At 45.4% G+C, this 128,362-nt stretch overlaps 4 protein-coding genes, 3 long non-coding RNA genes and 1 pseudogene across 7 annotated transcripts; all 8 read right to left on the reverse strand.

Moving 5' to 3' along the window:
• Positions 1-29,527: 29,527 nt before the first annotated feature.
• On the reverse strand, positions 29,528-52,621 carry LOC123056593 (G-type lectin S-receptor-like serine/threonine-protein kinase SD2-5; annotated as a pseudogene).
• A 141-nt stretch (positions 52,622-52,762) lies between these two features.
• LOC123057519 (wax ester synthase/diacylglycerol acyltransferase 11) lies at positions 52,763-57,612 on the reverse strand. Its single transcript, XM_044480472.1, has 7 exons — positions 57,364-57,612; positions 56,445-57,056; positions 56,269-56,335; positions 56,109-56,182; positions 55,780-55,971; positions 55,511-55,648; positions 52,763-53,067 (listed from the first exon to the last, which is right to left on the reverse strand). The coding sequence occupies exons 1-7, from the start codon at positions 57,610-57,612 to the stop codon at positions 52,894-52,896; spliced, it is 1,506 nt and encodes a 501-aa protein (XP_044336407.1). The 3' UTR covers positions 52,763-52,893.
• Positions 57,613-59,734: 2,122 nt separating this feature from the next.
• On the reverse strand, positions 59,735-95,332 carry LOC123056594 (wax ester synthase/diacylglycerol acyltransferase 11). Its single transcript, XM_044479943.1, has 9 exons — positions 95,084-95,332; positions 94,698-94,776; positions 93,544-94,115; positions 93,368-93,434; positions 93,208-93,281; positions 87,543-87,734; positions 87,274-87,411; positions 82,216-82,221; positions 59,735-59,893 (listed from the first exon to the last, which is right to left on the reverse strand). Exons 1-9 carry the CDS (start codon positions 95,330-95,332, stop codon positions 59,735-59,737), a joined length of 1,536 nt encoding a protein of 511 aa, XP_044335878.1.
• Positions 95,333-95,779: 447 nt separating this feature from the next.
• On the reverse strand, positions 95,780-98,526 carry LOC123059810 (uncharacterized). Its single transcript, XR_006427600.1, has 3 exons — positions 98,356-98,526; positions 98,213-98,281; positions 95,780-96,803 (listed from the first exon to the last, which is right to left on the reverse strand). It is a non-coding gene; the product is annotated as an uncharacterized lncRNA (long non-coding RNA).
• Positions 98,527-98,622: 96 nt separating this feature from the next.
• Positions 98,623-101,541, reverse strand: LOC123056595 (wax ester synthase/diacylglycerol acyltransferase 11). The gene is made up of 8 exons (XM_044479944.1): positions 101,293-101,541; positions 100,907-100,985; positions 99,753-100,324; positions 99,577-99,643; positions 99,417-99,490; positions 99,087-99,278; positions 98,818-98,955; positions 98,623-98,631 (listed from the first exon to the last, which is right to left on the reverse strand). The coding sequence occupies exons 1-8, from the start codon at positions 101,539-101,541 to the stop codon at positions 98,623-98,625; spliced, it is 1,380 nt and encodes a 459-aa protein (XP_044335879.1).
• Positions 101,542-101,988: 447 nt separating this feature from the next.
• LOC123057520 (uncharacterized) lies at positions 101,989-104,680 on the reverse strand. The gene is made up of 3 exons (XR_006426879.1): positions 104,564-104,680; positions 104,421-104,489; positions 101,989-103,011 (listed from the first exon to the last, which is right to left on the reverse strand). It is a non-coding gene; the product is annotated as an uncharacterized lncRNA (long non-coding RNA).
• A 726-nt stretch (positions 104,681-105,406) lies between these two features.
• LOC123057521 (uncharacterized) lies at positions 105,407-109,030 on the reverse strand. The gene is made up of 3 exons (XM_044480473.1): positions 107,735-109,030; positions 107,562-107,648; positions 105,407-106,377 (listed from the first exon to the last, which is right to left on the reverse strand). Exons 2-3 carry the CDS (start codon positions 107,643-107,645, stop codon positions 105,805-105,807), a joined length of 657 nt encoding a protein of 218 aa, XP_044336408.1. The 5' UTR covers positions 107,646-107,648; positions 107,735-109,030; the 3' UTR covers positions 105,407-105,804.
• Positions 109,031-109,231: 201 nt separating this feature from the next.
• On the reverse strand, positions 109,232-111,218 carry LOC123057523 (uncharacterized). The gene is made up of 4 exons (XR_006426880.1): positions 111,110-111,218; positions 110,076-110,149; positions 109,500-109,973; positions 109,232-109,314 (listed from the first exon to the last, which is right to left on the reverse strand). It is a non-coding gene; the product is annotated as an uncharacterized lncRNA (long non-coding RNA).
• Positions 111,219-128,362: the final 17,144 nt, after the last annotated feature.

Here is a 128,362-nt window from a genome sequence, read left to right on the forward strand (position 1 = left end):
ATCTTTAATATGTTGTGACTGCAGATGGAGCGGCTACCGTGGAGACCCTTCTGCGGAGCTTGCCCGAGTCAAGGAGCAAGCAAGGAGTAGCAATGCGGCTGCTTTGCAAGCAGCCGAAGAGTTAAGGGCCGAACAGGCCGCACATTGCGAGAGCAAAGAGAAAATGGCCAAGATGGCTGTAAAGTTAAAAGATAATGCCGACTGTTGCCAGCTTCTTGAAGAAGAAAACCGGGCGAAGGCGACGGACCTGGAAAAGGCCACGATGGCGACCAAAGATACCCGCTCTGCGATGAGAGCGAAAAAGGAGGAGCTGCGTCATGCCGAGGATATCACGGCTGGGAAACCCTTTATGCTGCGGAGGAAGTTTGGAGATCCTCAGTATGCCCCTCTGGACCGGCTGTGGAGTTCGGCGGACGCATATCTGGACTTGGCGGCGAGTGCTGTCGATGCGGCCGAATACTTCCGAGATCAAACAGATCGTGAAGTGGACAAGCTATTCTGGTCGCAATTTAATGTTCCAGAGCGTCCGCTTCCATTAACTGATTGGCTTGCCAAATGGGCTGAGCTGAATAGATTGTCCGGACTCGCCATGAGGTCTGTTGTGGATCATCTGTGGCCGGAAAAGCCAAAGCCGAACAACTATTTTAGTTTGGTGCAGCAGTTCCTTGGTGCGGTGCCGCGCATTAATGCGATGAAGAGGTCGGCGTGCATAGAAGGCTCGCGGATGGCCCTTGCCCGTGTCAAAACATACTGGGCGGAGATGGATGCCACCACTGTTGCGGCGCAGGGTTCGGCCATAGGCCGAGTGGCTGCCGAGCACTATTTTGAAGAAGTTCTTGAAGGCGCTCGTTCGATAGAGGCCCAGTGCTCGAAGAATATTATGTTTGAGTGACATGTATTCCCATTGTAAAAACAATGTTTTATTAAGTTTATCAAGGCTGTATTTATACTTTTGCCCGAAAGTATTATGATGCCTCCTGTGCGGCCGTTTATGTATATATGTATATAACCTGAAAGATTGCAGTCGTCGGCTTCAGCCCCCACGCATATAATGTGGGGGTGTTCGCAGAAGAAGACGCATGTTCACACTTGACCCAACCTCTTGGTCCATTAAGGAGGTGATAGCGCAGCGAACTAGGCAACCGGACTATAATGCTTTAACACTTTCACTTAGCCAGAGGAGTTTGACAGTGGGGCTACTATATAGCCCCTGGTGGCTCCGCACTCATCCGAATTCGGGGTGCGTACATGCCTGGCCGGGAAACGACCCTTCGTTAAGGCGGAGGAATCCTGAAGATTCCGATAGGTCATCGAGTGGTTGACCAGTCTCATGCTATATCATGACAGTCGATTTTCGGCTTTCTCTACTGAGGTGCTCGTCCGGATGAACCAGGGCACAATCGCAGTAGTTCTCCTGGTGCCGCCTTAGCCGATAGAGCGGAACGTAAGGCAGCAAAACACAGGAGCCGGGCAAACCCAACATTTGACCAAAGACATGATTCGGAGCTGATGCATATAAGGCCAAACTCGCGACGCCGAACACTCCCTAAGGTATTCGGTCTTTATGGTGTAAACCGGGCCTAAACAGTGCCCTTTGTAATAAGCCTCTGGTGTCCAGGTACGTGCAATATTCTGACGTGGCCACATGTCAATACGTCAGCATCCTTCTCAATTGTACTGAGAATCCGAGGGATGTGTATCAACAAGAGACAATAAAAAAGGTTTACGCAGGGTCTTAATCTAAAAAAAATCCTTGGAACGGGTCCCTGCTACACGTCTGCGTCTGTGTCTCCGTTGTTCCGTATTCTGGACGGGTGTAGCACGATGGTCATCTGAAAAAGAGAGGAACATAATTGAAAAGTTGCCGTGCAAAAGGTAAGTTATACTAAATAAACAACATGAGTAAAGTTGAGCCTGATTGTCACTTGTGTGTGCGCGTTGAGCCCCTTATATTGTAATAGGGGTATAGCCATCAAACCTGTATCAATTACATATAGCAGTACCGGACTCGTCCAACCGTGTCCGTGGTCTTAACGACATGTCGGATGCTTTAGTTGGTGAGGCCGTTTAGTGTGCGGCTGCCAAGGCAGCCGCACGGTCTTCCACGTGCAAGGAGCGCTCAATATTTCCATTTACTGTAATGATGCCACGTGGACTGGGCATCTTAAGCATGAGGGAAGAGTAATGCGGTATTGCGTTAAAGCGAGCGAAAGCTTCGCGTCCGAGTAGTGCTTGATAGCCACTTTGGAACGGAGCGATGTGGAACGTTAAATTTTCGCTACGGAAGTTATCGGGAAAGCCGAATATAACCTCTAGTAGCAGGGAGCCCGTGCAATGGGCCTCTGGGCCTGGCGTTACTCCTTTAAAGGTAGTATTGCTGCGGCTAATTTTTGTTGGGTCTATCCCTATTTTGCAGACTGTGTCCTGATATATCAGGTTTAGACTGCTGCTACCGTCCATCAGGACTCGTGTGAAGTGGTATCCGTCAATTATTGGGTCTAATACCAAGGCAGCCCATCCTGCACGCCGGATACTTGCCGAGTAATCTCGATGGTCGAAAGTGACTGGTTGGAACGACCAATGGCAGGACTCCGCGGTGATAGGCCCTGGGGCATGTGTCTCTAGGGGTGCCGCTTTGTTTCTCCCCTTAGTCACGTGTAATACGTTTACTGTTTTGACTTCTGGTGGGAACTTCTTTTGTTCCCCAGTGCTTTGCTTGCGAGGCTCGTCCTCGTCTTCGCTTGGTGTATCCTGCCCCTTGTGTTCGACGTTGAGCTTGCCGGACTGCTTGAAGATCCAACATTCTCTATGGGTATGATTTGCAGGTTTATCGAGGGTGCTATGGATCTGACATATTTGGTCCAGAATCTTGTTTAGGCTGGACAGTTCGTCTCTGTTGCCTTTGGGGGGGCAGCTTTTGCTGACCTGGCCGAGAGATTTTGAATCCGGCATTTACCACTGTGCTCTTCGGGCTGTCTTCTTTATTCCGGCGCTCGTTTTTACTGCTTCGTGATTTCCCTTTTCCGTCCCTGATTTCGGATGTACTTGGGTCGCTGGTGCTGCATCGGGCTAACCAGCTGTCCTCGCCCGCGCAAAAGCGGGTCATGAGGCTTGTTAATGCTGCCATTGTTCTCGGCTTTTCTTGACCGAGGTGTCTGGCAAGCCATTCGTCTCGAACGCTGTGCTTGGAAGCTGCTAAGGCTTCGGCGTCCGGACAGTCGACTATTTGGTTCTTTTTAATGAGGAACGTGTTCCAAAGCTTTCAGGCTGACTCTTCGGGCTGTTGAGTTATATGACTTAAATCGTCTGCATCCGGTGGTCGGACATAGGTCCCTTGAAAATTTGCCCGAAAGGCGTCTTCGAGCTCTTCCCAGCTTCCAATGGAGTTTTCGGGGAGGCTTTTAAGCCAGTGCCGAGCCGGCCCTTTGAGCTTGAGGGGTAAGTAGTTGATGGCGTGGAGATCGTCTCCTCGAGCGATATGGATATGGAGGATGTATTCCTCAATCCAGACCCCAGGGTCTGTCGTTTCATCGTACGCCTCTATGTTTACGGGTTTGAATCCCTTTGGAAATTCATGGTCCAGCACCTCATCGGTGAAACATAAGGGGGTGTGCGGCACCCCTGTATTTGGGTGTACCGTGGTATTGGGATGCTTGTTGTGTTGCATTGCGTGGCCCGTTGATGGATCTGGTTGCGCCGTACTTTTGATGCGAATCCTCATGTGGATCGCGTACCGGCTTATGTGCGGTGTCGTTTGCCGTTCTTTTTGGCCACGAGGTCATCTATCCGACTGGATGGCCGTTTTGTTTTTTGATTGCGGGCGATCTAAGGCCTCATCATCGAATTCAGGTAGCAGCTTTCGCTTCGGGTAGCTCTTGATGTGGCGATTACGGCTGTACTTCGCTCCAATGTTGAGTACTTCACTCCATTTGATTCTGAGTGTGTCTTGTGCATCCCTAAGCCTTTGCTTCTGCTTTTTCAGACTCCTCGCAGTGGCAACCAGCCTTTGATGGGCATTCTGTTGCTCCGGGTGCTTGTCCGGTGTGATGTCGTCCGGACTGTTATCTTCGACGGGGTCGGGTTGTTCGGTTTGATTCTCCGTGTTGCCCTGGTCGGGCGATGGTTCACCCTGCTCTATCGCTGGGTCTATATGTCCGCTGTTTCTGCCGAGGCGGGATTTGGAGTGGCGCTTACGCTGCCGCTTTGACTGCTTCTCGAGGGAACAACCCTTCGCTGTCTCCTTCCGTTCCTCGTTGTTGTTTTCTTTGGGTGTGTCCACCATGTATACATCATATGATGAAGTGGCGTCTAGTGCCCTGTGGGCAGTGATTCCTGTTCGTCTCCTGCATCGTCGTCCATAGCGTCGATGTCTTCGGAGCCGAAGTCGAGCATGTCGGTCAAATCATCAACAGTGGCTACTAAGTGGGTGGTGGGTGGGCAGCGAATTTCTTCGTTATCCGCGTCCTAATCCTGCCGAACATAGTTTGGCCCGGACTCTCCTGACAAGGAGAGAGACCTTAATGAGTTCATCATGTTGCCGAAGGGCGAGTGCTGAAAAATATCCGCGGAGGTAAACTCCATGATCGGCACCCAGTCGGATTCGATAGACACGGGCGCAGGCGGTTCGGAGTCCGTGGCCGGGGAAGAATCCGGTTGCTCGGTGTCATGGCTCCCGTGAAGGGTAAGGTCGATATTCGGCTCGACCGCCGATGAGAGTGTGGCCTCCGTGGCGGGGTCTATCCACCCGTCCATGTATCTTAATCCATAAGTTGAAAGCAATATATTACTAGCCCATTGTGCTATTACAAACATTCCTTTTTTATGTAGCCAGCAATATGAAACGACTCTTCCTTTTTTAAGGAGATATGATAGAGCTCTACTTTATGTTGCTGAGTTGATCATGAGTGTGTACGCAAGCGTTGTTCATACGATGTTACATACTCCTAGGTGCTACTACTAGGTTTTCCCGGTATCTGCGTCAAGTTACCACTGGTAGAAAAAGGGCCTATAGTCCCGGTTCGTAAGGGCCTTTAGTCCCAGTTCCTGAACCGGGACTAAAGTGTCGGTACTAATGCCCCGACCCTTTAGTCCCGGTTCAATCCAGAACCGGGACTGATGGGCCTCCACGTGGGCAGTGCGCAGAGCCCAGGCAGGAGACCCTTTGGTCCCGGTTGGTGGCACCAACCGGGACCAATAGGCATCCACGCGTCAGCATTTCTGTGGCTGGGGTTTTTGTTTTTTTTTGAAAGGGGGGGGGTTGGGGGTTTTGGGGGTTAATTGAGGTGTTTCATATATTGTGTTAGCTAGCTATAATTAATAGAGAGAAGTGTCCTCTCTTATGTCTGTGCTTGGTCGACGCTACGTACTATACATACGTATAGAGAGGACTAGACACGCTGGCTAGCTAGTAAGCAAACGAAGAAAACAGAAGATCGTCATGAACATATATGCATACAGAGAGAAGTGATATCGACCACCTCTCCTTCTCCGAGAGATTGGTCGAACAACAAGTTCTCGTATATCTATCTGACACTACCGGCTACATATATACAATAATTATCTCTTACAAATATAATCATACGGACTCAGGGTCAACATAGAATTCTCCGTCTTCAGGGATCACGTGGTCAAGAAAGAATGCCGCCAATTCCTCTTGAATTGCTCGCATGCGAGCTGGTGCTAGGAGTTCATCCCGCTTCCGAAACATCTAATTTAAAGAAGGGGGTCAATACATATATATATGAATGAATGAAACTCAACACAAATGATGGTAATAAAATAAAATTGTGAATGTTGTTATTTACGTACTTCATATTGTTCGTCAGTGTAGCACCGCTCACAGATCGTGTGGCGGATGGACTCGCAAACATAGTATCCACAGAAACCATTCCCTTGTTCCTGCCACAACCACTTTACAAGAAATAGAGGTTAATCAAACTGATAAGCAAGAATGCCAAATGATATTGATGAAACTAGCGCTTGAATGACTAGTAGATGCGCTTAAAATGCTACTATAGCTAGTACTTACTTTCGGGTGTCTAAATTGCAGCTCCTTCGGCAGTCCCGGAGCTTTTCTGGTGAATTTTCTCCAAACCCTGCCGGACAAAGAAAACAATTACTTGATATATCAGGAAATGAACAAAGTTGCTGATATGGTGGATAATGATCGATTTAACTTACTTCTCGAGTATTTGAGTCATGTCTGCATAGTCCTTGGGATCTTTTCGTCTTGAGTCTAAGACGGTTACTAGTCCCTGCTCAAGCTTAATATGTAGGAGAATATAGTGGAAAATGCACACGCATGCATAACTCATCAATTACATTACTATAACCTTGACTAATATATAAGGGAAAGCGAATACGCACAAGACAGTAACACTCACTTGAAGTTGTAAGGAAAGAGTATTATATCTTTGTTTTGATTTATTATCAACGATTGTAGCATGCTGGCCTCGGTTTCTGCGGCATGAAATTTAACCTGAGTTGCATCTATGAGATATGTGTTAATGAACCCAATATCACCGACTTGTCTTTTCTTCAATTCGACGATCTTCAATCTGCATAATATAGTGAGGATGATTATAAATACATGCAATGAAAGAGCTAAGCTATATAGAGAAACTTAATGACAGAAGTAGTACTACTTACAGACAGTAGCAGGCGACCGTTGTTTTATCGAGGGCCAATTGATTGAAAAACTGATAGAAGTCCTCAAATGGAACAGGCAACAGATCAATTCCAACGAGGTCATGCTCCTTTTTAACTTTCACATACAAAGTACTCCTCCCCCCAGAGTCTCTGCAGATTTTCAAGTACCAATCATGCAATCTTCGCATCATCGTTGATAGAGATCTTTCATCTTTGACGAGAGGCTTCCCATACTCGTATCTTTGTATCTGCATTTCCATGGGTTCATAATGTACTTCGTCGGGCAGGTAATCTGCAAGATTGCTATAACCGGGCACCATCCTCGGATCATTAGCGACGTTGTGGCTAGGCACCTTGAGCGGGGGGCATGATTGCTTCGCTTGTTCGCCGAGCTGGGCAATTTGTTTCCCAGCTCGTCGTTCTTTCAGCCTTTGATCACTGACAGTACTTCCCGACCGCTCTGCTTCGGCAAATTCCTTTCCAATAATGCGGTCATAGTTTCCCTTCGGCGGATCAGACTTCGGTGGCTTTGTCAGGGCAGCCAGAGTGCGCTTCACTTTCACCCGATCTACCTTCTCCTCCGGAGGTGGATGTTTCTTTTCTTTCACCCCTTCAAAGAAGTTCCTCACTTCTTCTCGCGTGATCTCGGCGTTCTCCTCCAGGGTCCTCTCATATGGTAACTTGTCTGGAGTCTTCAGAGAAGGACCGAATCTGTATGTCCTCCCGCCTCTGGTTGTACTGCTAGACGCCGACCGAGCAGACAGAGCGGTTGTCTTCTTTACTTGCTTAAGAGGCGGAGGAGAAGGACTACGACGCGCCGGAGCAGCTGGAGCGGCGGCAGGTCTCTTCCGCCCTTGCTGACGAGGCGAGGAAGGAGGAGGCTGGCTGCTCGGGCGCGTCGGCGCAGGCGGAGAAGGAGGCGGAGTGCCGCCACGCGCCGGAGAAGGAGCCGGCCGAGGGCCCTGATCATCACTCGCCGGAGGAGGAGGCGGTGGAGGCGGAGTGCCCTGACTTGCCGGAGGAGGAGGAGGAGGCGGAGGTGTCCAGTTCGGAAGGTTGATGAGATCCTTCCGCCATAGGCATGGAGTCTTCAGAGCAGACCCTAGCCGAGTCTCCCCTTCACCGGTAGGGTGGTCAAGCTGGAGGTCCTCAAATCCCTCCGTTATCTCATCCACCATCACCCTAGCATATCCTTCTGAAATAGGCCAGCAGTGAAAAGTTGCGCCGGGTTCAGTAGGATAAACAGAGCCAACAACCGCCTTGACCTTCAAATTCATCCATTGTGTCATAAGGTGGCAATTTTGAGACTCCGTTATAGCATCCACGTGATAGCTGGCAGGAGCCGTCAAGGCATGCTCCGGCTAAAGCAGCTCGGTGGAAGCCACGTTGCTTCTGCGCTGAGATGGCGGGGTAGCTTCGGGGGAGGCTTCGGCAGTACGTTTGCTGCGATTTGCTTCTCGTTCCTCTATCGCGTCTACCCTTGCTTGCAGCGCCTGCATTTGGGTCTGCTGCACTTTTTTCCTCCTCTCATGGGATTTGTAACCGCCTGCGTTCGGAAACCCAACCTTCCACGGAACGGAGCCTGGCGTGCCTCCTGTCCGTCCAGGGTGCTCAGGATTTCCGAGGGCCATTGTGAGCTCGTCGTTCTCTCTGTCTGGAAAGAATGTCCCTTCCTGCGCTGCTTCGATATACTGCTTAAGCTTACTGACTGGTATGTCCATTTGATCGTTCGTCCAAATGCACTTCCCTGTTACAGGGTCCAAGGTTCCGCCAGCCCCGAAGAACCAAGTCCGGCAACGGTCTGGCCAGTTAATTGTCTCTGGTTCGATCCCTTTATGAACCAGATCATTCTCAGTCTTGGACCACTTAGGCCGGGTTACGAGGTAGCCACCTGACCCCGTGCGATGGTGAAGCTTCTTTTTCGCAGCATTTTGCTTGTTTGTCGCCGACATCTTCTGACTCTTTTCCGATGTCTTGTGGGCCAAAAATGCGGGCCAGTGATCTCTGATCTTCTCATATCTGCCCTTGAATTCTGGTGTCTCATTATTTTCGACAAACTTATTCAGCTCTTTCTTCCACCTCCTGAATAGTTCTGCCATCCTGTTCAGAGCAAAAGACTTGATTAATTTCTCTTTAACTGGGTTCTCTGGATTATCCTCAGGCGGTAGGGTGAAATTTGACTTCAGCTCAGTCCAAAGATCATTTTTCTGCATGTCATTGACATAAGACACCTCAGGGTCTTCTGTAGCCGGCTTAAACCATTGCTGGATGCTTATCGGGATCTTGTCCCTAACCAGAACCCCACACTGAGCAACAAATGCGCTCTTTGTCCGGAGGGGTTCAATAGGTTGGCCGTCGGGCGCGATTGCTATGATCTCAAACTTTTCATCCGAGCTCAACTTTTTCTTCGGGCCTCGTCTCTTTACCGAAGTTGTGCTCGATCCGGAGGGCTAGAAAAAAGAACAAAGACTTAATTAATATGTGTACATACCAAAACAATGAATGCATCAATCAGCTAGTCAGCATAGGCTTAACTAATATATATACCTGGCCGGACTCGGTTCGGTGACCGGAGCCGTCATCACGGTCTCCTTCTTGCACCGGCATTGGGTCACCGGAGCCGTCCTCATGTTCTTCTTCTTGCACCGGCATTAGGTCACCGTAGCCAGCTTGTTCACCCTCTCCTTCCAGACCATCAGTTTCGTTGAGAAACAACGAGATGGCATCACTTCCTTCTGCGATTATGTCCCTCAACAACGCTTCTTTTGTTGCTTCGTCTAGGGCGGTGTCCATAGTTTCTACAAATATTTACAACATGGCAATTATTATTCAAACATGACAGATGGATATATTAGTGCCAAACGTAGAACTAGCTACCTAATCATAGTAAGCTATCGGGAGGGGGTATATATCGACAACAACGACACTACATCTATGTCCCTCGACGACCCTCGTTCCCGATAAAAAAAAGAGGATAAGAATAGAGGAGAAGAACTCCTCTATTCTTTCTTCTCCTCTTTTTTTTCTTCTTCCTCTTCTTTTTTTATCCTCTTCTTCCTCTCATGTTCGAGAGGATCGCCCAGGGGTCGGGAGGTTGCCTAGTGTCAAAGGATTCAACAAAACCATGTCTTCATCATTAGGCGAAAGTAACATGTGCATGATGGTACGAAGCTCTTCAAAGTTGTTCTGGAACGGAGTCCCAGATAGGATAATTCGCTTTTTGGTACAAAGTTCAGAAAGAGCCTTCCGAATATCGCTATTTGGAAGGCCTTTGCTGAATTCATACCAAAAGGCGGATTAACTATCCGGGACTCCATTCCAGAACAACTTTGCAGAACTTCGTACCAACATGCCCTGGTTACTTCCGGCTAATGATGAAGGCATGGATTTCTTCAATACTTTGACACTAGGAAACCTCTCTCGACCCCTCGGCGATCCTCGACCCCTCGAACCCTCGACGACCCTGAAACCCTCGACCCCTAGATGACCCTATTCTTCCTCTCATGTTCGAGAGGATCGCCGAGGGGTCGGGAGGTTACCTAGTGTCAAAGGATTCAACAAAACCATGTCTTCATCATTAGGCGAAAGTAACATGTGCATGATGGTACGAAGCTCTTCAAAGTTGTTCTGGAACGGAGTCCCAGATAGGATAATTCGCTTTTTGGTACAAAGTTCAGAAAGAGCCTTCTGAATATTGCTATTTGGAAGGCCTTTGCTGAATTCGTACCAAAAGGCGGATTATTCTATCCGGGACTCCATTCCAGAACAACTTTGCAGAACTTCGTACCAACATGCCCTGGTTACTTCCGGCTAATGATGAAGGCATGGATTTCTTCAATACTTTGACACTAGGAAACCTCTCTCGACCCCTCGGCGATCCTCAACCCCTCGAACCCTCGACGACCCTGAAACCCTCGACCCCTAGATGACCCTCTTCTTCCTCTCATGTTCGAGAGGATCGCCGAGGGGTCGGGAGGTTGCCTAGTGTCAAAGGATTCAACAAAACCATGTCTTCATCATTAGGCGAAAGTAACATGTGCATGATGGTACGAAGCTCTTCAAAGTTGTTCTGGAACGGAGTCCCAGATAGGATAATTCGCTTTTTGGTACAAAGTTCAGAAAGAGCCTTCCGAATATCGCTATTTGGAAGGCCTTTGCTGAATTCGTACCAAAAGGCGGATTATTCTATCCGGGACTCCATTCCAGAACAATTTTGCAGAACTTCGTACCAACATGCCCTGGTTACTTCCGGCTAATGATGAAGGCATGGATTTCTTCAATACTTTGACACTAGGAGAAGAAGAAAGGAATAGCTAGAGGAGAAGATCGTAGAAAAAAAGAAGAAAAAAAAGAGGAGAAGAAGAAAGGAATATATTCTATTTTCTCTTCTTCTCCACTATTCCTTCCTTCTTCTCCTCTTCTTTTTCTTCTTTTTTCTTCTTCTTAATTATTTCTCCTCTTCTTTTCGGCAGAGGAAACCCTAAATAGCAAGTATCGTGGGTGTGAGATACATGTGGCCGTTGGTGTCGGACACTACATCCACGTCCCACAAGTGACGTGGGCGTCGAAGCCCACGCCACTTGTGGGATGTGGATGTAGTGTACGACACCGACGGTACATGTATCTCACACCGACGATACTTTCTATTTAGGGTTTCTCCTCTACCGCTCGGCGACCCTCGACGACCCTCGTTCCCGATAAAATAAAGAGGAAGAAGAAGAAGAAAAAAGAAGAAAAGAAAGAATAGAGGAGAAGACTTCCTCTTCTTCCTCTCCTCTTCTTCTCCCTCTTCTTCCCCTTCTTCCTCGCCTCTCTCATGAATGTCCGGCGTTCTCGACCCCCCCCCATGTGTCGAAGAAAAAAAAGAAGAAAAAAAAGAGGAGAAGAAGAAAGGAATAGAGGAGAAAAGAGAAAATAGAATATATATTCTAATTTTCTCTTCTTCTCCTCTATTCCTTTCTTCTTCTCCTCTTCTTTTTCTTCTTTTTTCTTCTTCTTATTTATTTCTCCTTGTCTTCCTCTCCCCTCTCGGCGACCCTAGACCCCCTCTCGACCCTCGTTCCCGATAAAAAAAAAGAGGAAGAAGAAGAAAAAAAGAGGAGAAGAAAGAATAGAGGATATCTTCTCCTCTATTCTTTCTTCTCCTCTTTTTTTTCTTATTCCTCTTCTTTTTTTATCCTCTTCTTCCCCTTTTTTATCGTCTTCCTCTCCCCTCTCGGCGACCCTAGACCCCCTCTCGACCCTCGACCCCTAGGCGACCGTCGACCCCCTCTCGACCCTCAACCCCTCGGCGACCCTCGACGACCCTCGCTCCCGATAAAAAAAAGAGGAAGAAGAAGAAAAAAAGAGGAGAAGAAAGAATAGAGGAGAAGAAATCTTTTTTTTTCTTCCTCTTCTTTTTTATCCTCTTCTTCCTCTACCGCTCGGCGACCCTCGACCAAAGGGGGGCATTTTTTCTTCCTTTTCTTCCTCTTCTTTTTTATCCTCTTCTTCCTCTACCGCCCGATAACATTTTTTTCTCCGAGATAGTTAGTGTTCCCGAGTGAACCGGAGGGGGACATTGGTCATATCGGATTCGTCATATTTTCTACGAATGTTCTATATACATACATCCATCGATATCATTCCATACATACATATACATCTACATTATATATGAACAAAAAAATATCAAAATTCATCATACATGCATCTACAGTATATATGAACAGTATATATGAACAAAAAAATATCAAAATTCATCATACATACATACATCTACAGTATATATGAACAAATATCAAAATTCATCATACATACATACATACATCTGCAAATTAAGGAGCAGTGGAGGAAGGAAGGGGGGAGGATGGGGCGGTAGCTACCTCTCCCGGAGGGATCGGGGAGGATACGCGGGCGGCCGGCGTTGGGGGCGACGGCGACGAGGACGCGCTCGGGGTCGGCGACGGCGGGGCGTGCTCGGCGGTGGCGGACGGGCTCGGGGGCGCAGGGGGTGCTCGGGGGCGGTGGACGGGCGGCCGGCGACGACGGCGAGGTAGGGAGCACTCGGGGGTGGGGCAGGGACAACGGCGGCGAGGGCGAGGCGCAGAGGGTGCTCGGGGGTGGCGGATGGGCTCGGCGGCGCAGGGGGTGCTCGGGGGCGGTGGATGGGCGGCCGCGGACGACGGCGAGGCAGGGCGCGCTCGGGGGCGGGGCAGGGGCAACAGCGGCAACGGCGAGGCGAGCAGAGGGGCAGCCTGGCGGTGTCGTCGGGGCGGGATTGAAGAACTGATCCAAAATTTTCACAAGTGTCGGCTTATATAGCCAGAGCAATGGTCACGGTTCGTGGCACCAACCGTGACCAATGCACCCCTTTGGTCCCAGTTGGTGCCACAAACCGGGACCAAAGGCCTCTTTTCGGCAGCCCAAAGGGCGGGAAGCGAAGGCCATTGGTCCCGGTTGGTGGCACCAACCGGGACTAAAGGGGGGCAATGGTCACGGTTGGTGCCACGAACCATGACCAATGCCCCCTTTAGTCCCGGTTGGTGCCACCAACCGGGACCAATGGCCTTGTGCTGCCCCGCGCCCAAAAGTTTAGTCCCACATCGCTAGCTGAAGGGCGCCGGCACTGGTTTATAAGCCCTGGTGTGCCTCCCCATTCGAGCTCCTCTCTAATGCAGGCTTTCGGGCCTAAACTTGCTACTGCATGTGGGCCTATTGGGCCTTCTACGGGCCTGAATCCTGGCCCATGTAGGGTTTCTAGTCATATTCACGCGTGGAGGCCCAGTAGGAGGCATTTTTTTTGATTTTTTCTTTTTGATTTCTACATTTTTTTGGTTTTTTATTTTTTATTTCTACTTAAAACTAAATACTTACAATTTTTTAGTGATTTCTTTTTGCTTTTAGGTCACAAAAATTATAAACTTTCTGTTAGTGCCATTAGTTTTAAATTTTGAATAGTTTAAATTTGAATTTTTAAAAATTTGTGTGGATCACTAGTTTATGAATAACTTTACTATAAAAATAGAATTTTTTTTATTTATTTTTTATTTATACTTACAACTAAATACTTATAGTTTTTTAGTGATTTCTTTTTGATTTTAGGTCACAAAAATTATAAACTTTTTGTTAGTGCCATTAGTTTTAAAATATTGAATAGTTTAAATTTGAATTTTATAAAATTTGTGTGAATCACTAGTTTATGAGTAACTTTACTATAAAAATAGAATTTTTTTTCTTCTTTGCTATTTATTTTTTATTTATACTTACAATTAAATACTTATAGTTTGATTTTAGGTCACAAAAATTATATTCTTTTTGCTATTGAAGAATATTATAGTTTTATTTTAGTTGATCATAACATAATATTTTTATTGATTGTTTTTATTTTCATAAAAGTTTTGTAGTTCATTCTGTTTGCTATTAATTCATTCTTTGAGCTAAATGACTCTGAAATTGGAAAGCATTTCAAAATGAACTCTGAAAAGGTTGAAAGTTGGCATGGTATCATCATTTCACCCACATAGCATGTTCCAAAAAGTAGAGAGGGTTACGACAAAAACTTGATGCACTTCGTGTACAAAATGGACAATCACTTTCGAAGTATCAAAGTTTCGAACCATAAGACATGAAAGCATTTCAAATGAACTCTGAAAAAGTTGAAAGTTGGGATGGTATCATAATTTCACCCACATAGCATGTGCATGTACAAAACGGACAATGGTAGCATGTTCTTCTGTTACAAATTTGGCATGGTATCATCATAATAGTTGCGGGAGAAAGTCTTCACTTTTTCTTCGCTTGTGTCATTTGCTTATTGAGCCGTAACCATGGATAATGTTCACTGTTTATCAGGATGCTTCAGTCAGCCTTGACATTGAAGGGAGGAATTTCATGAAACTTTTCATAATCTTCAGACATGTCTGTCTTGCCGTCCACTCCCAGGATGTCCCTTTTTCCTGAAAGAACTATGTGGCGCTTTGGCTCATCGTATGATGTATTCGCTTCTTTATCTTTTCTTTTTCTCGGTTTGGTAGACATGTCCTTCACATAGATAACCCGTGCCACATCATTGGCTAGGACGAACGGTTCGTCAATGTACCCAAGATTTTTCAGATCCACTGTTGTCATTCCGTACTGTGGGTCTACCTGTACCCCGCCGCCTAACAGATTGACCCATTTGCACTTAAACAAAGGGACCTTAAAATCAGGTCCGTAGTCAAGTTCCCATATGTCCACTATGTAACCATAATATGTGTCCTTTCCGCTCTCGGTTGCTGCATCAAAGCGGACACCGCTGTTTTGGTTGGTGCTCTTTTGATCTTGGGCGATCGTGTAAAATGTATTCCCATTTATCTCGTATCCTTTGTAAGTCAATACAGTCAAAGATGGTCCCCTGGACAACAAGTACAACTCATCACAAACAGTGTTGTCACCTCTGAGACGTGTTTCCAACCAACTGCTGAAAGTCCTAATGTGTTTACATGTAATCCAGTCGTCGCATTGCTCCGGGTGTTTGGAGCGCAGACTATTCTTATGTTCATCGACATACGGGGTCACCAAGGTAGAGTTCTGTAGAACTGTGTAGAGTGCTTGAGACCAAGAATACCCGTCCCTGCATATTATTGAGTCTCTTCCAAGAGTGCCTTTTCCAGTCAGTCTCCCCTCATACCGCGATTTAGGGAGACCTATCTTGTTAAGGCCAGGAATGAAGTCAACACAAAACCCGATAACATCCTCTGTTTGATGGCCCATGGAGATGCTTCCTTCTAGCCTAGCGCGGTTACGGACATATTTCTTTAGGACTCCCATGAACCTCTCAAAGGGGAACATATTGTGTAGAAATACGGGCCCCAGGATGACAATCTCGTCGACTAGATGAACTAGGACGTGCGTCATGATATTGAAGAAGGATGGTGGGAACACCAGCTCGAAACTGACAAGACATTGTGCCACATCACTCCTTAGCCTTGGTACGATTTCTGGATCGATCACCTTCTGAGAGATTGCATTGAGGAATGCATATAGCTTCACAATGGCTAATCGGACGTTTTCTGGTAGAAGCCCCCTCAATGCAACCGGAAGCAGTTGCGTCATAATCACGTGGCAGTCATGAGACTTTAGGTTCTGAAACTTTTTCTCTGGCATATTTATTATTCCCTTTATATTTGACAAGAAGCCAGTCGTGACCTTCATACTGAGCAGTCATTCAAAGAAGATTTCTTTCTCTTCTTTCGTAAGAGCGTAGCTGGCAGGACCTTTATACTGCTTCGGAGGCATGCCATCTTTTTCGTGCAAACGTTGCAGGTCCTCCCGTGCCTCAGGTGTATCTTTTGTCTTCCCATACACGCCCAAGAAGCCTAGCAGGTTCACGCAAAGGTTCTTCATCACGCGCATCACGTCGATTGAGGAGCGGACCTCTAGGTCTTTCCAGTAGGGTAGGTCCCAAAATATAGATTTCTTCTTCCACATGGGTGCGTGTCCCTCAGCGTCATTCGGAACAGCTAGTCCACCGGAACCCTTTCCAAAGATTATGTAGTGTAAATCATTGACCATAGCAAGCACGTGATCACCGGTGCGCATGGCGGGCTTCTTCCGGTGATCTGCCTCGCCTTTGAAATGCTTGCCTTTCTTTCGACATTGATGGTTGGTCGGAAGAAATCGACGATGGCCCAGGTACACATTCTTCCTGCATTTGTCCAGGTATATACTTTCAGTGTCATCTAAACAGTGCGTGCATGCGTGGTATCCTTTGTTTGTCTGTCCTGAAAGGTTACTGAGAGCAGGCCAATCGTTGATGGTCACGAACAGCAACGCCTTAAGGTTAAATTCCTCCTGTCTATGCTCATCCCACGTACGTACACCGTTTTCATTCCACAGCTGTAAAAGTTCTTCAACTAATGGCCTTAGGTACACATCAATTTCGTTGCCGGGTTGCTTAGGGCCTTGGATGAGAACTGGCATCATAATGAACTTCCGCTTCATGCACATCCAAGGAGGAAGGTTATACATACATAGAGTCACGGGCCAGGTGCTGTGATGGCTGCTCTGCTCCCCGAAAGGATTAATGCCATCCACGCTTAAAGCAAACCATACATTCCTTGGGTCCTTTGCAAACTCATCCCAGTACTTTCTCTCGATTTTTCTCCACTGCGACCCGTCAGCGGGTGCTCTCAACTTCCCATCTTTCTTTCGGTTCTCACTGTGCCATCACATCAACTTGGCATGCTCTTCGTTTCTGAACAGACGTTTCAACTGTGGTATTATAGGAGCATACCACATCACCTTCGCGGGAACCCTCTTCCTGAGGGGCTCGCCGTCAACATCACCAGGGTCATCTCGTCTGATCTTATACCGCAACGCACCGCATACCGGGCATGCGTTCAGATCCTTGTATGCACCGCGGTAGAGGATGCAGTCATTAGGGCATGCATGTATCTTCTCCACCTCCAATCCTAGAGGGCATACGACCTTCTTTGCTGCGTATGTACTGTCGGGCAATTCGTTATCCTTCGGAAGCTTCTTCTTCAATATTTTCAGTAGCTTCTCAAATCCTTTGTCAGCCACAGCATTCTCTGCCTTCCACTGCAGCAATTCCAGCACGGTACCGAGCTTTGTGTTGCCATCTTCGCAATTGGGGTATAACCCTTTTTTGTGATCCTCTAACATGCGATCGAACTTCAGCTTCTCCTTTTGACTAATGCATTGCATCCTTGCATCGACAATGACCCGGTGGAGATTATCATCATCGGGCACATCGTCTGGTTCCTCTTGATCTTCAGCAGCTTCACCCGTGGCAGCTTCATTGGGCACATCGTCTGGTTCCTCTTGATCTTCACCAGCTCCCCCCGTTGCAGCATCACCGTATTCAGGGGGCACATAGTTGTCATCATACTCTTCTTCTTCGCCGTCTTCCATCATAACCCCTATTTCTCCGTGCCTCGTCCAAACATTATAGTGTGGCATGAAACCCTTGTAAAGCAGGTGGGAGTGAAGGATTTTCTGGTTAGAGTAAGACCTCGTATTCCCACATTCAGTGCATGGACAACACATAAAACCATTCTACTTGTTTGCCTCAGCCGCATCGAGAAACTCATGCACGCCCTTAATGTACTCGCGGGTGTGTCTGTCACCGTACATCCATTGCCGGTTCATCTGCGTGCATTATATATAATTAAGTGTCCAAATTAATAGGAGTTCATCTAACAACATATAGCTCTCCAAAGCATCTAATTAATTAAACCATACATTAAAACTATGTAAAACATTTCAATGCGAAAACAAATGCGATCATAATCGCAACCAAGGTAACAATTGATCCAACGGCATAATGATACCAAGCCTCGGTATGAATGGCATATTTTCTAATCTTTCTAATCTTCAAGCGCATTGCATCCATCTTGATCTTGTGATCATCGACGACATCCGCAACATGCAACTCCAATATCATCTTCTCCTCCTCAATTTTTTTTATTTTTTCCTTCAACAAATTGTTTTCTTCTTCAACTAAATTTAACCTCTCGACAATAGGATCGGTTGGCATTTCCGATTCACATACATCCTAGATAAATAAAATCTATGTCGCGTTGGTCGGCATAATTTTCATAAACAATAAATGAACCAATAGTTATAAAGATAATATACATACCAAATCCGAATCATAGACAGGACGAGGGCCGACGGGGGCGGATACCAAAACCATCGCACTATATAAGATGCAATAAAAATGTAAGAAAATGATACAAGTATCTATCTAAACATACAAGTAAGAATATTTTTCCTTTCAGAAAGAAGATAAGAACAAGAGGCTCACCACGGTGGTGTCGGTGATGAGATCGGCGCGGGTGATCGACGGCGGTGAAGACGGGGACGGGGCATGATGGACCCTTAAATCTAGACAAATCTCGAGGAAAATGGAGCTTGGAGGTCGAGCTTCGAGAGGAGAAAGCTTAAGTAGTGTGGCTCGGGCATTCCATCGAACACCTCATGTGCATAGGAGGTGAGCTAGAGCACCACAAAGCCCTCTCTCCCTTGGCCAGAAAAAACAGAGCACTGTGCTCTGCTCTTGTGCGAGGGGGTATATATAGGCACCTCATTGGTCCCGGTTGGTGGCATGAACCGGGACTAAAGGGGAGCCTTTGGTCCCGGTTCAAGCCACCAACCGGGACCAATGGTGGTGGGCTAGGAGCGAGGCCCATTGGTCCTGGTTCGTCCCACCAATCGGGACCAAAAGGTCCAGACGAACCGGGACCAATGGCCCACGTGGCCCGGCCGGCCCCCTGGGCTCATGAACCGGGACCAATGCCCACATTGGTCCCGGTTCTAGACTGAACCGGGACTAATGGGCTGAGCCGGCCTGGACCATAGCCCTGTTTTCTACTAGTGTACTAACAACTTGATGCTTTTATTTTCCCCAGGTGAAGAAAGGGCTGCTGCAGTTGTTAGTTGTCAGTGAGTTTGTCACATCGCAAACCCACGTGGTCGGTGGTTTATAAGTTATTATCTGCAAAAAATTATCATGCCTTAGCCGAGCCAAGTATGTAATGTAGCAAGATGTTTTTCATTATCTAATCCATGGAAATTCAGCTTAATTATTCTAGTATTATTTCAAGTCGGATCTCATCCTGTCTTGCCTTTTCCATATGCTTGTGCTTGGTAGCTCTTCTCTTCAGCCAGGAGAGTATCTGCCACAAAGTAATTGTATGTTTTTGTCTGCTCAGCTTTGGTTTGAAAAGAAAGGCATCGCTCGTCAGCTCTGGTTTGAAAATATATGTAGCATGTGCTTGGCAGCAGGGGCGGAGCCAGCCAAGCGAGACGCCCCGGGCCCCAGGCTTACTACAGTGCTGCTACAGTGTCAAACAGTGCATGAGAAGCTACAATCAACAAAGGAATTCCTCCCCACGCCCGGGGCCCAGGCCCCCCCGGCCTGGGTCCTGGATCCGCCACTGCTTGGCAGCTCTTGGGAATGCCAGGAAGTTGTTCTAGATTTTTACATTTTTTTACAAATTCTAGATCGTTTGCATGGCAGAGAGTTAGATCGAATCAAATTTGCATCCCTTCGACTAGAGTGAACCCTCGTCGGCACGGTGTGGGTGACGTGCGGCTTTCTTACACTGTGAATGAGGTTCGGCTTATGCGTTCTGGGTGTCGGTAAAGAAGTGATATCGTTGTTGGCAAATTTTAACATGGTCCCTCTTACCTCCTTTTTTTACATGTGAGGTAAGAAGGTAAGAGTCAATCAAGCCATTCATTGATGAGATCAACGGCTAAGATCTATTTTATACTCTTACCTCTCATGTGAAAAGAGGGGGTAAGAGGGACCATGTTAAAACTTTTGAATGTTTGAATGTGTATATATATTGACACCCAGAATGTGTATATATATTGGCATGATTGGAGAATACACTTCTGAATGTTTGAATGTGTTGCTGGTTTGCTGGAATTTAAGTCTGGATCGATGAGCTACATCTGCCTGTTTTCATGTGGTTTGGAGAGAGCTTTATGATCCTGACAAACTTTGTTGTGCATCATGACTTTGTTGCAACAGAGTGAGGAACTCAGGTTTACTCCCTTGTTCAGATTTATTTCTCTACCACAAATCTGTTACTAACTAGTGTTTTGTAGCTCAAACAAAAGCATGTTTCAGAATGCTCCTAGCTCTGCAAAAGCAGGGAAATAATCCTGATTTTTGTTGTTGCTGTAGGTTTTACTAGTGCGGGTGATCTTGACTTTCTTGCAGAGAAGACTAGTGATATGGGGTACTTCAGTTTTGCTGTTCAAAATTCAGCACCGCCTTGCCAAACAGCATTCTTCAAATGGCAGCAAGAACGAAACTGAAACTTCATAGCAGCAGACGCAGGACCAACCAACAATGTACGGAGGCCCACTACCACTTTACTTTCTCAGGCGGTCAGGGCCCAATTAATGCCACGAGCAAACATTTTTTGAATTTACGAATATTTTTATGAAACCATGCACATTTTCAAAATTCATGAACATTTTATTAATTTTTGTGAACATTTCTTTTTGAAATCTTGAACATTCTTTTGAATTGGCAAACATTTTTTAAATCGGTGAACTTCGTTGAATTGGTCAACATTGAATCGTGAACATTTTTTGAATCGATAAAGATTTTGTTTGAATCAGTGAACATTATTTCAATCGGCGAACATTTTTTCATTCCATGAGCATTTTTTTGAATTGGTGAACATTTTTTGTATCACAAACATATATTTAATCCATGAACATTTTTTGTTTGACGAACATTTTTTGAATCGGTTAATTTTTTGTAGTTCACGACCATTTTTTATTTTTTTTATTTTTTTCCAGAAAATCTTGATCATTTTTTGAATTTGCGAAAATTTTGTTCAAATTCACTAACCTTTTTTCTAAATGCGAACAGTTTTTAATGCACGAACATTTTATGATTTTCGGAACATTTTTCCAAAATTCACTTTTGTTTTGAAATTTGGATATTTTTCGAATCCTGAATTCTTTTAAAGAAAAAAGCAAGAATAAATAATGAAAAACAGGGGGGCATCTCGCCCCCTCCTGCGTCGGCCCAACAGGCCGCACAGGAGGCGAGGGGGTGCGTGCTGGCTCGTTCGCCAACGCGTCACGCGCTAAATAGGAGCATGAAGAACAAAGAAGGAACACCCTTAAAAACAGAAACTGACCCCCCCTCCTCCCCCCTCGTCGTGTCGTGTGTTCCTTCTTCCTTTAGATGATAGCTAGGTCATGCCGGCCCTGCATTGAAGAGGGGGCCGCAATGGCACAGCTGTTAGAATACATTGTATAGAGATAGGAGAGTAGTTGAGCAGTTTAAACCTTTGTAATCTTATCTCCTCTTATCTCTACTTCTGTTAAACCTCCTGTACCGAACCATGGTCGATCTCCTCTTCTCTTGATCGATCTCTTCCTTGTAAGCCACGGCATGCTCTCTATATAATACAATGCGGCCCAGACAAAGGGTTCTACGCTTCCCAATTCTTCTCACCTGGTAACGAAGCCTCTTCCTCTATAGATCAGGAATAGATCGTGTCTAGCTACCGCAGCGACCGAGAAGCATCTCCACCACCACCGCCGCCATGACGGCCAGCACCATGGGCACGCTCACCACATCATCATCATCCTCTTTTGCCTCCTCCCCAAGAGAAGCTTACGAGGGGAAACTTACTTCTCTGGAAAGCCATTGTGCTGCCCCAGATCAAGGGGGCCCAGATGGAACACCACCTCAACCCGCAGAGCCCGCCACCGCCGGCCACGCTCACCATCACCAAGGATGGCAAGGACGAACAGGTAGTCAACTTCGCTCGATCCCTCTGGTATGCACAGCAGCAGCAGCTCCAAGGATTCTTGATGGGATCCCTATCCCGCGAGATCCTCGCCCAGGTCGCCACACTCTCGACGCCGCCGAAGTATGGACTACGATCCATGCCATGTTTGCTGCTCAAAGCCAAGCTCAAGCAATCAACACGCGCATTGAGCTCACGAATCTTCAAAAAGGTAACATGTCTATGGCAGAATACCTTGGAAAAATTAAAAGTCTCACCGATGAAGTCGCCTGCACCGCCGCCGCGCTCTCTGATCCGGAGATCGTGTCCAAAATCCTCGCCGGCCTCGACATGGACTACAATCCTGTGGTCTCCGCCCTCGCCGCTCGGGTGGAGCCGGTCACCGTACAGGAGCTGTACAGTCAGCTCCTAAGCTTCGACGCCCGCCTCAGCCTCCTTCACGGCGCCAACATTCGACAGTCTTCTGCCAACTCTGTCTCTCGTGGCCGCGGCCGTGGGCGTGGTCACCAGGGGCAACGCAGCGGCGGCCGTGGGCGCAGCAACGCCGACTACTCCAACAACGGCAGCGCTGGCTACACCAACACCGGCGGCAGCAACTACAACAATAGGGTCGGGGGTGGTGGCTTCTACAACAACAACAGCCGCTGCCCTCCTTCTTCTTCCCGAGCACGTTCTCGCTGCCAACTCTACAAGAAGCCAGGCCATGAGGTCATGGACTGCTGGCATCGCTATGATGAGAACTTCGTCCCTGATGCTAAGCATGTTGCTCCGGCCATGCGTGAACAAGGAGGAGAAGGGGTGTGGTACGTGGATTCTGGTGCCACGGATCACGTCACAAGCGAGCTAGAACAACTTGCTCTTCGTGAACAGTATCACGGCGGCGATCAAATTCACACCGCAAGCGGTGGAGGTATGGATATTCAACACATTGGTCAAGCCCTTATTAATTCCCCTACACTTAAACGTGATCTAGTTCTCAAAGATGTCCTTCATGTGCCTCAAGCTGATAAAAATCTTGCATCCATGTCTCGTTTAGCTCATGACAATAATGTCTTCTTTGAAACTCACCCTCGTTACTTTTTTATCAATGATCGGGCAACGAGGGAACTCCTTCATCACGGTAGATGCATTGGAGGTCTCTACCCCATCACATCCGGAGCATTTAGTCGCAAGCGTCGTCAAGTTTTCTCCGTCATCAAGCCCTCTTTGGCAAGGTGGCATCAAAGATGAGGACATCCATCTTCGATCATTGTTAAACAAGTAGTTAATAAAGGCAACCTCTTGTTGTCACATAGTTCCATTAGTGAGTCTGTTTGTGAAGCTTGCCAATATGCCAAGAGTCACCAACTACCTTATCCCAAGTCAAATAGTATATCTCATGCTCCTTTAGAACTCATTTTCAGTGATGTATGGGGGCATGCAAGAGATTCCTTTGGCAGAAAGAAATACTATGTCAGTTTCATTGATGATAATAGCAATTTTACATGGATTTATTTGCTCAAGTACAAATCTGAGGTTTTCTCTGTGTTTCAAGAGTTTCAAAAACTTGTTGAACGACACTTTGATCGAAATTTTTTGACTATCCAAAGTGACTGGGGAGGGGAGTATGAAAAACTCAACTCCTTTTTCCGTAGCATAGGCATTGAACATCATGTTTCTTGTCCTCATGCTCATCAACAGAACGGCTCCGCTGAACGGAAACACCGTCACATTGTTGAAGTTGGTTTATCCCTTCTTGCCCATGCGTCTATGCCTCTCAAATATTGGGACGAAGTGTTTATCACTGCCACCTATCTTATAAACCGTCTTCCTAGCAAAGTTAGTGGCAATGTCACTCCATTAGAGCGTCTCTATCATCAAACACCCGACTACAATTTTCTCAAAATATTTGGGTGTGCTTGCTATCCCAACTTGCGTCCATACAATCGTCATAAAGTTGAGTTTCGCTCTACTCAATGCGTTTTTATTGGCTATAGTAATCTTCACAAAGGTTATAAGTGCCTAGAAGTTTCAACTGGACGAATCTATATTTCTCGGGATGTTGTGTTTGATGAAACTCTTTTTCCTTTTGCCAAACTTCGTCCAAACGCCGGAGCCCTTCTTCGTGCTGAGATAGCACTTCTTTCTGATCACGTGGGTGAATTACATAAGGCTGATAATGTGCAAAATTCCACTCAAAACGATGGTTCTAATGATATATGTGCAAGAACAGGCTGCGATTTTATGTGTACAGAACATGATGAACTTGGCGCAGAGCACGAGGCTGATCTTCCTGACAGCAGCGACAGCAGCGGCGCGCGATCCATCGCTGATCCGCGCGTCAGGCCTGCGCTCGGTACTCGCCCCGAGCCGGATTCTCATGCAGCCAATCCAGTGGCTTCTAGCTCTCCCGCGGCGGATGTGGCCGACAGGCTGTGCCTGGTGGACCCCGCCAGCCCACGCGCCTGCCCCCGCGCAGGGGAAACCGTGTCTCCACGTGGCGCACTAAACGACGGGAGCCCGCGCCTCGATCCAGCCAACGAGAGCGGCGCGCCTGTGCGGCCTGGATCCTCCTTGGATCACGCGCTGGATCCACCAGGATCTGCTGTAGCCTCTGCGCGGGTATCTTCCTCGGATCAGGAGCCGGGATCTTCTACGCCTGATTCTACGTCGCCATCCGCCACAGGATCTCCTACGCCAGTTTCTGAACTGGGATTTCCTGCGCCTGCGCTCGCGTCATCAACACTTCCACGCCGGCACACCAGATCTTAGTCAGGTATTATCAAGGAAAAGGAATACACCGATGGCACGGTCAGGTATGACAAAGTTAAGCGTGCTTTTCTCAGTCATATTGGAGAACCAACCTGTTTGCATGATGCTCTTACACATAAAGATTGGAAAGAAGCTATGGATCATGAATATGATGCACTCATGAAAAATAAAACATGGCTTTCAGTACCACCAAGGCAGGGTCATAATGCCATAGATTGTAAATGGTTATATAAGATAAAGAGAAAATCTGATGGAAGCATAGACAGGTACAAAGCTAGACTAGTTGCCAAAGGTTTCAAACAGAGGTTTGGCATTGATTATGAAGATACTTTTAGTCCTGTTATTAAGTCAGCTACCATTCGACTTGTACTGTCTATTTCTGTTTCCAGAGGTTGGAGTCTACATCAGCTAGATGTTCAGAACGCGTTTCTTCATGGTGTTCTTGAGGAAGAAGTGTTCATGTGGCAACCACCAGGATATGAGGATCAAAGTGCACCACACTATGTCTGTAAGTTGGATAAGGCTTTATATGGTTTGAAACAGGCCCCAAGAGCTTGGTGTTCCAGGTTAAACATGCAATTACAACAACTTGGATTTACACCATCTAAAGCAGATACTTCATTGTTCTTTTATCATAAAGATAAGATCACTATTTTTGTGCTTGTTTATGCTGATGATATAATTGTTGCCAGTTCAAGTGCACATGCTACCACTTGTTTGCTTAAGGATCTAAAGTTGGAGTTTGCTCTCAAAGACTTAGGTGATCTTCATTATTTTCTTGGCATGGAAGTTAAACAGATAAAGGATGGTATACTTCTTACACAAGAGAAATACACCACTGATATACTCAAGAGAGTAGGATTGGAACATTGCAAACCTGTGAGTACACCAATTTCACCTTTGGAAAAACTTACAATTAACAGTGGAGAAGCACTTGGATCAGATGATGCAACAAAATACAGAAGTGTTGTTGGTGCTTTATAGTATTTGACTCTTACACGTCCTGATATTTCTTACTCTGTCAATAAAGTTTGTCAATATCTGCATGCACCTAGAACAACACACTGGACTGCAGTAAAAAGGATTTTAAGGTATCTCAAATACTCAACAGGTCTTGGACTTCAGATTGTCAAGTCTATATCTTTGCTTGTTACTGCCTATTCTGATGCAGACTGGGCAGGGTGTGCTGATGACAGAAGGTCCACAGGTGGTTTTGCTATGTTTCTGGGAACAAATCTTGTATCATGGAGTGTAAGAAAACAGGCCACTGTTTCTAGGTCCAGTACAGAAGCTGAGTATAAAGCTTTGGCTAATGCTACAGCTGAGGTGATGTGGATACAGACTCTGTTATATGAACTTGGGATCAAGGCTCCACAAGCTGCGAGGTTATGGTGTGATAATATTGGTGCAGCCTATCTCTTAGCTAATCTTGTTTTCCATGCACGAACTAAACATATTGAAGTTGATTTTCACTTTGTCAGAGAAAGAGTAGCTCGCAAGCTACTTGATATTCGCTTTATACCAACTGGTGATCAACTTGCTGATGGCTTCACAAAACCTCTTACTACAGGAAGATTGAATGACTTCAAGAACAATCTTAACCTTGGTAAAGTTCACTCGGTTCAGATTGAGGGGGAATGTTAGAATACGTTGTATAGAGATAGGAGAATAGTTGAGAAGTTTAAACCTTTGTAATCTTATCTCCTCTTATCTCTACTTCTGTTAAACCTCCTGTACCGAACCATGATTGATCTCCTCTTCCCTTGATCGATCTCTTCCTTGTAAGCCACGGCATGCTCTCTATATAATACAATGCGGCCCAGACGAAGGGTTCTACGCTTCACAATTCTTCTCACGGCAGCTTCATCCACTAATCCATGCCACAGGCGAGGAAGACATACTGCCCACACGCCTCCATCCTCAAACCCGCACGAGCTAGGAGGGAGCCGCGATAATCCGTCAGTACGCCACCACGCCACCTCACCGGAGGTGCTTGCCTCTCTGTTGGACAACACAGATCCTTCGTTGTCTCCTACCGCAACCATCCTCCATCTCCCGCGCCTCTGCAGTGTGCAAGCGCTGGTGATGACTCGTTACCAACTCGAGCTTCCTCCGTGGCTTCTGCACCAAGCACCAGAAGGAGGGGCCGCCCCTCCTGCGAGCCTTAATGTGCACGTGTGGTGATCAGTACATCAAGTTCACCCTGATCCTAGAATTTCCGGACTGTATCCCTCCCGAGCGCTTCGACCGTGGATACTATAGCCGCCGTGGACATTATGTCAGCCGTCCAGCTAACATTGTGCTCGATTCCCGTTACAACCATGTCTTCCTTGAAGACTTCCTGCGGGAAGAGGTCGTTGCATGTGACCCCATCAGCGGCGTAGTGCAGCTTGCCCATTCCGCCCGGGCTTCATAGGGGCTACCTCAATGGGGGCGGTGCTCTGCACTGCTGCCCCTTCCCATGACCACGTGCATGGTAGCTGACACTCAAGCCCCTTCAAGGTGGTCTTAATGAATATGCCTATAGTCACAACCGTATTTCGACCAATCATATGTTTTTACTCCTCCGAGACAGGAATATGGGGCAATCAGGTCTCAACATTGCTCCATGCCGTGGACCCTTATTGGTAATTGCCTTTATTTGGAGACAGGAATATGGAGAACATACTTGAGTTTGATTTGGATAGGCAGATCCTAACTGTGAACAGCGCAGACACCAGATCATCAAGGTAGAGGATAATGATATTGGTATCGTTGTATTATATATTACAACTAGCTTTCAAATGTGGTGGTTGAAGGTCAGTTCTCAGGGTGTTACCACATGGTTATTGTCATTTGTGTAGACAAGACCCAGGGGCCATGGCCCGGGTCGTAGGCTCGTAGCACTGGATTTCTTTGTCGATTATAGCATTTTTTATACTGTTGACACTGTAGAACATGTTCGGCTTGGGGCCTAGCCTGGTCCTGACTACGCCACTGGTTGTTGTGGAAGATTGTTGACATCTATAACATTCTTGGAATCTCTCCTTGGTTTAAAAGATTTACGGGTCGGATGCTGGGGTATGATGAGGATACTGACGTAATATTTATGTATGTTTTTGTCACTTGCCGATCACCCATCCCCCTGGTGACTAGTACATTCTTGGTGCACATAAAAAATTGAATTTCTTATCTCTTGGACTATGTTTATTTAAAACCGAATACACAAGATTGGTTTTCTTGTTATGGTTTATTGGTTTTGGCATGTTTAAATTTTCTCCTTCTCATGGCTAGTGATGAATAATTTGCATGGTAAAATACTAGGATATTTACATGTTTTTCATTCTTATCAGCTAAATTCTTCATTTTGGGATATACTAGTAGCTTAGCATACTACTTTCCTGAACAGCCAGTGCATTTTACAACAGATGGGGGTTTCGTTTATCTATTGCTAGTATCAAGACCAGCCATAAAACATCTACAAGAATCTGGTTAGAGAAATGAATTACTTTGCATAAGAAGGTATTGCAATCATCTGCACAAAGACTAAACTTTGGTCATGTGTAAATAATTGGTAAGGTTATTTTGGCAACCACACAAAAATAGAACATTTCAGCATTAATATGACTAGGACTGAAACTATAGACCTGGTCACTATATCCCTACTAATGTTGACGGCTATTTACTTATTCTGTACCGTTCAGGCTCAGATTTCCCATTCAGAGTTGGAATTCGTCCATGATAACTGAGAAATGCCTTTCCACAGCTATCACATAATGCAATATGACTCTGACATCTAACCTACAGATAGAGATAGGAATGAGCTTCCATCTTTTCCCTCTCATTTCCAAATGCAATGTTGCCTTCATCGCCGACGACTAGGTCAATCTTTACCAAAGCTCAGGACCGCATAAAGAACTAAAGCCTAGTAAGGAAAATTTAGGCAAAAGGCTTGAGATGAGCCCGTGTTTAAATGACTCCTTTGTTCCAGCTATCATTTCTGTGACTTAAAACCATAGACGCACTCGACATTTCATATTAATAGAATGACCGAGATCCTCTAACTTATGGATGCAATGTAAGGGAGATTGTGTTGCTTTCAGATTCAATGACATTTCTTTCAGCATTTATACAAGTAGCACCGGTACCATGGACCAGATCTTCCACCTTCCTACTGATGATCGTGTGCATTTACCAAGTCTTTGGTATGTTTACTGCTGCTGATGTGAAAGGATTGGACCGCAATCTCACACGGCGTGATGTTGCATTCAGAGGTGGAATTCTTCTATGATAATTGAGGCACTGCAGCAGCTGTCACATACTACTGCAGCACGGCTCTGGGGTGTCACCTTCGTCATCATCGCTGGTGACTACTTAATAAAAGTTGAAAGGAAGGATTAGCAAATTAAGTTGTTCGGTTTTACTGCACAAAGTTACCCATTGCTTAAATGTGAACTGCAGCAAATGCATAAACCTGCACCTGAAGATTCTAGTACAAGCATGTCCGGCAGTTCAGGCTCTCTATCTTCCAAACCTGCACCTGAAGATTCTACCAGGTTTAAAAAAATGTGTTTCGGCAAAAAAAATTAATCTAGTAATATACACGTTTGTAAGAAACTTAGCTTTAGGAATTTGTAGGCGGCATGCCCCATCTTTTATTCTTTTTCATGAAATCCATGGCAAGTGTTCTTATGAGGGAAACTGGAGTCCCCAGCACAAAGGTTTGAGCAAAATATCATATGTAAGAGACAAAGCAGTGGTAGTACTGCTACTCTGCTAGCTATTACATGCTTCTGGCTCGAAGTACATAGGACTCAGTACAACTATACAACCATTACTTCATTTTTTTACGAGAGTGCATCATCTCGTGCATTACATCACACATCAATATTTTCACTCATGTCCTCCGAGATTTCAGTTAGCTCGGACGACAAATGGTAAGTATCCTCGGTATGAACATACCCTTCGTCATAGAAGAACGGCCTCGAGGGCATCTGCAAGGTACCGACGCCTCCTTCCGGCATCTCTATAACCTCGCTCATCGTCGGCCTATCATGAGATTTCATCTGGATGCACCATAGTCCGATGATGCACAACTTCCTCTCCAACTCATGAATCTCAGTATCAACATGAGCAGAAATCTCACCCACATGGTCTTGTTGAGTTAGCCGGTCATATACCCATGACGGATAGTACGCTTGGCTCGAATTTGCTGTGTTCGGATTGGCGTTCCTTCTTCCTCCAGCCATCTCCAGAAGCATCATCCCAAAGCTGTAAACATCAGACTTGCTCGATATGATGCCAAAGCTCCGTGATATCATCTCAGGAGCTATATGTACCCAATAGTTCCACGTAGGGCTCTTGATGGCACAAAACTCTTGTCCCTTGGGTATAGTTTGGCGAGGCCAAAATCAGCAACTTTGGGGACAAAATTGTTGTCGAGAAGGATGTTGTGTGGCTTGATGTCGAAGTGCAGAATCTGCATGTCACAACCCTGATGAAGGTAGTCGATCCCCCTGGCAATGCCCAAAGCTATCTCGGCGAGCTTGTCCCAGGAGAAACTCTTCTTAGCTGAGAAGATGTACTTGTCCAGAGAACCTTGAGGCATGTACTCGTAAACCAGTGCTCTCCTCATTTCCTCTGAGAAGAATCCCATGAGACGCACCACATTTACGTGATCGATCCTACCGATGGTGGAGACTTCATTGATGAAATCTTCTCCATTGCAGTTAGGATTGCCCTCTAGCATCTTGACAGCAACATGAACATTGCCCGGCAATAGCACACCCTTGAACACAGACCCGTAGCCTCCCTGACCCAGCTTATCTCTGAAATGGCTTGTTATTGATGTGATGTCAGTGTAGGCATACGTCATTGGACCTAGCATTTGTTGTATTCGGAGGAACTTCTCGACAGCATCGATTGTGATCCTCGTTTTCCAATACTTGTGGGCGAGGAAGATCAATGCAACCAGTGGTGCCAACACAAATCTGCATAGCACTGTATAAACAAGTTTATATAGGTTTGGTGGGTGGGTACACACATGCATAGATGTGATGATGAAGAAACTTCAATTAAGAGCAGAACATTCCGAATTACCAGCAATCCACTTGACAGACCAGAAGATGAATGGTATGACTGATGAGGCATAATCACCAAATCCAGTTGCACGCAGTGAGCAGTACCAGAAATATCCATCGACCATAAGAATTTGCTGAACACAACTGCTGGCGTCTTCACTACACACTTGTGACAAGTCGCTGCAATACCGTCCAACGAGACATAAAAGGAATGAAAGAGGGGCTCAACGGTTTTGGGATAAGATATATCAAAATCACATATACAGGCAACAAATAGTACCACTCTATACAGATATATCAAAAATTCTGAACTCACCGAAACTGGAGTATTAGGCACTCTTTGATGCTTCTGCTCTTCCTGAAAGGGAATTTAATGGCAAATCCAATCCTCATGGATTTCACAACATCTACATAACTTGCATTTTCGAGCGGCTCGTAGTCCCAACAAAATGGACTGTGACAAGGCCAAGGAGCCATGGCCAGGTACCCACAAGAAGGCTCGAGATACTCCATAGAACAATATCCATAACCAGTTAACACGTAAACATAAGTATCATTACTGCTAAGGCAAGCAACAGGCATGTACATACCATTGTCCTTTACTTGCCGAGAACATTTAAGAAAGCAAGACTGCCTACGTGAAAGGGGGTCCAATTCGACTTCCATGTCGTCATCGACTACCCGGAAGGAAGAGGGAGGCCGATTCCATCGAGGTAGAGGGCAGCTGCTGTATAAATCCATGTCGGCATCGACTACCCAGAAGTAAGAACCACTGTCGTTGATGGCAGAGACATAGTATGTCACGTTGTCGATGTGAATTGTAGCCTTTGTATCACCGCAAACCAGCTCATAAGATTGATAGCCGCACCCAGGTGGATCACTTGCCTGACGAAATGGAGATGATATGTTTCTGAAAGGGCCGCATGAGAAAGAAAGACAATCAGGTTGATGATGGCGCCCTTCTGACTGGTCTGGTGCAAGAACTGCAAGCACAAACAAGAAAGTTAAGGCCTTAAGAGCAGAAAGGACAACTTTGAGGTCGTTTCATACCCTACCATAATCTCTTCGTTTGTTCTCCGCTATTAGTGACTTTGGAGTGACTCTTTGTTGCATGTTGAGGGATAGTTATGTGATCCAATTATGTTATTATTGTTGAGAGAACTTGCACTAGTGAAAGTATGAATCCTAGGCCTTGTTTCAACGCATTGCAATACCGTTTGTGCTCATTTTTACCATTAGTTACCTTGCTGTTTTTATATTTTTCAGATTACAAAAACCTTTATCTACCATCCATATACCACTTGTATCACTATCTCTTCGCCGAACTAGTGCACATATACAATTTACCATTGTATTGGGTGTGTTGGGGACACAAGAGACTCTTTGTTATTTGGTTGCAGGGTTGCTTGAGAGAGACCATCTTCATCCTACGCCTCCTACAGATTGATAAACCTTAGGTCATCCACTTGAGGGAAATTTGCTACTATTCTACAAACCTCTGCACTTGGAGGGCCAACAACATCTACAAGAAGAAGGTTGTGTAGTAGACATCAGTAGTTTATTTCAGACCTTCGGGTCCATAGCTAGTAGCTAGATGGCTTCTTCTCTCTCTTTGGATCTCAATACAAAGTTTTCCTCGATTCTATTGGACATCTATTCGATGTAACTCTTCTTTTTGCGGTGTGTTTGTCGAGATCCGATGATTTGTGGGTTTATGATCCATATTATCTATGAACAATATTTGAATCTTCTCTGAATTGTTTTATGTATGATTGGTTTATCTTTGCAAGTCTCTTCGAATTATCAGTTTGGTTTGGCCTACTAGATTGATCTTTCTTGCAATGGGAGAAGTGCTTAGCTTTGGGTTCAATCTTGCGGTGGTCGATCCCAGTGACAGAAAGGGAAACGACACGTATTGTATTGTTGCCATCGAGGATAAAAAGATGGGGTTTATATCATATTGCATGAGTTTATCCCTCTACATCATGTCATCTTGCTTAAGGCGTTACTCTGTTCTTATGAACTTAATACTCTAGATGCATGCTGGATAGCGGTCGATGTGTGGAGTAATAGTAGTAGATGCAGGCAAGAGTCGGGCTACTTGTCACGAACGTGATGCCTATATACATGATCATACCTAGATATTCTCATAATTATTCGCTTTTCTATCAATTGCTCGACAGTAATTTGTTCACCCACCGTAATACTTATGCTATCTTGAGAGAAGCCACTAGTGAAACCTATGGCCCCCGGGTCTATTCTCCATCATATAAATTTCCAATCTAGCTATTTTATTTTGCAATCTTTACTTTCAATATATATCATAAAAATACCAAAAATACTTATCTTATTATTATCATCTCTATCAGATCTCACTCTTGCAAGTGGCCGTGAAGGGATTGACAACCCCTTTATCGCATTGGTTGCGAGGTTCTTATTTGTGTGTGTAGGTACGAGGTGACTCGCGCGTGGTCTCCTACTGGATTGATACCTTAGTTCTCAAAAACTGAGGGAAATACTTATGCTGCTTTACTGCACCACCCTTTTCTCTTCAAGGGAAAACCAACGCAGTGCTCAAGAGGTAGCAAGAAGGATTTCTGGCGCCGTTGCCGGGGAGATCTACACCAAGTCAAGAAGGATTTCTGGCGCCGTTTTATTCGCCCTCTCTTTCCGTCCCCCTTCTCTTTTTCAATTTGCCTCTTTTGCCCGTTTCTTGTTTGCTTGTGTGTTGGATTGCTTGGTTGTCACGATGGCTCAAGATAATACTAAATTGTGTGACTTTGCCAATACCAACAATAATGATTTTATTAGCACTCGGATTGCTCCTCTTAGCGATGCTGAATCTTGTGAAATTAATACTGCTTTGCTGAATCTTGTCATGAAAGATCTGTTTTCTGGCCTTCCTAGTGAAGATGTCGCTACCCATCTAAACAACCTTGTTGATTTGTGTGAAATGCAAAAGAATAAAGATGTGGAAAACGATATTGTAAAACTTAAGCAATTTCCATTTTCGCTTAGAGATCGTGCTAAAGCTTGGTTTTTGTCTTTGCCTAAAAATAGTATTGATTCATGGAATAAGTGCAAAGATGCTTTTATCTCTAAGTATTTTCCGACCGCTAAGATCATCTCTCTTAGAAACGATATTATGAATTTTAAGCAACTTGATCATGAACATGTTGCAGAAGCTTGGGAGAGGATGATTATACAAATTTTTTATGCCGGATTGAAATCTATTTCTAGAAATCTTTTAGATTCGGCCGCGGGAGGCACTTTTATGGAAATCACCTTAGGAGAAGCTACCAAACTCCTAGATAATATTATGGTTAATTATTCTCAATGGTATAATGAAAGATCTACTAGTAAAAAAGTTCATGCAATTGAAGAGATTAATGTTTTGAGTGGAAAGATGGATGAACTTACGAAATTGTTTGCTAATAAGAGTGCTCCTACTGATCCTAATGATATGCCTTTGTATACTTTGATTGAGAATAATAATGAATCTATGGATGTGAATTTTGTTGGTAGGAACAATTTTGGTAACGACACATATAGAGGTAATTTTAATCCTAGGTCGTTTCCTAGTAATTCCTCTAATAATTATGGAAATTCCTACAACAATTATTATGGAAACTATAATAATATGCCCTCTGATTTTGAATCTAGTATTAAAGAATTTATTAATTCGCAAAAGAGTTTCAATGCTTTGATTGAAGAAAAATTGCTTAAGATTGATGAGTTGGCTAGGAACGTGGATAGAATTTCTCTTGATGTTGATTCTTTGAAACTTAGATCTATTCACCTAAGCATGATATCAATGAGTCTCTCAAAGCCATGAGAATTTCCATTGACGAGTGCAAAGAAAGAACCGCTAGGATGCGTGCTAAGCAAGATTGCTTTGTGAAAGTGTGTTCTTCTAGTTTTCATGATAATAAGGATGAAGATCTAAAAGTAATTGATGTGTCCCCTATTAAATATTTGTTTTTCAATATGAATCTTGATAATGATGGGACTAGAGATGAGTCAACTTTAGTTAGAAGGCATCCCAAAAATTCGGAGTTTTTAGATCTTGATGCAAAAATTGTTAAAAGTGGGATTGAAGAGGTTAAAACTTTAGATAGCAACAAACCCAATATCTTGGATCTCAAGGGATTTAATTATGATAATTTCTCTTTGATAGATTGTATTTCCTTGTTGCAATCTGTGCTAAATTCTCCACATGCTTATAGTCAAAATAAAGCTTTTACTAAACATATCGTTGATGCTTTGATGCAATCTTACGAAGAAAAGTTTGAGTTGGAAGTTTCTATCCCTAGAAAACTTTATGATGAATGGGAACCTACAATTAAAATTAAAATTAAAGATCATGATGTCTACGCTTTGTGTGATTTGGGTGCTAGTGTTTTCACGATTCCAAAAACTTTGTGTGATTTGCTAGGTTTCCATGAATTTGATGATTGTTCTATAAACTTGCACCTTGCGGATTCCACCATTAAGAAACCTATGGGAAGAACTAATGATGTTCTTATTGTTGCAAATAGGAACTATGTGCCCATAGGTTTCTATGTTCTTGATATAGATTGCAATCCTTCATGTCCTATTATTCTTGGTAGACCTTTCCTTAGAACGACTGGTGCAATTATTGATATGAAGGAAGGGAATATTAGATTCCAATTTCCGTTAAGGAAGGGCATGGAACACTTTCCTAGAAAGAAAATTAAATTACCTTATGAATCTATTATGAGATCCACTTATGGATTGCATACCAAAGATGACAATACCTAGATCTATCCTTGCTTTTATGCCAAGGTAGGGACGTTAAACGATAGCGCTTGTTGGGAGGCAACCCAATTTTATTTTTATTCCTTGCTTTTTGCTCCTGTTTAGTAATGAATAATTTATCTATCCTATTTTTTGGTTGTGTTTTTTGTGTTTAATTAGTGTGTGTGCCAAGTAGAACCGTTGGGAAGACTTGGTGAAAGTCTTTTTGATCTTGCTGTAAAAAACAGAAACTTTAGCGCTCACGAGAATTGCTGCCATTTTTTATTGGAGAGTGATATTTAGTTAATTATTTTTGCAGATGATTAATAGATAAATTCCTCACGTCCAGCAATTTATTCTAGAATTTTTGGGGTTCCATAAGTTTGCGTTAGTTACATATTACTACAGACTGTTCTGTTTTTGACAGATTCTGTTTTTCGTGTGTTGTTTGCTTATTTTGATGAATCTATGGCTAGTAAAAGAGTTTGTAAACCATAGAGAAGTTGGAATACAATAGGTTTAACACCAATATAAATAAAGAATGAGTTCATTACAGTACCTTGAAGTGGTGTTTTGTTTTCTTTCGCTAACGGAGCTCACGAGATTTTCTTGTTAAGTTTTGTGTTGTGAAGTTTTCATGTTTTGGGTAAAGATTTGATGGATTATGGAACAAGGAGGGGAAAGAGCCTAAGTTTGGGGATTACAATGGAACCCCAAGGTAAAATACGAGGACACCAAGAAGCCTAAGCTTGGGGATGCCCCGGAAGGCATCCCCTCTTTTGTCTTCGTTCATCGGTAACTTTACTTGGAGCTATATTTTTATTCGCCACATGATATGTGTTTTGCTTGGAGCATCTTGTATGATTTGAGTCTTTGCTTTTTAGTTTACCACAATCATCCTTGCTGTACACACCTTTTGAGAGTGACACACATGAATTAGAATTTACTAGAATACTCTATGTGCTTCATTTATATCTTTTGAGCTATATAGTTTTTGCTCTAGTGCTTCACTTATATCTTTTAGAGCACGGTGGTGGTTTAATTTTATAGAAATAATTGATCTCTCATGCTTCACTTATATTATTTTGAGAGTCCTTTAGAACAAAATGGCAATTTGCTTTTAGGCATAAAAAAACTTTCATATAAGTGCATTGAATACTAAGAAAAGTTTGATACTTGATAATTGTTTTGAGATATGGAGATGGTGATATTAAAGTCATGCTAGTTGAGTAGTTGTGAATTTGAGAAATACTTGTGTTGAAGTTTGTGATTCCCGTAGCATGCACATATGGTGAACCATTATGTGATGAAGTCGAAGCATGATTTATTTATTGATCGCCTTCCTTATGAGTGGCGGCCGGGGACAAGCGATGGTTTTTCCTACCAATCTATCCCCTAGGAGCATGCGCATAGTACTTTATTTCGATAACTAATAGATTTTTGCAATAAGTATGTGAGTTCTTTATGACTAATGTTGAGTCCATGGATTATACGCACCCTCACCCTTCCACAATTGCTAGCCTCTCTAGTACTGCACAACTTTCGCCGGTACCATAAACCCACCATATACCTTCCTCAAAACAGCCACCATACCTACCTATTATGGCATTTCCATAGCCATTCCGAGATATATTGCCATGCAACTTTTCACCGTTCCGTTTACTATGACACGCTTCATCATTGTCATATTGCTTTGCATGATCATGTAGTTGACATCATATTTGTGGCAAAGCCACCGTTCATAATTCTTTCATACATGTCACTCTTGATTCATTGCATATCCCGGTACACCGCCTGAGGCATTCACATAGAGTCATATTTTGTTCTAAGTATTGAGTTGTAATTCTTGAGTTGTAAGTAAAAAGAAGTGTGATGATCATCATTATTAGAGCATTGTCCCAGTGAGGAAAGGATGATGGAGACTATGATTCCCCCACAAGTCGGGATGAGACTCAGGACGAAAAATAAAAACAAGGAGAAAAAGAGAAAAGAGGCCAAAAAGAAAGAAAGAAAAAGGCCCAAAAAAGAAAAAAAGAAATGAGAGAAAAAGAGAGAAGGGACAATGTTACTATCCTTTTTCCACACTTGTGCTTCAAAGTAGCACCATGATCTTCATGATAGAGAGTCTCTTATGTTGTCACTTTCACAAACTAGTGGGAATTTTGCATTATAGAACTTGGCTTGTATATTCCAATGATGGGCTTCCTCAAATTGCCCTAGGTCTTTGTGAGCAAGCAAGTTGGATGCACACACACTTAGTTTCTTTTGTTGAGCTTTCATACACTTATAGCTTCAGTGCATCCGTTGCATGGAAATCCCTACTCAATCACATTGATATCTATTAATGGGTATCTCCATAGCCCGTTTGATACGCCTAGTTGATGTGATACTATCTTCTCCTTTTTTTTCTTCTCCACAAACACCATTCTATTCCACCATAGTGCTATATCCATGGATCATGCTCATATATTGCGTGAAGATTGAAAAAGGTTGAGAACATCAAAAGTATGAAACAATTGCTTGGCTTGTCATCGGGGTTGTGCATGATTTAATATTTTGTGTGATGAAGATAGAGCATAGCCAGAATATATGATTTTGTAGGGATAACTTTCTTTGGCCATGCTATTTTGAGAAGACATGATTGCTTAGTTAGTATGCTTGAAGTATTATTATTTCTATGTCAATATTAAACCTTTATCTTGAATCTTTCGGATCTGAACATTCATGCCACAATAAAGAAAAATTACATTTAGAAATATGTTAGGAAGCATTCGACATGAAAAATTCTGTTTTTATCATTTACCTACACGAGGACGAGCAGGAATTAAGCTTGGGGATGCTTGATACGTGTCCAACGTATCTATAATTTTTTTATTGTTCCATGCTATTATATTATCTATTTTGGATGTTAATGGGCTTATTTTTACACTTTTATATTATTTTTGGGACTAACCTATTAACCGGAGGCCCAGCCCAAATTGCTGTTTTTTTGCCTATTTTAGTGTTTCGCCGAAAAGGAATATCAAATGGAGTCCAAACGGAATGAAACCTTCGGGAGCGTTATTTTTGGAACAAACGTGATCCAGGAGACTTGGAGTGGATGTCAAGAAACAATCGAGGAGGCCCCAAGGCAGGGGGCGCGCCCACACCCTTGGGCGCGCCCTCCACCCTCGTGGGCCCCTCGTTGCTCCACCGACCTACTTCTTCCTCCTATATATATATATATATATCCATATACCCCGCAAACATCCAGGAGCACCACGAAACCCTATTTCCACCGCCGCAACCTTCTGTACCCAAGAGATCCCATCTTGGGGCCTTTTCTGGAGCTCCGCCGGAGAGGGCATTGATCACGGAGGGCATCTACATCAACTCCATGGCCCTTTCGATGATGTGTGAGTAGTTTATTTCAGACCTTCGGGTCCATAGCTAGTAGCTAGAAGGCTTCTTCTCTATCTTTGGATCTTAATACAAAGTTCTCCTCGATTCTCTTGGAGATCTATTCGATGTAACTCTTCTTTTTGCGGTGTGTTTGTCGAGATCCGATGAATTGTGGGTTTATGATCCAGATTATCTATGAACAATATTTGAATCTTCTCTGAATTCTTTTATGTATGATTGGTTTATCTTTGGAAGTCTCTTTGAATTATCAGTTTGGTTTGGCCTACTAGATTGATCTTTCTTGCAATGGGAGAAGTGCTTAGCTTTGGGTTCAATCTTGTGGTGATCGATCCCAGTGACAGAAAGGGAAACGACACATATTGTATTGTTTCCATCGAGGATAAAAAGTTGGGGTTTATATCATATTGCATGAGTTTATCCCTCTACACCATGTCATCTTGCTTAAGGCGTTACTCTGTTCTTATGAACTTAATACTCTAGATGCATGCTGGATAACGGTCGATGTGTGGAGTAATAGTAGTAGATGCAGGCAGGAGTCGGTCTACTTGTCATGGACGTGATGCCTATATACATGATCATACCTAGATATTCTCATAATTATTCGCTTTTCTATCAATTGCTCGACAGTAATTTGTTCACCCACCGTAATACTTATGCTATCTTGAGAGAAGCCACTAGTGAAACCTATGGCCCCCGGGTCTATTCTCCATCATATAAGTTTCCAATCTATTTTATTTTGCAATCTTTACTTTCAATCTACACTAGTAGAAAACAAGGCTTTGGTCCAGGCCGGGTCAGCCCATTAGTCCCGGTTCAGTCCAGAACCGGGACCAATGGGGGCATTGGACCCGGTTCGTGAGCCCAGGGGGCCGGCCGGGCCACGTGGGCCATTGGTCCCGGTTCATCTGGACCTTTTGGTCCCGGTTGGTGGGACGAACCGGGACCAATGGGCCTCGCTCCTGGTCCACCACCATTGGTCCCGGTTGGTGGCTTGAACCGGGACCAAAGGCTCCCCTTTAGTCCTGGTTCATGCACCAACCGGGACCAATGAGGTGCCTATATATACCCCCTCGCGTAAGTGCAGAGCACACTGCTCTATTTTTTTTCTGGACGAGGGGGAGAGGGCTTGGTGGTGCTCTAGCTCACCTCCTATGCACACAAGGTGTTCGATGGAATGCCCGAGCCACACTACTTAAGCTTTCTCCTCTCCAAGCTCGACCTCCAAGCTCCATTTCCCACAATATTTGTCTAGGTTTAGCGGTCCGTCACGCCCCGTCCCCGTCTTCACCGCCGTCGATCACCCGCGCCGAGCTCATCGCCGGCACCACCGTGGTGAGCCTCTTGTTATTATCTTCTTTCTGAAAGGAAAAATATTTTTACTTGTATGTTTATATAGATACTTGTATTATTTTCTTACTTTTATTATTGCATCTTATATAGTGCGATGGTTTTGGTATCCGCCCCCGTCGGCCCTCGTCCTGTCTATGATTCGGATGTGGTATATATATTATCTTTATAACTATTGGTTCATTTATTGTTTATGAAAATTATGCCGACCAACGTGACATAGATTTTATTTATGTAGGATGTATGTGAATCGGAAATGCCAACCGACCCTATTGTCGAGAGGTTAAATTTAGTTGAAGAAGAAAACAATTTGTTGAAGGAAAAAATAAAAAAAATTGAGGAGGAAAAGATGATATTGGAGTTGCATGTTGCGGATGTCGTCAATGATCACAAGATCAAGATGGATGCAATGCACTTGAAGATTAGAAAGATTAGAAAATATGCCATTCATACCGAGGCTTGGTATCATTATGCCATCGGATCAATTGTTACCTTGGTTGCGATTATGATCGCATTTGTTTTCACATTGAAATGTTTTACATAGTTTCAATGTATGGTTTAATTAATTAGATGCTCTGGAGAGCTATATGTTGTTAGATGAGAACTATGTATGCACTTTGGTTTTAATGTGATGATGAACTTCTATTAAGTTGGACACTTAATTATATATAATGCACGCAGATGAAACGACAATGGATGTACAGTGACAGACACACCTCCGAGTACATTAAGGGCGTGCATGAGTTTCTCGATGCGGCTGAGGCAAACAAGCAGAATGGTTTTATGTGTTGTCCATGCACTGAATGTGGGAATACGAGGTCTTACTCTAACCGGAAAATCCTTCACTCCCACCTGCTTTACAAGGGTTTCATGCCACACTATAATGTTTGGACGAGGCACGGAGAAATAGGGGTTATGATGGAAGACGGCGAAGAAGAAGAGTACGATGACAACTATGTGCCCCCTGAATACGGTGATGCTGCAACGGGGGGAGCTGGTGAAGATCAAGAGGAACCAGACGATGCGGCCAATGATGCTGCAACGGGTGAAGCTGCTGAAGATCAAGAGGAACCAGACGATGTGCCCGATGATGATGATCTCCGCCGGGTCATTGTCGATGCAAGGACGCAATGCGAAAGTCAAAAGGAGAAGCTGAAGTTTGATCGCATGTTAGAGGATCAGAAAAAAGGGTTGTACCCCCATTGCGAAGATGGCAACACAAAGCTCGGTACCGTACTGATTGCTGCAGTGGAAGGCAGAGAATGCTGTGGCTGACAAAGGATTTGAGAAGCTACTGAAAATATTGAAGAAGAAGCTTCCAAAGGATAACGAATTGCCCGGTAGTACATATGCAGCAAAGAAGGTCGTATGCCCTCTAGGATTGGAGGTGGAGAAGATACATGCATGCCCTAATGACTGCATCCTCTACTGCGGTGCATACAAGGATCTGAACGCATGCCCGGTATGCGGTGCATTGCGGTATAAGATCAGACGAGATGACCCTGGTGATGTTGACGGCGAGCCCCCCAGGAAGAGGATTCCTGCGAAGGTGATGTGGTATGCTCCTATAATACCACGGTTGAAACGTCTGTTCAGAAACGAAGAGCATGCCAAGTTGATGCGATGGCACAGTGAGAATCGAAAGAAAGATGGAAAGTTGAGAGCACCCGCTGACGGGTCGCAGTGGAGAAAAATCGAGAGAAAGTACTGGGATGAGTTTGCAAATGACCCAAGGAATGTATGGTTTGCTTTAAGCGCGAATGGCATTAATCCTTTCGGGGAGCAGAGCAGCAATCACAGCACCTGGCCCGTGACTCTATGTATGTATAACCTTCCTCCTTGGATGTGCATGAAGCCGAAGTTCATTATGATGCCAGTTCTCATCCAAGGCTCTAAGCAACCCGGCAACGACATTGATGTGTACCTAAGGCCATTAGTTGAAGAACTTTTACAGCTGTGGAATGGAAACAGTGTACGTACGTGGGATGAGCACAGACAGGAGGAATTTAACCTAAAGGCGTTGCTGTTCATGACCATCAACGATTGGCCCGCTCTCAGCAACCTTTCAGGACAGACAAACAAAGGATACCACACATGCACGCATTGTTTAGATGACACTGAAAGTATATACCTGGAAAAATGCAGGAAGAATGTGTACCTGGGCCATCGTCGATTTCTTCCGACCAACCATCAATGTCGAAAGAAAGGCAAGCATTTCAAAGGCGAGGCAGATCACCGGAAGAAGCCCGCCATGCGTACCGGTGATCACGTACTTGCTATGGTCAATGATTTACACATAATCTTTGAAAAGGGTCCCGGTGGACTAGCTGTTCCGAATGACGCTGAGGGACATGCACCCATGTGGAAGAAGAAATCTATATTTTGGGACCTACCCTACTGGAAAGACCTGGAGGTCCGCTCTTCAATCGACGTGATGCACATGACGAAGAACCTTTGCGTGAACCTGCTAGGCTTCTTGGGAGTGTATGGGAAGACAAAAGATACACCTAAGGCACGGGAGGACATGCAATGTTTGCACGAAAAAGACGGCATGCCACCGAAGCAGTATAAAGGTCCTGCCAGCTAAGCTCTTACGAAAGAAGAGAAATAAATCTTCTTTGAATGCTTGCTCAGTATGAAGGTCACGACTGGCTTCTCATCGAATATAAAGGGAATAATAAATATGCCAGAGAAAAAGTTTCAGAACCTAAAGTCTCATGACTGCCACGTGATTATGACGCAACTGCTTCCGGTTGCATTGAGGGGGCTTCTACCGGAAAACGTCCGATTAGCCATTGTGAAGCTATGTGCATTTCTCAATGCAATCTCTCAGAAGGTGATCGATCCAGAAATCAAACCAAGGCTAAGGAGTGATTTGGCGCAATGTCTTGTCAGTTTCGAGCTGGTGTTCCCACCATCCTTCTTCAATATCATGACGCACGTCCTAGTTCATCTAGTCGATGAGATTGTCATCTTGGGGCCCGTATTTCTACACAATATGTTCCCCTTTGAGAGGTTCATGGGAGTCCTAAAGAAATATGTCCGTAACTGCGCTAGGCCAGAAGGAAGCATCTCCATGGGCCATCAAACAAAGGATGTTATCGGGTTTTGTGTTGACTTCATTCCTGGCCTTAAGAAGATGGGTCTCCCTAAATCGCGGTATGAGGGGAGACTGACTGGAAAAGGCACTCTTGGAAGTGACTCAATAATATGCAGGGACGGATATTCTTGGTCTCAAGCACACTACACAGTTCTACAGAACTCTACCTTGGTGACCCCGTATGTCGATGAACACAAGAACAGTCTGCGCTCCAAACACCCGGAGCAGTGCGACGACTGGATTACATGTGAACACATCAGGACTTTCAGCAGTTGGTTGGAAACATGTCTCAGAGGTGACAATACTGTTTGTGATGAGTTGTACTTGTTGTCCAGGGGACCATCTTTGACTGTATTGACTTACAAAGGATACGAGATAAATGTGAATACATTTTACACGATCGCCCAAGATCAAAAGAGCACCAACCAAAACAGCGGTGTCCGCTTTGATGCAGCAACCGAGAGCGGAAAGGACACATATTATGGTTACATAGTGGACATATGGGAACTTGACTACGGACCTGATTTTAAGGTCCCTTTGTTTAAGTGCAAATGGGTCAATCTGTTAGGTGGCAGGGTACAGGTAGACCCAAAGTATGGAATGACAACAGTGGATCTGAAAAATCTTGGGTACACTGACGAACCGTTCGTCCTAGCCAATGATGTGGCACAGGTTATCTACGTGAAGGACATGTCTACCAAACCGAGAAAAAGAAAAGATAAGGAAGCGAATACATCATACGATGAGCCGAAGCGCCACATAGTTCTTTCAGGAAAAAGGGACATCCTGGGAGTGGACGGCAAGACATACATGTCTGAAGATTATGAAAAGTTTCATGAAATTCCTCCCTTCAATGTCAAGGCTGACCCAAGCATCCTGATAAACGATGAAGATTATCCATGGTTACGACGCAATAAGCAAATGACACAAGCGAAGAAAAAGTGAAGACTTTCTCTCGCAACTCTTATGATGTTACCATGCCAACTTTGTAACACACGAGTATGCTATGCCAACTTTTTCAGAGTTCATTTGAAAACTATGAATTTAGGTCGAATTTTCTCTATAGGTGCATCTATGTTCATTTTTTTAGTAAAGTTAATCACAAACTTGTGATTCACACAAATTTCAAAGAATTCAAATTTTAACTATTCAAATTTGAAAACTAATGGCACTAACAAAAAGTTTATAATTTTTCTAAAACTAATGGCATTAACAGAAAGTTTATAATTTTGCTGACCTAAAAGCAAAAAGAAATAAAAAATAAAGCAAAAAACAAAAGAAAATAAATAATGTAGAAAACAAAACAAAAAATCTGGAAAACAAAAAATAGCAACAATAAGTATTTTTTTGTAAATAGAAATAAAATAAAATAAATAAAGCAACAAATAAAACAAAAAAACTAAAAAAGTGTTTTCAAATTTGAAAACTAATGGCACTAACAGAAAGTTTATAATTTTTCAGAAACAAAAAGCAAAAAGAATAAAAAATAAAGCAAAAAACAAAAGAAAATAAATAATGCAGAAAACAAAACAAAAAAACTGGAAAAAATAGCAACAATAAGTATTTTGTTGTAAGTAGAAACAAAATAAAATAAATAAAGCAACAAAGAAAACAAAAAAACTAAAAAAGTGTTTTCAAATTTGAAAACTAATGGCACTAACAGAAAGTTCATAATTTTCTAAAACTAAAAGAAAAAAAGAATTAAAATATAAAGCAAAAAACAAAAGAAAATAAATAATGCAGAAAACAAAACAAAAAAACTGGAAAAAATAGCAACAATAAGTATTTTGTTGTAAGTAGAAAAAAATAAAATAAATAAAGCAACAAAGAAAAAAAAAGTGCCACCTACTGGGCCCCCACGGCCTGAATACGACTAGAAACCCTACCATGGGCCAGGATTCAGGCCCGCAGGAGGCCCAGTAGGCCCACAGGCACACATCGCAGGGTTAGGCCCGAAAGCCTGCATTTGAGAGGAGCTCGAGAGGGAAGGCGCAGTAGCGCTTATAAACCAGTCTCGAGCTCTCTCAGCTAGCGAGGTGGGACTAAAGTTTTGGCGCGGGGCAGCACAAGGCCTTTGGTCCCGGTTGGTGCCAGCAACCGGGACTAAAGGGGGCATTGGTCACGGTTCGTGCACAAACCGTGACCAATGCCCCCCTTTAGTCCCGGTTGGTGCTACCAATCGGGACCAAAAGGCCGCTGCTGAAAAGAGGCCTTTGGTCCCGGTTGGTGGCACCAACCGGGACTAAAGGGGGCATTGGTCCCGGTTTGAGCCATGAACCGGGACCAATGCTCGGTCTATATATACAACACTTGTGAAAATTTTGGTTCAGTTCTTCGATCCCGCCCCGACGACGCCGCCAGGCTGCCCCTCTGCGCCTCGCCGTTGCCGCCGTTGCCCCTGCCCCGCCCCCGAGCCCACGCCGACGCCGTCCGCCGCCCACGCCGTTGCCGTCCGCCGCCCCCGAGCGTGCCCTACCGCACCCCCCTGCGCCCCCGAGCCCGTCCGCCGCCCCCGAGCGCGCCCTGCCAGGCCGTCGTCGCCGGCCGCCCGTCCGCCGCCCCCGAGCACCCCCTGCACCCCCGAGCCCGTCCGCCGCCCCCGAGCGCGCCCCGCCGTCGCCCTCGCCCTCACCGACCCCGAGCCCGTCCTCATCGCCGTCGCCCCCGATGCCGGCCGCCCGCGTCTCCTCCCCGATCCCGCCAGGAGAGGTAGCTACCGCCCCATCCTCCCGCGTCCTTCCTTCCCCCCCGCTCCTTTGCAAAATATAGCTCCTTTGCAAAATATATGTATGTATGTATGTATGTATGAGTTGGGGAGAAAGTTTATAATTTTTGTTCATATATACTGTAGATGTATGTATGATGAATTTTGATATTTTTTTGTTCATATATAATGTAGATGTCTATGTATGTATGGAATGATATCGATGGATGTATGTATATAGAACATTCGTAGAAAATATGACGAATCCGGTATGACCAATGTCCCCCTCCGGTTCACTCGGGAACACTAACTCTCTCGGAGAAAAAAATGTTATCGGGGAAAAAAATGTTATCGGGGTCGAGGGTCGTCGAACATGAGAGGAAGAAGGGGATAAAAAAGAAGAGGAAGAAGAAAAAAAAGAGGAGAAGAAAGAATAGAGGAGTTCTTCTCCTCTATTCTTTCTTCTCCTATTTTTTTCTTTACTCCTCTATTCTTTCTTCTCCTCTTTTTTTCTTCTTCTTCCTCTTTTTTTTATCGGGAACGATGGTCGTCGAGGGTCGCCGAGTGGTAGAGGAAGAAGAGGATAAAAAAGAAGAGGAAGAAAAAAAAGAGGAGTTCTTCTCCTCTATTCTTTCTTCTCCTCTTTTTTTATTCTTCTTCCTCTTTTTTTTATCGGGAACGAGGGTCGTTGAGGGTCGCAGAGGGGTCAAGGGTCGAGAGGGGGTCGACGGTCGCCGAGGGGTCGAGGGTCGAGAGGGGGCCTAGGGTCACCGAGGGGTCAAGGGTCGTCGAACATGAGAGGATGAAGAGGATAAAAAAAAGAAGAGGAAGAAAAAAAATAGGAGAACAAAGAATAGAGGAGTTCTTCTCCTCTTTTCTTTCGTCTCCTATTTTTTTCCTCTTTTTTATCGGGAACGAGGGTCGTCGAGGGTCGCCGAGGGGTCGAGGGTCGAGAGGGGGTCGACGGTCTCTGAAGGGTCAAGGGTCGATAGGGGGTCTAGGGTCGCCGAGGGGTCGAGGGTCGTCGAACATGAGAGGAAGAAGAGGATAAAAAAAGAAGAGGAAGAAAAAAAGAGGAGAAGAAAGAATAGAGGAGAAGAACTCCTCTTTTTTTTTATCGGGAACGAGGGTCGTCGAGGGTCGCCGAGCGGTAGAGGAAACCCTAAATAGCAAGTATCGTCGGTGTGAGATACATGTGGCCGTCGGTGTCGGACACTACATCCACGTTCCACAAGTGACGCGGGCTTCGACGCCCACGTCACTTGTGGGACGTGGATGTAGTGTTCGACATCGACGGCCACATGTATCTCACACCCACGATACTTGCTATTTAGGGTTTCCTCTACCGCTCGCTGACCCTCAACGACCCTCGTCCCCGATAAAAAAAAGAGGAAGAAGAAGAAAAAAAGAGGAGAAGAAAGAATAGAGGAGTAAACTCCTCTATTCTTTCTTCTCCTCTTTTTCTTCTTCTTCTTCTTTTTTTATCCTTGAAGCGTTGTCGAGGCCACCCCAAACCCTAGAGAAGCAGCGTCGAGGCCATTAATTAATATTAGTTCTATGTTTGCCACTAATATATCCATCTATCATGTTTGAATAATAATTTCCATGTTGTAAATATTTGTACAAACTATGGACACCGCTTGAGACGAAGTACAAGAAGAGTTGTTGGGGGACATAATCGCACAAGGAAGTGATGCCGTCTGCTCGTTGTTTCTCAACGACACTGATGGTCTGGAAGCAGCTGGCTATGATTATGATGGCTCTGGTGACCTAATGCCGGTGCAAGAAGGAGACCGTGAGGACGGCTCCGGTGACCCAATGTCGGTGCAAGAAGGAGACTGTGATGACGTCTCCGGTGACCGAACCGAGTCCGGCCAGTTATATATATTAGTTAAGCTTCTGCTGAGTAGCTAATTGATGCATTCATTGTTTTGGTATGTACACATATTAATTAAGTCTTTGTTCTTTTTTCTAGCCCTCCGGATCGAGCACAACTTCGGTAAAGAGACGAGGCCCGAAGAAAAAGTTGAGCTCGGATGAAAAGTTTAAGATCATAGCAATCGCGCCCGACGGCCAACCGATTGAACCCCTCCGGACAAAGAGCGCATTTGTTGCTCAGTGCGGGGTTTTGGTTAGGGACAAGATCCCGATCAGCATCCAGTAATGGTTAAAGCCGGCTACAGAAGACCCTGAGGTGTCTTATGTCAATGATATGTAGAAAAATGATCTTTGGACTGAGCTGAAGTCAAATTTCACCCTACCGCAAGAGGATGATCCGGAGAAGCCAGTTAAAGAGCAATTAATCAAGTCTTTTGCTCTTAAGAGGATGGCAGAACTATTCAGGAGGTGGAAGAAAGAGCTGAATAAGTTTGTCGAAAATAATGAGACACCAGAATTCAAGGGCAGATATGAGAAGATCAGAGATCACTGGCCCGCATTTGTGGCCCACAAGACATCGGAAAAGAGTAAGAAGATGTCGGCAACAAACAAGCAAAATGCTGCGAATAAGAAGCATCACCATCGCACAGGGTCAAGTGGCTACCTCGTAGCCCGGCTTAAGTGGGCCAAGACTGAGAATGATCTGGCTGATAAAGGGATCGAACCAGAGACAATTAACTGGCCAGACCGTTGCCGGACATGGTTCTTCGGGGCTGGCGGAACCTTGGACCCTGTATCAGGGAAGTGCATTTGGACGAACGATCAAATGGACATACCAGTCAAGAAGCTTCAGCAGTATATCAAAGCAGCGCAGCAAGGGACGTTCGTTCCAGATAGAGAGAACGACGAGCTCACAATGGCCCTCGGGAATCCTGAGCACCCTGGACGGACACGTGGCACGCCAGGCTCCATTCCGTGGAAGGTTGGGTTTCCGGACGCAGGCGGTTACAAATGCCAGGAGAGGAGGAAAAAAGTGCAGCAGACCCAAATGCAGGCGCTGCAAGCAAGTATACAAGCGATAGAGGAACGAGAAGCAAATCGCAGCAAACGAACTGCCAAAGCTTCCCCCGAAGCTACCCCGCCATCTCAGCGGAGAAGCAGCGTGGCTTCCACCGAGCTGCTTCAGCCGGAGCATGTCTTGACGGCTCCTGCTAGCTATCCCGTGGATGCTATCATGGAGTCTCAAAATTGCCACCTTATGACGCAATGGATTAATATGAAGGTCAAGGCGGCTGTTGGCTCTGTTTTTCCCACTGAACCCAGCGCAACTTTTCACTGCCGGCCGATTCCAGAAGGATATGCTAGGGTGATGGTGGATGAAATAACGGAGGGATTTGAGGACCTCCAGCTTGACCACCCTACCGGTGAAGGGGAGACTCGGCTGGGTTCTGCTCTGAAGACTCCATGCCAATGGGGGAAGGAGCTCATCAACCTTCTGAACCGGACGCCTCCGCCTCCTCCTTCTCCTCCAGCGAGTCAGCGCACTCCACCTCCTCCACCGCCTCTTCCTCCGGCGAGTGACGATTAGGGCACTCGGCCGGCTCCTTCTCCGGCGCGTGGCGGCACTCCGCCTCCTTCCCCGCCTGCGCCGGCGCGCTCGAGCAGCCAGCCTCCTCCTTCTCCGCCTCGTCAGCAAGGGCGGAAGAGACCTGCCGCTGCTCCGGCGCGTCGTAGTCCTTCTCCTCCGCCTCGTAAGCAAGTAAAGAAGACAACCGCTCCGTCTGCTCTGCCGGCGTCTAGCAGTACAACCAGAGGAGGGAGGACATACAGATTCGGTCCTTCTCTGAAGACTCTGAAGAAGATACCATACGAGAGGACCCCGGAGCAGAACGCCGAGATCACACGAGAAGAAGTGAGGAACTTCTTTGAAGGGGTGAAAGCAAAGAAACATCCACCTCCGGAGGAGAAGGTAGATCCGGTGAAAGCGAAGCGCACTCTGGCTGCCCTGACAAAACCACCCAAGTCTCCGCCGAAAGGAAACTATGAGCGCATTATTGGAAAGGAATTTGCCGAAGCGGAGCAGTCGGGAAGTACTGTCAGTGATCAAAGGCTGAAAGAACGACGAGCTGGGAAACAAATTGCCCAGCTCGGCGAACAAGCGAAGCAATCGTGCCCCCCGCTCAAGGTGCCTAGCGACATCGTCGCTAATGATCCGGGGATGGTGCCCGGTTATAGCAATCTTGGCGATTACCTGCCCGACGATGTACATTATGATTTCATGGAGGTGCGGATACAAAGATACAAGTACGGGAAGCCTCTCGTCAAAGATGACAGATCTCTATCAACGATGATGCGAAGATTGCATGATTGGTACTTGAAAATCTGCAGAGAGTCTGGGGGGAGGAGTACTTTGTATGTGAGAGTTAAAAAGGAGCATGACCTTGTTGGAATTGAACTTTTGCCTGTTCCATTTGAGGAGTTCTTTCGGTTTTTCAATCAATTGGCCCTCGATAAAGCAACGGTCACCAGCTACTATTTGTAAGTAGTACTACTTCTGTCATTAAGTCTCTCTATATAGCTCAGCTCTTTATTGCATGTATTTATAATTATCCTCACTATATTATGCAGATTGAAGATCGCCGAATTGAAGAAAAGACAAGTCGGTGATATTGGGTTCATTAACACATATCTCATAGATGCAACTGAGGTTAAATTTCATGCCGCAGATACCGAGGCCAACTTGCTATGATCGTTGGTAATAAATGAAAACAAAGACATAATACTATTTCCTTACAACTTCAAGTGAGTGTTACTATCTTGTGCGTATTCGGTTCCCCTTATATATTAGTCAAGGTTATAGTAATGTAATTGATGAGTTATGCATGCGTGTGCAGTTTTCACTATATTCTCCTAGAGATTAAGCTTGAGCAGGGACTAGTAACCATCTTAGACTCAAGACAAAAAGATCCCCAGGACTATGCGGACATGACTCAAATGCTCGAGAAGTAAGTTAAATCGATCATTATCCACCATATCAGCAACTTTGTTCATTTCCAGGTATATCAAGTAATTGTTTTCTTTGTCTGGCAGGGTTTGGAAAAAATTCACCAAAAAGCTCCAGGACTCCCGAAGAAGCTGCAATTTAGACACCCCAACGTAAGTACTATAGTAGCATGTTCCGCGCATCTCCTATTGATTCAAGCACTAGTTTCATCAATACCATTTGGCATTCTTGCTTATCAGTTTGATTAACCTCTATTTCTTATAAAGTGGTTGTGGCAGGAACAAGGGAGTGATTTCTATGGATATATACTATGTTTGCGAGTCCATCCGCCACACGACCTGTGAGCGGGGCTACTCTGACGAACAATATGAAGTACGTAAATAACAACATTCACAATTTTATTTTATTACCATCATTTGTATTGAGTTTCATTCGTTCATATATATATATGTATTGACCCCCTTCTTCAAATTAGATGTTTCGGAAGCGGGATGAACTCCTAGCACCAGCTCGCATGCGAGCAATTCAAGAGGAATTGGCGGCATTCTTTCTTGACCACATGATCGCTGAAGACGGAGAATACTATGTGGACCATGAGTCCGTATGTTAGGAGATTATATTTGTAAGAGATAATTATTGTATATATGTAGCCGGTAGTGTCGGATAGATATATGAGAACTTGTTGTTCGACCAATCTCTCGGAGAAGGAGAGGTGGTCGATATCACTTCTCTCTGTATGCATATATGTTCATGACGATCTTCTATTTCCTTCGTTTGCTTACTAGCTAGCTAGCGTGTCTAGTCCTCTCTATACGTATGTATAGTACGTAGCGTCGACCAAGCACGAACATAAGAGAGGACATTTCTCTCTATTAATTATAGCTAGCTAACACATTATATGAAACACCTAAATTGACCCCCCAAAACCCCCAAACCCCTCCCCCCTTAAAAAAACAAAAACCCCAGCCACAGAAATGCTGACGCGTGGATGCCTATTGGTCCCGGTAGGTGCCACCAACCAGGACCAAAGGCCCTCCTGCCTGGGCTCCGCGCACAGGCCACGTGGAGGCCCATCTGTCCCGGTTCTGGATTGAACCGGGACTAAAGGGACAGGGCATTAGTACCGACCCTTTAGTCCCGGTTCAGGAACCGGGACAACAGGCCCTTTTTCTACTAGTGTTATATCATAAAAATACCAAAAATACTTATCTTATTATTATCATCTCTATCAGATCTCACTCTTGCAAGTGGCCATGAAGGGATTGACAACCCCTTTATCGCATTGGTTGTGAGGTTCTTATTTGTGTGTGTGTAGTTACGAGGTGACTCGCACGTGGTCTCCTACTGGATTGATACCTTAGTTCTTAAAAACTGAGGGAAATACTTACGCTGCTTTACTGCACCGCCCTTTCCTCTTCAAAGGAAAACCAACGCAGTGCTCAAGTGGTAGCAATAATAACTGCCGAGGTGTTGATGATGAATCAAATAGATCTCAATCTACCTCTAGCCCTTCCTTATAAATGGGGCGGGAGCTAGAGTTTACATGTTTCCCTATTGACCTCCCTTCAAAGTTGGTCTAGGGGTTCCTTGCTTGTGCGCCAAGATGATGACCGTTCAGAAGTTAGGCCTCTAACTGAGCGAAGGGCCTAGCCTATCGGCAAGCATCTTGGCCCCTAAGGTCAACCCATTCAAGGGCATCCTGACCGATGGGCCTGCCCCGGTATAATATATCTTCAAGTACACACTAAGAGATAATCCAGTTTTTAACATCTAAGCATGACAAGCCAAATGTTGTAACGAATTGAACGCAAATCTATAGTGATTGACATAAACAACACATTAAAGTACAAACACAAATGCACATATAATCAATATTACAGACATATTACATGTGAATAGAGATGCATTTCTTTTATTAATCACATATATATGTGACCTTGACATGGTATACCTATCCAATTATTTGTTATTCAGTCATTCTGGATCAATGTTGTTAATGTCTTGAGGCTAGCCGCATCCCTAACAAGCTTGACGGACTCAGCAAAATCATTTAAAAGTTGATGACAATCTGGAAATTGTTCGTCGTCAACTGTTAGAATGACCTTGATATTGCTGCCATAATTTAGGTAGTGCATGGTCAGAGCCTGCACAAGAAATTCAGACAATTAAATACGTAATGCGTTAGATTTACTAATTTAGAGAGTCAAATCTAAAATTCTTTAACACTACCACTTATTCTTTTATATAGTACAGAGCCATTCATACTTTTGCATGAAAAATTCAAGATGCTCATTTCATAACAAGATGCATCTCTCTCTCTCTCTCTCTCTCTCTCTCTCTCTCTCTCTCTCTCTCTCTCTCTCTCTCTCTACATAATTAGGTAAACCAAAAATCAAAGACCCACCCTTACACGTACATTTCCTTTTTTCTGGTTATTAAACTCAAGGTAAGGTTTACTTCTATTTTATGAGAAGCTTTGCCTCTGCACTAAAGAAGATAGACTGACTACATAGCTTGCATATTACTTCCTAATGCATAGATGACAATGGCTACTCCACCTTATTCTCGCTTGATTCTCTAAACTTCTAGCCATTACATTACCAACACATTTGACTCACCACCTCCACCTTCTTGACATTTTCATTTAATGATTTTGCATCAAAAAATGCACGGAGCCGTTTCTCATGATTACTGGAGGCTTGGAGGTTCGCTAGTATGTTATTTCTTTTCTGTTATGCTCTGTGACTTCTATGATGTTTGATTTACACCTGAAGTATGAAATTGTTATTTATGACTTGGAGATTTATTTACCAAGGAAAATTACCGTTGTTTATTATAGCTTTGCAATATTTGTTTTATCAATGTATGGAATCAATCTTTTCCTCCAATGCTGTCACTGGGCCCATTCATTTGAGTTCTCCCCGGGGCCTCCGAAACTCCAGGACCGGCGCTGCCAAAAACACCCTGGTTTTGCAGGTTTTACAAGGTGATCAAACTTGGCTCATAACAGACTAACCTTGGATGCTACCTATGAGCTTGTATCTCTTAGATCTTTGTTGCGGGTTGTTACCATATCTACAGAGCCGAACTCCAAGCTTTACTTGATGGATCAACATTCACCACATAGGGCACGTATGTCACCCTCTCTTCCCAGCTAATAAAACCCATGTTGGACATCATCTGGGATTCACATGTGCCAACCAAAGTGTATTTGCCCAGCTAAAACTGAAAGAAGATCTGCACTGCAAAACCTTGCAGGATAACCCTGTAAGTCCATGTTTCTCCAATGCCACTGAAGAAAGACAGACAACACACGTTCTTCAAAAGTTTCATTGGTCAGAGAGTGTAGCGTGCAATCGGTATCCGTCCCATCTTCAAATAGTTCAATGATATTTTTCTTTTCTTTATCCAGCTCCTCGTCCTCTGAACGATCTAGGATGCTCGAACCACAGAAGGGCTTTGCAACATAAAGCTTAACGTAGCTACCAGATGGATTGGTCACAAAGGCCTTAAATCCTGGGACATAACGTCCACATGGGTCTGTGTCATGATTACCTCTCTCATCACAGACAATGTGACTTTGTAAAATTCTATTTTGAAATACCAATTATGTGGGAAGCCTGCCCCTCCCCTGATGATAGTTCTAAGAAAACATAGAATGTATGCACAGAGTTGGGGCTTACTATTGTTTCTTAGTGAAGGTTCAGTAGTTGACCCCTTTGACAATCCCACCGGTTTACATCCTCACTAGCTAGGATTGTAAAAACAAGTATGGGTTCCAGATTCTGGGAGTAGCTAGGGGGCCGGTCTGATTCTAAAGATTCTGGGACAATGCTCCAAAAGAACTAGGCCTTAAAACCCCTACCATAAACACACTTGTGTGCACTCACTGTATGCATGCTATAAACACTGGGGAGGCATTGAGAGTTTGACGGCCATAAAAATTCTCCAGAAAACACAACCAATTAATTTTGGTAACAACACTGACTTGTCTCCAGAAAACGAAAGCAACAGTTAGACACAAAACAACAAAAAGTCAAAATGTAGAACTTCTTTTAAACAAACGAAAACATTCTTTTCATACCACATTTTTTTAAAGGACATGCACCTATAGTTGTGTAGTATGAGGGTATGGATTTCCATCAATATATCCTTCCATACGTGGTGTACACAAAAAAGACAAATACAACAATCAATATGGGTTTACATTTTCTTTCGGTTTAGCCACATTTTATTCTTTTGTGTGTCCTACAAATTAAAGCATTATTTGATGAAATTTTATGGATAAATAGATAACATTTGTATGTATACATACAAAAATTAACTTATAAATCTATTTTTTGATTTATTTTTTAATATCGAGCACTATGGTGCTCGGAGCCAAACTGCCTCACTCCAAAACACAATGAAATTTTCCAAAATAAAAATATACCGTGTGGTTAATTTATTGGAAAGAAGTATATTGGTTTAAAAGTTACTAAATGGGAGCGATACATCTTTATACCAAGGATTATCTAGTGGCTTAGGATGAATTTTTTTCGAAACCACATGATATTTGTCTTGGATGTAAGAACGTAGGTGACTTACTTGTGGTAAACCATAGACGCTAATTGCCATGAAGGCAATCGGGTGCCCACATAAAGTTATATGTTCAGCTGGCCCTACGACATTTGATAAGACTGCGGTTGTACGTGTGACAAAGCAGCGGAAGATGAAAGCTCCTGTCTGCTTTCATTGACAAGTTACAACATAATTAGAAACGTGGATAAATAGATACAATGCTCTTCTTTAGCGTTTGTGCAATGCAATCCTTGAAAGGACATATAAAGTACAAAAAGAGCAGAAAATGTACATACCTTTGGACCAAAGTATTTCACCAAAAAATCAACAGTCATTTGTGCGAACATCACTTCTAAAGAGCTCTTTTTCCTATGCATAGACCTTTTTGCCGTGCGAACATACTCAAGGGGATCATTGTGCAAGGCTATATAAAATGGACAGATGATATTGCTAATTTGATTCCCGGTCTCTACCTTGGTAACATATGTCTGTTCATAGTAGAAAAGAAAAAAATTTAATTAATTTATATTTCCACAAAACTGTGATGAAGGGCACGTTATAATGTTTGTGTGGCATTTAATTGATATTTCTTTCATATTTGTTCAGAGAAAAAGAAAGTTCTTACTTGTCGGCTGGAGACTGGCCTTGTGTTCACAGGGAGGATTGATCGCAAGCAGATTCTCTTGGTGTTGATGTTACCTAATATTGAAGACAAGAAAGCAATATGCCTAAATTACATGTCTACAGAGTACACATTCGTAGTCAATGTCAGACATCTCACTTACAGGATTTCCTAAAGTAGTACCGTGAAAGAGCTGCTGAAGTCACACCAACTAGCACGTCATTCATAGTCTGCAAAAACGAAAAAGAGAAAGACATAAGTGACCATTGAATCAAATCAAGAAGTCTGTTTTCGGCAGTATTGAGTTAATCATTAGAAAGTTTAAATGGTTTTAGTTACGCAGTTCATGACAGTCTTGATGAGCTTGACATCGTCGAGCCTGAGGCTCTGGTGCACCAAGCGCTTGCGGCCGCGAGACTGGCCGCCGTTTGGCACAAGCGTGAACATCGTGCCTGGATCTCTCAAGAACAATACGGTCGCAGCAAGCAACACGATGTCCACCAGCGTGTGCCATGCTAGCACAAAGTACGACCAAAGCCACGCAAGGTAATCGCCTGACAAAAGCCGCGGAGGCTGTGGACACCGTTGGTAGATGGCGCCAGTGCGTTTGGGCGGCGGCGGCATGGCCGGCAGCCTCGCCGGGTCGGCCGTGCTGCGCGACGACGCCATGAGGAGAGTGATGATCGACATGCCGTCGCCGATGGAGTGGTGCAGGCGGAGCACCGTCGTGGAGGCTGCCTCCGAAGTCGGGAAGTCAAGAAAGTGGAACTCCCAGAGAGGACGGCGCCTGTCCATCGGGAGCAGGGATGGAGACGCCACGTAGTCCTCCACGGCCTTTTCTGGGTCAGAGTCCACGGAGGCAAGATCTAGCCTCGGGACGATGATGTGGTCGTCCACATTTACCACCGTTTGCACCCAGCGTGGCTTTCCATCCTTCGACCCATCCATCACCTGGACATCCACGTGTTAATAAAGTATTGGACGTTTGAGGTCGAGGCCAGAATGAGAAGAATAAAACATACAACAATATTAATGACATCACCGCATAGTATGTAATATTGTTGGTATATAATATGGATGTCCGAATTTTTATACAAGCCAACCCACTACTATTGGAGATGCCATTAGGTGTCAAGTCCAACTAAGTTGGTTTAAACAATTCAAAAATAAACAAAAAATTCCAGCCAAACTGGTACTCCGGCCTATATGATATCAGACACATATATAAAAATGAAACAAACGAAGTTGTTAAAATTACTTGAATGCTGCGGAAGCGTGGGAACCGGGTAAGCAGTTCTGTTTCGATGCCTGCGCGGAAGACGGGCAGGTTCACCGGCGTGCAAAGCCCCATCACGACGATGATATAGACACCCATCTCCTCGAAGACTCTTCCGGTAGGGCTCATGGGGTCCTCTGCCGTGGAATTGTTAGCAGATTCCGTCTCTGCTGACACACGGACAGAGAGCGGACGGCTTGGCGGAGTGGCTACGTTAACTGTTTCTTTCATGATTTTCTAAATACTACGTTGATAATTGCATTGGTTCCCGTCTAGGGCGATATATATAGGGATGGAAGGAGCGTGAGTTTCCTGAATGACTATACTTGGTTGTTAATTGCTGGTCATACCTTACCTGCAACCTGTATTACTGTACCAACTTTAAATTAATTCTTTCTAAGACAACTTACCACATACTGTATGCCATGTACTCTGAACCTACTTAATGATGATTGATAAGTTTTCATCATGGGCGAAGCAGCACATTGACATGGAGTTGGCCTAGTCTCACAGGGATGTAAATATGGATTAGGCGAGCGAGTCTGGAATTTTGAAAGAAAAAAAATATATATATATTCAGAAGTAGCAACATATTCTGAAAAATGTTCTTTTCTACATGTGGTTATGTCTCGTCTCTGTTCAATTTCGTTCAAAAATATTTTAATATGTGAGATACAAAAAGATTAATTAAAGACTAACTCAATAGCTCATACTCTCAGTCTCTCATACATCCACATATGCGGTGGTGTTTGGTTCTCTAGTCCTATGACTTTTTCTAGTCCCAACTAAAAAGTCCCTAGTTCCTAAAAAGTCTCTCCCTGTTTGTTTTCAGAGACTAAAAAGTCCCTACTCCCTTTCCAAAGGTTATTAAATGACCATGTTGCCCCTAGTATATAGAAAAATAACAATCAAACAACATCATGGGGTGGCGGACCAATGGGTGCATGGAGGAGTATTGTTGGAAAGTCCCAAAAAGTTTCAAAAAAAGACTCTCCTTAAGAGTTTTCTTCATTTAGTCCCAAATACCTAGTTTAGTCCCTAAAAAGTCCCTCATGTTTGATAAAAAAGTCTCTAAGAGGAAATTCTTCTAGTCCCTATACAAAAATGTCCCTAGAAACAAACACCCCCTGAATTCACTGCTACAAAATGTGCAATTATTAATGGCACATCAATAATTTTTGTTTAGAAAAGGAGGTCCAGACCGGCGTTTCTTTCGCAGAATGACGCCCGCCTCCAGCCCAAGCCCCGTGCAAAAATTCCAAGAAGGTTCCCAGCCGATTACTCCCAAATCCTTTCTTTCTCTTCCCAATCCCCATCAGCGACAACAGCCTCTAGGTCCCTCCAATCGCAATGCCATCCACGACTGAATGCGAATCTTCACAGGTGGTTAGTGGTTACTACGACGGGGTCGATATCATGCTGTGTGGATGGCCGTCGTAACTGCGGCCTCGGACTGAGATCCATGTCCATGGCCGTCACATCTGCAGCCTGTGGTAGCAGCCTGGCACAATGATTCAAGTTGATGGCCGTCGCATGGGTAGCCTGAGATGGAGGACAGCCTAGGTGGCGGCCGAATCCCGGGGAGGGACGGTGAGGGACTGTGATGGGCGACAGTATGGGCGACCACCACACTCTGAATGAAGGCGCGACCACGACTTCCCGACGACGGCCGCGACCACAACCCCCGTCGTTCATGTTGTTTGGATTGACGACCTCATCAACGTAGCTATTGTTTAGATGAAGTGATGAACTCCTCTTGCCGATTGCAGCAGCACTTCATGTTGTTTGGATTGCAAAATTCAGAAAAAGAGAATGTCATTTCTCTGGCTTTGTTTTTTCAGAAACTTGGGAGAGAGAGCAACCGGGCAGAATATGCGCTGGCTGCCTAGGCTAGAACTCACAATACATCTTGTACTGACAATACGTCCTCGCTTCAAAGTTGGTCTAGGGGTTCCTAGCTTGTGCGCCAAGATGATGACCGTTCAGAAGTCAGGCCTCTAACTGAGCGAAGGGCCTAGCCTGTCGGCAGGCATCCTGGCCCCTAAGGTCAACCCATTCAAGGGCCTCCTGACCGATGGGCCTGCCCCGGTATAATATATCTTCAAGTACACATTAAGAGATAATCCAGCTTTTAACATCTAAGCATGACAAGCCAAATGTTATAACGAATTGAACGCAAATCTATAGTGATCGACATAAACAACACATTAAAGTACAAACACAAATGCACATAGAATCAATATTACAGACATATTACATGTGAATAGAGCTGCATTTCTTTTATTAATCACATATATATGTGACCTTGACATGGTATACCTATCCGATTATTTGTTATTCAGTCATTCTGGATCTATGTTGTTAATGTCTTGAGGCTAGCCGCATCCCTAACAAGATTGACGGACTCGGCAAAATCATTTAAAAGTTGATGACAATCTGGAAATTGTTCGTCGTCAACTGCCAGAATGACCTTGATAGTGTTGCCATAATTTAGGTAGTGCATGGTCAGAGCCTGCACAAGAAATTCAGATAATTAAATACGTAATGTGTTAGATTTACTAATTTAGAGAGTCAATTCTAAAATTCTTTAACACTACCACTTATTCTTTTATATAGTACAGAACCATTCATACTTTTGAATGAAAATTTCAACATGCTCTCCCCCTCTCTCTATTTTTTTTCAGATACATAATTAGGTAAACCAAAAATCAAAGACCCGCCCTTACACGTACATTTGCTTTTTTTCTTTCTGGTTATTAAACTCAAGGTAAGGTTTACTTCTATTTTATGAGAAGCTTTGCCTCTGCATTAAAGAAGATAGACTAACTACATAGCTAGCATATTATTTCCTAATGCAAAGATGACAATGGCTTCTCCACCTTCTTCTCGCTTGATTCTCTAAACCTCTAGCCATTACATTACCAACACATTTGACTCACCACCTCCTCCAAAAATACCCTGGTTTTGCAGGTTTTACAAGGTGATCAAACTTGGCTCATAACAGACTAACCTTGGATGCTACCTATGAGCTTGTATCTCTTAGATCTTTGTTGTGAGTTGTTACCATATCTGCAGAGAGCCGAACTCCAGGCTTTACTTGATGGATCAACATTCACGACACAGGGCACGTATGTCACCCTCTCTTCCCAGCTAATAAAACCCATGTTGGACATCATCTGGGATTCACATGTGCCAACCAAAGTGTATTTGTCCAGCTAAAACTGAAAGAAAATCTCCACTGCAAAACCTTGCAGGATAACCCTGTACGTCCATGTTTCTCCAATGCCACTAAAGAAAGACAGACAACGCACATTCTTCAAAAGTTTCATTGGTCAGAGAGTGTAGCGTGCAATCGGTATCCGTCCCATCTTCAAATAGTTCAGTGATATTTTTTCTTTATCCAGCTCCACTACCGGAATCGCACCCTATGCCGACGGCCAGGGCCGTCGGCATAGCCCTGAATGGCCGTCGGGACAGGCCTATGCCGACGGCCCCCGTCGGCATAGGGCCGTCGGCAACATATCCGTCGGCGTAGCTAGGAAGGCCGTCGGCATAGAAAGGCCGTCGGCATAGGACCTATCCCGACGGTGTCCGTACATCTATGCCGACGGCCCTGGCCGTCGGCAACGTTATCGCCTAACGGCGGCCGCCGTCAAGTGTTGACCAACGCGTGCTCGCCATGTGGCACGACTATGCCGGCGGCCTATCCGTCAGCATAGTTTCAAACTAAGCCGATGGCTAGGCCGTCGACATAGACGTGCCACGTGGCGAGCAGGCGTCACCCCTGGGGCGGGTCTATGCCGACGGCCTAGCTGTCGGCTTAGTTTGAAACTATGCCGACGGCTAGACCGTCGGCATAGACCTGCCACGTGGCAGCCACTGGGAGCTCCTGGAGCAGGCCTATGCCAACGGCCTAGCTGTCCGCTTAGTTTGAAACTATGCCGACGGCTAGGCCGTCGGCATAGACCTACCACGTGGCAGCCACTAGGAGCTCACGGCAGCTCTATGCCGATGGCCTAGCCGTCGGCATAGTTTCTGTTTGTTGTTTTTCTTTTTTCTGTTTTGTTTCAGCTCAATTCATTTGAATATACACAGCATCACACAACAAATATATGCATCACATAACAGCTGGCCCAGCAGCATCACACAACAAATTCATCATCACACATCATAAGAAGCATCGCAAAGCATAAACATATAAGTATCATCACCACCAAGCATATAAGAATCTCACAAACAACAATAAGAAACATCATAAACATATAAGTATCATCACCACCAAGACCGCCACAATGTGACCCAAAGGCTTAAGCGCCAGGACGTCGAGCACCACGGAAGCCCAGGTCGTCACTGCTAGCGGCAGCGCTACCGCCAAGACCGCCTCCACCTCCGCCTCCGCCTTCGTGGATCGGAGTGGTCGGGCTCCGTGACTCGGGAGTGCTGCGAAGACCACCGCCAACGGTAGATCCACCTGTTCCCTAGATGTTGAAAAGACATATTAACGGGATAGATGACTGTGTTGAAAGGCATGACATGCTTTGGGTGAATAGATTGGCGATGAACTAACCGGCGAGGGGCCAGCGTTCTGTGCCACAAACTCCTCAAAGCTCATCAGCACTGGTTGTGCTGGAGGGCATTGTACTGGAGGGAACTGAGGACACCTGCCGGCCGGCATATCCTGAAAAGCCTGCTGCATCTGGCTATCCCTCTGCACTTGGTGTTCATAAAGCCTCTGATGCCACGCCATGGTCTCCTGGCGTGTGTACTCCAGGTAGGCCTACGGTATGACATGATGGAACTCATAAAACTACTAAATGCGGAAAATGAAGTGAGCAATGAAGATAAGAGGGAAAATACTTACAGATTGTTTCTCCTGAAAGAGGGACTGTGTACTGGTCACTGGCTGGCTCGTGCGCTGGCTCAGGCTCGGGTCGATCCGACGAAGCTGTGTGTAGGAGATACTAGGAGTGATCACAGCATCGAGAACCGCCTCCCGACCGTGCTCCTTGGGCCCCATCCTCACCACCGCCATGTCGTCCAGAGGCGCCGCAATGGGGTTAGGTGTGTCAGGATGTAACTTCAGATACACTTCGGAGTAGGCCTTCTTCCTCCCTGCGGTCTTGTTGCCGTAGTACTTGGGCTCGCCAGGCTTGGGGTCCTTCCGCGTATGGGCGATCTCCCACGCCTGCATGTGTGAGAGCGGCCGCTTCAGTTTCTCCTCCTGCACCACCAAAAAGAGGTTAGTCATACATAAGAAAGTGATGGTAAATAGAAGAAGAAGAAGAATGTTTAATGGGGTTAGTCATACATTAACTGCCTTGTGGAGATAGTGGTTTCGGTTTCCCTGAGCATGTACTCCCTCCGTCCAGAACCGGGACCAATGCCCCCATTGTTCCCGGTTCGTGAGCCCAGGGGGCCGGCCGGGCCACGTGGGCCATTGGTCCCGGTTCATCTGGACCTTTTGGTCCCGGTTGGTGGGATGAACCGGGACCAATGGGCCTCGCTCCTGGCCCACAACCATTGGTCCCGGTGACCTTTAGTCCCGGTTTGAGGCACGAACCGGGACTAATGGGGTTGAGACCTTTAGTCCGGTTCTTGCCACGAACCGGTACTAAAGGTCCCATTTTCAAACTCTACCCCCCCTGGTGGATCGCCTTTTCAGGTTTAAAAAAATAAAAGAAAATGATGGAAATGTCAAAAAAATAAAAGAAAATAAGTTTCCCATGTGATATGTGGTCTAGTTGTTGGGAAAATTTGCAAATGTGAATTTTGACTTTATTTGCAAAATCTCTCTGAAATTTTATATGAAAAATCATCTACTCGAAAAGTTACATCCGAATTTAATGGGGGGAACCCCGTTAAACATTTTCAAAATCCTCAAAAACCTAATAGAAAAAAAGTTACGGGGCTTTTAAGATCTAGAGTGAAAAAAATCGAAAAAAAATTCAAACAGTGGGCAAACTGTGGTCAAACAATGGTCAAACTAATTATTCTAGAATATTAGTGTTACTAAATAATTATTTCTGTTATTTCAATTTTGGTCAAATCTGGTCAAACTGTGGTCAAACTGTGGTCAAACAATGGTCAAACTAATTATTCAAGAAATATTAGTGTTACTAAATAATTATTGTTTTTTAAAACAATAGTTTCAAAATAAAACTATGAAATGTGTCACTTCATGCTCAAGCAAAATTCCTGAAGGTCAATAGGATTGACATCTTAGTATTGTCAGGAAAACAACAAGTGCAGACTTGGAGCGAGGGAGAATAGAACCCGGAAGTTAAGCGTGCTCAGGCTGGGGGGAGTGGGAGGATGGGTGACCGTTCGGGAAGTTAGATGATTTGGAATGATGAGGGGTGATTAGAGGATAAATTGAGAAGTGATGAGGGGTGGTGATTACAGACTAGAGGTTAAAATAATTCAGAAATTTGAAAATAAAAAAATTCAAAAAAAAATTTCAATTTTTTTTTCCAAAAAAAATCATAAAATTTCCTTTAGTCCCGGTTGGTGTTACCAACCGGGACTAAAGGTGGAGCTCCACGTGGCCGCGCCCTTTAGTCCCGGTTCCGGATTGAACCGGGACTAAAGGGATAGGCATTAGTACCGACCCTTTAGTCCCGGTTCCAGAACCGGGACTAAAGGCCCTTATGAACCGGGACTGAAGGCCCTTTTTCTACTAGTGGAAGAGAACTCACCCAGAAAGTAGTGATCACGGCCTTGGCATGGGTCTCATGGTCCACGTGGCGGGCTGCTTCCCAGTGGTCCCAGCTTGTGGCCAAAACTCGACGAGCCGGCTGCCTGACTGGATCCGGACAGTACAACCTCGGCCAGTATAACTTCAGCAAGACGGTGATGAGGCCGTTGGGAATACGGACCCCTTTAGAATATATCCAGTTGCTGCAAAAGAATGAACTATTAGATGATTTGGAATGATGAGGGGTGATTAGAGGATAAATTGAGAAGTGATGAGGGGTGGTGATTACAGACTAGAGGTTAAAATAATTCAGAAATTTGAAAATAAAAAAAATTCAAAAAAAAATTCAAATTTTTTTTCAAAAAAAAATCATAAAATTTCCTTTAGTCCCGGTTGGTGTTACCAACCGGGACTAAAGGTGGAGCTCCACGTGGCCGCGCCCTTTAGTCCCGGTTCCGGATTGAACCGGGACTAAAGGGATAGGCATTAGTACCGACCCTTTAGTCCCGGTTCCAGAACCGGGACTAAAGGCCCTTATGAACCGGGACTGAAGGCCCTTTTTCTACTAGTGGAAGAGAACTCACCCAGAAAGTAGTGATCACGGCCTTGGCATGGGTCTCATGGTCCACGTGGCGGGCCGCTTCCCAGTGGTCCCAGCTTGTGGCCAAAACTCGACGAGCCGGCTGCCTGACTGGATCCGGACAGTACAACCTCGGCCAGTATAACTTCAGCAAGACGGTGATGAGGCCGTTGGGAATACGGACCCCTTTAGAATATATCCAGTTGCTGCAAAAGAATGAACTATTAGCATGTGACAAGCAAAATAAATAACAACCGGAATAAGCATGTGACAAGCAAAATAATGAACCACTTACTCTTTTCCCGTGGGCTCAATGAGCCACTTCTACTCCTCAGTAGCCGGAACCTGCTTTGGCAGCTTTGCGTTACCACGCAGCCACCCCTTCTTGTCAACCCCCTTCCCATCACCACCATCATCCCTGCCACCACCGTCCTCCTCGCCTGCCTCCCCCTCCCCAACCTCCTCCTCCTCCTCGCCTGCCTCCTCCTCCACCTCCTCCTCCTCCTCCACCACCACCTCCTCCTCCTCCCTAGAGTGTACCTCACTAGAGGAGGGTACCTCACTACAGGAGGGCCTCGAAGACAACACCCCTAAGTCGGTGAGGGTGCGCTCTTTCTGGCCGTGACCCCCTGTAGTGGCTCTCCCCCCAGCACCTCGTCCTCTAGAGGCTCTCCCCCCGCCCCCTCCTCCCCTAGGGGCACCTCTCCCTCGACCTCCCTATGAGGAGTCATCGTCAAGTAGCCGAGGGGGAGGATTACGTGCTCGACCACTCCGACTAGGCAGGCCGACGACCTTGCGTAGGAAACCCACGCTGTCGGCCTTCCCCTTGCCCATGTTCCACGAACCTGCATTGAAAAGAGAAAAAGCAATTAGTAAATTAATGAAATGAAGGAAAAGGCATGATAATAAACACATTAATAAAAATGCATAAGAAGGCATATTCCTAAACTATAGAAAAAAATACTTGAAACGTACATCTGCTAGAACCCATATGAATCATCACTGTTGTAACCTCTTTCTCGGTCCGTCTCATCATCACTATCAATCATATCATCTTCGTTGTCCGACGGAGGTGGAGGCTCTTCCTCGTCGTCAGCATCTTCGTTTAACTTTTCTAGCATAAGTATGTCATTTTCATTGACAATGGTCTCACCATCATTCCGTGCATCGTCGACGTTTGGGTCCACATCATCATCACCCAATGGTCTAGCGTCATCGTTTCTAACCACATCATCATCATCATCAGGTTGCTCTTGATAGAACACTCCCTGTATATCATGGGGTTAATGTTGTAGTAATCGTCTTCATTCGGGTCTGGTAGCTTACCATGTGGCGACACCTTGAACACAACTTCCCAACCCTTTAGATACACTTTCTGGCATGGGTAAAGCAGATAATATACTTGTGTAGCTTGGGTAGCCGCAATGAAGAGATCGGCTCCGGCATAGACGGTTGATGGTTTAACTTCGACCAAACCAATGGAAGGCGTATGTTTTACCCCCTCCCGCGGATCGAACCATCGGCATTTGAACACAGGCAGACTGTGGGTCTCACGCCCCTGGCGGAATTTAACCTCGTATATATTTTGTACCCTTCCGTAGTAGTCTATTAAATTTTGACCGGGGGTGTACACTCCAGTATTTATAGTTTTGGGATCGGGGCGGCTGTTTTGGTGCTCCTCTGTATGGAAGCGATACCCATTCACATCATACTTTTTACATGTCATGACGGCAGGGTCAAAACCCATGGAAACCCATCTCAATTCATCATCCATAGATATGTTCAGATCTTTTCCCTACAAGTATAATGGAAATTGTTGCGTGCATTAGTTCGGTTAACTAATAAATGTTGAAGTAGGTATTTAATAGGGGAGTGTGGAAAATTACTTTCTCCATGAACCAAGCAACAAAATTTTTACATCCAGGGTTTCCATGACGGAGAAGAGTAAGTGCCTCCGCCTCAGCAGGAGGATTCACTCCCGTCCATTCCTCTTGAACGAAATCACTAAAAAAAGATAAGCGGTGTTAGACCGGGACTAAGTGAACATGAAACATGATGATGTGGAAGACATAAAGGAATGGTGTAGTGGTATTACCTCAGCCACACTTCCTCAACTTCCTTGATGTTGTGCAAGATATAGAACATTAGGTCCTCCCACTCTTGTCGTGGCATGTCATAAGATTTCGAGGCCCCAACCCTCCCACCTTGCGCGTTGAATAGATCGAGCTTGGGTTGATACTTGGGCTCTTCTATATTGTATCGAGGCACCTTGTTATGCAGATGGGGAACGTGGTCTGGATAGTATGATGTCCTGAGGTCTGACACCTCCTCTAGGATAACTGCCTCAGCTATGGAAGCTTCAGTCTTAGCTTTGTTTCCACATTTCCGTCGGAGATGCTTGTTCTGCCTCTCAGGGCCGTACTGCCAGCGATTTTGCACAGGGCCCCCCAACAATACCTCGTTCGCGAGGTGCAGAATGAGATGTGTCATCGGAGTAAAGAAGCCTGGCGGAAAGATCTTCTCTAGCTTGACTATCAACTCCGGTGCCTTCTTATGCAATTTTTCAATCACCTCTTTACTTACTTCTTTAGCACAGAGCATGCGGAAGAAATGGCTAAGCTCGGCAAGCACTCGCCAGACATGCTCGGGGACATAGCCTCGAACCATCACCGGCATTATCCGCTCAATCCATACATGGTAGTCATGACTCTTCAGGCCGGTCACTTTGCCCGTTGAAAGATTGACTCCCTTACTTATATTCGATGCATAACCATCGGTGAAGTTCAAAATTTGTTTCAACCAGATAAGTACTTTTTTTTCTGGCGGTTTAAGGACAAAGTCAGCACCTGGCTTGAACCAGTTTTTTCGACCACCTGTGGGAGGCTTCATGTTCAGGCGTGGTCTATCACAAATTCTCTGTTGATCGGCTCTAGCTTTTAAGTTATCCTTCGTCTTATCAGGAATGTTGAGGATCGTGTGGAAAAGGGACTCTGCCACATTCTTTTCGGTGTGCATCACATCAATATTGTAAGGAAGTTTGAGGTCCTTGAAATAGGCAAGCTGCGAGAAGGGGGTAATGTGCGTCCAGTTGTGCGTCTCACCATATCCCTCGAAGCCTTTGGCTTTGGCTTTGGCTTTGCCTTTGCCTTTAGGCTTGAGAGCTTTTAGCTGAGCAAGAACATCTGCCCCGAAAATGTTGGAATCTCGGTTACTTCATGAACAACCCGGCCTTTCGTGAAGTTCTTCTTGTCTTCCCTGTCTGGATGGTCTGGAGGGAGGAACTGTCGATGCAGGTCCAAGGCTACATACTTGCCACCCTTACTCAGCCAAATCATTCGCAGAGCCTGCATGCACATTGGGCATGGCATCTTACCACTTGTACACCATCCGCAGAATAGAGCATAGCCGGGAAAGTCATGCATGCAATAGTGCAACCAAACTTTCATCAAGAAATTTCTCTGCAGATCCCGGTCGTATGTCAACCTCGGAAAGTTCCAAGAATGGTGCAAAGCATCCACAAGCGGCTGCATAAACACACCCAATTGCTTCCCCGGGTAGTCAGGCCCCGGAATGATGAGCGACAAGAACATGGTCTTCCGTTGCATTAGGGCACCGGGAGGAAGATTGAGCGGAATTACAAACACAGGCCAGCAGCTGTATGGATTGGACGACATACCATATGGATTCAACCCATCACCTGATATGGCTATTCTGACATTCCCAGCCTCGGCTGCTTCCTCGGGGTATTCTTCATCAAATGACTTCCATGCTTCCCCTCCCGATGGATGTACGATTTTTTTTGGATTGTACCTTATACCTTCCTTGTGCCACTTCATCATTTTGGCAGTCTCCTTCGTGATGAAAAGGCGCTGCAGTCTTCTTATAAAATCAAGATACAGAAGAACCTTAACGGGGATGGTTAGCTGCTTTTTCTCACCATCCTCACCGACCACCTCAATGTACCGAGACGAACCGCACTTCCTACAGTACTTGTCATCCGCATACTCGTGCCTAAACAAAAGGCAATTCTTCGGGCAAACATCTATTTTCTCATAATCCATAGAGAGTGCCTTCATGATTTTCTTTGTATCATACATGCTTTTCGGCAGTTCATGACCCTCAGGGAGGCTGTTAGCCCATACTCCCAGGAATGCTTCGAAGCATTTCTGGCTACAGCCGTACTTCAGCCTTGACTGCAATCAGTTGCGAGATGGCATCCAACTGAGATATTTTCGCACCCGCATAAAGAGGTTTCTTCGACGAGGCCAAGACCTCCAAGAAGGCCTTTGCGGTTGCCTCCGGCTCCTCCCGTTCATTCTCTGAAGGTGTCGCATTTGCCGTTTCTGCAACAATGACATCATCTAGCATGTCCCTGACCCCGTCGTCCTCATATCCATCGATGCGTTGTCGGATCACCTCCTCTCTACCACGGTCCTGCTCGGCTATGTTTATCGGTGGCATGTCAAAATTTGGCATATATCCGTGTGTGCGAAGGTGCTCACTCATGTCCGTCTGATTTCTACGGTGACGTCTGGCACATCTCGCACAGGGGCATGGTGGGATAATTCTCATTGGACGACGGAATATCTCCTTCAAATACACATCGGTTTTCACGATCCACTCTGATGTTACTCGATTCCGACGGATAAAACCACTGTACATCCACTGATTATCTGCCATCCTCTGCTTTTTTGCAACCCACACAACATAATTAAGGATTCACTTAAATTAATCACATCAAATTTTCAGTTTCTACCGCGTTTAATCCACCTACATCTCTAATAGGTAAAGATGGGTCCTAATCCCACCCGAGGATGTGTAGATTGAGTACGTTCTCCATTCTACCCCATTCCGAGACAAACTTTCGGCAGCACCTCCCCGCTGTTCTCCAGATACACGTCTCGGCAAATAGCCGAGAGAATGTGCTCCGGAGAACAACGGGGAGGTGCCGCCGAAATCCTGTCTCGGAACGGGGTAGAACATGGAGAACATACCCAATCTACACATCCTCGGGCTGTCCATGGAAAATGCTGGACAATCCGAAAGAGCTGCGGTGATAAATATGCAATTGAATGCATATTTATCGATGCAACCCTTTCGGACGGGAGACCTAGGTTACGTGACTTGATGTGAAAATTTAATCTAGTGACATGGAAAAAAGTGGACGAGGTCATGGAATTGTTGCTCACCCTCCGATGTAGTCGATCAAAGCAGAGGGACGATCGTGGACCAACACCTCCAACGTTGACAATCACTCCACGAAGATGGAACACCACAAATCCTGTTAATTACACTGAGTGGAAAAAATTTAGGTCATCACCTCACATTAAGCATTGGCACTTTAAACTATAAAGAAAAATCATATTTTGTCAACTGTCAAATTTGGAAGAACTAATCATATCGCAATTTAGGTCATCACCTCACATTAAGCATTGACACATCAATTTTTTTAGCAAGATCATCATGATGAAATAACCACTTATCATATCCCAAATTTGAAGCACATCTCACATATCTACTTAACAACATCACAAACTGAAAATAAAATCTTCATTAACAATTTTATAAACTAAGTGACTCAAGTTGCTTTTTTAACTATGATAATTCATTTGCTGAGATTCATCCATCTAGCAACCTAACCGTAGCAAAATAATTCGTTTTGCCGAGATTCCTCCATCCATCTAAGACACATACAACATTCATCCATCTAGCAACCTAACAACATCCAACATCCATCCATACATCCAACAGTAGCTAAATAATGCAAAAAATGAAAAAAAGAAGTGTTAGCTCACCGGGCAGAGAGGCGTCGTGGTGGTGGCGTTGGAGGCAGGGGCCGGCGGTGGAGGTGACGGGAGGGCCAGGGCAGGGTTGGGCCGGCCGGAGAGGCCCGGCCCACACAGCAGGGGCGCGGGCCGGCGAGAGCCACGGCTAGCCGTGCTCGGGACCGCCGCCGACACCGCACAGGGTCAAGGAGGAGGCGGTGTGGTCGGGGCGGCGGGGCGTTGGAGAGGCAAGGGCGATCGGGGCGCGGGGTTGGAGAGGGCAGGCCGGGGCGGGGTCGAGGCGGCGGGGGGTTGGGCGGCGGCGGCAGCGCGGGTTGTGAGGAGGCGCGGGGTTCGGCGGCACGGCGCGGGGTTGGACCGGGGTGGAGGCGAGGCGGCGCGGGGTTCGGCGGCGGCGGCGCGGGTTGTGAGGAGGCGGCGCGGGGTTCGGCAGCGGCGGCGCGGGTTGTGAGGAGGCGGCGGCGTGGGGGGTGGAGGCCTAGGCGCGCGGCGGCGGCGATGCGGTTGGAAGGCGCGGGGGGTTGGGGAGAGAGGAGGAGAACGAGTGGACGGGGCGCCCCAGGGGATGGATAAGGTGAGTATATGCCGACGGCTTAGCCTTCGGCATATCTCTGTATGCCACGTGTACGCCTATGCCGACGGCCAAGCCGTCAGCATAGGTATATATTTTTTTCATTATTTTAAGGTGCATTTTTCCTAACACATAAATATTAAACATGTTTATTGGTTCTCACAAAAAAATTGACTGCATTCTGCCCGTCGGAATAGATAGTTTTCGGCCCAACGTGGCTGTTTCCCCACTCCGTGACACGACGGCAGCGACGACCGTGAGGGGTGCACACCCCGGAGCCGCGTGTCGGGTGCCTACGAGTAACATCACACTTCCACAAGCGTAGGAGGGCCCACCGCAACACCTGGCGGCATTGCTACCCCCCCCTCCGGTACCCCATCCCGTCTAACCCTCACGGACGGCGCCGGTGCCGGCACCTGGAGGGGGGAAACGGACGCGTCGGGTCTACACGGAGGGGATCTTGCCGTGGGTCTGGCCCGAATGTTGCTCCAAATTGTTCCTATGGGCTGACCTAACACAACCGGGTGGATACGTCCACTGCTCAAAGCCCGTCCGTGCAAAGTCAAAGGGGTAGATCCCGTGGTCAAACGATACAGGGTTAGGCGGGAAGGGGGCCTTAGGGGGGTAACAATGCCACCGGAGCGTCGCACCGGGACCTCATACATGCGGGATGGTGTGCTGGCATGTCCGAAGAGGCGGCACACGTCTCCGGGGTGTGCCCCCCCTCACGGACGGCGCCGCCGCCGGCACCTAGAGGGGAGAAACGGACGCGTCGGGTCTACACGGAGGGGATCTTGCCGTGGGTCTGGCCCGGATGTTGCTCCAAAGTGTTCCTATGGGCTGACCTAACACAACCGGGTGGATACGTCCACTTCTAAAAGCTCGTCTGTGTCCGTGAGGGGGGGGGGCAGACCCCGGACACGCGTGTCGGGTATTTGCAACCGCCACAACACTTCCAGACTTGTGATAGGCCGCTACGCAAGATTTGGCGGCATGCTAGACCCCGGAGGCCGCCGGCCACAGCCGTAGACGCGCGAAGGGCAATTCGCGTAGAGGGAATTTTTAGGATACTTCTCCATCACCAAAAATTATGAAAAAATACCATCGTTCCTATAGCACATGTGCCCACGTCGTGCAAAAAAACTCATGATTTTATCGCGCTCTGAGAATTTAGTAATATTGACGCCGCATCGTTACCGCAGAACGTCTACTACCGTGTCATCGCCGTCCGTGAGGGGGGGCCACGCCCCGGAGACGCGTCCTGCCTCTTCGGACATGCCACCACACCACCCCACATGTATGAGGGCCCGGTGCGACGCTCCGGTGGCATTGCTACCCCCCAGTGCCCCCGTCCCGCCTAACCATGTAGCGTTTGACCACGGGATCTAGCGCTTTGACTTTGCACGGACGGGCTTTGACCAGTGGACCTCCCCACCCGGTTGTGTTAGGTCAGCCCATAGGAACACTTTGGAGTAACATCCGGGCCAGGCCCACAGCAAGATCCCCTCCGTATAGACCCCACGCGTCCGTTTCCCCCCTCCAGGTGCCGGCGGCGGCGTCGTCCGTGAGGGGGGGCACACCCCAGACACGCGTGCCGGGCATCTGCCACCGCCACAACACTTCCAGACTTGTGAGAGGCCGCCTACGCAAGATTTGGCGGCATGCTAGCCCCTGGAGGCCGCCGGCCACAGCCGTAGACGCGCGAAGGGCAATCCGCGTAGAAGGAATTTTTCGGATACTTCTCCATCACCAAAAATTATGAAAAAATACCATCGTTCCTATAGCACATGTGCCCATGTCGTGCAAAAAAGCTCATGATTTTATCGCGCTCCGAGTATTTAGTAATATTAACGCCGCATCGTTGCCGCAGAACGTCTACTACCGTGTCATCGCCGTCCGTGAGGGGGGGCCACGCACTGGAGATGCGTCCCGCCTCTTCGGACATGCCACCACACCATCCCGCATGTATGAGGGCCCGGTGCAATGCTCCGGTGGAATTGCTACCCCCCAGTGCCCCCGTCCCGCCTAACCCTGTAGCGTTTGACCATGGGATCTAGCCCTTTGACTTTGCACGGACGGGCTTTGACCAGTGGACCTCCCCACCCGGTTGTGTTAGGTCAGCCCATAGGAACACTTTGGAGCAACATCTGGGCCAGATGTTGCCGTGGGCCTATGGGCTGACCTTACACAACCGGGTGGATACGTCTACTGCTCAAAGCCCGTCCGTGCAAAGTCAAAGGGATAGATCCCGTGGTCAAACGCTACAGGGTTAGGCGGGACGGGGGTCCTAGGGGGTAGCAATGCCACCGGAGCGTCGCACCGGGACCTCATACAAGCCGCTTGCCGGGTGCCTACACCTGCCACCATGCTTATATAACCGTAGGAGGGCCACCGAAACACCTGGCGGCATTGCTACCCCCTAGGTACCCCGTCCCGTCTAACCCTGACACAGACGACCGCCGAGTCTATCCCTTTGACTTTCGCTGGACGTAGTTTGCCCGGTGGACCTTTTCACCTTGTTGTCATAGCCCAGCCATAGCTACACCCCCCAACACAGTCCCGGCACAACCCACCCCAAGATTCCCTCTGCGTCGGCCCGACGTGGCCGTTTCACCCCTCCGGGGCACGGTGGCATCGACGCCCGTGAGGGGGGAGGGGGCACACCCCGGAGCCGCGTGCCTGCGCCTGCCACCACGTTTCCACAACCGTAGGAGGGCCCACCGCAACACCTGGCGGCATTGCTACCCCCCACAGGTACCCGACCCGTCCCGTCTAACCTCTCCGTGACACGACGGAAGAAGGCCGGTGTGGGGGGCAATCGATATATGTTTTCTGTACATTTAAGTTAATGAAATTAGTATTGGAAAAAAATAATAATAAGAGAAAATACAAAAATATAAAAATATTATTAGAAATCTATGCCTACGGCAAAGCCGTCGGCATAGCTACGGCCACGGAACGGTAGAGCGCTGGATCGATGACGTGGCGTAGGGCGGGGATCAATGAGGTGGCAAAAACCATGGGCCAGGCCTATGCCGACGGCCTAGCCGTCGTCATAGAAATGCCACCCCACGGTAACGGCGAACGACGCGGATCGATGACGTGGCGGCGCAGCGGATCGATGACGGCGGCGTAGCTATGCCGACGGCCACCGTTAGCCCGTCGGCGTAGCCTGACGCCGTCAAACTGTTGTCGCCGCCCGGGTAGACGGGCCCACGCGATATGCCGACGGCCTGCTCTATGCCGACGGCCCTCGTCGGTATATTTGGAGAAACGCCGACGGCTTATCTATGCCGACGGCCCCCGTCGGCATAGATGGTTATACGCCGACGGCCTTTCTACGCCGACGGCTTTTATTGGGCCGTCGGGGTATGCCCATATATGCCGACGGGGGCCGTCGGCATAGATATGGCCGTCGGCGAATCAAGTTTTTCTGGTAGTGCTCCTCGTCCTCTGAACGATCTAGGATGCTCGAACTTCAGAAGGGCTTTAAATCCCGGGACATAACGTTCACATGGGTCTGTGTCATGATTACCTCTCATCACGGACAATATGACTTTGTAAAATTCTATTTTGAAATACAAATTATGTGGGAAGCCTGCCCCTCCCCTGATGATACACTAGTAGAAAACAGGGCTATGGTCCAGGCTGGCTCAGCCCATTAGTCCCGGTTCAGTCTAGAACCGGGACCAATGTGGGCATTGGTCCCGGTTCGTGAGCCCAGGGGGCCGGCCGGGCCACGTGGGCCATTTGTCCCGGTTCGTCTGGACCTTTTGGTCCCGGTTGGTGGGACGAACCGGGACCAATGGGCCTCGCTCCTGGCCCACCACCATTGGTCCCGGTTGGTGGCTTGAACCGGGACCAAAGGCTTCCCTTTAGTCCCGGTTCATGTCATCAACCGGGACCAATGAGGTGCCTATATATACCCCCTCGCGCAAGAGCAGAGCACAGTGCTCTGTTTTTTCTGGCCGAGGAGGAGAGGGCTTTGTGGTGCTCTAGCTCACCTCCTATGCACATGAGGTGTTCGATGGAATGCCCGAGCCACACTACTTAAGCTTTCTCCTCTCGAAGCTCGACCTCCAAGCTCCATTTTCCTCGAGATTTGTCTAGATTTAGCGGTCCGTCACGCCCCGTCCCCGTCTTCACCGCCGTCGATCACCCGCGCCGATCTCATCACCGACACCACCGTGGTGAGCCTCTTGTTCTTATCTTCTTTCTGAAAGGAAAAATATTCTTACTTGTATGTTTAGATAGATACTTGTATCATTTTCTTACATTTATTATTGCATCTTATATAGTGCGATGGTTTTGGTATCCGCCCCCGTCGGCCCTCGTCCTGTCCATGATTCGGATTTGGTATGTATATTATCTTTATAACTATTGGTTCATTTATTGTTTATGAAAATTATGCCGACCAACATGACATAGATTTTATTTATCTAGGATGTATGTGAATCAGAAATGCCAACTGACCCTATTGTCGAGAGGTTAAATTTAGTTGAAGAAGAAAACAATTTGTTGAAGGAAAAAATAAAAAAAATGAGGAGGAGAAGATGATATTGGAGTTGCATGTTGCGGATGTCGTCGATGATCACAAGATCAAGATGGATGCAATGCGCTTGAAGATTAGAAAGATTAGAAAATATGCCATTCATACCGAGGCTTGGTATCATTATGCCGTTGGATCAATTGTTACCTTGGTTGCGATTATGATCGCATTTGTTTTCGCATTGAAATGTTTTACATAGTTTCAATGTATGGTTTAATTAATTAGATGCTCTAGAGAGCTATATGTTGTTAGATGAGAACTAGAATGCACTTTGGTTTTAATGTGATGATGAACTTCTATTAATTTGGACACTTAATTATATATAATGCACGCAGATGAACCGGCAATGGATGTACGGTGACAGACACACCCGTGAGTACATTAAGGGTGTGCATGAGTTTCTCGATGCGGCTGAGGCAAACAAGCAGAATGGTTTTATGTGTTGTCCATGCACTGAATGTGGGAATACGAGGTCTTACTCTAACCGGAAAATCCTTCACTCCCACCTGCTTTACAAGGGTTTCATGCCACACTATAATGTTTGGACGAGGCACGGAGAAATAGGGGTTATGATGGAAGACGACGAAGAAGAAGAGTAAGATGACAACTATGTGCCCCCTGAATACGGTGATGCTGCAACGGGGGGAGCTGGTGAAGATCAAGAGGAACCAGACGATGTGCCCAATGATGCTGCCACGGGTGAAGCTGCTGAAGATCAAGAGGAACCAGACGATGTGCCCGATGATGATGATCTCCGCCGGGTCATTGTCGATGCAAGGACGCAATGCATTAGTCAAAAGGAGAAGCTGAAGTTCGATCGCATGTTAGAGGATCACAAAAAAGGGTTATACCCCAATTGCGAAGATGGCAACACAAAGCTCGATACCGTACTGGAATTGCTGCAGTGGAAGGCAGAGAATGCTGTGGCTGACAAAGGATTTGAGAAGCTACTGAAAATATTGAAGAAGAAGCTTCCAAAGGATAACGAATTGCCCGACAGTACATACGCAGCAAAGAAGGTCGTATGCCCTCTAGGATTGGAGGTGGAGAAGATACATGCATGCCCTAATGACTGCATCCTCTACCACGGTGCATACAAGGATCTGAACGCATGCCCGGTATGCGGTGCGTTGCGGTATAAGATCAGACGAGATGACCCTGGTGATGTTGACGGCGAGCCCCTCAGGAAGAGGGTTCCTGCGAAGGTGATGTGGTATGCTCCTATAATACCACGGTTGAAACGTCTGTTCAGAAACGAAGAGCATGCCAAGTTGATGCGATGGCACAGTGAGAACCGAAAGAAAGATGGGAAGTTGAGAGCACCCGCTGACGGGTCGCAGTGGAGAAAAATCGAGAGAAAGTACTGGGATGAGTTTGCAAAGGACCCAAGGAATGTATGGTTTGCTTTAAGCGCGGATGGCATTAATCCTTTCGGGGAGCAGAGCAGCAATCACAGCACCTGGCACGTGACTCTATGTATGTATAACCTTCCTCCTTGGATGTGCATGAAGCGGAAGTTCATTATGATGCCAGTTCTCATCCAAGGCCCTAAGCAACCCGGCAACGAAATTGATGTGTACCTAAGGCCATTAGTTGATGAACTTTTACAGCTATGGAATGGAAACGGTGTACGTACGTGGGATGAGCATAGACAGGAGGAATTTAACCTTAAGGCGTTGCTGTTCGTGACCATCAAAGATTGGCCCGCTCTCAGTAACCTTTCAGGACAAACAAACAAAGGATACCACACATGCACGCACTGTTTATATGACACTGAAAGTATATACCTGGACAAATGCAGGAAGAATGTGTACCTGGGCCATCATCGATTTCTTCCGACCAACCATCAATGTCGAAAGAAAGGCAAGCATTTCAAAGGCGAGGCAGATCACCGAAAGAAGCCCGCCATGCGCACCGGTGATCACGTGCTTGCTATGGTCAATGATTTACACTACGTAATTTTTGGAAAGGGTCCCGGTGGACTAGCTGTTCCGAATGACGCTGAGGGACACGCACCCATGTGGAAGAAGAAATCTATATTTTGGGACCTACCCTACTGGAAAGACCTAGAGGTCCGCTCCTCAATCGACGTGATGCACGTGACGAAGAACCTTTGCGTGAACCTGCTAGGCTTCTTGGGCGTGTATGGGAAGACAAAAGATACACCTGAGGCACGAGAGGACCTGCAACGTTTGCACGAAAAAGACGGCATGCCTCCGAAGCAGTATAAAGGTCCTGCCAGCTACGCTCTTACGAAAGAAGAGAAAGAAATCTTCTTTGAATGCCTGCTCAGTATGAAGGTCACGACTGGCTTCTCGTCGAATATAAAGGGAATAATAAATATGCCAGAGAAAAAGTTTCAGAACCTAAAGTCTCATGACTGCCACGTGATTATGACGCAACTGCTTCCGGTTGCATTGAGGGGGCTTCTACCGAAAAATGTCCGATTAGCCATTGTGAAGCTATGTGCATTCCTCAATGCAATCTCTCACAAGGTGATCGATCCAGAAATCGTACCAAGGCTAAGGAGTGATGTGGCGCAATGTCTTGTCAGTTTCGAGCTGGTGTTCCCACCATCCTTCTTCAATATCATGACGCATGTCCTAGTTCATCTAGTCGACGAGATTGTCATCCTGGGGCCTGTATTTCTACACAATATGGTCCCCTTTGAGAGGTTCATGGGAGTCCTAAAGAAATATGTCCGTAACCGCGCTAGGCCAGAAGGAAGCATCTCCATGGGCCATCAAACAGAGAATGTTATCGGGTTTTGTGTTGACTTCATTCCTGGCCTTAACAAGATAGGTCTCCCTAAATCGTGGTATGAGGGGAGACTGACTGGAAAAGGCACTCTTGGAAGAGACTCAATAATATGCAGGGACGGATATTCTTGGTCTCAAGCACACTACACAGTTCTACAGAACTCTACCTTGGTGACCCCGTATGTCAATGAACACAAGAACAGTCTGCGCTCCAAACACCCGGAGCAGTGCGACGACTGGATTACATGTGAACACATCAGGACTTTCAGCAGTTGGTTGGAAACACGTCTCAGAGGTGACAACACTGTTTGTGATGAGTTGTACTTGTTGTCCAGGGCACCATCTTTGACTTTATTGACTTACAAAGGATACGAGATAAATGGGAATACATTTTACACGATCGCCCAAGATCAAAAGAGCACCAACCAAAACAGCGGTGTCCGCTTTGATGCAACAACCGAGAGCTGAAAGGGCACATATTATGGTTACATAGTGGACATATGGGAACTTGACTACGGACCTGATTTTAAGGTCCCTTTGTTTAAGTGCAAATGGGTCAATCTGTTAGGCGGCGGGGTACAGGTAGACCCACAGTACGGAATGACAACAGTGGATCTGAAAAATCTTGGGTACACTGACGAACCGTTCGTCCTAGCCAATGATGTGGCACAGGTTATCTATGTGAAGGACATGTCTACCAAGCCGAGAAAAAGAAAAGATAAGGAAGCGAATACATCATACGATGAGCCAAAGCGCCACATAGTTCTTTCAAGAAAAAGGGACATCCTGGGAGTGGACGGCAAGACAGACATGTCTGAAGATTATGAAAACTTTCATGAAATTCCTCCCTTCAATGTCAAGGCTGACCCAAGCATCCTGATAAACAATGAAGATTATCCATGGTTACGGCGCAATAAGCAAATGACACAAGCGAAGAAAAAGTGAAGACTTTCTCCCGCAACTATTATGATGATACCATGCCAAATTTGTAACAGACGAACATGCTACAGACGAATATAATTTTTGTGACCTAAAATCAAACTATAAGTATTTAATTGTAAGTATAAATAAAAAATAAATAGAAAAGAAGAAAAAAAATTCTATTTTTATAGTAAAGTTATTCATAAACTAGTGATTCACACAAATTTTTAAAAATTCAAATTTAAACTATTCAAAATTTAAAACTAATGGCACTAACAGAAAGTTTATAATTTTTGTGACCTAAAATCAAAAAGAAATCTCTAAAAAACTATAAGTATTTAGTTGTAAGTATAAATAAAAAATAAATAGAAAAAATTCTATTTTTATAGTAAAGTTATTCATAAACTAGTGATTCACACAAATTTTTAAAAATTCAAATTTAAACTATTCAAAATTTAAAACTAATGGCACTAACAGAAAGTTTATAATTTTTGTGACCTAAAAGCAAAAAGAAATCACTAAAAAACTGTAAGTATTTAGTTGTAAGTAGAAATAAAAAAATAAAAAACCAAAAAAATGTAGAAATAAAAAGAAAAAACCAAAAAAATGCCTCCTACTGGGCCTCCACGGCCTGAATACGACTAGAAACCCTACATGGGCCAGGATTCAGGCCCGCAGAAGGCCCAATAGGCCCACAGACAGTAGCAAGTTTAGGCCCGAAAGCCTGCATTAGAGAGGAGCTCGAATGGGGAGGCACACCAGCGCTTATAAACCTGTGCCGGCGCCCTTCAGCTAGTGATATGGGACTAAACTTTTGGGCGCGGGGCAGCACAAGGCCATTGGTCCCGGTTGGTGGCACCAACCGGGACTAAAGGGGGCATTGGTCACGGTTCGTGGCACCAACCGTGACCATTGCCCCCCTTTAGTCCCGGTTGGTACCACCAACCGGGACCAAAGGCCACCGCTTCCCGCCCTTTGGGCTGCTGAAAATTGGCCTTTGGTCCCGGTTGGTGGCACCAACCGGGACTAAAGGGGGGCATTGGTCCCGGTTTGTGCCACGAACCGGGACCAAAGCCTTTTTCTATATAAGCAAAGACTTAGCGTTTTTTCAGATTTCATCGCCAGTTCCCCGCCCCGACGACGCCGCCAGGCTGCCTGAGCTCGCCTCGACGACGCCGTCAGGCTGCCCGTGCTCGCCGTCACCGTCGCCCCGCGCCCCTGCCCCGTGCTCGCCGTCGCCGTCGCCCCGCGCCCCTGCCCCGTGCTCGCCGTCGCCCTGCCCCTGCCCCGTCCCGCCCCCGCGCGCCGGCGCCCTCGCCGCCCCCGCCGTCGCCTCGAGCTCCCCTGCTACGGGCTCGCCGTCGCCGCCTCGTGCTCGCCGTCGCCGTCGCCCCTGCCCCGTCCCGCCCCCGCGCGCCGGCGCCCTCGCCTGCCCCCGCGCTGTGAGCCGCCGCCCGGCTCTGTTTTTTTATTTTTATTACTTTAATTTTTTTGTTCATATGTGATGTATATGTGTATGTGGCTATAATGTATATATGTATGTGAACAATGCAAAAGATTGTTTTTTAGAAAAATTAGGATTTTTTTCTGTTCATAGATTTTTTTGGTGATATTAATTATTGTAAATATGCAAATGTTTGTATATTCATATGAACAATGAATTAGGCAATACTACTTGTATTTTTAAGAAGGAAGAAGAAGAAAAAGAATGAGAGGAAAAAGGAAATAAGAAGAGGAAGAAAGGAGAAGAAGAGGGGAGAGGAAGAAGAGGAGAGATAAATAAGAAGAAGAAAAAAGAAGAAAAAGAAGAGGAGAAGAAGAAAGGAATAGAGGAGAAGAAGAAAAAATAGAAAAAAATTTCTATTTTTTCTTCTTCTCCTCTATTCTTTTCTTCTTCTCCTCTTTTTTTCTTCTTTTTTTCTTCTTCTTCTTCCTTCTTCCTTCTTCCTCTTTTCTTCCTTTTCCTTATTTTCCTTTCTCGAGGGATAAGAAGAAAAAGAAGAGGAGAAGAAGAAAGAAAGGAATAGAGGAGAAGAAGAAACTTCGACACGAGGGGGGGTACCGATACCCCCTCCCCGATAACATTATTTTCCCATGTATATGTATGTCGCGTCATTGTCGATATAACGAGGGTGTCGAGGGTCGGGAACTAGGGTAGAGGGTCGAGGGTCGTTAAGGGGTCAAGGGTCGAGGGTTTCAGGGTTGAGGGTTCGAGGGATCGAGGGTTTCAGTGTCAAAGTATTGAAGAAATCCATGCCTTCATCATTAGCCGGAAGTAACCAGGGCATGTTGGTACGAAGTTGTGCAAAGTTGTTCTGGAATGGAGTCCCGGATAGAATAATCCGCCTTTTGGTACGAATTCAGCAAAGGCCTACCAAATAGCGATATTCGGAAGGCTCTTGCTGAACTTTGTACCAAATAGCGATATTCGGAAGGCTCTTGCTGAACTTTGTACCAAAAAGCGAATTATCCTATCTGGGACTCTGTTCCAAAACAACTTTGAAGAGCTTCGTACCATCATGCACACGTTACTTTCGCCTAATGATGAAGACATGGTTTTGTTGAATCCTTTGACACTAGGCAACCTCCCGACCCCTCGGCGATCCTCTCGAACATGAGAGGAAGAAGAGGCTCGTCTAGGGGTCGAGGGTTCCAGGGTCGTCGAGGGTTCGAGGGGTCGAGGATCGCCGAGGGGTCGAGAGAGGTTTCCTAGTGTCAAAGTATTGAAGAAATCCATGCCTTCATCATTAGCCGGAAGTAACCAGGGCATGTTGGTACGAAGTTCTGCAAAGTTGTTCTGGAATGGAGTCCCGGATAGAATAATCCGCCTTTTGGTACGAGTTTAGCAAAGGCCTTCCAAATAGCGATATTCGGATGGCTCTTGCTGAACTTTGTACCAAAAAGCGAATTATCCTATCTGGGACTCCGTTCCAGAACAACTTTGAAGAGCTTCGTACCATCATGCACATGTTACTTTCGCCTAATGATGAAGACATGGTTTTGTTGAATCCTTTGACACTAGGCAACCTCCCGACCCCTCGGCGATCCTCTCGAACATGAGAGGAAGAAGAGGGTCGTCTAGGGGTCGAGGGTTCCAAGGTTCTTCTCCTCTATTCTTTCTTATCCTCTTTTTTTTTTCTTCCTCTTTTTTTTATCGGGAACGAGGGTCGTCGAGGGACATAGATGTAGTGTCTTCGTTGTCGATATATACCCCTCCCGATAGCTTACTATGATTAGGTAGCTAGTTCTACGTTTGGCACTAATATATCCATCTGTCATGTTTGAATAATAATTGCCATGTTGTAAATATTTGTAGAAACTATGGACACCGCCCTAGACGAAGCAACAAAAGAAGCGTTGTTGAGGGACATAATCGTAGAAGGAAGTGATGCCATCTCGTTGTTTCTCAACGAAACCGATGGTCTGGAAGGAGAGGGTGAACAAGCTGGCTACGGTGACCTAATGCCGGTGCAAGAAGAAGAACATGAGGACAGCTCCGGTGACCCAACGCCGGTGCAAGAAGGAGACCGTGATGACGGCTCCGGTGACCGAACCGAGTCCGGCCAGGTATATATATTAGTTAAGCCTATGCTGACTAGCTGATTGATGCATTCATTGTTTTGGTATGTACACATATTAATTAAGTCTTTGTTCTTTTTTCTAGCCCTCCGGATCGAGCACAACTTCGGTAAAGAGACGAGGCCCGAAGAAAAAGTTGAGCTCGGATGAAAAGTTTGAGATCATAGCAATCGCGCCCGACGGCCAACCTATTGAACCCCTCCGGACAAAGAGCGCATTTGTTGCTCAGTGCGGGGTTCTGGTTAGGGACAAGATCCCGATAAGCATCCAGCAATGGTTTAAACCGGCTACAGAAGACCCTGAGGTCTCTTATGTCAATGATATGCAGAAAAATGATCTTTGGACTGAGCTGAAGTCAAATTTCACCCTACCGCCTGAGGATAATCCAGAGAACCCAGTTAAAGAGAAATTAATCAAGTCTTTTGCTCTGAAGAGGATGGCAGAACTATTCAGGAGGTGGAAGAAAGAGCTGAATAAGTTTGTCGAAAATAATGAGACACCAGAATTCAAGGGCAGATATGAGAAGATCAGAGATCACTGGCCCGCATTTGCGGCCCACAAGACATCGAAAAAGAGTCAGAAGATGTCGGCGACAAACAAGCAAAATGCTGCGAAGAAGAAGCTTCACCATCGCACGGGGTCAGGTGGCTACCTCGTAGCCCGGCCTAAGTGGTCCAAGACTGAGAATGATCTGGTTCATAAAGGGATCGAACCAGAGACAATTAACTGGCCAGACCGTTGCCGGACTTGGTTCTTCGGGGCTGGCGGAACCCTGGACCCTGTAACAGGGAAGTGCATTTGGACGAACGATCAAATGGACATACCAGTCAGTATGCTTAAGCAGTATATCGAAGCAGCGCAGGAAGGGACGTTCTTTCCAGACAGAGAGAACGACGAGCTCACAATGGCCCTCGGGAATCCTGAGCACCCTGGACGGACACGAGGCACGCCAGGCTCCATTTCGTGGAAGGTTGGGTTTCCGGACGCAGGCAGTTACAAATCCCATGAGAGGAGGAAAAAAGTGCAGCAGACCCAAATGTAGGCGCTGCAAGCAAGGGTAGACGAGATAGAGGAACGAGAAGCAAATCGCAGCAAACGTACTGCCGAAGCCTCCCCCGAAGCTACCCCGCCATCTCAGTGCATAAGCAGCGTGGCTTCCATCGAGCTGCTTCAGCCGGAGCATGCCTTGACGGCTCCTGCCAGCTATCCCGTGGATGCTATAACGGAGTCTCAAAATTGCCACCTTATGACGCAATGGATGAATTTGAAGGTCAAGGCGGCTGTTGGCTCTGTTTATCCTACTGAACCAGGCGCAACTTTTCACTGCCGGCCGATTCCAGAAGGATATGCTAGGGTGATGGTGGATGAGATAACGGAGGGATTTGAGGACCTCCAGCTTGACCACCCTACCGGTGAAGGGGAGACTCGGCTGGGGTCTGCTCTGAAGACTCCATGCCTATGGCGGAAGGAGCTCATCAACCTTCCGAACTGGACGCCACCGCCTCCTCCTCCTCCTCCGGCGAGTCAGGGCACTCCGCCTCCACAGCCTCCTCCTCCGGCGAGTGACGATCAGGGCCCTCGGCCGGCTCCTTCTCCGGCGCGTGGCGGCACTCCGCCTCCTTCTCCGCCTGCGCCGACGCGCCCGAGCAGCTAGCCTCCTCCTTCTCCGTCTCGTCAGCAAGGGCGGAAGAGACCTGCCACCGCTCCAGCTGCTCCGGCGCGTCGTAGTCCTTCTCCTCCGCCTCTTAAGCAAGTAAAGAAGACAACCGCTACGTCTGCTCGGTCGGCGTCTAGCAGTACAACCAGAGGCGGGAGGACATACAGATTCGGTCCTTCTCTGAAGACTCCAGAGAAGTTACCATATGAGAGGACCCTGGAGGAGAACGCCAAGATCGCGCGAGAAGAAGTATGAGAGGACCATTATGAGAGGACTTGTTGTATGTATTTATAATCTTTCATTGCATGTATTTATAATCATCCTCACTATATTATGCAGATTGAAGATCGCCGAATTGAAGAAAAGACAAGTCGGTGATATTGGGTTCATTAACACATATCTCGTAGATGCAACTGAGGTTAAACTTCATGCCGCAGCTACCGAGGCCAACTTGCTACGATCGTTCGTAATAAATCAAAACAAAGATATAATACTCTTTCCTTACAACTTCAGGTGAGTGTTACTGTCTTGTGCGTATTCGGTTTCCCTTATATATTAGTCAAGGTTATAGTAATGTAATTGATGAGTTATGCATGTGTGTGCAGTTTTCACTATATTCTCCTAGAGATTAAGCTTGAGCAGGGAGTAGTAACCGTCTTAGACTCAAAACGAAAAGATCCCCAGGACTATGTAGACATGACTCAAATACTCCAGAAGTAAGTTAAATCGATCATTATCCACCATATCAGCAACTTTGTTCATTTCCTGATATCAAGTAATTGTTTTCTTTGTCCGGCAGGGTTTGGAGAATATTCACCAAAACAGTTCCGGGACTGCCGAAGGACCTGGAATTTAGACACCCGAAAGTAAGTACTATAGTAGCATGTTCCGCGCATCTCCTAGTGATTCAAGCGCTAGTTTCATCAATACCATTTAGCATTCTTGCTTATCAGTTTGATTGACCTCTATTTCTTGTAAAGTGGTTGTGGCAGGAACAAGGGAATGATTTCTGTGGATACTACATCTGCGAGTCCATCCGCCACACGACCTGTGAGCGGGGCGGGTACTCTAACGAACAATATGAAGTACGTAAATAACAACATTCACAATTTTATTTTATTACCATCATTTGTGTTGAGTTTCATTCATTCATATATATATATGTATTGACCCCCTTCTTCAAATTAGATGTTTCGGAAGCGGGATGAACTCCTAGCACCAGCTCGCATGCGAGCAATTCAAGAGGAATTGGCGGCATTCTTTCTTGACCACGTGATCCCTGAAGACGGAGAATTCTATGTGGACCCTGAGTCCGTATGATTATATTTGTAAGAGATAATTATTGTATATATGTAGCCGGTAGTGTCAGATAGATATACGAGAACTTGTTGTTCGACCAATCTCTCGGAGAAGGAGAGGTGGTCGATATCACTTCTCTCTGTATGCATATATGTTCATGACGATCTTCTGTTTCCTTCGTTTGCCTACTAGCTAGCCAGCGTGTCTAGTCCTCTCTATACGTATGTATAGTACGTAGCGTCGACCAAGCACGGACATAAGAGAGGACACTTCTCTCTATTAATTATAGCTAGCTAACACAATATATGAAACACCTAAATTAACCCCCCAAAACCCCCAACCCCCCCCCCCCCTCTTTCAAAAAAAAAACAAAAACCCCAGCCACAGAAATGCTGACGCGTGAATGCCTATTGGTCCCGGTGGGTGCCACCAACTGGGACCAAAGGGTCTCCTGACTGGGCTCTGCGCACTGCCCACGTGGAGGGCCTTTAGTCCCGGTTCTGGATTAAACCGGGACTAAAGGGCGGAGGTATTAGTACCGACACTTTAGTCCCGGTTCCGGAACCGGGACTAAAGGCCCTTACGAACCGGGACTATAGGCCCTTTTTCTACCAGTGATAGTTCTAAGAAAACATAGAATGTATGCACAGAGTTGGGCCTTACTATTCTTTCTTAGTGAAGGTTCAGTAGTTGACCCCTTTGACAATCCCACCAGTTTACATCTCACTAGCTAGGATTGTAAAAACAAATATGGGTTCCAGATTCTAGGACAATGGTCCAAAAGAACTAGGCCTTAAACCCCTACCTACCATAAACACACTTGTGTGCAGTCACTATATGCATGCTATAAACACTTGGGAGTCATTGAGAGTTTGACGGCCCCATGCGCCAACAAGCAAACACAACCAATTAATTTTGGTAACAACACTGACTTGTCACCAGAAAACGAAAGCAACAGTAGACACAAAAACAACAAAAAGTCAAAAGAACAAAAACATTCTTTTCATACCACATTTTTTTAAAGGACATGCACCTATAGCTGTGTAGTATGAGGGTATGGATTTCCATCAATATATCCTTCCAGACGTGGTGTACACAAAAAGACAAATACAAGAATCAATATGGGTTTACATTTTCTTTCAGTTTAGCCACATTTTATTCTTTTGTGTGTCCTACAAATTAAAGTATTATTTAATGAAATTTTATGGATAAATAGATAACATTTGTATGTATCCATACAAAAATTAACTTATAAATCTATTTTTTAATATCGAGCACTATGGTGCTCGGAGCCAAACCGCCTCACTCCAAAAACAATGAATTTTTCCAAAATAAAAATATACTATGTGGATGATTTATTGGAAATAAGTATATTGGTTTAAAAGTTACTAAATGGGAGCGATACATCTTTATACCATGGATTATCTAGTGGCTTACGATGAATTTTTTTTAAACAACATGATATTTGTTTTGGAAGTAAGAACGTAGGTGACTTACTTGTGGTAAACCATAGACGCTAATTGCCATGAAGGCAATTGGGTGCCCACATAACGTTATATGTTTAGCTGGCCCAACGACATTTGATAAGACTGCGGTTGTACGTGTGACAAAGCAGCGGAAGATGAAAGCTCCTGTCTGATTTCGTTGACAAGTTACAACATAATTAGAAACATGGATAAATAGATACAATGCTCTTATTTAGCGTTTGTGCAATGCAATCCTTGAAAGGACATATAAAGTACAAAAAGAGCAGAAAATATACATACCTTTGGACCAAAGTATTTCACCAAAAAATCAACAGTCATTTGTGCGAACATCACTTCTAAAGAGCTCTTTTTCCTATGCATAGACCTTTTTGTCGTGCGAACATACTCAAGGGGGTCATTGTGCAAGGCTATATAAAATGGACAGATGATGTTGCTAATTTGATTCCCGGTCTCTACCTTGGTAACATATGTCTGTTCATAGTTTGAAAGAAAAAAATTAATTAATTTATATTTCTACAAAACTGTGATGAAGGGCACGTTATAATGTTTGTCTGATTTTACCTTGGTAACATATGTCTGTTCATAGTTGGAAACTGTGATGAAGACTTGGCTAAAAGAAGGTTTCTAGGGGATGCTTCTCTTGAACATCATTTGGATTTTATTGCGTTGTCTGAGACTGGAAGAGGCAACTTCACTTCACAATTTCTTAGCACTTTATCTGGGGGGGGGGGGGTAGATTTTGACTGGCATTGCCTCCCCCCTCGAGGAAGATCCGGTGGGGTTTTACTTGGGGTTAAGTGCGAATCTTTGGAAGTTCGGAGTGTAGTTTTGGGAGAGTTTGCAGTAAAGTTTCGGGTTAGATCTAAGGCCGATGGTTTTGATTGGGCTTTGGTGGCGGTTTATGGAGCCGCGCAACCAGAGCTCAAGCCAGATTTCTTGGCGGATCTGGTCCGTGTCTGCGGTAACGAGCAGCTCCCTATCTTAGTGCGGTGAGATTTCAACATTATCCGAAGAAAAGAGGAAAAGAATAATGATAATTTTTATGGCAGATGGTCGTTTATGTTCAATACCATCATCGAAAGCTTGGATCTCAGAGAGATAGAGCTCTCGGGTAGGAAATTCACTTGGGCTAACTCGTTACCGTTACCAACTTTTGAGAAGCTTGACCGTGTTTTAGCTAGTGTCGAATGGGAACAGAAGTTTCCCTTGGTAACTGTGCAGGCGTTGACATGAGGTGTCTCAGATCACACACCGTTACTAGTCGACTCGGATGTTCAAACACATGTGGGTAACAAGAATATTTTCTCGTTTGAACTAGCATGGTTTGAAAGAGAAGGGTTCCTCGAGTTGTTAGCTCGGGAGTGCGCTAAAGACTCAGGAGGAAGGTCGCCCATTGAGCGATGGCAATGCAAGATTCGTCATCTCCGAAGGTTCCTTCGGGGATGGGCTAAGCATACGCATGGGTTTATAAGGCAGAGAAGGAAAGACTTCTTCTACTTATTCAGAACCTTGAAGTTAAAGCTGAAACTTCTATCTTAGATACCAGTGAGTTGGAAACTAATATGGAGGCGGAGTTGCGTCTGAAAAAGATTCTCCGCGAGGAGGAATTGAAGTGGGCGTTGCGAGATAAGGTTCGCAAAATCGTCCAAGGCGAGGATAACACTCAATTCTTTCATATGATAGCTAATGGGAAGCATCGTAAAAAGAGAATTTTCCAATTAGAACAAGACGTAGGGACGATAGTTGGTCAAGAAAATCTGAAAGTCTACATTACCAACTATTATAAGCAGTTGTTTGGACCTCCGGAAGAGAATTTTGTGTCTTTAGATGAGTCTAGGGTGGAGGATGTCCCTCAACTTGAGACTGACGAGAATGAGATTTTGACAGCTCCCTTTACGGAGAAAGAGGTGTTTGAGGCCATTGCACAAATGGAAAATAATAAGGCTCCAGGACCGGATGGGTTTCCGGTGGAGTTTTATAAAAAGTGCTGGCATTTCATTAAGGAGACTTGATGCCGATGTTTCAGGAGTTTTTTGCGGGGCAGCTTCAGTTGTTTAAGCTGAATTTTGGAACGATAACTCTTCGTCCTAAGAAGACAGAGGCAGTTCGCATTGAGCAGTTCAGGCCTATTTGTCTGCTTAATGTTAGTTTCAAAATCTTCACCAAGGTCGGGACGAACAGACTTACGCAGATTGCGCACTTTGTAGTTCATCCGTCACAGACTGCTTTCATGCCTGATAGAAATATCCTTGAAGGGGTTATTGTCTTGCATGAAACACTCCATGAGATTCACTCAAAAAAACTAGATGGCGTTGTTTTTAAAGTCGATTTTGAAAAAGCATACGATAAAGTTAAATGGCCTTTCCTTCAACAAGCTTTGCGTATGAAAGGATTTGATCCGGCATGGAGAAACCAGATTGAATCTTTTACGCAAAAAGGGAGTGTAGGGATTAAAGTGAATGACGACAAAGGTCACTATTTCCGGACACACAAAGGGTTAAGGCAAGGAGATCCTATGTCACCGATCCTATTCAACATAGTGGTTGATATGCTGACTATTTTAATAGGACGGGCTAAGGATGCGGGGCAGGTAGGTGGCCTTGTTCCGCATCTAGTTGACGGAGGTATTTCCTGTTGGGAACGTAGCATAAATTCAAAATTTTCTTACGTATCACCAAGATCTATCTATGGACAAACCAGCAACGAGGGGAAGGAGAGTGCATCTACATACCCTTGTAGATCGCTAAGCGGAAGCGTTCAAGTGAACGGGGTTGATGGAGTCGTACTCGTCGTGATTCAAATCACCGATGATCCTAGTGCCGAACGGACAGCACCTCCGCGTTCAACACACGTACAGCACGGAGACATCTCCCACGCCTTGATCCAGCAAGGAGGAGGGAGAGGTTGATGGAGATCCAGTAGCACGACGGCGTGGTGGAAGTAGCGGGATTCCAACAGGGCTTCGCTAAGCGCTGCGGGAGGAGGGAGATGTGTCACGGGAGGGAGAGGGAGGCGCCAGGCCTTAGGTCTGTTTGCTCCTCCTTTTCCCCACTATATATAGGGCCAAGGGAGAGGGGGAGGCGCAGCCCTTGCCCCTTCCTCCAAGGAAGGGTGCGGCCAAGGGTGGGGAGGAGTCCATCCTCCCCAAGGCACCTCGGAGGTGCCTTCTCCCTTTAGGACTCTCCCCTTTTTCTCTTCTCTTGGCGCATGGGCCTCTTGGGGCTGGTGCCCTTGGCCCATATAGGCCAAGGCGCACCCCCTACAGCCCATGTGGCCCCCCGGGGCAGGTGGCCCCACCCGGTGGACCCCCGGGACCCTTCCGGTGGTCCCGGTACAATACCGGTGACCCCGAAACTTGTCCCGATGGCCGAAATAGCACTTCCTATATATATTCTTTACCTCCGGACCATTCCGGAACTCCTCGTGACGTCCGGGATCTCATCCGGGACTCCGAACAACTTTCGGGTTACCGCATACTAATATCTCTACAACCCTAGCGTCACCGAACCTTAAGTGTGTAGACCCTACGGGTTCGGGAGACATGCAGACATGACCGAGACGTTCTCCGGTCAATAACCAACAGCGGGATCTGGATACCCATGATGGCTCCCACATGTTCCACGATGTTCTCATCAGATGAACCACGATGTCAAGGACTTAATCAATCCCGTATACAATTCCCTTTGTCTATCGGTATGTTACTTGCCCGAGATTCGATCGTCGGTATCCAATACCTAGTTCAATCTCGTTACCGGCAAGTCTCTTTACTCGTTCCGTAACACATCATCCCGTGATCAACTCCTTGGTCACATTGCGCATATGATGATGTCCTACCGAGTGGGCCCAGAGATACCTCTCCGTTTACACGGAGTGACAAATCCCAGTCTCGATTCGTGCCAACCCAACAGACACTTTTAGAGATACCTGTAATGCACCTTTATAGCCACCCAGATACGTTGTGACGTTTGATACACCCAAAGCATTCCTACGGTATCCGGGAGTTGCACAATCTCATGGTCTAAGGAAATGATACTTGACATTAGAAAAGCTTTAGCATACGAACTACACGATCTAGTGCTATGCTTAGGATTGGGTCTTGTCCATCACATCATTCTCCTAATGATGTGATCCCGTTATCAACGACATCCAATGTCCATGGTTAGGAAACCGTAACCATCTATTGATCAACGAGCTAGTCAACTAGAGGCTTACTAGGGACATGGTGTTGTCTATGTATCCACACATGTATCTGAGTTTCCTATCAATACAATTATAGCATGGATAATAAATGATTATCATGAACAAGGAAATATAATAATAACCAATTTATTATTGCCTCTAGGGCATATTTCCAACATTTCCATCCTTCAGTATGCTGATGATACTATCATCTTTATGGAGCACGACTTGGCGAAAGCAAGAAACATGAAGCTTCTGTTATGCTTATTTGAACAATTGCCCGGGCTCAAAATTAACTTCCATAAGAGCGAATTGTTTTGTTTTGGAAGAGCTAATGATGACCAGGAGGCTTATAAACAATTGTTCGGTTGTGAATTGGGAACGTTACCGTTCACGTACTTAGGTATACCCATTCATCATTGTAAGCTGACTAACAAAGAGTGGAAATGCATCGAAGATCGTTTTGAAAAGAAACTGAGCTGTTGGAAAGGGAAGCTCATGTCATACGAAGGATGATTAATTTTGATTAATTCGGTCCTTACCAGTATGCCTATGTTTCTCATATCCTTTTTCCAGGTCCCGGTGGGTGTCAGGAAAAGGTTAGACTTTTATCGATCTTGATTCTTTTGGCAGAGTGATGAGCTTAAACGAAAGTATAGGCTTGCTAAGTGGGATATAATCTATAGGCCGAAGGACCAAGGGGGCCTAGGAATTGAAAATCTGGAAGTCAAAAACATATGTCTCCTTAGCAAGTGGCTATTTAAACTTTCGTCAGAGACAGAGGCTACTTGGGCACAGATTCTGCGTAATAAGTATCTTCATGCTAAAACCCTGGCCCAGGTGACTGTGAGGCCCTCTGACTCACCTTTCTGGAAAGGCTTGATGAGAGTTAAACAACTCTTTTTCAACAAAACAAGATTCATAGTCGGGAATGGAGCTAATACGAGGTTCTGGGAGGATACGTGGCTTCCTCCATGTACGTTTGGAAAATAAAGGTACCCTTGCGAATCAAAGTGTTTATGTGGTTTGTGCATAAACAAGTCATTTTGACTAAGGATAATCTGGCAAAACGCAACTGAGTGGGTTCTGCTAGATGTAGTTTTTGTGACCATAACGAAAATATCAAACATCTCTTTCTTGATTGTCCGTTGGCTAAGATTCTATGGCGGTCGATTCATATTGCGTTTAATATTAAACCGCCCACCTCTATCAACATGTTATTTGGAACGTGGCTTGATGGGGTTGATTCCGATACAGCGAGGCACATTCGTGTTGGCGTTTGTGCTTTATTTTGGGCAGTCTGGAGCTGCAGGAATGATTTAGTTTTTAACAGATCAACGAACATTCACTTTTTGCAGGTTGTCTTCAGGGCCACGACGTTCATCCGTATATGGTCGCTACTCACTCCGACGGAGGCCAGGGAGCGTTTGGTTACTGCGTCTACCCGATGGGAGACGGTAGCTCGGGATATTTTCAACCGGTTTGGATGGCGGTCATGTAATAAGATAGGCATGTAGTGCTCCTATTTTATTTGCCAGCTGGTTGTGGCTTTTTGTCTTCGCTCTTTTGAGTTTTTGTATATTTTCACACTTCGAGACTTGGAGACTTGTTGCTAGATTATCGTTTTAATAATATGAGCCGTATGCATCTATCCGAGGCAGAGGCTGGGGTAAAACCGCTTTTCGGAAAAAAAACGTTATAATGTTTGTGTGGCATTTAATTGATATTTCTTTCATATTTGTTAAGAGAAAAAGAAAGTTCTTACTTGTCGGCTGGAGACTGGCCTTGTGTTCACAGGGAGGATTGATCGCAAGCAGATTCTCTTAGTGTTGATGTTACCTAATATTGAAGACAAGAAAGTAATATGCCTAAATTACATGTCTACAGAGTACACATTCGTAGTCAATGTCATACTGCTCACTTACAGGATTTCCTAAAGTAGTACCGTGAAAGAGCTGCTGAAGTCACACCAACTAGCACGTCATTCATAGTCTGCAAAAACGAAAAAGAGAAAGACATAAGTGACCATTGAATCAAATCAAGAAGTCTGTTTTCGGCAGTATCGAGTTAATCATTAGAAAGTTTAAATGGTTTTAGTTACGCAGTTCATGGCAGTCTTGATGAGCTTGACATCGTCGAGCCTGAGGCTCTGGTGCACCAAGCGCTTGCGGCCGCGAGACTGGCCGCCGTCTGGCACAAGCGTGAACATCGTGCCTGGATCTCTCAAGAACAATACGGTCGCAGCAAGCAACACGATGTCCACCAGCGTGTGCCATGCTAGCACAAAGTACGACCAAAGCCACGCAAGGCAATCGCCTGACAAAAGCCGCGGAGGCTGTGGACACCGCTGGTAGATGGCGCCAGTGCGTTTGGGCGGCGGCGGCATGGCCGGCTGCCTCGCCGGGTCGGCCGTGCTGCGCGACGACGCCATGAGGAGAATGATGATCGACATGCCGTCGCCGATGGAGTGGTGCAGGCGGAGCACCGTCGTGGAGGTTGCCTCCGAAGTCAGGAAGTCAAGAAAGTGGAACTCCCAGAGAGGACGGCGCCTGTCCATCGGGAGCAGGGATGGAGACGCCACGTAGTCCTCCACGGCCTTTTCTGGGTCAGAGTCCACGGAGGCAAGATCTAGCCTCGGGACGATGACGTGGTCGTCCACATTTACCACTAGGGCTGCAAGAAAAGCTCGAGGCTCGTGAGCCGCTCGAAATCGACTCGTTTTTTGACTCGACTTGGGATCGACTCGAAAAGAAATGAGCTGAGTTTGAACACTTTATGTAGCTCGACCGAGAAACGAGCCAATCTTGAGCCAATGTTGGCTCGCTCGATTTTAGCTCGATAGCTCGACATAATATCATTATGTTATACAATCAGGCCATATATTAAATGGAAATAAGATAATTATTACCATATATGTTCTCCATAAATTTTCTCCATTTAATTTATAAACAAACATGGAAACTTAATTAAGTGCAGAGAAAATTTAGGCCTAATTTTGACACGTGGTCGACTATGTGTTAAATATCTTATATTTTTTGGCAAAGGTTCCCAGCATATTCGCCTTAAGTTTTTTTGTTCTACATTCATAGATATATAAATTTTTACCATCTCATTTAGCTCGGAACTAGCTCGAGATCGACTCGAGATCGTTACAAGCTGAGCACGAGTCATGTTCTATAGCTCGATCATGAGCTTCACTCAGTTTGAGCTCGCTTGAATTTTCATATTAGTTGAGCTGAGCCAATTCCAACTCGCTCGAGCTCGACTCGTTTGCAGCCCTATTTACCACCGTTTGCACCCAGCGTGGCTTTCCATCCTTCGACCCATCCATCACCTGGACATCCACGTGTTAATAAAGTATTGGACGTTTGAGGTCGAGGCCAGAATGAGAAGAATAAAACATACAACAATATTAATGACATCACCGTATAGTATGTAATATTGTTGGTATATAATATGGATGTCTGAATTTTTATACAAGCCAACCCACTACTATTGGAGATGCCATTAGGTGTCAAGTCCAACTAAGTTGGTTTAAACAATTCAAAAATAAACAAAAAATTCCAGCCAAACTGGTACTCCGGCCTATATGATATCAGACACATATATAAAAATGAAACAAACGAAGTTGTTAAAATTACTTGAATGCTGCGGAAGCGTGGGAACCGGGTAAGCAGTTCTGTTTCGATGCCTGCGCGGAAGACGGGCAGGTTCACCGGCGTGCAAAGCCCCATCACGACTATGATATAGACACCCATCTCCTCGAAGACTCTTCCGGTAGGGCTCATGGGGTCCTCTGCCGTGGAATTGTCAGCAGATTCCATCTCTGCCGACACACGGACAGAGAGCGAACGGCTTGGCGGAGTGGCTACGTTCACTGTTGCTTCCATGATTTTCTAAATACTAGTTTGATAATTGCATTGGTTCCCGTCTACGTCTACGGCGATATATATAGGGATGGATGGAGCGCGAGTTTCCTGAATGACTATACTTGGTTGTTAACTAGATAGGAAATGCGGCTTGCCGCACCCCGGCAGCAAGCTGCCGGGTATATCTATATACAACCACCGAAGCATCCCAAGTATGAAAATCCCACAAACAGAAAAAATTTCACATAGAGTGGTACTCCTTCATGAGAAACTTGTAAATAGATGGTCAAAACCAGCATCTAATGCACTCATATAAAAGCTTAAATAAAGGACTGTATGAATAGCCCATAGCTCAGTAATCACACATACTTATGTAGTCAAAATTATGAAAACCTAATAGTAAAGCCAGGTTGCTGATATAAACCTGGAAGCATAAGAATGCAATCAGACGCATGATTTTAACAGACATAGTACGAAGTTCCAGTAGTAGATCCAACATAACCGAGAGTGACATGGTTCGATAGGACATATTACATCATTAGGTTCATATATACAGACCATTAAGGCCCAGTAGATAGATTCGGAAGAACCGACAGTGTCATGGTTGGATAGGACACATACTACATAGGGCTATAGATAGCTGGGAGCAACGACTGGCTCTAACGATGATAGCGGTGATCTGATTGTTCTTGCAGGGCCATTAGAAGTGATCTTCAGGTAGAACACGGTAGTCATCAGAGCAGTATCCTTCACTGTCAAAGATCTGTTCATCATCAAGGAAGGTCCTCATCTCTGGGTCGTATGGTGGATTTTCATCGCTTTGGGTTGGCAGGTCCTCATCTTCATCAGTTGATTGCTCCTGGCCATAGGGATAGATACCGGTCTCTTGAAGGTTGACCATGGCCTCATCAGTGTACTGTTGAAGGTATTCGCAACTGGCATCTACATTGAGAAGAACGTTGTTGAGCTCCAGGTCATCTGGAGTAGATCCTGGAGTCAGCCTGCTGTTAACCAGATGCTTAAGGTTGTTGACGATCCTCTGCTCTGTGTCCAGGGATCCATCCCATCCTTTGCTCAGGAGCTTGTTTGTGGTAATGCTCTCTTTCAGCTTCTATTTCAGAGATGCAGCGTTCTTTTCCATCACCTTAAGCTGCTGACCCAACAGTACATTTGCCTTTTCCACATTCATCAGTTGATCATAATGGTAATCTTTAGGAACCACACCCTCGTAAGCATCCATGTACTTAATCACTGCAGCAACCACGTAATCCTGAGCTATCTCTAGATCTTGGTGCTCTGAGGTAGACAGGGAAACTTTGTCAGGTGACTTTCCCAGCCTGATCTTGATTGGGTAAAAGCTAACAGTGACCTGCAAATGCGTGTCGTCTTTTGGGGATGCTGAGTAGGTGGCCGCTGGAAGGCCAACCTTTTCTAACATAGCGTCAAGCAGGACCTTAGACGAAACTGGAACAGACGCCATTGCTGGGACCTGCTGCAGGTGAGAAAAAAATGTCAGTACCAAAAATATTTGACCGCAAGTGTAGTACCATCTGCAGGTCTGTATGGATAAGAAGAAGAAGAAAAAACGTTGGATGACAAATTGGTTCTACAGTTTGGATTTCGCCACGAGAAGAGTGGTTTTAAGTAGATAAGAATATTTAAGACCAACTTTCTATAATGCATAATCTACAGAGGTGAAGGGACGTTGAAATGAAAGGATAGTATTAGGTAGATCTATCACAGCATTGTCTTACAAGAGAGAAGGGAGGTGAAGGCACGAAAGTAAGTTCAACACGTTTTGGAAAGAAATGTGGTAGGCGAAGCCCCTACAACGGTTTTGTTTTTGAAAGAATTACACAGAACCAGAATTTGGGTCCATGAGGACTTGAACCCAGGTGGCTGAGTTGTACTTCCACTTCCCTAACCAAGTCAGCTAGACTCACTTCTTTATAGTTGATTTTGTAGATATAATAATTTCTTAAATATACCTGGTTAAAGTTTGTTAAGATTGACTTCACGAAAACTAATAGGAGCAGAGTGAGTACATGTTAAAGCAAGTTTGTTCAGCTCAGAAAGAGAGCATAACTTCCTAAGGAATATGGTTTAAGATCAAATGCTGTCCTGCTTACCTGGAAAATGAAGTCATACAAACTGAATTATTTTGTAAGGCCCCATGAACTTCACAGTTTATGATTTACTTAGACCACCAACCATTGAAATAGCGTGGAATGAATAAAATATCATGTCCTAGGTATACCCCAAAGCGTTGCTGGGCTTTGAAAGAAATGACAATGATTGCTACACACAAATAATACTTGCTTTTATTTTTATGACGCTAAAATGAGCGCGAGGGTAAAACGTTAGTCATGTTGTCCGGCCAGGCTAAACGTGCAGGTCGGCTGAACTAACTAATCACGACAATGAATTTTAGGGCAAAGACTTACTTCTCGACCTACTACCGTATTGCAGGCAATGTTTGATCAAGCCAATAGAAATCTGCCTTACAGCAAAAGGATTACAACGTTCCAGAGCAGCTTAAGACAGTAATACAGGGGCCAAATGCTAGCTTTTGTTTTTGACGGGATATGAACTGTTGCTGAGAAAAAAAGGTGCAAGCTAATGTGCAAAATATACTCCTATTTTAAGGCAAGAATCATATTGTGCCACACAGCATGAAAGACAATATCCAGTAGGTAAGTGAATCAAGTAATGAAGGAAAAAAGCACCACCATAAATCATTGTATCTGAAATTCAGAACCATACATTATGGTAATACAGATTATGTAAAGATAAAGCATACGGAATCGAAAGCATAGACTCGAGTGCCTCTAGGCGTGTTATGAACTGGTAGCTCAAAGGCAGTCACACGCCGAAGCAAAGTTGAAAGGAACAGGAATTTACCAGGCGAGGAAGACTATGCTGACCGATGGGAGGAGGGGCGCTGGACAGATCGGTAGGAAAAGCGTGGATCTAAAATAAGGATGAGGAAAATGATATGAGAATGGCTCAAGACGGAGTAGAAGAGAATGGTGCGGAAGAAATACCGTGGGGAAGAGTCAATCGGCATCGGTCTTCGTGGTTTCCACGGTGAGCTTCTCGTCGGTGCCGCCGCTGGCCGGATCTGAGCGGGCAATGAGAAGGAGTGTGGGGGAGGGACGGATAAGACGAGAAGAAGAGAGGAGAAGGAGAGGATAAGGGCGCCTGGCCTGGTAGGGTACTCCGCGGTGAGAGTTACCGCGTGAACGGGTTACCACCTATTGATGCGATCGGGCCGTAGCTAGGCCGAGTCTGGGCCGCACAGGGTCATGTGCTCACTGGGCCTGCAAAAAAAAATATTCTGCGAGATGCTTGGTCGTCTATGATTTATTGGAAAGAAGTATATTGGTTTAAAAGTTACTAAATGGGAGCGATACATCTTTATACCAAGGATTATCTAGTGGCTTAGGATGAATTTTTTTCGAAACCACATGATATTTGTCTTGGATGTAAGAACGTAGGTGACTTACTTGTGGTAAACCATAGACGCTAATTGCCATGAAGGAAATCGGGTGCCCACATAAAGTTATATGTTCAGCTGGCCCTACGACATTTGATAAGACTGCGGTTGTACGTGTGACAAAGCAGCGGAAGATGAAAGCTCCTGTCTGCTTTCATTGACAAGTTACAACATAATTAGAAACATGGATAAATAGATACAATGCTCTTCTTTAGCGTTTGTGCAATGCAATCCTTGAAAGGACATATAAAGTACAAAAAGAGCAGAAAATGTACATACCTTTGGACCAAAGTATTTCACCAAAAAATCAACAGTCATTTGTGCGAACATCACTTCTAAAGAGCTCTTTTTCCTATGCATAGACCTTTTTGCCGTGCGAACATACTCAAGGGGATCATTGTGCAAGGCTATATAAAATGGACAGATGATGTTGCTAATTTGATTCCCGGTCTCTACCTTGGTAACATATGTCTGTTCATAGTAGAAAAGAAAAAAAAATTAATTAATTTATATTTCCACAAAACTGTGATGAAGGGCATGTTATAATGTTTGTGTGGCATTTAATTGATATTTCTTTCATATTTGTTCAGAGAAAAAGAAAGTTCTTACTTGTCGGCTGGAGACTGGCCTTGTGTTCACAGGGAGGATTGATCGCAAGCAGATTCTCTTGGTGTTGATGTTACCTAATATTGAAGACAAGAAAGCAATATGCCTAAATTACATGTCTACAGAGTACACATTCGTAGTCAATGTCAGACATCTCACTTACAGGATTTCCTAAAGTAGTACCGTGAAAGAGCTGCTGAAGTCACACCAACTAGCAAGTCATTCATAGTCTGCAAAAACGAAAAAGAGAAAGACATAAGTGACCATTGAATCAAATCAAGAAGTCTGTTTTCGGCAGTATCGAGTTAATCATTAGAAAGTTTAAATGGTTTTAGTTACGCAGTTCATGACAGTCTTGATGAGCTTGACATCGTCGAGCCTGAGGCTCTGGTGCACCAAGCGCTTGCGGCCGCGAGACTGGCCGCTGTCTGGCACAAGCGTGAACATCGTGCCTGGATCTCTCAAGAACAATACGGTCGCAGCAAGCAACACGATGTCCACCAGCGTGTGCCATGCTAGCACAAAGTACGACCAAAGCCACGCAAGGCAATCGCCTGACAAAAGCCGCGGAGGCTGTGGACACCGCTGGTAGATGGCGCCAGTGCGTTTGGGCGGCGGCGGCATGGCCGGCTGCCTCGCCGGGTCGGCCGTGCTGCGCGACGACGCCATGAGGAGAATGATGATCGACATGCCGTCGCCGATGGAGTGGTGCAGGCGGAGCACCGTCGTGGAGGCTGCCTCCGAAGTCGGGAAGTCAAGAAAGTGGAACTCCCAGAGAGGACGGCGCCTGTCCATCGGGAGCAGGGATGGAGACGCCACGTAGTCCTCCACGGCCTTTTCTGGGTCAGAGTCCACGGAGGCAAGATCTAGCCTCGGGACGATGACGTGGTCGTCCACATTTACCACTAGGGCTGCAAGAAAAGCTCGAGGCTCGTGAGCCGCTCGAAATCGACTCGTTTTTTGACTCGACTTGGGATCGACTCGAAAAGAAATGAGCTAAGTTTGAACACTTTATGTAGCTCGGCCGAGAAACGAGCCAATCTTGAGCCAATGTTGGCTCGCTCGATTTTAGCTCGATAGCTCGACATAATATCATTATGTTATACAATCAGGCCATATATTAAATGGAAATAAGATAATTATTACCATATATGTTCTCCATAAATTTTCTCCATTTAATTTATAAACAAACATGGAAACTTAATTAAGTGCAGAGAAAATTTAGGCCTAATTATGACACGTGGTCGACTATGTGTTAAATATCTTATATTTTTTGGCAAAGGTTCCCAGCATATTCGCCTTAAGTTTTTTTGTTCTACATTCATAGATATATAAATTTTTACCATCTCATTTAGCTCGGAACTAGCTCGAGATCGACTCGAGATCGTTACAAGCTGAGCACGAGTCATGTTCTATAGCTCGATCATGAGCTTCACTCAGTTTGAGCTCGCTTGAATTTTCATATTAGTTGAGCTGAGCCAATTCCAACTCGCTCGAGCTCGACTCGTTTGCAGCCCTATTTACCACCGTTTGCACCCAGCGTGGCTTTCCATCCTTCGACCCATCCATCACCTGGACATCCACGTGTTAATAAAGTATTGGACGTTTGAGGTCGAGGCCAGAATGAGAAGAATAAAACATACAACAATATTAATGACATCATCGTATAGTATGTAATATTGTTGGTATATAATATGGATGTCTGAATTTTTATACAAGCCAACCCACTACTATTGGAGATGCCATTAGGTGTCAAGTCCAACTAAGTTGGTTTAAACAATTCAAAAATAAACAAAAAATTCCAGCCAAACTGGTACTCCGGCCTATATGATATCAGACACATATATAAAAATGAAACAAACGAAGTTGTTAAAATTACTTGAATGCTGCGGAAGCGTGGGAACCGGGTAAGCAGTTCTGTTTCGATGCCTGCGCGGAAGACGGGCAGGTTCACCGGCGTGCAAAGCCCCATCACGACTATGATATAGACACCCATCTCCTCGAAGACTCTTCCGGTAGGGCTCATGGGGTCCTCTGCCGTGGAATTGTCAGCAGATTCCATCTCTGCCGACACACGGACAGAGAGCGAACGGCTTGGCGGAGTGGCTACGTTCACTGTTGCTTCCATGATTTTCTAAATACTAGTTTGATAATTGCATTGGTTCCCGTCTACGTCTACGGCGATATATATAGGGATGGATGGAGCGCGAGTTTCCTGAATGACTATACTTGGTTGTTAACTAGATAGGAAATGCGGCTTGCCGCACCCCGGCAGCAAGCTGCCGGGTATATCTATATACAACCACCGAAGCATCCCAAGTATGAAAATCCCACAAACAGAAAAAATTTCACATAGAGTGGTACTCCTTCATGAGAAACTTGTAAATAGATGGTCAAAACCAGCATCTAATGCACTCATATAAAAGCTTAAATAAAGGACTGTATGAATAGCCCATAGCTCAGTAATCACACATACTTATGTAGTCAAAATTATGAAAACCTAATAGTAAAGCCAGGTTGCTGATATAAACCTGGAAGCATAAGAATGCAATCAGACGCATGATTTTAACAGACATAGTACGAAGTTCCAGTAGTAGATCCAACATAACCGAGAGTGACATGGTTCGATAGGACATATTACATCATTAGGTTCATATATACAGACCATTAAGGCCCAGTAGATAGATTCGGAAGAACCGACAGTGTCATGGTTGGATAGGACACATACTACATAGGGCTATAGATAGCTGGGAGCAACGACTGGCTCTAACGATGATAGCGGTGATCTGATTGTTCTTGCAGGGCCATTAGAAGTGATCTTCAGGTAGAACACGGTAGTCATCAGAGCAGTATCCTTCACTGTCAAAGATCTGTTCATCATCAAGGAAGGTCCTCATCTCTGGGTCGTATGGTGGATTTTCATCGCTTTGGGTTGGCAGGTCCTCATCTTCATCAGTTGATTGCTCCTGGCCATAGGGATAGATACCGGTCTCTTGAAGGTTGACCATGGCCTCATCAGTGTACTGTTGAAGGTATTCGCAACTGGCTCTACATTGAGAAGAACGTTGTTGAGCTCCAGGTCATCTGGAGTAGATCCTGGAGTCAGCCTGCTGTTAACCAGATGCTTAAGGTTGTTGACGATCCTCTGCTCTGTGTCCAGGGATCCATCCCATCCTTTGCTCAGGAGCTTGTTTGTGGTAATGCTCTCTTTCAGCTTCTATTTCAGAGATGCAGCGTTCTTTTCCATCACCTTAAGTTGCTGACCCAACAGTACATTTGCCTTTTCCACATTCATCAGTTGATCATAATGGTAATCTTTAGGAACCACACCCTCGTAAGCATCCATGTACTTAATCACTGCAGCAACCACGTAATCCTGAGCTATCTCTAGATCTTGGTGCTCTGAGGTAGACAGGGAAACTTTGTCAGGTGACTTTCCCAGCCTGATCTTGATTGGGTAAAAGCTAACAGTGACCTGCAAATGCGTGTCGTCTTTTGGGGATGCTGAGTAGGTGGCCGCTGGAAGGCCAACCTTTTCTAACATAGCGTCAAGCAGGACCTTAGACGAAACTGGAACAGACGCCATTGCTGGGACCTGCTGCAGGTGAGAAAAAAATGTCAGTACCAAAAATATTTGACCGCAAGTGTAGTACCATCTGCAGGTCTGTATGGATAAGAAGAAGAAGAAAAAACGTTGGATGACAAATTGGTTCTACAGTTTGGATTTCGCCACGAGAAGAGTGGTTTTAAGTAGATAAGAATATTTAAGACCAACTTTCTATAATGCATAATCTACAGAGGTGAAGGGACGTTGAAATGAAAGGATAGTATTAGGTAGATCTATCACAGCATTGTCTTACAAGAGAGAAGGGAGGTGAAGGCACGAAAGTAAGTTCAACACGTTTTGGAAAGAAATGTGGTAGGCGAAGCCCCTACAACGGTTTTGTTTTTGAAAGAATTACACAGAACCAGAATTTGGGTCCATGAGGACTTGAACCCAGGTGGCTGAGTTGTACTTCCACTTCCCTAACCAAGTCAGCTAGACTCACTTCTTTATAGTTGATTTTGTAGATATAATAATTTCTTAAATATACCTGGTTAAAGTTTGTTAAGATTGACTTCACGAAAACTAATAGGAGCAGAGTGAGTACATGTTAAAGCAAGTTTGTTCAGCTCAGAAAGAGAGCATAACTTCCTAAGGAATATGGTTTAAGATCAAATGCTGTCCTGCTTACCTGGAAAATGAAGTCATACAAACTGAATTATTTTGTAAGGCCCCATGAACTTCACAGTTTATGATTTACTTAGACCACCAACCATTGAAATAGCGTGGAATGAATAAAATATCATGTCCTAGGTATACCCCAAAGCGTTGCTGGGCTTTGAAAGAAATGACAATGATTGCTACACACAAATAATACTTGCTTTTATTTTTATGACGCTAAAATGAGCGCGAGGGTAAAACGTTAGTCATGTTGTCCGGCCAGGCTAAACGTGCAGGTCGGCTGAACTAACTAATCACGACAATGAATTTTAGGGCAAAGACTTACTTCTCGACCTACTACCGTATTGCAGGCAATGTTTGATCAAGCCAATAGAAATCTGCCTTACAGCAAAAGGATTACAACGTTCCAGAGCAGCTTAAGACAGTAATACAGGGGCCAAATGCTAGCTTTTGTTTTTGACGGGATATGAACTGTTGCTGAGAAAAAAAGGTGCAAGCTAATGTGCAAAATATACTCCTATTTTAAGGCAAGAATCATATTGTGCCACACAGCATGAAAGACAATATCCAGTAGGTAAGTGAATCAAGTAATGAAGGAAAAAAGCACCACCATTTATCATTGTATCTGAAATTCAGAACCATACATTATGGTAATACAGATTATGTAAAGATAAAGCATACGGAATCGAAAGCATAGACTCGAGTGCCTCTAGGCGTGTTATGAACTGGTAGCTCAAAGGCAGTCACACGCCGAAGCAAAGTTGAAAGGAACAGGAATTTACCAGGCGAGGAAGACTATGCTGACCGATGAGAGGAGGGGCGCTGGACAGATCGGTAGGAAAAGCGTGGATCTAAAATAAGGATGAGGAAAATGATATGAGAATGGCTCAAGACGGAGTAGAAGAGAATGGTGCGGAAGAAATACCGTGGGGAAGAGTCAATCGGCATCGGTCTTCGTGGTTTCCACGGTGAGCTTCTCGTCGGTGCCGCCGCTGGCCGGATCTGAGCGGGCAATGAGAAGGAGTGTGGGGGAGGGACGGATAAGACGAGAAGAAGAGAGGAGAAGGAGAGGATAAGGGCGCCTGGCCTGGTAGGGTACTCCGCGGTGAGAGTTACCGCGTGAACGGGTTACCACCTATTGATGCGATCGGGCCGTAGCTAGGCCGAGTCTGGGCCGCACAGGGTCATGTGCTCACTGGGCCTGCAAAAAAATATAATCTACAGATGCTTGGTCGTCGAAAATAGTTTCATATTGCAAGGACTATCCGTTAAACGAGGCTATTTTGAAAACATGTTTATTACGATGTGAAATATTAGGTTGGGAAAATAATTATTTGTAAGATGGACATGTTTAGTTTGAATTGAGCAAGCTTGTAGGGGAAAAATACGAGTATCTAAATTCAAATGAATTTTATCAAAATATATTCTATTATGCATTAAAATATACTAACTGCATATTGAACACATAATAATCCCCCATGTAAAATATAGTGAATTGAGTAAGCTCTTTGTTGAAAAAGGAAATTACAGATAATTGAATAAGGCAATAAAGGATATTAGTCTTTGGTAGCCAATAGAGAGATTCAAGGTACAATCTGCCACGAAAAGCATTTTTTCTTGACCACTCCAGGTTGAACAGAACAATTTATCAGCTAATAAAGTTATAAATATTTGTAAGCAAGCTGCAGTTCTGAAAATTGCTTTGTAGGTGAATGTTGGAGGATGTGGTTGTCCATTTAAAACCATTTGGTGTGTCAATGCTCTAACAGAATCCGTGAATGACTCACTGGTAATCAAATTTCATTTGTACATACACAATGAAAGTCCACCAAAGAAAATATGATCATAGAGAACACATAATATGATCTGTCCAGTAGTTAATATCCCAGGCATAAAGTACATTAGAACGCAAGGTGGCTTACAGGTGACGACCCAAAGGTTTGCAAAGGGAACTACAGTCATAGTCTGATAGGAAACACACGACCATACATTAGTTCTTACGACAGAGAAACAGGAATTAAGATCTGAAGTCCACGCACGCCTTGGTTCATTTCCCGTTTAGAAGAACATCAAAAGGGTAAAAACGCTGCCTTCGGCGACACAAAACAAAAGGTCGATGCTTTAGTAACTACGTGGACATGCATTGTGCGACGTGCTGACTGGAACTCACCAAATACTATTTGTGGTCTCCAGGCGCTGCTCCGACTTCATGCCAATGTAGCGCAGCCTCTTTGCCAATTTTCCTATGCTTGCAAGTGCTTTTTTCATAACCCCTCTGGTGTTGTCCTGCCCTCTGAAACGGCGAGCAGCTGCTGTATTCTGTATCTGAGCAGAATATGAATCCATGTACCTGACAGCATAGTGCCATCCCCTGCGTATCTTCTTTATTGTTTTGTTTGCTGGTAACCTTAGCAGGTGTGTGACTTGATTCTGCAATTTTTTGGCGTGGTTGTAGTTATAGTCCGTTATCTCTTTGCCATATGCATTCTCCATATATCTAATGGCTTCGATAGCGACACTGTCTTCTGCATCTTCATAGTTATTTGAAATCATACCAGATATTGAGGTTGGAACAAGCAGACCGTCAAACAACTCTAACGATGAATTGAAAGTAACCGTCACACAATGCATGTTGCCTAGACATATTTTGCGACGGTAAATCGCAGGGGGCAACTTCAGAGCCTGCAGCACAAGGGCAAAGATGCTGGCTTGGGGAATCAATATTAGATAATCATCTTCCTGCATAGTAAAGTCAAGGATAAATCAACTGTTTTATAAAGAGATATGTAAACGGGATAATCTCACAAGTCACTACTTGACTTCGAGAACAAGTAACACTAAGTTTAAGTTCTGAATATCAAACTAAAATCAAGGCTAGGCATATCATTGTACATCTGACCAAGGTTTTTGAGTCGCCGAGTCAAACCAAGTCGCCGAGGCTGCGGCTAGTGGCTTGCTGGCTTGAGTCAGCGACTTGGCTTGATTAGTCGCCCCAAGTCGCCATGGCACAATAGTACATAGAGCAGCAGAGCACATAGATATACAGCAGCAGAAGAGCACATATACAACAGAGAAAATATACGACATCTAAGCAGAACACATATAGAGCCCACCCTGCGCTCTCTTTCATATACTATATCTAAGCAGAGCACATATATGGCCCACCCCACGCTCTCTTTCCTTCGGTCCTCCTCCTTCCCCAGTCCCCACATGATCACATATACAACAGCAGCAAGCCACGCGAGCCAGTGAGCCAGCGAGTCGTGCGACTAATCGCCCAAGTCACCGGCGAGCCATGCGAGTCGCGCGACTTGCTCCCTGAGTCAAGTCACCTACACGAGCCAGCCACGCCGCGATGACGTGGCGATTAGTCGGCGACTAATCGGCGATTAGTCGGCGACTAATCGGCGATTAGTCGGCGACTAATCGGCGATTAGTCGGCGACTAAAAAACAGAGCATCTGACACTTAGTATTACTGTGAGATGACAAACAAATTGGAATTATGAAATAAGTCAGCAACATAAAAACTATTTATTACACTTAATGGATTGGTTCTGTGTTAAACTAAATGAACTCGCGAGCTGGTGATTTGGTGCTGGTGTACTATCTGAGTTTCCAATGCATGATGCTTTTGTTTTCAATGACTCTTGTAGTAGAAAAAAACAAGGCACAAGAGCAAAGCAAGCACCCCATATATTGGTGATTAAAGTTCTTGACCCTAACATTGACTGTATTTATCTCAAATCAAATACAGGAGGAAAAGTCATAGGAACAAGCAGAAAATTATTCAGAAAAATAAATAAGTCACGCTGTGTGGAAAACATACTAAGACCCGCCTTTTGTATCCTATTATCTACCTACTTGAACCATACAGAGAAATTTCTTGTGGCAAATCAGTTGTGAGAGGGGTTTAGGTTGCTACCCTTGGTTCAAAGGTTCCTGTCCTCGATGATACTAAGCTTGGAGATCCCTTGTCACCAACAGCTTCAATATCCATGGCTTCCATGCTCTGCCGGTTAGATCCGGGCTAGAAAAGTGAGATTGGAGTGGGGGAAAGTAGGGAATGAAAGACGGAGGAACAAGTAGTTGAATCACCTTTGTTGCGACAGCTGTCGAGGATCGATCGTCGATGCTGAAGGCGCAGCCGTTGCCTAGCAGAGAGAGAAGCTAGGTATCGGTTTAATTGGGGATCTAGGTCAAAAGCCAGCCTCCTGGTGTTTATATACTGTGCAGAGCCAAGGTAGGACGTGTGTGGGCTATAATTTTATGGGCCTCTAATATTACCTATCATGGGCATGTCTCTTGTTTGGTTCTGCGGATGAAAAAAGCTCACTGATGCCATTGCCTAACTTATATGCGGCTGTTCATTTAGATCGATTTGTAATTACTCTAAAAAAGAAGATCGAATTTCTATGTTTAATTAGTAAAATATAATTATGCCAGGTTACTTTCTGGTGGAACTAAGTGCCAACGCAAACAATCAGTCATCATTCATTTTTTAATAAAGAGCTCCATTCGTTCACAGGAACAAGAAAGTTGATTTCAGCTCTGGGTCAGCCTCATTATATTAATTCAGACTGACAGCTTTTTATTTACAGGAAGAAACATCGAATTGGAAGTATGAAGTAAATTGAAAAAATAGTTAGACACTGCTTAGACTATTCGAATTTTTTGGAACTGTAGTTGTTTTCTTTGACTTGTAAAAAAAGGTCGTTGCTAGTTGTCTCTTTACAGGTACCTTAAGTTTGCAGATGGAAGAAGGACATAGTATATCTAATATCAAAATAACTGACTATTCATGGAGGTGTGGACAGATGACCATAAGTAGATATATCACATATATTGTCGGAAAGGTGCGAAAATATAAATCGCAGATTTCAGTTTTACATTAGACATGTGCAAAGCACATGCAACATGCCATTTACATGACCAGTCCAGTGGTCCATGTAGATATGATGCAAAATAGCAAACGGTCGTCACACACAGTAACTTCAGAGTGTCTGATACAAACCATACCTAGGAACGCTACATAACCAACTATAGTCTTACACGCGGCATCGAGCGGCCTCGGCATGTAGAACCGCGTGGGCGGGCGGCGAGGGAGACGGCGGGGGTAGCCCACGGTAGTTTTTTTCTTTTTTTTGTAAAATATGTTTAAGTTTGAATGAACTCGCCGATGTTTGCGTTAAATTTGAGTCATGTTTGCGCCGTTTTTGATTTTTTTTTGACTAACCGTGGGCGCCGCGACTGGGGTGCATCACGCCCCCAGTGCGCGGTTTAGCGCCGGTGTGCCCCCAAGGGGCGATTTTTTGCCCCTCCTGGGGGGCCAACGGCTGGAGATGCCCTTAGCCCCTATAAGTGGCAAAGACAAGTGTTTGATTAGGTCATAGCAAAATACTAAAGATACATTATGTTTTTTTAATACCTTTCTATTCTTCGCAACAGCGTTTGCGTTTTCCAAATAGATTCTTGCGAACATTGGACATGGCATGTTTCCCAGCTTGTTTGCTGTTCAACATTTAAAAGCATGGTTAACTGTCTTGGTATGCGAGACAATTACATAGTAATCTATGTAGAGTTAGTGTAGTGTACCTTGACCCAGGTAGCTTCTGATTAGGTATCATCTGCTGTTCATATGTACTTGGAGGAGGTGTCGCCTGCTGCTTGGTTGTACCCTATGCAATATAAAGAGGATAATAACATGAGCAAGAAAGTATCAACGACCGTTGCTTAAGAAAGCGATAAGACGCAAGTCCATGAGTAATAGTCAGGTCACCAACACACGCTATGATATTGAGTCATGTGCAAGGCAGTGACCAGTCAATGCATATGAACTTGTGAGAAGAAGCCAAGATATTACCAAAGCCAGTGGGCATGTACTGTTAGTGTCATCACAGTCACTGGGTACATCGATCTTGTTACTGCCATTCCCAGTTCCTTGGGTCATCTTGGACATCTTGATTTGTAGATCAGGTATGTGATCTTCAAATATCATAGCCCACGAGGAAGCCGCTAGCAACTTGTGCTGACAAGCCTTTAATTCATGATAGTTTGCATCATCAACATATATCATGGACTTATCTTTTAAGAAAGTCAGTGCAACAGAACTGGCTGACTCTATTGCCAGCTCCTCTGTTATAGCATACCCCCCATGGAACACCTCTGGCTCTGCCTTACGCATGTTGCTATGAGCACTCAAATACATAGAAATGGATGCATACAGCTCCCCATCTCCAGCATCGGTCACTTTGGTGCTTTCTATGACAAGCCCAAGTCTCTTTAGAGCCAGACCCAAAATATACCGTCGGCTTATGGTCACACATCATGGAGAAAGCTATTTAAGAAGGCATATCATAAGAAAGATGCATTAGCCATGTTTCATATGTAGAGAAGACCCACATGAAAAAATGAACGGATCATCAACAATTGGGCTAACCTGAGGCAGAAACGGAACATGTAGCTCATCGTCCGATACATAAAAGGTGCCGTCCATCGCCTCCTCGCTCCGTACTATTTCAATATATAATATTTAATTAGCGTCAGACAGTAGAAAATGTAAGGGCAGTTTTAGACGGGGTCTCAAAACAATAGCAGATATTGAGGATTCTGCGGCTGCTAACCAAAGCTTGTCTACATCTGCATAAGTATCAATATAGTTGACTGTGGATATATGGTAAATAAGATAAATAAAGTCAGAGCATTTATCGGAGTGACAGATGCCCTTATAATGTTCACAGTTTGCCTTATGGTAATAATTCAACTCAATGCACTTTACACTAAAAAACAAATATTGTGACTGGTGTGGGTAAACCAGTATAAAACATGTGCATGCCAGTGTTGGAGTGCGGTAGCACCGATCACTTACAAACACCCCATGACTTAAGTTCTCACGAAGCCACAGCCGATGAATGTTACGGATTCAGAATTGATGAAATCAGGCTGCGAGCTTTCCCCCAAACTTAGCAGGTCAAGTTACATTTTGGTCAAACCCGGGTTGGTGAATCGAATCATTTTGCGAGTTTTTCCCATGGCGATCGGGAAAGAAGAATTGAAATCGAGCTGCTACACGCCCTGGTCATTCGCGGTATCCACGACCTACGACAAACCAGATGCGCACGCATCCAGACACAAGCAGGGTTCGTGCGGCACCAATGCAATGCCAAAACACACGGCGAACCAACTAAACATATAGCAGGTTCAAGCACTATTAGGATATGCTCGTGTGCATTGGTCGCTAACAAATTTCCTAGCTGAAACCTAACGCTAGATCAAGCATTAGGTAACACAGATAAGTTCAGAGCAAGATTAGTCTGAACCTTATATGATTTGGACAGAATGGACTACTAATTAGACAGATTATACATCTACGCTATAACTCTCGGACAGTACGAAGACAAGGCAATACACCGCGGTAACCTGAAGAATATTGTACTTCTAGGAGACAAGTAGCAAGGAAGGAGAAAGACAGACCTCACGTCGAAGGAGCCCGGCGCCTGGAATCCGAATCGCGTCGACCGGAGACCGGGGAAAAGCAGGAGAGGGTGGCGGCGGCCAATGAGGTGGAATGGAAAGAACCGTTGCTGGCATCGGGTAAGATTGACTTTAGGGTTACTACATATGTTGCGGAACCTAGTTTGGTGGGCCTCGGCCCAGGTGCCGACAAGTCCAATTGAGAAGCCATGAAGAGAAAATCGGCCCATTTGGAACGTTTGGAACTTGAAAAATAGGTGACAGAAGAAAGGAAAGAAAGGAAAATATATATACATATTTACAAACCTGGAGGATACACCCCAGATGCAACCAGATTTAACGTAATGGGAAAAACAAATAAAACCCACGCCTAAGATTTTTGGAAAATAAAAAAACTGACGATGCATGACAATTTTGGTTTTAATGTTGCGTGGGCAGAACAAAGCTAAAGATATATTATTTGATTATAAGCGGCTAAACAAACATTTCAGAGCACTGTGTTAGTACCGGGTTTTGGATTTAAACTTGTATAGCAATTTATCTAGCAAATCATGCCTTACAGGTGCTTCGAGGAACCAAACATGCGTAGAGTCAAAATAACCTGAAGATATATATTTTACCATTGGCTGTAACATAAAATGAAAGCATTGGTGATGATACAAGAAACAAATACAATGGCCATGCCCATAGCCATTATCGACCACATGAAAGACATGAAGATCCACAACTTATTGGGTGCGTGCTTAGGTAAAAAGCAAGCTTAAGAGGGCAGACAGAATGATTCAGTCGACATTAATGCGTTTGAAAAACAAGGAAAGGACCGTAGTGCATCTTAAATAGTTCGTCCTACAGGGATAAGTACATATTTACAGGAATAGCAATGAACATGCTAGCGCATCAAAAGGCTTAATCGTCCGGCTGTGGACCAAGAGTAAACCCTAGAGAATACACATGTCCCTGTGAATGACCCTTGTATCTTTAGAAAGGCAAATGTATGTCCATCACGGAGAGACGTGGTGTGATGGGGGCGAATGATTCAACGGAAACGACATGAAATGTTGGCCACCTTCCATGGAAACTGCTAGGCGAGACACGGACAGTAAACCTGCATTTCATGGATAGTAGACAATTGAACTCAACCGGAGTCTTTTTGAGTAGCGATGCGGCCACATAGACATTGGGAATTTCAGCTTCACGTCGTGCGTTCCTTCGAAGGACTTGTATGGCAGATGCGCCAACAATTCGCTCTGCTACTGCACCATACAACGCAAATTCAGCCTTTCCTGAATGATCTCTGCCGATGACAAATAGAGTGTACCTGACCATGACATAGTATGTTAAATAGTAGGAAGACGGAGTGTGATCAAAGAAAAGTGGTCTGTCAATTCATCATTACCTAAGTGTTGCGTTTGTGCAAAGGCAAGAACGACGTGTACGCTTGTAGATATTTGGCTGCCTAGATGCCGAGGTAGCCGGTAAAGACATCGAGTGGCATGATGTGCAGAAGGTGGTCCACCACATCTTTGCAGACGATAACCTATGAATCTTAATAGTGCATCGAAAGATACCAGGCTGGGGAGAGAAAACAATGCACAGATTTTACTGAATTGCCTAGGAAATGCAAAAAACAATCAAAACACACAAGGGTTCTTCAAGATCACCTCTTTCTCATACAAGTTAATGTTCATCAGATGGGCCAATAACTTCCTGGGAGACAAACCAGTCAGCTGTGTCTGAAGTATAGTCTCAGGTGGGCTGAGAAGATCTTCAATTGCTGGAAAAGAGACTTGTAACCTGACAATCAAGTTGAACACAGGACATAGGGTGAGCCCAGGAGGAAAATATGGATCTACAAATACTTCAGGGATCTTTACATGCTTCTGAATATGTTTATATCTGGTATGTCAGCATTGATGTACCATTTGCAGGCACAGCCCCCTGCCAGTTCCGTCTCACCTAGTTTATAGAGAGCAACAGGATCAGCAAGCACGCCAAACACGGTGCAAAATAATTGTAGAAGTTTGATTAGTCTACTGGCTAGCTGACCTTCGTAGGTACGAACCGTGGTGCCAACAAATATGGCAACAGCCGGATCTGTCTGGCCCATAGAATATATACTTTGGCCATTAAACCGAACAGCCCTTTCACCCCATAGTGTAATGATAACGTCATGGCCACTAATGTGAGACGACAGAAAAGAATCACGAGTAAGAAGTCTATCTAGTGTTTAATTTTCCAGAACATGACACAGGAAAGTAAATACATATGATACTGTATTGCATACTTGTTATTAGATAGAAGCACACATCTCTTCATGACGTGGATAACGGTGTTAGGCACCACAAAGCTACAAATAGGGGAAATCGCCGTGATAACTCCGATCACATCTACATTAGCACATGTCAAGTAAGTTTTACCAGCCAAAGAAGTATTCAGACAGTAAAGGATTAGAGGCTGCATCACCTATGTAGTTTTGAGGAGTATCGTTAGGCAGGGGCAATGCATCAATCGGAGTCAGCCTGTGCGTCCACTCTGGGAATGTTTCATTCAAGTGGAACTGGTGTGTAACAATCGTGGAGGGTGTGAACACTATCATGAAAATTGCATCAGTGGGATTTAGGATTGGTTGGCGAGGGACCACCGAAAAATTGGTGAACTTGTAGACCACCCCTTCATGCACCTTGTCAATATAACAGTTAAGGACGCCGGTGGGCACAACTGCATTACCAGAGTCACCCTGCAACAGACACAAGAGCATCAGAGACCAAGCAACCAACAGTCAAACGAAGCATACTCTACACTCGTATGTACATGACCTTAGCATCTACAAGAACCATGTGCAGAAGCTTGGTAGGGCCATCCTCAAGACCACCGCGATAATGCCAGAGACGAGACACGCGAACACGGATAGACTGCTCGCTAAGCCCATGATGCAGATCGGAAAGATCAGTGTGAGGCATCTGAGAAGGAAAAAGTCAAAAGATATTACTATGAAGCCTCTTTAAAGGACAGATGAAGAATCTAAAATCAATCGACAACTTTGAACGACGGTACATCGATCCGAAATCGCCCTCACAGAGCTACGAGATGTCAAACACGACAATGAGAACCTCATAGAATGCAGATAAAAGAGGGAGAACCAGGGTCCAAGCCTAGGGACCAGGATCGAAGATTAAATTAATCAAAAGAAGCAGAGGAAGCAGAATGTACGCACCTGAAGAGAGAGGACAGCGAGGACGGAGAGCCAACGGACTTTGAGAAGGCTAACGACCTGAAGATCCAAGCGGAGACCCAATTGCATAAATACTGGCGGACACGTAGCCCTAATCTTAAATGGGCTGGCCCACTCAGTGAGCCCACGCACCACAGCTTGAATGCCCCAGATAAAATGAATCGTGGGCCGCAATGCAGCCTGCATGGAACAATAATCTGAGAAAGAACAGTAATCAATTATAAAATATGACAACAAATATTCCTTCAAAAAATGACAACAAGTCAATAAAAAAGGATCAAAACAGCAATCTTGCAGGGAACAGTACTGCAAAAAACAATTACCCTACTCATTTAGTTATTGTGAGGAAATCAAGCAGATACAGGGAACAAAAAGATGCCATCCACATGTGCTAACAAAAGGAACACACCGGGCGTTCAAATGAATAAGACGTCAAAATTTCCACACGCAACAAGCAGTATCAACCATACATGTATAAGGATGAATTAAAGCATCAACACCGCCAACTGAACAGAAATGTAACAAAAGCGATACAAAATAATGGACAATAGGCAGACATAGACATATTTAAGTCATTTGCCAACAACAGCCATAAGCACCACAAGTTCGCATCTGCTCATACTCCACTACATCGTCCGCGACACACATTCAAGCAAACAGGTAATAATAAGGCAGGTTTTGTTCAAATTTAAAAGTACTTGCGATACATCCCCCCTACAGGAAATAAAGCATCAGATTATATACTAAGCGACAGATCTTCATGTAGATAGGTCCGTACGACGAAGGGGCTTCATCGTTGAGCACGTAATGAAGCACCACGGATCTCAGCAAATCCAGGTATCGTCGTACGTCCATAGCCAATTGTCATGGACCTGAGACATGAAAAACCAAAATCAAAATAAGAATAGCACACGCACAATGCCAATGAAAAGTCACCAAAGATAAGTGTAACACCCTCGATGCGACTATATCTCCCACGTGTCGAGGCACGACTTAGAGGCATAATCGCATTGAAGGCATATGTCGCAACTTAGGCAATCTTCACAACATCCCATGTAATATAGATAATAAAAGGGGAGATAACATAGTTGGCTTGCACTCGCCACGTCAATCAAGGTACATAAACAACATTACATCAACCAAACACGCATGGCCCGACTACGGCGCCAAAATAAAAGATAACCCAACATGCGACACGGTCCCGATCACCCCCAACTAGGCACCACTACTGATCATCAGGAAAGGAAACATAGTAACATTGAGAGTCTTCGCCGAACTCCCACTTGAGCTCAAGCGCGTCTCCTGGAGCGGAATCATAAGGCCCTGCATCTGGTGTAATAGTAATCTGTGAGCCATAGGGACTCAGCAATCTCGCACCCTCGCGATCAAGACTATTTAAGCTTATAGGTGAGGCAAGGTAAAATATGTGGAGCTGCAGCAAGCGACTAGCAAAATATGGTGGCTAACTTATTCGCAAAAGAGAGCGAGAAGAGGAGGCAAAGCGCGAGCGAGAAACTAAAGAGCAACCTGCGCAAACATTACTCCAACACCGTGTCCACTTCCCGGACTCCGCTGAGAAGAGGCCATCACGGTAACACACTCAGTTGATTCGTTTTAATTAAGTTAAGGTTAAAGTTATCTACAACCGGACATTAACAAATTCCCATCTGCCCATAACCGTGGGCATGGCTTTCGAAAGTTCAAATCCCTGCAGGGGAGTCCCAACTTAGCCCATGACAAGCTCTCACGGTCAACGAAGGAATAGACATCCTCCCAAGACGTTCCGATCAGACTCGGTATCTCGGTTCTTCAAGACACTTCGACAGGTTAAAACAAGACCAGCAACACTGCCGAATGTGCCAACAAATCCCGATAGGAGCTGCACATATCTCTTTCTCAGGGCACACTCAGATTGTCTAAACTTCCGGTAGGCCAGCCCAGAGTTGCCCCTGGTAGCCATCGGCGGCTGACAGTTTGGACCAACACTCAGAGGAGCACTGGCCCGGGGGGGGGGGGGGGGGGGGTTAAATAAGATGACCCTCGGGCTCCGGAAACCCAAGGGAAAAAGAGGCTAGGAGGCAAATGGTAAAACCAAGGTTGGGCATTGCTGGAAAAGCTTTAATCAAGGCAAAGTATCAAGGGGTTCCCATTATACCCCAACCGTGTAAGGAACGCAAAATCCGGGAACATAACACCGATATGACGGAAACTAGGGCGGCAAGAGTGGAACAAAACACTAGGCGAGAGGCCGAGCCTTCCACCCTTTACCAAGTATATAGATGCATTAAGATAACATAGCAATATAATGATATCCCAACAAGTAAATAAATGTCCCAACAAGGAACGGCCTCCAATCTTCACCTGCAACTAGCAACGCTATAAGAGGGGGCTGAGCAAAGCGGTAACATAGCCAATCAACGGTTTGCTAGGACATGGTGGGTTAGAGGTTTGACATGGCAATTTGGGAGGCTTGAAAGCAAGTGGTAGGTATCGTAGCAATGGCATAGAAAAAGAGCGAGCAATCTAGCATAGCAAAGATAGTAGTGATTTCGAGGGTATGATCATCTTGCCTGCATAGTTGTCACAGTTAATTGGATCCTCGAAAGCAAACTCAACAGGCTCCTCGTTAGCAAACTCGTCTCTCGGCTCTACCCAAATAAGACAAACAAGCAACAAGGACACAATCAACCACGTGCAAGGATCAAACAAAATGATGCAATGATGATATGCTATGCGGGATGCGATGCGGGATGCAAAATGCAAGATATGACAGGAAATGCAAGAACCTGGCCTTAACATAGAAATCCAAGTGTGCCACTGGAAAGATGAGATGAAATCGCTTGAAAACGATATAAAGAACGCCGGAATCGGAGTTACGGTTTGGAAATAGCAAGCGATTCAAATATGACCACGGTCTGCGATTTACAGCAAATAGCCATCTAAATGCAACAAAATGAACATGCTACAGCACCCAAACATGATAACAAAATACATGGCAGACATGCAATCAAGATGCTTAACAAAAGTCTAGCACTGAGCTACGGCCAAATCATCCATTAACAGGTTCAAACAAGCATGGCAAAAATGCATATGGCAAACAGATCTCAGACTTAGTGAAATTAACACTTGTCTGGAATTTCAGATCAGGTAGCACTCTTCGGAGCAACAAAACTACATGCTACAGAATCTGAACATGACAAAGTAAAGCATGGCATGGAGCTACTCAAAGAGCTTAACAAAATTCCCTTAGTGACCTTGAGCCAAAAGGGATGAGAAAATACAATTGCAAGCATGTGAACATGGCAAAAACATAATCAGTTCTCAGACTTGGTGAAAACTGGCACATGCTGAAGCATAACTCAAGTAGGCATGTTTACGAGCTCGGTGCACTCACTACGGTGCAAGTCATGACAAGATAAGCATACACCCATTAAGAATGCACAAAATGCAAGCTATACATGCCAAGAACAATAACATAGCATGCACGGATCAACTACAATATCATCGGCAAAATTGCAAACAAGTTGACAATCTGCCCAGATTCACAAAGTAGCAAATGTAGAGCTCGATTGACTCAAGCTAGGGTACTCCATAATTGCAAAAAAAGACATGAATGGATAGAGCATTACAATATTAACAAAACATCCTTACTGATCATCCTCAAAAGAGACACGGATCACTAGGAAACAACAAGAACATATGAGCATATGAGATAAACAGCTCAAGGACTTAGTGGAATTGCTAAGTCCGTGAAAACAGAATTAACAAGTGCACCACTTTGCAAGCTTGTGCTAGTCACCACACACATCACAAAAATACATGGGTTACACCTCTGGAAAGATGACAAAACCCTTAACAAAACATATGTAGAACATCAGGGCATATCATGCACACATTAATCATGGCAAAAAAAACAAAAAGCTAAATGGAGTAGCAGATCTGACAATTATCTCAAGTAGCCCTCTTCTAACAGCATTTCGGGCATCAAGATGAACTCAAATGAAAATGATGCAATGGAATGAAATGATGTACTCTCTGAGATGAACATTTTGATATGCTATATGCCCAAATCGGAGCTACAGATGCAAAGTTACGAGGCCATGAACAAGAGCACTTGGATCTGGAATTTCGGGACTTAGAAGAAAAACAACATCCGGATCTAGGGTTTACTGTTCACGGCACACGAACCGAGGTGGGAACTGAGCTCGCCGGAGCCTTGCCGGACTTGACGCGGCACGCCGCCCGGAGGAGAGGAGGACGCCGGGGCGGCGTGGTGCGGTGGTGGCGGAGGGACGGCGGCTTGCGGCACCGGGCTTGGCTCCGGTCGGCGGAGTACCGTGGCGGCGCGGCGAGCTCCGGGCTGCCGGAGAAGGCGGGCGGCGGCGCTGGGCTGGAGGAGGAGGCAGCGGGCGGCGGCTTGCCGCGATGGCGTCGGGGGTGAGGAGGCGGGCGGCGGATAGGCGGCTACGGGCCGCGGGGGCCCCGGCTGGGCCTCGCGGGCCTCGGCGGCGGCGGCGGCGCGCCACGTGGCAGCTTGCCACTGGTGCGGGCGGGCGGCGGACGGTGTCTGGCCATGCGATGCGGGAGGGGACTTTAAATAGAGGTAGAGGGAGCTAGAAGAGTCCAAATGAGGTGCGGTTTGCGGCCATGCGATCATGATCGAACGCTCTAGATGATGGAGCAGGTTTAGGTGGGTTTTGGGCCAAATTGGAGGGGTGTTGGGCTGCAACACACACGAGGCCTTTTCGGTCCCTCGGTTAACCGTTGGAGTATCAAACGAAGTCCAAATGATACGAAACTTGACAGGCGGTCTACCGGTAGTAAACCAAGGCCTCTTGGCAAGTCTCGGTCCAATCCGGAAATGTTTAATACCCACACACGAAAGAGAGGTAGAAATGACCACCGGAGGAGAACGAAGCGCCGGAATGCAAAACGGACAACAGGGAAAATGCTCGAATGCATGAGACGAACACGTATGCAAATGCAATGCACATGATGACATGATATGAGATGCATGACAACGATAACAACACACGGAGACAAAGACCCAAACCCAAGAAAAATAAAATAACTTAACGCCGGAAACGGCAAGAGTTGGAGTACAAATTGGGAAAGTTACATCCGGGGTGTTACAACACTCCACCACTATGAAAGGATCTCATCCCGAGATCTAGGACTGAAAGAACGCCGGGTACTCAGAACGGAGGTGATCCTCTCGTTCCCAGGTAGCTTCACGGTCGGAATGGTGTGACCACTTGACTTTGAGAAATTTGATTGACTTGTTGCGAGTCTTGCGTTCAGTCTCTTCAAGAATAGCAACTGGGTGCTCACGGTAAGAGAGATCTTCTTGGAGCTCAATGTCCTCGAAGTTGATGGTGCGGTCAGGAGTCTTGAAGCATTTTCGAAGCTGAGAGACATGGAACACGTCATGAACATTTGCAAAGTTTGAAGGAAGCTCGAGTTGATAGGCGAGGTCGCCTCTCTTGCTGACAATCTTGAAAGGTCCCGCGTATCTAGGGGCAAGCTTCCCTTTGATACTGAAGCGACGAGTACCTTTCATAGGAGAGACGCCGAGGTAAATATGATCTCTGATCTCGAAAGCCAAATCACAGTGCTTACTATCATAGTAGCTCTTCTGGCGGGATTGGGCTGCTTTGAGGTTATCACGAATGACTTTGCACATTTTCTCTGCCTCTGTGATTAAGTCATTACCCAAAAGCTGACGTTCACCGGTTTCAGACCAGTTGAGAGGGGTACGACACTTCCTGCCATACAGAATTTCAAATGGGGCCTTCCCCGAACTTGCTTGAAAACTGTTGTTGTAGGAGAATTCAGCATAAGGAAGACAATCCTCCCACTTCATGCCGAAGGAGATCACACAAGCCCTGAGCATATCTTCAAGAATCTGGTTGACAAGCTCGACTTGACCGCTAGTTTGAGGATGGAAAGCTGTGCTGAAGCGGATGTTGGTGCCCATGGCCTTCTGAAAAGAATCCCAAAACTTCGAGGTAAAGATGCTGCCACGGTCTGAAGAGATCACTTGTGGAATACCGTGCAGAGAGACAATACGATAGGTGTAGAGTTCCGCCAATTGAGCTGCAGTGATCGACTCTTTGATAGGCAGAAAGTGAGCCACTTTAGTGAGTTTGTCGATGATAACGAATATAGCATCATTGCCACGCTTGGACTTTGGAAACCCAGTCATGAAGTCCATTTCAATGTGGTCAAACTTCCATTCTGGAATGGCAAGAGGTTGGAGGAGACCAGCTGGCCTTTGGTGTTCTGCCTTCACTCTTCTGCAGACATCACATTCATTCACGAATTGAGCAATCTCGCACTTCATTCGAGTCCACCAATAAGCTTGCTTAAGGTCCTGATACATCTTCGTGCTCCCAGGGTGGATGGAAAGGAGAGAATTGTGAGCCTCGTTCATGATCCTTGTACGGAGGTTACCTTTGGGTACAACAATACGATCCTCGAAGAAGAGAGTATCCTTGTCATCAAGGCGGTAGCACTGGGTTGACTCTTGGCAATCCCAATCTTCACCTTTTTCACCATAGCATCAAGAAGCTGGGCTTGGCGAATCTGGTCTTCCAAGGTAGGAGAGACTTGAAGGTTGGCGACGAAACCTTGAGGAATAACTTGTAGATTAAGTTTGCGGAAACCTTCACAAAGCTTGGGTTGATAAGGCTTGAGAATCAGACTGTTGCAATAAGCTTTCCTGCTCAAAGCGTCAGCAATCACATTGGCCTTGCCTGGAGTATACTCGATACTCGGATTATACTCTAGAATTATTTCGACCCATTGAGTTTGCCTGAGGTTGAGATTAGGCCGAGTGAAGATGTACTTGAGACTCTTGTGATCAGTGAAAATGTCCACTTTTCTTCCCAATAGAAGATGTCTCCAAGTCAAAAGAGCATGCACAACTGCCGCCAACTCGAGATCATGAGTGGGGTAGTTCTTCTCGTTAGGCTTCAACTGGAGAGAGGTATAAGCAACAAATTTCTTCTCTTGCATCAATACTGCGCCAAGACCTTGGAGAGAGGCATCACAAAAGACCTCGTACGGCTTGGATTCATCAGGCGGGGTTAGAACTAGAGCATTGATCAATTTCTCTTTCAAAGTGTTGAAAGCAATGTCACACTCCGGAGACCAAACGTACTTGACGTGCTTCTGGAGAAGATTAGAGAGAGGCTTCGCGATCTTAGAAAAGTTTTCAACGAATCTTTGGCAATAACTTGCGAGACCGAGGAAGCTACGGAGTTGCTTCACGTTCTGAGGAGGTTCCCAATTCACAATTGCGGACACCTTCTCAGGATTCATGGCAATGCCCTTGGCCGAGATGATATGACCAAGATAAAGAACCTCATCGAGCCAAAATTCACACTTGGAGAACTTGGCGTAGAACTGATGTTCACTGAGCTTATCAAGCACCAAACGCAAATGCTTGGCATGATCTTCCTTGTTCTTCGAGAAAACCAGAATGTCGTCAAGATAGACCAAAACAAAGTCATTGGTGTAGGCGTTGAAGATGAAGTTCATCATGTGAGAGAATGTCGGAGGAGCTTTGACGAGGCCAAAAGACATGACAGTGTATTCGTATGAACCAAAGCTTGTCCTGAAAGCCGTCTTGGGAATATCTTGCTCACGAATTCGAATCTGATGATAACCCATACGGAGATCAAGCTTGGAGAATACTTGGGCACCTTTGAGTTGTTCGAACGACTCGTTAATGTTGGGAAGTGGGTATTTGTTCTTGATGGTCTACTTGTTCAATGGACGGTAATCAACACAAAGTCGGTCCGTTCCATCCTTCTTCTTCACAAAAAGAACACCACAACCCCACGGAGAAGAACTAGGCCGGATGAGACCCATTTTCTCTTGAATATCGAGTTGCTTCTTCAGCTCCTTCAACTCTTCAGGTCCGAGCTTGTAAGGGCGCTTGCACACAGGTTCCGTGCCAGGCTCAAGATCAATAACGAATTCAACTGGCTGGTGCGGAGGCATTCCTGGAAGCTCTTCTGGAAAGACGTCTTGATATTCGCAAACGACTGGAATTTGCGAGATGGCACTGAGTTCACCCTTCTCATTGAGAGAAAACAGACGGATGGTATTGTCCCGAGCGGCAAAGACAATTACATCCTCAGACGAATGAGTCAATTGAATCTGCCTGGCTACACAATCAAGATGTGCCTTGTGCTTAGAAAGCCAATCCATTCCGAGAATAAGATCAATATCTGAGTTACCAAGGATCATTGGAGAAGCCAGAAACTTGAAATCACCCATCGAGATAGAAATATCCGGAACCTCGTAGTTAGCGAGCAAACATTTACCCGGAGATACAACTGCTAATGGCTTATGCATAACTTGAGAAAACCACCCATGCTTAGATGCAAAAGGTCTCAAGATAAAACAATGCGATGCACCGGTGTCAAAAAGAACTTTTGCAGGAACATCGTTAACAGGAAGGTTACCCATGATGACATCTGATGAATCCTCTGCCTGAGCTGCATTCACCATATTGACCTTGGCGTACTTGGGGTTATGCTTGACCACAGCTGTACTTGCCGATCTGACAGGAGGAGGAGGAGGAAGACGCCTCTGGTTGAAACACTTGTTGGCATAGTGACCCTTCTGTTGGCACTTGTTGCATCTGACCTTTGAAAGCGGACGGTGATACGGAGCACTCGATCTTGGAGCTTGAGACGAAGTCTTGTTTTGAAAGCCAGGGTTGGGTGGGTGGGAAGAACCACTACCACCTTTGCTCTTATGCTTATACGGCTGACGGAACGGAGGAGGAGGAAGCCAATACTTCTGCTGCTTGGCCACTTGAGTAGAGGAAGAAGGAGTAACATCTCTGACCCGCTTCTTGGAAGCATCACACCTCAACTGAGCAGCCTCTTGCTTCAGTGCCATGTTGTAGAACTCATCGTATCTCAAGGGCTCAAAGAGGACAAGAGCTAGCTGAATTTCTTCTCTGAGACCACCCCTGAACTGGTATATCATGCTCTTCTCATCAGGTACGTCCTACTTGGCAAAGCGGGCGAGCTTCTGAAACAACTTGTTGTAGTCATAGACAGACAAAGAGCCTTGCTTCAGGTAGCGGAATTCCTGACGCTTGCTTTCAACCACACTCTGAGGGATATGATGAGCTCGGAAATCTCGACGGAAATCATCCCAAGTGATAACACGTCCACCTATGGAATCCTTGTACTGCTGGAACCATTCTGCAGCTTGATCTTTGAGTTGGAAGGAAGCGAACTTAACAAAGTCCTCAGGCCTGATATTACTGCACTCGAAATGCTTGCACAGATCCACAAGCCAATCGTCAGCATAGGTTGCCTCAACACAATTGCTGAAAGCCTTTGGCCCGTTAGCAAGGAACTGGTTGAGTGTAGCAAAGTGATTCTGATTGTTGCCTTGATTCCCTTGGTTGCCTTGATTGCGCTCTTGAAGAATTTGCATGATCAATTGTGTGTTTGCATTGGTTGCGGCCATCACAGCTTGCCATGCCTCCGGAGGAGGTGGAGGTGGTGGCGGATCAGGATTCGGAGTCGTGTGCGTTGGAGGAGCCATCCTAAAGAGGTTGACATTCATTAGCACATTGATAGACAAATATTGAAGTTGAATCCATCAGAATGAAAATTGCAACATATAGTCTTCACATCCGAACAGAATGAACGAATGCATTCCTCTTGAAATGGTCACATATCCATAAATTGAGAAGCCACTTAGAATCAAGGTAGAGAAATAAATCAACAAGGTACGGATCAAGAACGAATAATCGGTAAGAAATCCCAATCTCAAACCAATATCCATGGAAGAAGAACTAGAGCTACTAGAATTCCCACCTATGAAACTCCCAAACCTTTCCGGTTATGCAATCAGGTGTTGGGGATACAGTGGAAGCATAATATCTCACCCAAATCTAGCAAATCCTACATCCCGCTATATCCATCCTTCAACACATAACCAAGAAACCTTCAAAAACCATCTACCTCAACCTTCGAAAAGCATCTGTTATACAAGTTATGGCGATACTCCCGAACTCCCGCCCCAGTACTGGGTGGCGTCGAGGTTATCTCACCAACGAACTGCATAAAAGAGATTTTTGATGTCGGCGTACTAAACTCAGGTATTCCAGAACTGCAACGATAAAATTATGACGACAACACCTCAGAGCTCAACTCCCCGGGACACTTCCACAAAACCCCTGACAAGAGGCACCAAGACAATGTTCTCATCATAAAACCATCGGAACAATTCCAAGATACTCGCGTGATCCTAAAAAAATTTAGTGCAATTTGAGAAGAGAAGAGTCAAAACTCTACATCAGGATGCCTTACCAGAGCGATGAGGAGACTGGGAAGTAAAAAGAATTCCTAAACTCTCCGATATATAATTCCTAATGACTCAAAACATTTTTTTCTCGACACAACTCGGCCGCTAAAAATGATCAAGCAATGGGGCTCCTAAGGTCGGGGAAGGCTCTGATTACCAACTTGTAACACCCTCGATGCGACTATATCTCCCACGGGTCGAGGCACGACTTAGAGGCATAATCGCATTGAAGGCATATGTCGCAAGTTAGGCCATCTTCACAACATCACATGTAATATAGATAATAAAAGGGGAGATAACATAGTTGGCTTACACTCGCCACGTCAATCAAGGTACATAAATAACATTACATCAACCAAACACTCATGGCCCGACTACGGCGCCAAAATAAAAGATAACCCAACATGCGACACGGTCCCGATCACCCCCAACTAGGCACCACTACTGATCATCAGGAAAGGAAACATAGTAACGTTGAGAGTCTTCGTCGAACTCCCACTTGAGCTCAAGCGCGTCTCCTGGAGCGGAATCATCAGGCCCTGCATTTGGTGTAATAGTAATCTGTGAGCCACAGGGACTCAGCAATCTCGCACCCTCGCGATCAAGACTATTTAAGCTTATAGGTGAGGCAAGGTAAAATATGTGGAGCTGCAGCAAGCGACTAGCAAAATATGGTGGCTAACTTATTCGCAAAAGCGAGGAGAGGAGGCAAAGCGCGAGCGAGAAACTAGAGAGCAACCTGCGCAAACATTACTCCAACACCGTGTCCACTTCCCGGACTCCGCCGAGAAGAGGCCATCACGGTAACACACTCAGTTGATTCGTTTTAATTAAGTTAAGGTTAAAGTTATCTTCAACCGGACATTAACAAATTCCCATCTGCCCATAACCGCGGGCACGGCTTTCGAAAGTTCAAATCCCTGTAGGGGAGTCCCAACTTAGCCCATGACAAGATCTCATGGTCAACGAAGGAATAGACCTCCTCCCAAGACGTTCCAATCAGACTCGGTATCTCGGTTCTTCAAGACACTTCGACAGGTTAAAACAAGACCAGCAACACCGCCCGAATGTGCTGACAAATCCCGATAGGTGCTGCACATATCTCTTTCTCAGGGCACACTCATATTGTCTAAACTTCCGGTAGGCCAGCCCAGAGTTGCCCTTGGTAGCCACCGGCGGCTGACAGTTTGGACCAACACTCAGAGGAGCACTGGCCCGGGGGGGGGGGGGTTAAATAAGATGACCCTCGGGCTCCGGAAAGCCAAGGGAAAAAGAGGCTAGGAGGCAAATGGTAAAACCAAGGTTGGGCATTACTGGAAAAGCTTTAATCAAGGCGAAGTATCAAGGGGTTCCCATTATAACCCAACCGCATAAGGAACGCAAAATCCGGGAAAATAACACCGATATGACGGAAACTAGGGCGGCAAGAGTGGAACAAAACACTAGGCGAGAGGCCGAGCCTTCCACCCTTTACCAAGTATATAGATGCATTAAGATAACATAGCAATATAATGATATCCCAACAAGTAAATAAATGTTCCAACAAGGAATGGCCTCCAATCTTCACCTGCAACTAGCAACGCTATAAGAGGGGGCTGAGCAAAGCGGTAACATAGCCAATCAACGGTTTGCTAGGACATGGTGGGTTAGAGGTTTGACATGGCAATTTGGGAGGCTTGAAAGCAAGTGGTAGGCATCGTAGCAATGGCATAGAAAAAGAGCGAGCAATCTAGCATAGCAAAGATAGTAGTGATTTCGAGGGTATGATCATCTTGCCTGCACAGTTGTCAGAGTTAACTGGATCCTCGAAAGCAAACTCAACGGGCTCCTCGTTAGCGAACTCGTCTCCCGGCTCTACCCAAACAAGACAAACAAGCAACAAGGACACAATCAACCACGTGCAAGGATCAAACAAAATGATGCAATGATGATATGCTATGCGGGATGCGATGCGGGATGCAAAATGCAAGATATGACAGGAAATGCAAGAACCTGGCCTTAACTTGGAAATCCAAGTGTTCCACTGGAAAGATGAGATGAAATCGCTTGAAAATGATATAAAGAACGCCGGAATCGGAGTTACAGTTTGGAAATAGCAAGCGATTCAAATATGACCACGGTCTGCGATTTACAGCAAGTAGCCATCTAAATGCAACAAAATGAACATGCTACAGAAACCAAACATGATAACAAAATACATGGCAGAGATGCAATCAAGATGCTTAACAAAAGTCTAGCACTGAGCTACGGCCAAATCATCCATTAACAGGTTCAAACAAGCATGGCAAAAATGCATATGGCAAACAGATCTCAGACTTAGTGAAATTAACACTTGTCTGGAATTTCAGATCAGGTAGCACTCTTCGGAGCAACAAAACTACATGCTACAGGATCTGAACATGACAAAGTAAAGCATGTCATGGAGCTACTCAAAGAGCTTAACAAAGTCCCTTAGTGACCTTGAGCCAAAAGGGATGATAAAATACAATTGCAAGCATGTGAACATAGCAAAAACATAATCAGTTCTTAGACTTGGTGAAAACTGGCACATGCTGAAACATAACTCAAGTAGGCATGTTTACGAGCTCGATGCACTCACTACGGTGCAAGTCATGACAAGCTAAGCATACACCCATCAAGAATGCACAAAATTCAATCTAGACATGGCAAGAACAATAACATAGCATGCACGGATCAACTACAACATCATCGGCAAAATTGCAAACAAGTTGACAATCTGCCCAGATTCACAAAGTAGGAAAAGTACAGCTCGATTGACTCAAGCTAGGGTACTCCATAATTGCAAACAAAGACATGGATGGATAGAGCATTACAATATTAACAAAACATCCTTACTGATCATCCTCAAAAGAGGCACGGATCACTAGGAAACAACAAGAACATATGAGCATAAGAGATAAAGAGCTCAAGGACTTGGTGGAATTGCTAAGTCCCTGAAAACAGAATTAACAAGTGCACCACTTTGCAAGCTTGTGCTAGTCACCACACACATCACAAAAATACATGGGTTGCACCTCTGGAAATATGACAAAAACCCTTAACAAAACATATGTAGAACATCAGGGCATATCATGCACACATTAATCATGGCAAAAAAAACAAAAAGCTAAATGGAGTAGCAGATTTGACAATTATCTCAAGTAGCCCTCTTCTAACAGCATTTTGGGCATCAAGATGAACTCAAATGAAAATGATGCAATGGAATGAAATGATCTACTCTCTGAGATGAACATTTTGATATGCTATATACCCAAATCAGAGCTACGGATGCAAAGTTACGAGGCCATGAACAAGAGCACTTGGATCTGGAATTTCGGGACTTAGAAGAAAAACAACCTCCGGATCTAGGGTTTACTGTTCACGGCACGCGAACCAAGGTGGGATCCGAGCTCGCCGGAGCCTTGCCGGACTTGACGCGGCATGCCGGCCGGAGGAGAGGAGGACGCCGGGGCGGCGTGGTGCAGTGGTGGCGGAGGGACGGCGGCTTGCGGCGCCGGGCTTGGCTCCGGTCGGCGGAGTCCCGCGGCGGCGCGACGAGCTCCGGGCTGCCGGAGAAGGCGGGCGGTGGCGCCGGGCTGGAGGAGGAGACAGCGGGCGGCGGCTTGCCGCGATGGCGTCGGGGGCGAGGAGGCGGGCGGCGGAGAGGCGGCTACGGGCCG

The sequence above is a fragment of the Triticum aestivum genome, chromosome 3A, assembly GCF_018294505.1.
Source record: "Triticum aestivum cultivar Chinese Spring chromosome 3A, IWGSC CS RefSeq v2.1, whole genome shotgun sequence".
NCBI classification, from domain to species: domain Eukaryota; kingdom Viridiplantae; phylum Streptophyta; class Magnoliopsida; order Poales; family Poaceae; genus Triticum; species Triticum aestivum.

Excerpts from the sequence above, each read along its gene's own strand:
- LOC123057519 (XM_044480472.1), bottom strand. The coding sequence starts at position 57,612 with ATGAAAGAAACAGTTAACGTAGCCACTCCGCCAAGCCGTCCGCTCTCT. Across the intron at positions 56,336-56,444 it reads TCAAGACTGTCATGAACTGC|ACTATGAATGACGTGCTAGT; the intron begins GTAACTAAAACC and ends TCGTTTTTGCAG. Across the intron at positions 55,972-56,108 it reads GGCCAGTCTCCAGCCGACAA|ACATATGTTACCAAGGTAGA; the intron begins GTAAGAACTTTC and ends TACTATGAACAG.
- LOC123056594 (XM_044479943.1), bottom strand. The coding sequence starts at position 95,332 with ATGGAAGCAACAGTGAACGTAGCCACTCCGCCAAGCCGTTCGCTCTCT. Across the intron at positions 87,735-93,207 it reads GGCCAGTCTCCAGCCGACAA|ACATATGTTACCAAGGTAGA; the intron begins GTAAGAACTTTC and ends AACTATGAACAG. Across the intron at positions 87,412-87,542 it reads TGAAATACTTTGGTCCAAAG|ACAGGAGCTTTCATCTTCCG; the intron begins GTATGTATATTT and ends CAACGAAATCAG.
- LOC123056595 (XM_044479944.1), bottom strand. The coding sequence starts at position 101,541 with ATGGAAGCAACAGTGAACGTAGCCACTCCGCCAAGCCGTTCGCTCTCT. Across the intron at positions 100,325-100,906 it reads TGCAAACGAGTCGAGCTCGA|CCCTAGTGGTAAATGTGGAC; the intron begins GCGAGTTGGAAT and ends CTTTTCTTGCAG. Across the intron at positions 99,491-99,576 it reads GTACTACTTTAGGAAATCCT|GTAACATCAACACCAAGAGA; the intron begins GTAAGTGAGATG and ends CTTCAATATTAG.
- LOC123057521 (XM_044480473.1), bottom strand. The coding sequence starts at position 107,645 with ATGGAAGCCATGGATATTGAAGCTGTTGGTGACAAGGGATCTCCAAGC. Across the intron at positions 106,378-107,561 it reads CAGGAACCTTTGAACCAAGG|GAAGATGATTATCTAATATT; the intron begins GTAGCAACCTAA and ends TTTACTATGCAG.